Genomic DNA, 128,163 nt, shown 5'->3' with positions numbered 1-128,163 from the left:
CTGGACTCTCATTATTTCATTTCTGAAGGCTTCCCATTTTCCAGTCAACCCTTTACCTGCGAACATCTGCACCCAATCAGCTTTTGAAAGTTCTTGCCTGATACCATTAAAAGTAGCCTTCTTCCAATTTAGTACTTCAATTGTTAGATCTGGTGTATCCTTTTCTATCATGATTTTACAACTAATAGAATTATGGTCGTGGGCCCCAAAGTGCTCCCCCACTGACACCTGGGTCACCTGCTAACACATTCCAATGGGCAATTTAGCACAGCCAATTCACCTAATCTGCACATCTTTGGACTGGGGGAGGAAACTGGAGCACCCGTAGGAAGCCCATGCAGACTGGGGGAAAATGTGCAAACTCCTCAAACCTGGGTCCCTGGCACCGTGAGGCAGCAGTGCTACCCACTGAACCATCGTGCTGCCCCATGACTGCACTAAATAGCATGGCAAGTCAAAAGTACAGTGAGCCTGTACGCTCTGGCTGAGAGCTTTACAAACAGGCAAGTCAGGGCATGGTGATAATCTAAGTAAGTACAAAGTGGATGAGTGGTAAAGAGAGCAAGCAAGGAGTCCTGAGATGTAACCTTATCAAAGCCCTGAGCTGGCTGCCTATCCCTGTAGCCAAAGTGTTCTGGTAGCAGCATTCCAATGAAAGGTGCCAGCGTGCTCTAAACTACAGCATTGAAGTGCAGAATTATACTGTAAGTGTTTCGAAGATGTGCCATGAGGCTGGCGTGCTTCCAATGCCAAAGCCTACAGATGGGTTTTATGGGCAATCTCTACCCGTGGGTCATGCCCTGGGAGGTCGAGGACTGCTGTCCAAGATGGAGAGCCAGTGGAGCAAGAGGTCAGCTGGAGGTAACAGGAACCTGTGCTGACGTCCATGTTGGGAATTACCACTTAGTTTCTATCCGACAGCCAGGAGAATGGGAAACTGTGTAAGAATGAGACAAGATTAGGTAATAACATGCTAATGTGACGATGCTGCAACTTTAGCAAGGTTATGTTCTCCTTGTTTTTTTTCAGAGGGGTCGCAAAAGCAGAGGTTCTGATATGTCTAGAAATATCTACTTGAGAAAGCTTTTACATTTTTTTAAAACACTTGTACAATGAAAGGGGAGTGTCCATTTCTCCTGGCTCAGGGTTTGCTTTGGTTGGATTTTAGTAAGTTGCTGTTTTTGTTTGCAGCTGCTAGTCCAGTTTTAGCTGGGAACCCAGAGAAGCTGCTGTGGACCCAAAGAAGTAGCTCTAAGCTGATCCTCTCTCTTTCTCTCTCTCTCTCTCTCTGACATCTCTCCTGTAAGAACTTGTGTTTGATTTTACCTTTTTTCACCAAGATAGTGTTTATGGGGATGTTGCAAGTATTTGGAACAGCATTATTAAGTTGCAATAGAGTTGATGGGGTTTTCAAATAGGTTAAGTTATTCTGAATTTGGTTCTATTGTTTATGTTTCATTCAGTAGTTTATAAATAAATTCTGCTTAATTTAAAACTGAATAGTTGGGCCAGCTGCATTACTCCTGGAATATCCACATTTACACCTGCTTTAAAACAACTAGAAAAGTTAGGGTCTAGTCTGCCTTCTTAGAATGTTGTGATGGGTCCTGGCCTAGCCCATAAAAGATTGGGGCTGTTTGTGGGATTTATTCTGTAGTTCCAATTTGGGATTCCAAATTTGGAGTTAAAGCAAGGAGTGGTAGGTATTAGTGTCTTTTGATCGAGGTGTTGAATTCGGTTGGTTTAAACAGTGCTTGGGATAGCAATGGCTCCTTCAGTCACCAAGAGTTTTCTGGAGGTGGAAGAAGTGACTTTGGAGGCTTTACAAAAGGTGAACAAAGTCAAGCTGCTGGAATTACCAAACAGGCTGGAGTTGGAGCTGCCTCCCTCTGTGAGGAAAGGCGAGATAATTACAGCAATAGCCCAGCATTAAATTTGCTGGAAACACCATCAGAATCTGTGCAGCTGGCTAAAATTCAATTGTGAATGAAGCAGCTTGAGTTAGAGGCAAAAGAAAAGGAAAGAGAAAGAAAGAGAGAGAAGAAAGAGAAAAGGAGAGAGGGGAAAGGAAGAAAGAGGGGATTTGAACTTCAGAAATCGGCACTCAGACGGGAATGTCATTTTAAAAGGATGGAGATGAAGGCTGAAGGTAAGCTTAGTGAGGAAGAGAGTAAGGATGAGCAAACCCATGGTCTCCAAAGGCTATGTGGGGATCTGTTTAAATATATTCAAGCACTGCCTAAACGTGACAAGAAAGATGTAGAAGCTTATTCCACCTCATTTGAGAAGGTAGTTAAACAAATGCAGTGGTCAGTGACCATGTGGGTTTTGCTGATACAAACAAAACTTGTAGATTGAGCTAGTGAGGCATTTGCAACATTATCAGAGGAGGTATCTGGGGCGTATGAGGAGGTGAAGAAAGCCATCTTAAATGCATATGAACTTGTGCCAGAAGCCTGCAGACAATGTTTTAGGAATCAAAGGAGGGACCCTCGTCAAACCTACACTGAGTTTGAAAGGATCAAACAAAGTAATTTTGATAGTTGGATAAGTACATTAAAAATTGGGCAAATCTATGACGCTCTCAGAGGGATGATTACCAATGCTATAGAATCCCTACAGTGTAGAAATAGGCCCTTTGGCCCAGCAAGTCCACACCGACCCCTCTGAAGAGTATCCCACCCAGAACCATTCCTCTATTACTCTCCGTTTACCCCTGACTATTGCACCTAACCTACACATCCATGAACACTATGGGCAATTTATAATGGCCAATTCACCTAACCTGCACGTCTTTGGATTGTGGGAGGAAACCCACACAGACACGGGAAGAATGTGCAAACTCCACTCAGACAGTCACCCGAGGTTGGAATTGAACCCAGGTCTCTGGTACTGGGAGGCAGGAGTGCTAACCACTGAGCCACCGTGCCACCTCTGGTCATTATTTTGGAGGAGTTCGAAAATTCACTTCCTGAGGTAGTGAGAACTCATGTGAGCAGAGAGTTAAAATGGCAAGATTTGCATCTGAAATGGCTTATAATTATGAATTGGTTTGTAAATCAAAGTTTGACTTCCAACATCAATTTCAATCTGTGAGGGATAGAACTTGGGGAAAGAAATCCTCAAGTGTAAACGGAAAGGTAGACCTTGGTGAAGATCATAAGAACAACTTACCACAGGGTAAAAAGGAAATCCTTGAAGGGGAAAGAGAAGTTAAAAGGCTCTGGTGGTTTCACTGAAATAAAGTAGGCCACATGAAGTCACAGTGTTGGTGGGTTAGGAAAATCACTGGGAAGACAGGATAAGCCAATGAGTTTTGTTGGAGTAGTAACGGAAAGCACAACGGAGGCTAAAAGGCTGCACTAGAATATACAACCTGGTTGGAGGTTGGTTAAGGAGGAAATGCCACATCATCTTAAATTTGCGAAGTTAAAGTTTACTCACATAGGCCAGCAGAAGCAGGTTAAAAAGGTTACAATTTTAAGGGATACAGGATCCTCTCAATCTTTATGTTGAAAGATGTATAGATATGTACTTCTGAAAGACTGTTGCCAGAAAAAGTGCTAGTAATGGGAATTCACGGTGAGACACGAAGCACTCAATTATGTAGAGTGAGGTTAGAGTGTCCGGTGAAGAGTGGAGAAGTCGGACTGGACAAACTCTCAACTCCAGGAATACAATGTGTCCTTGCTGGTTCACAGGTAGGAGTGCTGCCTACCATGGTTGAAAGGCCAGTGGAAACTCAGAGGTATTGCAGGAAGCACATCCTGGGATTTTTCCTGACTGTGTGGTAAGGAGGTCACAAGGTCACCAGTTGAAACAAGAGAAATCAAAGAGTACAGATAAGAATGTTGAAGTGGAATTAGCAGAGACCCTGTTTGATCAGATGGTGGAGACAAACCAGGAGCAGATAGATGACAAAGTAGAAATCATTCATTTAGAGATATTAACTGAGTTGCAGAAGAAAGATGAGAAACTAAAGCAATTGTATCAAAAGGCAAATATGGAAAAAGAATCTGAATGCATCCTGAATGCTGCTATCTTAAAAAATGATGCCTTAATGAGGAAATGGAGACCATCACATATTCAGGCAATTGAGAAATGGGCAGAGGTTCATCAAGTCATATTGCCAGTAGGTCATAGAAAGGAGGTGTTGCAGATAGCACATGAACTACCAGTAGGAGGTAACTTAGGGGTAAGAAAAACTCAAGCTAAAATACAAAAATATTTTTACTGGCCTGGACTGCACAAGAATGTAATTGAATTTTGCCAGACACTTCATTCATGTCAGGTAATTGGAAAACCACAGGCAATATTTAAACCCGCACCTTTAATACCTCTTCCTGCATTTGAGGAACCTTTTACAAGAGTTTTAATTGATTGCGTAGGAGCCCTACCTAATTAAAAATTAGGAATCAGTATTAGTTAGCCATAATGGATGTGTCACTAGATTTCCAGAGGCCATTCCATTATGCACTATCACAATTAAAAGGATTATAGGGGAGTTACTCAAATATTTCACTCGATACGGACTACCCACAGAGATAGAATCAAGGGTCAAACTTTACATTGGAAGTATTCAAGGAATGTATGGATAGCTTAGGAATAAAACAATACAAATCTATTGGGTACCATCCAGAATTGCAGGGAGCTCTAGAAAAGGTGGCATCAGACATTAAAGACCATGTTGAGGGCTTATAGTCAAGACTATCCAGATGATTGAGATAAAGGAATTTTGTTATTACGTTTTGCCATCAAAGATGCCCTAAATGAATTGACAAAATTCAGTCCATTTAATTTGTTTTGGGCATGAAGAGAAGGAACCACTGAAATTGATTAAGGAGAGATTGGAGAGTCATAATTCAGAGACCACATACTTGGACAATGTGTCAAATTTTAGGGTACAATTAAATAGAGCGGTGGAAAGTACCACATTTAAAAGTACCACAGCATACAATGAAACAGGAAGCAGACAAGAAATCAAAAACTCACAATTTTGCTATCAGAGATAAAGTGTTAAGTGTCACTTCCAGTGTTAGGTGAACATTTAAAAGCAAAATTTAGTGGACCTTATCAAGTTGAAAGGGGATTGAGTGAGGTGAACTAATTGATAAGGACTCCAGACAGAAAGAAATCTAACAGAGTGTGTCATGTAAATAAGCTGAAAGGGTATTTTGATAGGGAAGGAAAGCCAAAGCAAACTGTGTTACTGGTTACAACATAGAGAGAAGAATCAAGTTCAGAGGATTCTGAATTAGACATGCCTCAAATTAAATTAGACAATGAGGAAGTTGTCAAAAATTGGGATATATAATTGAGTTACCTTTCAGACGAAAATCAAAATGACCTGAAAGGATTATTGCTAGCATGTGGAGAGATATGTGGAAATAAGCTGGGAAGTACTAAGCTAATTATGCATGATGTAGACATAAGAAATGCTGTTCCAAATAAGCAACATCCTTATAGGCAAAACCATCTAAAGTTGGCACAGGTTCAAAAGGAAATTGAACACATGCTCCAACACGACATAATTGAAGTGAGTTACAGTGACTGGAACTCACCCAGAGTAATGGTGCCAAAACCAAATGGTACCAACAACCAAATGGACTCTCACAAAGTCAATGCAGTTACAAAGACTGTTCACATCCAATTCCATGTTTGGAAGACAGTGTTGAAAAGGTGCAACAAGCAACTTATATTTCTAAGTTGGCCTTGCTCAGAGGATACTGGTAGGTACCTTTGTCCAAAAGAGTGAAGATAATTTCAGCTTTTGTAACACAGAAAAGACTGTATCAATTTAAAGTCATGCCATTTGGTATGAAAAATGCACCAGCCACATTTCAAAGACTAACCAATAAGATCATTGCCAGACTACCCAATTGTGTGGTTTGTATTGATGACCTGGTGATTTTTAGTGGTTAGCACTGCTGCCTCACAGCGCCAGAGACCCGGGTTCAATTCCCGACTCAGGCGACTGACTGTGTGGAGTCTGCACGTTCTCCCGGTGTCTGCGTGGGTTTCCTCCGGGTGCTCCGGTTTCCTCCCACAGTCACAAAGATGTGCAGGTCAGGTGAATTGGCCATGCTAAATTGCCCGTAGTGTTAGGTAAGAGATAAATGTAGGGGTATGGGTGGGTTGCGCTTCGGCGGGGCGGTGTGGACTTGTTGGGCCGAAGGGCCTGTTTCCACACTGTAAGTAATCTAATCTAATCTAATCTAATCTAAAAACATGGAAGGAACATTCGCAACATTTATTGGAATTGTTCAATTGACTTCAGGAGGCAGGCTGGCTAAAAGTAAATTTGCCAAAGCCCAAGTCATCTTCCTGGGCCATGTCATTGGACACGGACCATGGGGTGCAAAAAGAAAGGTAGTTGGGGAGTTTCTCATACCATCGACAAACAGAGCAATACTATGATTCCTGGGATTAAGCGGATTATATTGGAAATTTGTACCAAATTTAGCAGGGTGGCTGCTCCACTCACTGAACTACTAAAGAAAGGCAAGACATTTCAGTGGACTGTCAGAAGGCATTTGACAGCTTGAAAGCTGTGTTAACCACTGCCCCAGTGTTAGCCAGACCTAATTACGCAAAGCCATTCAAGGTGGCTATTCATGTGAGCGATGTGGGTGTTGGTGCTGTGCTCTTACAGGAAGACGACGAAAAGATAGAAAAACCAATTGGATATTTCTCCAAGAAAATTGACCATTCATCAGCAGAAATATTTGACAGTTGAGAAGGAGACTTTGAGCTTGGTTTTGGCATTACAACATTTAAACGTTTATGTTGCCAGTAATGTATCTGAGACAATCATACACACTGATCACAATGTATTGAAGTTCGTGGAGAAATTTAAGGACAATATTTCCAAACGGTTTAGGTGGAGCTTGTTACAGCCATTCAACTTGAAAGTTGTGCATGTGGCAGGACAAGAAAACATGACTGCCGACGCATTGTCGAGACTTTGGTGAGAAACAGAGGCATACAGTGGCAGGAGTAAACACACTGAAACAGAATGTAGTCGTGCATGTTTGCATGTTTATAGTCAGTGTTATGTATCTGTGTGTTGTAGTGTTCTAACAGTGTAAGATTAAAGTGTTTTAAAATGAAGCCATCTTTGAATATTGATGGTTTATTATTTTTAAGGGGGAGGTGTGATGATGCTGCTCCTTTAACAAGGTTATGTTGTTCTTGGTTTTTCTTCCAGAGGGGTCATAAAGGCAGAGGTTCTGATATGTCTGGAAATATCTAGTTGAAAAAAGCTTTTAAGTGTTTTTTTAAAACACTTGTACAGTGAAAGGAGAGTGGCCAATTCTCCTAGCTCAGGATTTGGTTTGTTTCAGCAAGCTGTTTTTGTTTGCAGCAGCTGGTCCAGTTTTAGCTGGGAACCCAGAGAAGCTGCTGGACCCAAAGAAGTAGCTCCATGCTGATCCTCTCTCTCTCTCTCTCTCTGACCTCTCTCATTGCAAGCATTTGGAACAGCATTATTTAGTTGCAATGGAGTCGATTGGGTTTTCAAATAGGTTAAGTTATTCTGAATTTCGTTCTCTTTTGTTCATGTTTCATTCAGTAGTCATAGAGTCATAGATAGGTACAGCACGGAAACAGACCCTTCGATCCAACTCATCCGTGCTGACCAGATATCCTAGCCTAATCTAGTCCCATTTGCCAGCACTTAGCCAATATCCCTCTTAACCTTTCCTGTTCATATACCAATCCAGATGCCTTTAAATGTTGTAATTGTACCAGCCACCACCCCTTCCTCTGGCAGTTCATTCATTGCACGCACCACCCTCTGCATGAAGAAGTTGCTCCTTTAGTCCCTTTTAAATTTTTCCCCTCTCACCCTAAACCCTGGGGTGTAGGAGTCCAGAACTATACTCTCTAGTTTGGGACTCCTCACCTCAGGGTGAATAAACTCTGTTTTGGTTAAAACTGAGTGTTTGGACCATCTGCATCACTCCTGGAATATCCACTTTCAACCTGTGTTATGAAGTTGCAGATGTGTACTGTATCTTTAAGAGAGAGTGAGTGCTATTCTGAACTGAGAGATTACAAGCATCTTTGTTTATGACTAGATGACAGTCCAGAGTGTATGAGAAAATTGCTAATAAGTAACATTTGGCTGTGAAATGGACACCTGAGTTGTGGTTGCTGTTTTGATAACAATTCAAATTTAACCAATCAGTTTAAATTATGCCCCAGGATACTAAAACCCAATCATGTTTGAATTTACTGTTTTGAAAACATTGAACCCGTTGTTGTGGTTCTGTTCGCCGAGCTGGGAATTTGTGTTGCACTTCACAGGAGGCTCCCAAGCACTGAGGATGTCACCTAGACAGGGGACGAAACGTCTGCAACACAAATTCCCAGCTCGGCAAACAGAACCACAACAACGAGTACCCGAGCTACAAATCTTCTCACAAACTTTGAACATTGAACCCAATGAGATGATCTAAATTTGGGTATATGAAAATGCAGACAATTTGAAAATTAGAGAGAGACCTAAGAAATTAGGAAACACTCTCTATCATACAAAACATACTCGCAGTAAAAAAAAGATACTCAGGGAATTCAGCAACTGGAAGAGTGAAGTCACAGAAGCCAACAGCGGCTGTGTGAGTTTGAAATTAAGTTGATGTAATTTTAATATGTGTCTTATTGGAACCGCATATTGTTATAGATTTGGAGGCAGGTAATAAGTAGTTAAGAGAAAGGAGGGCTTAGAATTGTGAATACTTGTTGTTTAATGTTCACTTTTAGAGTTAAAAATATTGATGCTATTTTCTTTAGTGGAATTTGGGAGTTCTCTGTCACCCATATTTTAACAGATTATGAGGTGAGGTGAGCTTTTCTGGGTGTTTGGTTTAATTAACAGAAGTATTCACCACCGTGTCATAACACCTGCTTAAAACGACTAGAAATGTTAGGGTCTGGGTTACCTTCTTGAAGTGTTTTGAGGGGGTCTGGCTTGGTCTATAACACTAATATCTCCACAAGAATACAAAGAGGTCTTCTGTGCTCTTCAGCACATTTTGTGATTCTTTTGAAAATCACTTTGGAGATTCTCATCTCACTGTCCTATAGTTGGTCACAAAACTGGACTATCTTGTCATGATTGTATTTTCCTGAATGACTTGCCAAATGGCCATGTTGTTCAGGGGCTGAGAGTGTATTAAAAAAACGCAAAGGGAGAAACCTGCTCTCACCAAAGATTATCTAATTGTTAAAGCATAGTTGTATTCTATTCAATGATTCAGCATTTGTTCCCCAGCAGTAATTCCATTAACTGTAGAATTCTTATTTGTTGTCCAAAGTTAAAAATCACACAACACCAGGTTATAGTCCAACAGGTTTAATTGGAAGCACACTAGCTTTCAGAGCGACGCTCCTTCATCAGGTGATAGTGGAGGGCTCGATCGTAACACAGAATTTATAGCAAAAATTTACAGTGTGATGTAACTGAAATTATACATTGAAACATTGATTGTCTGTTAAGCCTTTCATCAGTTAGAATACAGTGATAATTTCATTTCTTTCATGTGTAAATCACAAAACCTTTTTTTTAAAGTTGCATTCTCGGGTTAGCTGTTAACAATGGTGATAGCTAGACAATATGTTGAACACATTCTCCCTGTGTCTGTGTGGGTTTCCTCTGGGAGCTCCAGTTTCCTCCCACAGTCCTCGATATGCAAGTTAGGCGAATTGCCCATAGTGTTAGGTGCATTAGGATAGGGGAATAGTTCTGGGTGGATTACTCTTCAGAGGGTTGGTGTGGACTTGTTGGGCCAAAAGGCCTATAGGGAATCCAATTTAATCATAATGACAGGAAAAGAAATTCATTTCCACTGGTTGGAGATTCTATTCCTTGGAGGCATAATCTGAGATTAAGACCAGACTGTTAAGGAGAGATATTAGGAAGCACTTCACCACACAAAGAGTTGAACTCTTCCACAAACAGCAGTGGATGCTGGATCAGTTGTTTAAGTATGAGATAGATAACTTTTGTTAAGCAAAAGTACTAAGGAATATGGGCCAAAGGCAAGTATATGGAATTAGGCAACAGATTAGCCATGATCTCATTGAATGGTGGAACAGGTTAGAGTGGCTGAGTGACCTATTTCTCTTCCAATGTTCGTGACTGAAGGTTAACACCTTTACTGCTTAAATTGGCAATCTGCATAGGTTTCCAACTATTTACTCCCAAAGTGACAAGGTGGCTCGTAGAGTTACAGTACTTGTGCATTCTGTGACATAAGATGCTACTGATGTCAAACAATTGGAGATGGCTTGGTAGGTTCAGGTAGGTAAAACATAGAACATAGAAAAATACAGCGCAGAACAGGTTCTTTGGCCCTCGATGTTGCGCCAACCTGTAAACTATTCTAAGCCCATCACACTACACTGTCCCATCATCATCCATATGCTTATCCAAAGATTGTTTAAATCTCCCTAATGTGGCTGAATTAACTACATTGGCAGGTAGGGCAGTCCACGTCCTTACCACTCTCTGAGTAAAGAACCTGCCTCTGACATCTGTCTTAAATCTATCACCCCTCAATTAGTAGCTATGCCCCCTCGTACAAGTAGACGTCATCATCCTAGGAATAAGACTCTCACTGTGCATCCTATCTAATCCTCTGATCATCTTGTATGTCGCTATTAAATCCCCGCTTAGCCTTCTTCTCTCCAATGAGAACAGACCCAAGTCCCTCAGCCTTTCCTCATTAGACTTCCCCCCAGACCAGGCTACATTCTCATAAATCTCTTCTGCAACTTTTCCAAAGTTTCCACATCCTTCCTGTAATGGGGGGACCAGAACTGCACACAATACTCCAAGTGAGGCCGCACTAGCGTTTTGCACAGTTGCAGCATGACATCACCGCTCCAGAACTCAATCCCTCTACCAATAAAACCTAACACTCTGTATGCCTTCTTCACAGCACCATCATCCTGGATGGCAACTTTCAGGGATCTATGTACATGGACACCAAGATCCCTCTGCACATCCACACCAGCGAGAATCTTTCCATTTGACCCAGTATTCTGTCTTTCTGTTATTCTTCCCAAAGTCAATCATCTCACATTTATCTGCATTGAACTCCATTTGCCACCTTTCAGCCCAATTTTGCAGTTTATCCAAGTCCCCCTGCAACCTGAAACATTCTTCTGCACTGTCCACCACTCCACTGACTTTAGTGTCATCTGTAAACTTACTAAGCCATCCACCTATTCTGGCATCCAAGTCGTTTATAAAAATGACAAATGGTCCCAAAGCAGATCCTTGTGGCATACCACTAGTAACTGAACTCCAGGCTGAATATTTTCCATCAACCACCACTCGTTGCTTTCTTTCAGAAAGCCAGTTTCTAATCCAAACTGTTAAATCATCTTCAATCCCATGCCTCTGCATTTTCTCCAATAGCCTACCATGTGGAACCTTATCAAAGGCTTTACTGAAGTCCATGTACACCACGTCAACTGTCCTACCCTTATCCACATGCTTGGTCACCTTCTCAAAAAACTCAATGAGGTTTGTGAGACATGACCTGCCCTTGATGAATCCATGTTGACTCTTTCCAATCAAATTGTTGCTTGCTAGCTGCTTATAAATCCTATATCTTATAATCCTTTCCAAACCTTTTCCTACAACAATTGTAAGGCTCACTAGTCTGTAATTACCTAGGTCATCTCTACTGCCCTTTTTGAACAAGGGCATGACATTTGCAATCCTCCAGTCCTCTGGTACCAAACCTGTAGACAATGACGACTCAAAGATCAAGGCCAAAGACTCCGCCATTCCCTCCCTAGCTTCCCAGAGAATTCTTGGAAAAATCCCATCTGGCCCAGGGGATGTATCTACTTTCACACCTTCTATAATTGATAACACCTCCTCCTCACTAACCTCAATCCTTTCATGTCTAATAGCCCATATGTCAGTCTTCTCCTTTACAATATTATCCTTTTTCTGAGTGAAAACAGATGAGAAATATTCGCTTAGCACCTTTCCAATCTCCAGAGGATCCACACACAACTTCCCACTTCTGTCTTTGACATGTCCTATTCCTACCCTAGCCATCCTTTTATTCCTCACATACCGATAGAAAGTTTAGGGTTCTCCTTTATTTTACCTGCTAAAGACTGCTTATGTCCCCTCCTTGCTCTTCCTAACGCTCTCTTTAAATCCTTTCTAGCTACTCTGTAACTCTCCATTTCCTCATCTGAACCATATTGCCCCAATGTCACATAAGCCTCCCTCTTCCACTTAACAAGAGTTACAATTTCTTTAGTAAACCAAGTTTCCTTACCTTGTCACTTTCTCTCTGCCTGACAGGGACATACCTATCAAAGACACGCAATATCTGTTCCTTAAACTAACTCCACATTTCCATTGTCCCCATCCCCTGCATTTTGCTACCCTATTCTATGCCTCCTAAATCTTGCCTAAACAAAGCCTGATTCCCTTCTCCTCAAACAGTTCAAGTGTCATGTACAAGGTCAAAAACTTCTGTGACACATCTACTGCTTACAGCAGTCACAATATTATTTTCTCAAGGATATCCAGCTAAATCTTAACATGATCGACATCAACACTACTAATATTCTCAACTTCCTTCCTTCCACTGGATTATTGACCTAGTCACAAACTACCAGAAACCCCAGGCTATAAAAAATGTATTTCAATCTGGATACACAGAGCTCAATGTAGCCAAAGGGAATGTATAAACCCTGCAAAGCTGAGATCCAGATGAAGGAAGAAACATTAATCAGCTCATAGACCTCAACCAATTGCTCACAGACAACCTGCTAATCCCATGACTCCTGTGAAAACTAGACACCATATTTTATGTTGCCAAATTTCACACACACTTGTCGGGCAAGTTCCTTGATGTAAAACCGTGCCCTTTCCTGAGGAAACCTTGGCCCCTCTTCCACCACAACCACTTGAGTCTTGGATGGGGCCCGAACTATTTTACCGACTGGTGAGAAAGGTCATTGCATTGAATGGAGTCTCAGTGACTGACAGCAATGTGACCGGGTTTGTTGAGAACCATCTTGTTTGAAGTACACAGAACTGTCAGAATTCCAACATCTCTTTAGAGCATCCCTTGGGTGGGGTCAGCCAAAAAGCTCACCATGGAGATAAGACAGCTCTTCCATCTGGCTCTTTGGCCCAAAGTCTTCATTGCAGTGTGCATCAATAGACAGCTCCCTGATAGTTGCTTCTTAGCAGACTAATCTTTTCATTGAATGTCAAGGGGTGGTGGTTGGATTGTCTCTGATTGGAGATGGTCTCTGCCTGGCATTGGCATGAATGTTACTTGAAACCTTTCAGCCCAAGCCTGAATATTGTCTAGGTCTTGCTCCATTTGGACATGGAGTGCTTCAGTATCTAAGGACTCATGAATGGTGCTGGCCATTGTGCAATCATCAGCAAACATTCGCTGTTCTGACCTTATAATGGAGGGAAGGTCATTGATGAAGCAGCTGAAGATGGTTCAGCCTAGGACATGACTCTGAGGAACTCCTGCAGAGATATCCTGGAGCTGAGATGATTGACCTCCAACAACCATGACCATCTTCATATGTGCCAGGTATGACTCCAACCAGTGGAGTTTCCCCCCAATTTCCATTGACTCATTTGGCTAGGCCTCGTGTGTCAGTCAAATATGGCCTTGATGTCAAGGGCTGTTACTCTCAACTCACCTCTGGAATTCAGCTGTTTTATCCATGTTTGAACCAAGACTGTAATGATATCTGGAGCTGAATGGCCTTGGCAAAATCCCAATTTGAGCACCAGTGGGCAGATTTTTGCCCAGCAGTTGTTGCTGGATAACACTGTTCATACCTTCCATCACTTTACTGATTATCAAGAATAATGGGACGGTAATTGTCTGGGTTGGATTTGACCTGGTTTTAGTGTACAAGAGATACCTGGGCAATTTTTCACATTGTCAGAAGGATGCCAGTATTGTAAAGTACTGGAAAGGTTTGGCTAGGGGAGCAGCAAGTTCGCAAGCATAATTCTTCTGTACAATTGTCAGGGCCCATAGCCATTGCAGTAACCAGTGTCTCCAATGATTTCTTGATATTCTGTGGAGTGAATTGTATTAGCTGATGACTGACATCTGTGATACTGAGGACCTTTGGAGGAGGCCTTGATGAAACATCGACTCAGCCTTATCTTTTGCACTGACGTGGTGGGCTCTCCCATCATTGAGGATGGGGATACTTGTGGAGCTTCCTCCTCCATTGAGAGGGGATCTGATTGAGATGTATAAGATTATGAAAGGATTGGACACTCTGGCAGTAGGAAACATATTTTCACTGATGGGTGAGTGCCGAACCAGAGGACACAGCTTAAAAATACGGGGTAGACCATTTAGGACAGAGCTCAGGAGAAACTTCTTCACCCAGAGAGTGGTGGCTGTGTGGAATGCTCTGCCCCAGAGGGCAGTGGAGGCCCACTCTCTGGATTCATTTAAGAAGGAGTTGGATAGAGCTCTCAAAGATAGTGGAATCAAGGGTTATGGAGATAAGGCAGGAACAGGATACTGATTAGGAATGATCAGCCATGATTATATTGAATGGCGGTGCAGGCTCGAAGGGCTGAATGGCCTACTCCTGCACCTATTGTCTATTGTCTATTGTCCACTGAGTTGTTTAATTGACCACCACCATTCACAACTGGATGTGGCAGGACTGCAAAGCTTAGGTCTGATCGATTGGTTATGGAATTGCTTGGCTCTATCACTTGCTGCTTATACTGTTTGGCATGCAACTACCTCTGAGTTGTAGCTTCACCAGGTTGACACCTCATTTTTAGGCATGTTCAGTGCTGCCCCTGGCATATTCCTGATGAAGGGCTTTTGCCCGAAACGTCGATTTTGCCTGTCCTCGGATGCTGCCTGAATTGCTGTGCTCTTCCAGCACCACTGATCCAGAATACCCTCCTAAACTCTTCATTGAACTAGTGTTGATCCCCTGGTTGATGGTAATGGTTGACTGGGGATTATGCCAGGCCTTGTGATTGCAGATTGTGTGTTGGAGTATGATTCTGGTGCTGCTTGGTTCACAGTGCCTAATGGATGCCCTGTCTTCAAAGTCTGTCTCAATTAGCATGCTGATAGTGCCACACATCTTGATGTAAACAATTATCAATATGACAGCTGCACCTCATCTCACAAAGGACTGTGCAGTGATCACTCTTACCAAATACTGTCGTAGACAGATGTATCTGCAACAAGCAAATTGGTGAAGATGAGATAAAGTATGATTGTCCCTGTTGTCAGTTACCTTGACACTTGCTACAGGCTCAGTCTAGCAGCTACGTCCTTTAGGACTCATCCAGTTCAATCAGTAGTGCTGCTGCTGCTAAGCCACTCTTGGTTGTAGACTTGAAATTCCCCACCCAGAATGCAGTCTATGCCCTTGCCACCTTCAAGGTTTCCTCCAAACGTTTTTTGTCAGCAGAGGGAGGCCAGAACACAGCAATCAGAAGGCAGATTCCTTATCCATCTTTGTCCTAAAGCCATGAGACTTCATGGTGTCCGGAGTCAAAGTTGAGGACTTCCAGGGCAAGTCCCTCCTGACTGTATACCACTGTGCCACCACCACTGCTGGGTCTGTCCTGCGTACTTGGTCAGGACGTATCCAGGGATAGTGATGATCGTTTCAGATGTTTGAAAAATCTTTTGTACATTTGGTTGCACTTCAGCCCCATGCTGCCGATCTTTGGGCATCCGGTGCAAAGAGATGTGGGCATCAGAAGACTAAGTCGTTGGTCTGCTCTGAGGCCGGCCAGGTTGGCTACTAACAGGTTCAGGCAGTGGGCTGTGGAGTGAGTTCTCAGCTGCTATCTGCCCCTCCCCCATGGCTATGTTTGTGCCTGAGTGTCCTGAGGAAGGGAGCATGTGTATCAACCAATACTCTTGATATCTTTAGAGAGAAGTGAGCACAGCCGGGGGTAGTGTGTGCTTTATCTCTTTTCACAACTCCATTTTGATATTGCCCTCTCCCCCTAGATGATTTCTATTGCATTAATGAGCTTTTGAACATAAATTATTCAATGGGAAACACAGGTAATTTCTGGTTAATAGATGGAAGAAAGTTGTGGTGATTTGTTGCTGAAAAGAAGCATTCAGTTCTAGACAAAAGGGAGAGAAAAGAGAGGGGAGAAAAGGAGACCCAGGGATGGGTCTGCAGAATTGCCTATTGTAGACTGTGACTAGCCCATATACATCACGAGTAGTGGCTCTGCTGTGGTGTTCAACAATAAATTATGTTCTTTTCCATTGGACTTCCTGAGTTATTTCAAAGACAATTTGGAAAGATCTTACCTTAAACAGCAAAAAGAACAATTCACACCTTTTTCCTAGTATGACATGCAGCCCAGAGAAGTATCATGTATTTACTCTTTTAAGTATTTATCCAATCAACAATGCCTCAACTGTTTTGTTTTGAATTTTCTGCAGATTGTGATGTGTTTCTCTCTGTTACTGTCCTCCAACCCTTGCCACCATAAGATACACAAGACCACTGGCTAAGACACTGATATTCCTCTCCATTGTACATTGGCTCAGCGGTTTGCACTGCTGCCTCACAGCACCAGGGACTCCAGATTTGTGTGGAGTTTGCACATTCTCCCCGTGTCTATGTGGGTTTCTCCCCACAGTCTAAAGATGTGTAGGTTAGATGAATTGGCCATGGTAAATAGAACATTGTGTCCAGGAATCTGCAGGCTATATGGATTAGCCATGGGAAATGTAGGGTTAGAGGGCTAAGATAAGAAGTGAGTTTGGGTGAGATGCTCTTTGGAGGGTTGGTGTGGACCTGATGGGCCAAATGCCCTGCATCCACACTGTAGGGATTCCATAATTGGTCTGAAGACTCCTGCTAACTAAACTCTTCTAGCTTTTAGCATTTTACTAAACTCATTACCCTTCCAAAGAACTGGATTAACTGCCTGGGAATTAACTACTGAACGTTTACTAAATTAAGTTTTATGACCTGTAGAGAAATTGATGTTCAGGAGCCAAGAACTCAGAAGAATAAAACTCATACTTTGGTGTGTCCTGTCGCAGCAGAGGTGTAGGGAGGGAATTGCTCTGTAAGTTCTCAATATTGACTCAAATGTGAAGTCTAATGAAACTCGGTCAGATATGAGCAAGGAAACTGGTTGATCACCACATACAGTCCTCCTAAGGTGATGAATCAATACTCCATCATATGGCATGACATATAGTGAAATGCAAGGTTTGTGAAGGTTTGTAGCTCAGATTGAGGTTAAGGGTGTAGGTTTGCTCGCTGAGCTGTAGGTTTGATATCCAGACGTTTCATTACCTGGCTCGGTAACATCATCAGTGGCGACCTCTAAGTGAAGTGAAGCTGTTGTCTCCTGCTTTCTATTTATATGTTTGTCCTGGATGGGGTTCCTGGGGTTTGTGGTGATGTCATTTCCTGTTCGTTTTCTGAGGGGTTGATAGATGGTATCTAGATCTATGTGTTTGTTTATGGCATTGTGTTTGGAGTGCCAGGCCTCTAGGAATTCTCTGGCATGTCTTTGCTTAGCCTGTCCCAGGATAGATGTGTTGTCCCAGTCGAATTCGTGGTTTTTTTCATCCGTGTGTAGGCTACGAGGGAGAGAGGGTCATGTCTTTTTGTGGCTAGCTGGTGTATCCTGATGGCTAACTTTCTTCCTGTTTGTCCTACGTAGTGTTTGTGGCAGTCCTTGCATGGAATTTTGTGGATGACATTGGTTTTGTCCATGGGTTGTACTGGGTCTTTTAAGTTTGTTAGTTTTTGTTTGAGAGTGTTGGTGGGTTTGTGTCCTACTAGGATTCCGAGGAGTCTTAGTAGTCTGGCTGTCATTTCTGAAACATCTTTGATGTATGGTAAGGTGGTTAGGATTTCTGGCTGTGTTTGGTCTGCTTGTCATGTTTTGTTCTTGAGGAATCTGCGGACTGTATTTTTTGAGTATCCGTTCTTCTCGAATACGTTCTCTGTTTTCCAAAGTTCGTCAGTGAAATCTCTAAGGAAGGCAAGTGTGCAGAGTATCCAATGCAAACCAAAGAAAAGGAAAAACATATTTGATATTAACTTCAACTGAGCTTGCCAACTGGATACCAAATTAGTTGAACAGTAGGAGACATAGAGTGATAGTGGAGAGTTATTTTTCAGACCGGAGGCCTGTGACTATCGATGTTCCACACGATCAATTGGGCCAATGGGCTGAAGAGTGGCAGATGGAATTCAACTGGGATAAATGGGAGGTATTTTGGTAAAACAGACAAGGGAAGGACTTATGTTATGCTTATGTTGTACAGAATGTTGGTGAGGCCTCCTCTAGAGGACTATTGACCCATTCTGGTTGCCCTGTTATTTGAAGGATATTATGAAGATGGAGAGGGTTCAGATTTCCCAGAATGTTTCTGGGAAAGGAGGGTTTGAGTTGTAAGGAGAGGCTGGATAGGCTGGAACATAGGAGGTTGAAGGTTGACCTTATTGAGGTGCATAAAATCATGACATCTGTAGATGAAGTGAGTGGCAGTTGTCTTATTCCTACGGTGGGGCATTTCTAGACGAGGGGACATTTTTTAAGGTGAGAGGAAGATTTTAAAAAGACATGAGGAGCAACAGTTTTTTCCACAAAGGGTGGTTTGTGTGTGAAATGAACTTCCAGAGAAAGTGGTGGACGGGACAGTTACAATAAGTACATGAATAAGAAATGTTTGGAGGTATATGGATCAGGCGCAGGTAGGTGGGAATAGTTTAGTTTGGGATTATGGTCAGCATGCACTGGTTGGACTGAAGGATCAGTTTCTGTACTGTATGCCACAGATGCAATTGTCCATGATACTGCTGGCAAGAGTGAACATACACACAGTGCTTGCAGAGATAATGTCCAACCTTAACATCATGTTGCGTGGCACTATCACAGTGTTAAAAGGGTCAGACTTAAATGGATCTAGCAACTCAAGACTGGTCATCTCTGAATCATTGCGAGTCATCAGCAGCAGCAGAATTGTACTCAAAAACAAACTCCAACCTCATGGCATAGTATACATTACCATCTAGCTCGAGGATCAACACCAGTTCAAAAAGTCCAAGAGGACACAGTAGGAGCAGCAGTAAGCGTAAAAAAAAACTAAGTGTCAACCTGGTGAAGTTACAAGAAGAACTGCTTACATGACAAAAGGCACTTAAATAGAGGCAAAAAAAATGCAGACACTGGAATCCAAAGCATACAAGCAGGAGGCTGGAAGAACACAGCAAGCCACCTTGAACCTTCCCTCCATTATAAGGTTAGATGTGCAGATGTTTGCAGAGGAGGACAAGTCAACATTTTGGGTATAACCCATCTTCAGGAATGGAGATGAGGGTAAGGGAAGCGGCAGATAAAGTTAGGGTGTGGGGGGGGGAGAGAAGGGAGAGAGGCAGAATGGTGAGGTAATGGTAGGTGAACACAGGTGGTGGGTATGATCTGGTTAGTCGAGTTGGTAGCTGGAAGGAAGGGTTGGTTGGTGGAATGGGAGGAGGTGGGGGGACTGGAAAGGGAGGCAGGGGATGGGTGGCAAGGTTATCTGCTCTGATGAGATTTTCCACTCCCAAGCCACCAAATGTCCACCTATTTTAAACAGCATGCTTTTCCCCACTCTGTCATCCAGACAGCCCTACACCTCACCTTCTCCATTCCTCTAAACCTCCCCCCACCCCCCCCAACGTAATAAAGTTAGGGTCCTCACCTTTAATCCCACCAATCTCCGCATCGAACATATCATCCTTAAACTGTTCAGACTAGACCCCACCACAAAGATCATCTTCCCATCCCCTCTCTGCCAGCTGCAAGGACCACACCCTTTGTCACTCATTGGGTCGTGCCATTCTCCCCACAACCCCCAATGACAAAAGGCACTAGCAGCAAGTGACAGAGCTAAACTAAAAAAATCAGATCTAAGCTCTTACAGGTTCTGCCAAGTCCATGTAACTCCTGACTTCATTACTGCATTGGTTGAAGCATGAAAAGAGCAAAATTCCAGAGCTGGGATGAGAGTGATGCAGTTGATATCAAGGTCACATTTGACTGATGTGAATCCAAAGCTGAAAATGTGTTGCTGGAAAAGCGCAGCAGGTCAGGCAGCATCTAAGGAGCAAGAGAATCGACGTTTCGGGCATGAGCCCTTCTTCAGGAATGCCCGAAACGTCGATTCTCCTGCTCCTTGGATGCTGCCTGACCTGCTGCGCTTTTCCAGCAACACATTTTCAGCTCTGATCTCCAGCATCTGCAGTCCTCACTTTCTCCTAATGTGAGTCCAAGTAGAACTGAATTCGATGAGAATCGGTGGGGGGAAAACTGTACCTGGTTTGGAGTCATATCTGTTATATAAAGAGATGGTTATGGTCATTGGAGGCCAGTCATCTCAGCTTCAGGACATCTCTGCAAGAGTTCCTCAGGGTAGGGTTATAGACCTAACCATTTTCAGGTGCTTCATCAAAAAGATTAACGTAATGAACCTTCCCTCCATTATAAGGTTAGATGTGCAGATGTTTGCCAATGATTGTACAATGTTTAACACCATCTATGACTCTTCAGATTATGAAGCAGTCCATTGCCAAATGCAGCAAGACCTGGATAACATCTGGGTTTGGACTAAAATGTGGCAAATAACATTTGCATTATATAAATGGCAGGCAATAACCATCTCCAATAAGAAACAATCTAACCACCACCGCTTGACATTTAATGGTGTAAGCATCACTGAAACCCCCACAATCAACATCCTGGGGATTACCACTAACCAGAAAATTAACTGGACTAGCCATATAAATGCAATGGCCACAAGAACAGTTCAGGGTCTAGTAATACTGCAGCGAGTAACTCACCTCCTGTAAGATTCCCAAAGCCTGTACAAGACTACAAGAAAGAGTATTCAAGCCTGCTCCACCATTCGATAATATCCAATATTTTTCATGCCCACTCCTGCATTTTCCTGTAATCATTGATCCTCCTACTGATCAAGCATCTATCTAACTTGGTCTTAAATTTACACAAGGTCTCTGACCCCACTATTTTCTGTTCAGCTACAAGACATAACTCTAAATTTTGATGGATTACTCCCTAGTTGCCAGGATATGTGCAACTCCAATAACACTCAATCGTGACACTATCCAGAATAAAGCAGCCACTTGATAGGCGCCAAATGCACAAAAATTCACTCTATCGAACATCCGCACTCAGTAGCAGTAGTAAATACCATCGAGAAGACACACTGTAGAAATTCATCCAAAGCTACTTAAATAATTTCTTTTAAAAGCACGACCAGTTTCATCTAGAAGGACAAAGGCAACTGATACATGGGAATACCACCATGTGCAAGTTCTCCTCCAAGACACTCACCATCCTGACTTGGAACTATATCATTGTTATCTTTGTGTTGGTCAAATCCTGAAATTCCCTCCCTTTCAGCATTGTGTACTACAGCAGCTCAAGAAGGCACCATCCTCTTCTCAAGGGCAACAATGGACATACAATAAATGTTTGTCTAACCACTGACACCTACATCTTATGGGTGAATATAAAATAACTTCAATTAAAAATTTACCTTCCTGCTTTTCACTCCAAAGTGTATACTTTCACACTATTCATGTTAATCTCAGTTTGTTATCTGGTCACACTCACAACTTGTCCAGATTTTTAAAAATGGAAAAAACTGTAGATGCTGTAAATCAGAAACAAAAGAAAAGTTGCCAGAAAAGCTCAGCAGATGTGGCAGCATCTGTGAACAGAAATCTGAGTTAACGTTTTGGGTCCAGTGACCCTTCCACAGAGCACAAGGCAAGGTTTGCCTTTGGTCTGGCACCACTCAGAGTCATAGAGATGTACAGCATGGAAACAGACCCTTCAGTCCAACCCGTCCATGCCGACCAGATATCCCAACCCAATCTAGTCCCACCTGCCAGCACCCGGCCCATATCCCTCCAAACCCTTCCTATTCATATACCCATCCAAATGCCTCTTAAATGTTGCAATTGTATCAGCCTCCACCACTTCCTCTGGCAGCTCATTCCATACACGTACCACCCTCTGCGTGAAAAACGTTGCCCCTTAGGTCTCTTTTATATCTTTTCCCTCACACCCTAAACCTATGCCCTCTTGTTCTGGACTCCCCATCCCCAGGGAAAAGACTTTGTCTATTTATCCTATCCATGCCCCTCATAATTCTGTAAACCTCTATAAGGTCACCCCTCAGCCTCCGACGCTCCAGGGAAAACAGTCCCAGCCTGTTCAGCCTCTCCCTGCAGCTCAGATCCTCTAACCCTGGCAACATCCTTGTAGATCTTTTCTGAACCCTTTCAAGTTTCACATCTTTTCGATAGGAAGGAGACCAGAATTGCACACAATATTCCAACAGTGGCCTAACCAATGTCCTGTACAGCTGCAACATGACCTCCCAACTCCTGTACTCAATACTTTGACCAATAAAGGAAAGCATACCAAACGCCTTCTTCACTATCCTATCTACCTGTGACTCCACTTTCAAGGAGCTATGAACCTGCACTCCAAGGACTCTTTGTTCAGCAACACTCCCTATGTCCTTACCATTAAGTGTACAAAGTTCCAGCTAAGATTTGCTTTCCCAAAATGCAGCACCTCACATTTATCTGAATTAAATTCCACGTGCCACTTCTCAGCCCATTGACCCATCTGGTCACGATCCTGTTGTAATCTGAGGTAACCCTCTTCGCTTTCCACTACACCTCCAATTTTTTTGTCATCTGCAAACTTACTAACTGTACCTCTTATGCTCGCATCCAAATCATTTATGTAAATGACAAAAAGGGCCCAGCACCGATCCTTGTGGCACTCCACTGGTCACAGGCCTCCAGTCTGAAAAACAACCCTGCACCACCACCCTCTTCTACCTATGAGCTAGTTCTGTATCCAAATGGCTAGTTCTCCCTGTATTCCAGGAGATCTAACCTCGCTAATCAGTCTCCCATGGGGAACCTTGTCGAACGCCTTACTGAAGTCCATATAGATCACATCTACTGCCTTCATCAATCTTCTTTGTTACTTCTTCAAAAAACTCAATCAAGTTTGTGAGACATGATTTCCCATGCACAAAGCCATGTTGACTATCCCGAATCAGTCCTTGCCTTTCCAAGTACATGTACATCCTGTCCCTCAGGACTCCCTCCAACAACTTGCCCACCACCAAGGTCAGGCTCACCAGTCTATAGTTCCCTGGCTTGTCTTTACCACCCTTCTTCAACAGTGGCACCACGTTTGCCAACCTCCAGTCTTCCGGCACCTCACCTGTGACTGTTGATGATACAAATATCTCAGCAAGAGGTCCAGCAATCACTTCTCTAGCTTCCCACAGAGTTCTCGGGTACACCTGATCAGGTCCTGGGGATTTATCCACTTTTAACCGTTTCAAGACATCTAGCACTTCCTCCTCTGTAATCTGGACATTTTGCAAGATGTCACCATCTATTTCCCTACGGTCTATATCTTCCACATCCTTTTCCACAGTAAATACTGATGCAAATTATTCATTTAGTATCTCCCCCATTTTCTGTGGCTCCACACAAAGGCCGCCTTGCTGATCTTTGAGGGGCCCTATTCTCTCCCTAGTTACCCCTTTGTCCTTAATATATTTGTAAAAACCCTTTGGATTCTCCTTAACTCTATTTGCAAAAGCTATCTCATGTCCCCATTTTGCCCTCCTGATTTCCCTCTTAAGTATACTCTTGCTTTCTTTATACTCTTCTAAGGATTCACTCGATCTATCATGTCTATACCTGACATATGCTTCCTTATGTGCTGTATGTCATAGAGACGTGCAGCACAGAAACAGACTCTTCGGTCCAACTCGTCCATGCCGACTAATTATCCCTACCAAATCTAGTCCCACCTGCTAGCACCCGGCCCATATTCCTCCAAACCCTTCCTATTCATATACCCATCCAGGTAACTTTTAAATGTTGCAATTGTACTAGCCTCCATCACTTCCTCTGGCAGGCCATTCCAGACACGCACCACCCTCTGCATGAAAAATTGTCCCTTGGGTCTCTTTCATATCTTTCCCCTCTCACCCTAAACCTATGCCCTCTAGTTCTGGACTTCCCCACCCCAAAAAAGACCTTGTCTATTTACTCTATCCATGCCCCTTGTGATTGTATAAACCTCTATAAGGTCACCCCTTAGCCTCCGACGCTCCAGGGAAGACAGCCCTAGCCTATTCAACTTCTCCCAATAGCTCAAATTCTCCAATCTTGGCAACATCCTTGTAAATCTTTTCTGAGCCTTTCAAGAAGGAGGCCAGAACTGCACGCAATATTCCAAAAGTGGTCGAACCAATGTCCTATACAGCTGCAACATGACCTCCCATCTCCTGGACTCAATGCTCTGACCAATAAAGAAAAGCATACCAAATGCCTTCATCACTATTCTATCTACCTGCATCTCTACTTTCAAGGAGCTATGAAGCTGCACTCCAAGGTCTCTGTTCAGCAACATTCCCTAGGCCCTCACCATTAAGTGTGTAAGTCCTGCTAAGGTTTGCTTTCCCAAAATACACCACCTCTTATCTAAATTAAACTCCATCTGCCACTCCTCAGCCCATTCGTTCATCTGATCAAGATCTTATTGTAATCCGAGGTAACCTTCTTTGCTGTCCTTGATGCTAAAAATGTAGCGGTTCCCATATAATCTGTCTGGAATGGACACTATATGATCAAAGTTAAAAATCACACAACACCAGGTTATAGTCCAACAGGTTTATTTGGAAGCACTAGCTTTCAGAGTGTTGCTCCTTTATCAGATAACCTGGTGTTGTGTGATTTTTAACTTTGTACACTCCAGTCCAACACTGGCGTCTCCAAATCAGGACTATATGATCAGGCAGTGTGGTGGGTAGACCACTGCTTTGCTTTCTTGTTCGTAGAATTTAAAACAAAGTTACAGTTATATTTAAATTATATCTAGAGATGTGTGATAAATTCCAAATATAGTACTGCAGGGATGTGGTTGCAGGAATTAACTCACTAGCAGCGGGCTTGAAAACTGATGAGACCATGGTTAAGAGTTAATAATTGGGAACAGCGGGGAACTGGGGAAGTGACTTGAGAAGTTTTATAAAGGTTCAAACAAAAATATTTACAGAAACTAGAAATTTGAAGTAATAGAAAATATTGGAAGTAACAAGCGAGTCAGACAGATCCAAGAAGAATGAAAGCGTTGACGATTTTTCATCAGAACTGAAAAACTTTAGAGATAGCTTTTTACAAATTCAGACAGGAAACGCACCAAAGGGAAAGCATATTCAGATGGACAGTATGATGGTATGAAGCAAATTGAGATGTTAATGAGACAATTTATGGACAAAAATGTAGAGATCCAGTGGAAGAGATATTTAAGAGAGTGAGAATAAATATTGGAATGATTGAAAACCAGATCCATTACAAATATAGTTGTTTTGTATGTTAAGACTGAAAAATTGACCTCATAACCAACAGAGAATATGCATTTTATTAACAATTATAGTATGTATTGAATTTTACAATCACTGAATTTTACATTACAGAGAATTAATTCTGGGAATTTTCTGACTTAAGTATCTATCTGCAGACTCCAAAAACAGATAATTTTATCTTCCTAAGTAAATAAGTATGTTTTTAATCCTATACAAAATAACCTAAAACACAGTAAATGTCAAACACAAGTTATTTTAGATGGAGCTGTAAAATGTACAGACGCAAGGTCATTTTAACATTCAGTAAAATGGATGATACTGGATTCGGTTTATAATGCACCTAATTTTCATTTCTGCCTATACTTCTCCTAGTTTTTGGGAGAAACATATAACAGATGACCAATTCAATAACTCCTATTTTACACCAACAAAATTAACACTGCCACCAGTACTTCAGAAATTATTTCCAAAATTTATCACCCACTGTAAAATACAATTTTAGTATAGGAAATAATGTAAGGAAACAATTCATTTAAATAAATATTTCATTGATCAGAACTTTTGAATCTGCATAGATCAAGTCAATTCCTCCTATACTTGCTAGTATATTTCATTTGAAGGTTTCCATGAGGTAACTATGCAATTTCTTATTTTGAAACTGTGTAAGTGCTGAATAAGAAAAGCAAAAGGATTCCCATTGCAATATGCCAGTATATATTATCATTGATGTGTTCAGTCTACCCTGCCCTCTCGATTGATTAAAAGGCCAGGGTGGGGATGTGGGTGGATAGAGGAATGTTTTTAGAGATTCACACTAAATTGCCCCTTTCATTGAGAAAACCATTTTAACTGCAGAAGAGTTACAGTAAGTATTTGTCTTATCCGCTTAATTTAAAAGGACAACAGGAATTTTTAAAATCTTTTGTTGAAATTCAAAATAGACATCCTTCACAAAAACTAGTTAAGGAAACCTCTCCTCCCCACTTCATGCGAGAAACTCACAACTGATATTTCAGTTCTCATGTGACACTATTTCATGTAAGTTGCCAGCATGGTGTTTAATGCTGTTATATCATAATTGCACAAAATAATATTTTTATACGTTATGTATACCTTCAGGGTTGCTTGTTTTCAGTATGCAAAGGGATTAAATCATATCACTGTTCATACAAAAAATATGGCGGTCACAAATCTCCCCTCATTTATTTTTAGTGCTTTAAAACTGCAACTACTATGGATTAATTATGTTTTAACACTATGGATTCAGGAAATCTGAGATAGAAACAGAAAATGCTGAAAATACTCAGCATGAAAAGTCAATATTTTTCTTTCCTTCACTGAATTGCTTAATTTGCTGAATATTTCAAATATTTTCTATTTTTTGTTCTGTCAACTGAAATCCTATTGCAATAGTAAAAAGGAATTCAAGAGTAGTAACAAACATGGCACACCTCACTATTTAAATGGTTTGGTAACGCAGGCTGTGCCAGCTGGTACTACACATACCTGAAAAAAAAGGCAAAATCACCATAATTGTTTTTAAACAGACTGAAAGAAAACCTGACAAATCACTTAAACTGCTAATTGGAAAAAGAACACACAGAAGTTTTGATATTCATGTTTGTTTGATATTGAGTTCATCAGTAGTTATACTAATTGGAACTCGATATTTAGCTAACAATAAACAAAAATCTGCCATAAATTATAATCCATAAGGGATGCAAGGTTTCTTATAAATGTTCTCTGTAATACAGTGATGAACTGGAATAAATTTTCTTTTTTTGGCAATTCAACTTCACAAGGTGGCAGAAAACTACATGGAAAAAAATCAAACCTGCATTCCTTATAGTACAAGTAGGTTTACAAGAATATTTAACAAACTTTTTCCACCACAAAACAATGATATATTTGAAGTAAGTTTAGGAAGAGATTCTGACTTAGTGAGCTAAATACTAATTATTCAAAGTAAGAAAGTTCTTGACTGCTCTGGGCAACTCAAAACAATTGAGCAGATAAAGGTCACTAAATTTATAGAAACACTTCTGAATAGTTCTGCCTATCATTCAAATAGGCTCTCTTATTCAAGTAGTCCACTACACAGAAAGCTTTGCAAAAGGCAGGTATTCCAGCTTGGAAATTGACCAGAAAACTGCAATGAAATCATTACTTGTGAATCTGTTGGACAGAAAGCGACAATGAGGATATGCAACACAGAACTTTATATCCATTCAGCCTAAATCAGGGTTAAAAAAAATCCCTGAAATTTAGGCAGTTACTGCAGAACATATATCACAATAATAGAGGTAAATAGCAGCAGCTGGTTACAGGAGAAAATCGAGGCTGATCCAAAGTTTGGATTCCAGTTAGGGTATTCTGCGAAAAGGTGAAGAGAAGATCTGTAATTGTTTTGTTATAACAATGTTAACAACAAACAAAAATATTTAGAAATATAAGGCACCTACTTCTGATAGCATCCCGCTTTACATCTCCTAATAATACAAATGGAAAAATGTAAGTGTAAATTGCAGCTAAGGTTAAAATAATTTCCTGGAATTGCCTTGAACTTAGTCAGCTTTTTCAATTGTGAAAGCTTCAACGCAGCTAATGGCATAAGAAAACAATGTGATATTTAACTTACTGCATAATTTATCACGGCAATTGTCAGCGCATGTTTCACAAGAAGTGCCTGACGAATATGGTAAAGCCCCAATATAATTTCCACTGTAAAAAAAATGGAAATTGGAAAAACAAATTATTAATAATAATAGTAAGTTGAAAAAACATTAGTAAAAGTCTGCATTGAGCTCCCCGAGACAATATCACAGAAATAAATAGCAGTGGTTAGCACTGCTGCCTCACAGCGCCAGGGACCCGGATTCGATTCCAGCCTCGGGCGATTGTTTGTGGGGAGTTTGCAGATTCTCCCCGCGTCCGCTTGAGTTTCATCAGGTGTTCTGGCTTCCTCCCACAATCCAAAGATGTGCAGGTTAGGTGAATTGGTCTGCTAAATTGCCCATAGTGTTAGGTGCATTAGTCAGAAGTAAATATAGGGTAGGGGAATGGGTCTGGGTGAATTACTCTTCAGAGGATCGGATGCGGACTTGTTGGGCTGAAGGGCCTGTTTCCATACTGTAGGGAATCTAATCTAATCTATAAGAAAAAAAATAGAAGACAGAGCATTGAAAGGTCTGAGAATTCTTGGCTGACCAGGAAACCACAAAAACAGATTTATAACAAAGCTGTGGAATGTGAAAAAGATCAAAAATAAGAGACAGAAAATGAAATAAAATCTAAAATTGTGAAATCAGAAACATGTTCCTCTCGTAACACAGAGCAAACATTTATAGTTGGTAACCATAAGGTGAAAAAATGTATTTCAGGAAAATATATGGAAAGACTAATATATAAAACAGAAAAAATCTGTGGGGATTCCAGGATATTTCATGTGATTTATTGTCACGGGAAGAGTACGCATACTTTATAGTGAGCTGGCATCTTGAACAACTGCTATGCATCGGGTATAGGCATGCTCACAGTACTATCAGGAAAGGAGTTATGTCTGGTTTCGTTTCTTTTAGACTTCATTGAGATTTGGTACAACTGAGTGGCCTGAATGCCTACTTCAGATCGCATTTCAGAGTTGAACACACTGCTGAAAGACTGGTGTCACATGTAAAATTTCTCTTCCTAAAAGCCATTAGTAACCAAATAGATTTTTAAACAGTGAAACTTATTTCTTTCAAAAATTCACAATTTTATTAACTGAATTCAAATTCCACTGTGGATTATATCAAATCCCACCAGCTCTCATGGTGGGATTTTAGTCATTGCCTCCAGAGTAACCTGGGCCTCAGGATTACTACACTGCCAACCACTTCCCCACTAAATACCATTGCCAATATCCCATTGGTCTCACTGGAAGCTCAGTTTTGAGTTGCTAAATCTATCCTATTTAGCACAATGGTAATGCCTCTATAATATAATGGCGAATATTCTCAATGCAAATACTTTATCTGCATCAGGACTGCACAGTATTTTGTCCTACTAACACTGTCATGGACAGATATATCTGAGACTGGTAAATTGCTGAGGTGAAGGTAAAGCCATTTTTTTTTGTGTTGGTTCCCTTACCATCAGTCTCCAGTCAGGTCTGGAACCTATATCCTTCATGACCCAACTATTTCAAATGCCCCAACTAAGAGTACATAGTAAAGTGTACATATACTAAGATTGCCTTTGCTGCTCTCAGTGGTTCTTCTAAGTGGTGTACAAGCATAGAAAATAGGAGTAAGAAAAGAACATTCAGCCCACTGAACCTTCCCGGTCATTGAACAGGTTCATGATCGGTCATCCAACTCAGTTCTCTGCTCCTACGTTCTTCCCAAAGCCTTGACTCCCTTAGCCCTAAGAACCTAATCTAAGTCCTTCTTGAATATGTTCAATGTTTTGGTCTCAAAACAAGTTGGAGGAGTACTGATTTATCTGCTGAGGGTCCATGTTTAAGTTGATATGATGCAAATAGTGATAATGGAATCTTACATAATCCTAATATTTAATATAAAAAGTGTGAAGAAAGAAGGGTGAAAAATATTCTTCACGTGTGTTAAAAAGAACCTTGCAACTAGTAATATTCAGCTAATAACTGCATCCAACAATAATGTCAATGTGCTGTCTCCTGGTACTGAGTCAATAAACTGCCTTCAATTCAACTTTAGCTAATACAATATCTTACGAAGGAGTTTATCAAATGTCTTTTGGAAGTCCAAATAAATATCATCCACAGACATTTCATTTTCCAACACTTGAATAATCTGTTCAGTCATCCATTCTGTAATAATAGATTCAATCTTCAGACAGTAAATGCCAGATTAACTAGTCTCTAAGTTCTTGGTTTTTCTCCTCCCTTTCTTGAAAGTATGACTGCACAGTAGTGTTACAACTGTGACCCTATTTAGTGTCATTAGCACATTTGGAAATATTACAAGTGGTTCCCACATCCAAATAATTTATTTAGATTGTGAATTGTTGTGGATGTAGCAGAGACTCTTGTATACCTCACCTGCAATCCTGAGAATGATCTGCTTATTCCTACTCTATGCTTTCTCTCTGTAACCAATTTTTTAATCCATTCTATTAATATTTATCCCATTCCACACCCTCTAATTTTATTTATGAACCTCCTTGTGAGACATAAACAAAAGCTATCTGAAAATCCAAATACAGCACATCTACTGGTTCTCCTTTCTCTATGTTGCAAGTACCATCCTCAAAAAAATTCAAATAAATTAATCAAGCATGATTTCCCTATCATAAATGCACGGTTAGTCTGAGCAATTTTGCTATTCTTTTCTAAATGTTCAGTTATCACATCCTTTATAATAGATTCTAACATTTTCCTTACTATAGTTGTCAAACTAATAGGTCTAGAGTTTTCTCTCTCCCTTATTCTCCCTTCTAAAATAGTGGGGTTACATTTTCTAGTTCCAGTCAACAGAAACCTTTCTAGAATATGTAGAATTTTGAAAGATAACCACCAATCCATCCACTCTCTCTTTTGCTACCTCAGTCAATGACCTTGGATAAAGCTCATCTGAAAGGGAGATTTATCACCCCTCAATCAAGCTAATTTTTTTTCAAGTACTACATCTTTACTAATACTAATATCTTTTAGCTTTTCAGTTACACAATGACATCATTTGCCTCGTATTTCTGCTCATTCTATGCTGTAAAGTCATAAAGCTTTCATGGCTACTTGCTCCTAAATGCTGACAACTTGTTGATTTTGTGGCTAATAATCTCTTGAATATTACTGCATATAACTCACGTAGGTCACAGAGCTGATAAAGAACAGTCCTGTTGTTACATGGATCCCATATCATATTTTACTTAAGGAAATTAATAACTCATTTTGGAAAGGCAAATCAAAGCAGAATTTATGCACTTAATGGTAAGGTCCTAAGAAATGTTGCTGAACCAAGAGACCTTGGAGTGCAGGTACATGGTTACTTGAAAGTGGAGTCGCAGGTCGATAGGATAGTGAAAGCGGTGTTTGGTACGCGTTCCTTTATTGGCCAGAGTACAGGAGTTGCAAGGTCATGTTGCAGCTGTACAGGACATTGGTTAGGCCACATAGAAGCAAAGAGGTTCTTCTGCAGCTGTACAGGGCCCTGGTGGGACCACACCTGGAGTACTGTGTGCAGTTCTGGTCTCCAAATTTGAGGAAAGACATTCTGGCTATTGAGGGAGTGCAGCATAGGTTCACGAGGTCAATTCCTGGAATGGCAGGACTACTTTACGCTGATAGACTGGAGCAACTGGGCTTGTATACCCTTGAGTTTACAAGACTGAGAGGGGATCTGATTGAGACATATAAGATTATTAAAGGATTGGACACTCTGGAGGCACGGAACATGTTTCCGCTGATGGGTGGTCCTCTGGTCCGAACCAGAGGACACAGCTTAAAAATACGGGGTAGACCATTTAGGACAGAGCTCAGGAGAAACTTCTTCACCCAGAGAGTGGTGGCTGTGTGGAATGCTCTGCCCCAGAGGGCAGTGGAGGCCCACTCTCTGGATTCATTTAAGGAGTTGGATAGAGCTCTCAAAGATAGTGGAATCAAGGGTTATGGAGATAAGGCAGGAACAGGATACTGATTAGGAATGATCAGCCATGATTATATTGAATGGCGGTGCAGGCTCGAAGGGCTGAATGGCCTACTCCTGCACCTATTGTCTATTTGGAATATTGTGTGCGATTCTGGTCTCCCTCTTATTGGAAGGATGTTGTGAAATTCAAAAGGGTTCAGAAAAGACTTACAAGGATGTTGCCAGGGTTGAGCTATAGGAAAAGATTGAATAGGCTGGGGCTGTTTTCCCTGAAGAGTCGGAGGCTGAGGGGTGACCTCATAGAGGCTTATAAAATCATGAGGGGCATGGATCGTATAAGTAGACAACGTCGTTTCCCCAGGGTGGGGAACTCCAGAACTAGAGGGCATAGGTTTATGGTGAGAGGGGCAAGATTTAAAAGGTATCTAAGGGACAATGTTTTCACATAGAGGGTGGTGTGTGTATGGAATAAGATGCCACAGGAGGAAGTGGAGGTTGGTACAACTGCAACATTTAAAAGGCATCAGATGGGTATATGAATAGGAAGGGTTGAGATGTATATGGGCCAAGTGCTGGCAAATGGGACTAGATTAGGTTAGGAAATCTGGTCGGCATGGACAGGTTGGACCGCAGGGTCTGTTTCTGTGCTGTATACCTCTATGACTCCAGTGCAACATATTTATCACAACTAGTTGACATTTCCTCATAGATATATACGCACTGATCAGGACGACATAGCAGATCTTCTGGTGCAGCTCAAAAGAATCCAGCATCATAAAAATGTCTTTAGATCTACAGCACAGAAATAGGCTCTTTGGCCAAGTTAGTCTATGCTGGTGAAAAACAACCACTTTACTATTCTAATCCCATTTTCCGGCCCTTGGTTCATGGCCTTATATGCCATGGTATCATAAATGTTTCTTAAAATGTTATGAGGGTTTCTGCCTCTACTACTCTTACAGGCAGTGACTTCCAGATTTCCACCACCCACAGAGTGAATTTCATTTTCCTCATATCTCCTGCTGTTTACCTTAAATCTATGTCTCCCAGTCACTCATCCTTCCCACTAAAGGGAAAGTTTTTTTTCCCTTCTATCCTATCGTTGCCCTTCATAATTTTAAATATCTCAATCAAACTCCCCCTCAGTCTCTTCTGCTCCAAGGAAAACAATGCCACGCAATCAATCTTACTTCACAATTAAAATACTCCAGTCCAGGCAGCATCCTAATAAATCTTCTCTGTACCCTCTTCAGTGCCATCCCATTCCCCTAATAATGTGGATTCCGGAACACCTTCATGTCTTAAACTCTATGCTTCAGCTAATAAAAACAAGTATTCTATAAGTCTTCTTAATCACTTTGTCTACCTGTCCTGCCACCTTAAGGGATTGGTGGACATGTACATTAAGGTTCTTCTGAAACTTGATGATTTCCAAGGTCCTTTTTTTCATCATATATCCCCACAAATTGTTTATCTTGCCCTAGCGTATCATCTCATATGTATCCATATTGAATTCCATTTACCATTGATGAGCCCATGTCAATCCTCCTGAAATCTAAGGTTATTTTGACTATTTACCACACCACCAATTTTTGTATCATCCCCAAAGGTACTCATGAACCCTGCTATATTCAGTCTAAATTGACATATATATTACATACAGTGAAGAGTCCCAATACTGATCACTGCAAACTACACTGGACAAAGGCTTCCAGTCACAAAAACATCCCTTGACCATCAAACTTGGTTTCCTGCCATTCAGCCAATTCTGGATCTAGTTAGCCAAATTTTCCTGGATCCCATGGGCCCTTACCTTCACTATTTAGTCCCCCATACGGGACCTTGGCAAAAGATTTGCTGAAGTCCAAGCAGACTTACAAGAGTCTCCTTGGATGTTAAGTCGAAGAAGAGCAAGTCATCCAGAAACACAGGAGGAACTTGAAATGAAGGCTGCCAAAAACTTTATCCAACATATACATGAAGGTGACAGGGGCATTACAAAGTCCAAATAGCGTCCTTTGTGCCTGTGTGGAATGCAGTCTTTTCAATATCTTGTTCAAGAATGGATAGCTTGCTTATAACCATCGGTCTAATTAGGACTGCAGACATACTTTGCACCTTTGAGAACTTGCAATGCTTCCTCAATTCTGGGTAGAGAGTGAGCATCCTTGAGTCTTTGCATTGAGTGCCTGACAATTAGCAGGCTATCATCCTCACAAGAACAATGTGGGAGATGTACAGACTCATCATTCTTGAACCACACCTTGTTCTAAAGACTTCTACAGGTAATTCTAGACTTTCTCCCAGTGATGCAGTGTGATCCTAAGATAAGGAATCTTTAATGGTTATCTGTCCTCACAATCCTGTCTTATCAGATCACAATAACCAATCATAAGTTTTACTGAAAGTCATCCCATACTTCATGTGAGTAGAAGTAAACTGCCTCCTCTGAGTCATCTCCAATCCACCAACATCCATCCTTAAAATGTTGTTAAAGGTGTCTTCTCCACTTTAGCCACTGTCCATGACAATAGCAGTTTAAGGACACCTACAAGCATTCTTGGTTGGAAGTAAACAGCTTTGTTGCTGAAACTGGCAATCTCCATGGGTAACCTAACCTCTTCTCTGCAAGGTCCATCTCCTTCATCTCCTCATTTGAAGGAGCCCCCAAGTCTCCTGAGACAGAGATAGCCACCAGAAATGGTCATGCTGACTGTCACTACCTCCTCTTCCATCTCTGCCTCATCTTCCACTGGGTCAGCTAGCACTGCCAAGGGAGCCGTCTACAAGAAAGGCTTGAAAAAGACAGTGACAAACCCCATCAGGAAGTGGCAAGCAAGTAAAAGCAACACTGGAACCACCATCAGTGAATTTACAACCCTTACAAACCAGTGACTTGGCTGAATGAAGGGGCATTAATCAAGCTTACAGAATTTAACCAGATGCTCAAGGAACAAATGTTGATCCCATCATCCCTTTGTAAATGAAGACAGTGTTTCCATCTCACTAAATTTCACACACACTTGTACGGCAAGTTTCTATCACTCTACGTAAGACAAAGTCTTTTCCAGAAGGTACCCCCTCAACTGGTTCTTGGTGGGAGGCTCATCAAGTTTAAAAGCTGATCAGAAGCGAAGGTCCATGAGGTCTCTTTACCTGATGGCAATGGTCGTTAAGGACATCTCATCTGGAGTGCCCAGCCCGATCACAATTCCATCATTTCTTAACAGCATCCCTTGGATGGGATCTGCTATTAGACCTACTGTGGAAATCAGACAGCAAGAATTTATGTAGCATTCTGTTCTGCCTGCCTCTTCAGAATGAGGTTTACATTCCCATTTACACACACAGTCACATCCCTGATGGTAGCCAACTTCCTGGTCTGAGGAATCCAGTCTTTCTCCATGTTTTGGATAACATACTCTTGTGCTTCAAAGAAAGATAATTGAGGTCTGTCATTATTAAGCCTCCTCAACTCTGCATGGATGTTCTCAGCTCTCATTGTTTCTGTCCTTCAGTATCATGTTCTTGATCAGTAGGGATTGGAGGATATTATTCAACAACTTTACCACCTCAAGACTGACATAAACGAAATGTTCCGCTTCGGCTGCCTTGCACACATAAAACATTTACTGTAACCGTGTTAGATTACTGCTGTCCTTAAAAGCCCTTGTCAGAAGCTCAATGGTCCATTGCAGACTTCTTTGAGCATCTGTACCTCTATCCAGTATTGCTTGATAGGACTTCCCACACATGTTCCATCCATTGCAAACACCACTTGCTCACTCACGTTGAAGCCCCTTGATGCCAAGAACAGCTACATGTCCTCAATTCATACTTTAAATCGCTGGTTTATGTGGTATTTCTGGTCTCCCTTCAAATCTATTTTAGTCAACAGTAAGTAGAAAATCCAAACTAGAGAAGTGCTTTCTTCCTCCATAGCATCAAGGGAATAGCATCCTGTGCAAATACCTGACCCTCCAATAATCCAGGAGCTACGTCAGCCTCCCTCATGGAGGCTTCCAGTTTCAACTCTTCCACTGTCCACTCCAGCCTGGCCTGGCCAGGCATCTTTCAACTTCACCTGCAATGATGCCTGTGCAGTAGAATCCTGCTGACTATGCCTGAAATTTGAGAACATAGATGGCCCAATGATCATGTAACAGGGGTTCTTTATACTACTGGAATCAGGTCATTACAAACAGGAAATGAAATTAAGCATAAACAAAGAGCATATGTACATTGAATGACCCTCTTTGTCACTATCTTGTCATCACCCCTCTCTCCAAAAAGGCTCTTTTCCACCTTTTCTGCATGTATCCCCCTTAAACTTTTCACCTTTCACTTTGAACGCGTGACCTCTTGTTACTTAATCCTTCACTCTGGGAAAAAGCACATCTCTATCTACCCTGTCTATACTGGGTGGATGGATTGACAGATTTAATAAAACACACCAGATAGTAGAGATCCAGGTGAGACTTTTTTTCCAACAGTAACCTTGAAGAATGCTAAGCTAGGTAACAGCTTGCCTGTTGACCTTTAAGCATAAATGTTAGTAATTTTTGACAATCTGGTTGTCAAAAAAATGGACATTCTTCAATACTGCTACTTTACTCATATTTGCATGTTCTTCTGCATTTAGGTGATAACAGCAATGTAAGAGTTCCAATAACCCTAACCCTAACCCTTTTGTCAATTGCTCAAGAATAAAGGAATCAAAATCAAATATTTTCATTACAGTTTTTACTGGCTCAATTCTGAACCTTTGCATTATATAAAAACTCTCAAGGGTAATGATTTAAATAATTGTAATGATTACATACATTGCATGCTTTGATTTAATGGCAGTTTAAATTAATGACTGACTTATAGGAATAACTTTATTTTTATGAGGTATGGCTATCATAGGCTAGGGACAGAGCAGCAGCCACAGAATTATTACCTTATTACGTCTTCTTATCAACAATTCTTTTTCAATTAAAAGGCAATCACGATGCAGTATTATCAATTTTTAAAACAATGGTCTTTTATTCATTTCACTTATTCATCACATTTTCAGGTGGTGTTGCTTGTGTGTATTTGCTGCCCTTGTTCTGTGATAGTAGTTACAGATTTGGAAGGTATTTTTGAAATATTCTTGGCAAGATCTTTCAGTATATCTTGTAGATGGCGCATACAGAGATGCCACTTTTGGTGAAATCAATGCATGTGAGGATCTAAAATTTTGAATTTAGGCTGTTGTCAGAAGCAATAAGTATATGTAAATTTTTATTAACCACAAAATAGATTTTCAATTTAAAATAACATAACAAAATGGCTTTAGAATTTTCTTTGACACTGTGAACTTGGACTGATACTTTGCCGAGTTGGGTAAGATTAGAGAAAACAATGGTGTTTTCATAATATGAATCATGAGACAGTGACTTGGTATTTGAACTAACCTTACACTAGCAAGCATGGGATGATTTTGTGCGTCAATCTGTTTCTCAAGAAATATCATTGGATTAGCCTGCTGTAAATCATGTCACCTTATTACATTTGATCAATCTTTCCTTGTAATTAAGGTTGTACATATAAGTAATGTGTAATTTTCGAATGTAATTGCAAAATTTTGACATGGAGCACGAAGCTTTAACCTCTATGTTGCTGGACAGAATTGCGTCAAGATGCCTTACTTTATTAAACTGATAATCTTGCTTTGTACAGACCCGCATTCCATTGATTCTTTTGACTGATCTCGAACCAAAAGGCCCATTAAGAGGGGTCTAGATCTTCACATATTTCAGGTCCTTTCTCATTTAGATGGTGGACAAACTTAGAGAATCTACAGGCAAGGTTCTTGTCACAAAATTCCCAATATCTTATATTCCCTAGTATTTATATGGCTGGTCCATTTAAGTTTCTGATTAATGGTAACTCCCAAGGTATTATTTTGGGAGGATTCAGCAATGATAATGCTGCTAATGCCAAGGGGAGATGATTAGCTTTCCTGTTGTTGAAATTGGTCATTGCCTGAATTTTGTTCAGGTCTTACTCAATGTTAGCAAAGTAGCTAACTAATTGCAAGTTGACACTCTTAACTGTGCAATCATCAAATATTCCCATTTCTGACTTTATATATTATTGGAAGAACAATTGAAAATTGTTTAGCTCATAAAACTACCCTGAAGATATCCTGCAGCAACACCCTGGGGCTGAGATGACTGATATTAAAAACTTACAACCATCTTCCTTTATGCCAAGGCTCCCACCCAGATTTCACCTTGATTCCTTTTGCCACAGTCAGTGAAACATCGCCTTGATTTCAAAGACAATCACTTCTTACATCAACAAAATCGAAGTATGTTTTCAATTATAAAAAAACAACTACAAGACTTACGCTGGTGCATAGTTACAGACAAAAACTAAACCCGGTCCTTTAAATCCAGAAGATTTAATTCCTTTGGGACAATCAGAAACTGCACATCCAACTTTATAAGAATTTGCCCATACGACCTGCAAAGTAATAAGACTATTTAACATTAAGTGCAGTATTTTTTTATTTTATAAACAAAGTTATGATCTGCATGCTATATCTATAAATAAAACAAAATCTATTCAAGATCAGAAAACTAATGAGAACAGAACTTCATATCTCATTGCTAAACTGATAGCATTTGCTTCTGGTAAGGACAATAGACATTTTTAAAATGAAAACAGAATATTGGCAATTTACTTGAACAAATTATTCTTCTACACGTCTCTGCACAGACATTAAAATATAAGGAACCTTTTGGAGGTTCCATTGAAGAAACATCAGGATACAACAGAATTATGGAATTAACAGTTACTGTTTTCTAGATATTTATATATACTCGAGATATTTACATAATATATATATATATATAATGTAAATATCTCGAGTATATATAAATACTCATTCAGAGCCAAAGAGTCATAGGAATACAGCATTGAAACAGACCTTTTGGTCCAAATCATCCATGTCAACCAGATATCCCAACCCAATCTAGTCCCACCTGAGAGCACCTGACCCATATCCCTCCAAACCCTTCCTATTCATATACCCATCCAGATGCCTTTTAAATGTTGCAATTGTACCAGCCTCCACCACTTCCTCTGGCAGCCCATTCCACACACGCATCACCCTCTGCGTGAAAACATTGCCCCTTAGGTCCCTTTTATATCTTGCCCTTCTGACCCTAAACCTATGTCCTCTAGTTTTGGACTCCCCCACCCCAGGGAAAAGACTTTGTCTATTTACCCTATCCATGCCCCTCATAATTCTATTAACCTCTATGAGATCACACCTCAGCCTCGAACACTCCAGGGAAAACAGCCCCAGCCTATTCAACCCTGTCTCTATAGCTCAAATCTTTTCTTGGCAACATCCTTGTAAATCTTTTCTGAACCCTTTCAAGTTGCACAACGTCCTTCCAAAGGAAGGAGACCAGAAATGCACGCAATATTTCAACAGTGGCCTAACCAATGTCCTGTACAGCCACAACATGATCTCTCAACTCCTGTACACAATAATCTGACCAATAAAGGAAAGCATACCAAACGCCTTCTTCGCATTCCTATCTACCTGCGACTCTACTTTCAAGGAGCTATGAACCTGCACTCCAAGGTCTCTTTCTTCAGCAATACTCCATAGGACATTACCATTAAGTGTGAAGTCCTGCTAAGATTTGCTTTCCCAAAATGCAGCACCTTGCATTCATCTGAATTGAACTCCATCTGCCACTCCTCAGCCCATTGGCCCATCTGATCAAGATCCCATAGTAATCTGAGGTAACCTTCTTCGCTATCCACTACACCTCCAATTTTGGTGTCATCTACAAACTTACTAACTATACCTCTTATGTCACATCCAAATCATTTATATAAACGACAACAAGTAGTGGACCCAGCACCAATACTTGTGGCACTCCATTGGTCACAGGTCTCCAGTCTGAAAAACCCTTCACCATCACCCTTTGTCTTCTACCTTTGAGCCAGTTCTGTATCCAAATGGGCAGTTCTCCCTGTATTCCATGAGACCTAACCTTGCTCACCAGTCTCCCAAAGGGAACCTGACTGAATGCTTTACTGAAGTCCATATAGATCACATCTACCACTCTGCCCTCATTAATCCTCAATCAAGTTTGTGAGACATGATTTCCCACGCACAAAGCCAAGTTGACTATCCCTAATCAATCTTCGCATTTCCAAATACACGTACATTCCATCTCTTTGGATTTCCTCCAACAATGTGCCCTCCGATGTCAGGCTCACTGGTCTATAGTTCCCAGGCTTGTCTTTACCACCTTTCTGAAATAATAGCACCACATTAGCCAACCTCCAGTCTTCCAGCACCTCACCTGTGACTATCAATGATATAAATATCTCAGCAAGGGGCCCAGCAATCATTTCCCTAGCTTCCCACAGAGTTCTAGGATACACCAGGTCCTGGTGGTTTATCCACCTTTATGCATTTCAAGACATCCAACAATTCCTCCTCTGTAATGTGGACATTTTTCAAGAAGTTACCATCTATTTCCCTACATTCTATATCTTCCACGTCCTTTCCCACAGTAAACACTAATGCAAAATATTCATTTAGTATCTCCCCCATCTTCTGTGGCTCCACACAAAGGCTGCCTTGCTGATCTTTGAGGGGTCCTATTTTCTCCCTAGTTATCTTTTTGTCCTTAATATATTTGTAAAAACCCTTTGGATTCTCCTTAATTCTATTTGCCAAAGCTATCTCATGTCCCCTTTTAGCCCTCCTGATTTCCCTCTTAAGTATACTCCTTATGCCTTTATACTCTTCTCAGGATTCACTCGATCTATCCTGTCTATATCTGACATATGCCTCCTTCTTTTTCTGAACAAAACTCTCAATTTTTTTAGTCATCCAGCATTTCCTATACCCACCAGCCTTTCCTTCCACCCTAACAGGAACATACTGTCTCTAGGCTCTCGTTATCTCATTTCTGAAGGCTTGCCATTTTCCAGTCGTCTCTTGACCTGCAACATCTGCCCCCAATCAGCTTTTGAAAGTTCTTGCCTAATACCATCAAAATTAGCCTTCCTCCAATTTAGTACTTCAACTTTTAGATCTGGTCTATCTTTTCCATCACTACTTTACAAGTAATAGAATTATGGTTGCAGGCTCCAAAGTGCTCCCCCATTGATACCTTAGTCACCTGCCCTGCCTTATTTCCCAAGAGTTGCAGCTTCTCTAGTCAGTACATCCACATACTGAATCAGGAAGTTTTCTTGTACATGCTTAAAAAATCTCTCTCCATCTAAACCCTGAACACTATGGCAGTCCCAGTCCATGTCTTATAGATAACTGACACCTCCTTGCAAACTTGCTTCTCAATTTCCTGCCGACTATTAGAGGGTCTACAATACAATCCCAATAAAGTGATCATCCCTTTCTTATTTCTCAGTTCCATCCAAATAACTTCCCTGGATGTATTTCCAGGAAGATCCTCCCTCAGTACAGCTGTAATGCTATCTCTTATCAAAAATGCCCCTCCTCTCTTGCCTCCCTTTCTGTCCATCCTGTGGCATTTGTATCCTGGAACATTAAGCTGCCAGTCCAGTCCATCCCTGAGCCATTTTTCTGTAATTGCTATGATAGCCCAGTCCCATGTTCCTAGCCATGCCCTGAGTTCATCTGTCTTCCCTGTTCCGCCTCTTGCATCGAAATATGTGCAATTTATCAGTCCTACCTTTTTCTCGGCTTTGTCAAATAGTCAGCAAGCCCTGACTATTTGACTTGCTTCTCTTCTCAACAGTATTAGTCTCAGATTGATCTCTTTCCTCATTGTCTCCCTGGGTCCCACCCCATTACTACTTTGAATCCTCCCGAGCAGCTCAAGCAAATCTCCCTGTCAGTATATTAGTCCCCTTTCAACTCAGGTGCAATCCGTCCTTTTTGTACAGGTCTCTTCTACCCCAGAAGAGATTCCAATGATCCAAAAATGTGAATCCTTCTCCCATACACCAGCTCCTCAGCCATGCATTCATCTGCTCTATTCTCCTATTCCTACCCTTGTTAGCTCTTTGTACCAGGAATAATCCAGACATTACCACTCTCGAGGACCTCCTTTTAAAATTCCTGCCTAACTTTCTATATTCTCCCTTCAGAATCTCATCCTTTTCCCTTCCTATGTCATTGGTTCCAATCTGCACAATGACATCCTGCTGGGCCCTCTCCCCCTTGAAAACATTCTGCATCCTGTCTGAGAGATCCTCGATCCTGGCATCGGAGAGGCAACACACCATTCTGATTTTTCACTGCTAGCCAGAGAAACATCTGTCTATGCCTCAGACTAGACAGTCCCCTAACACAATCGATCTGTTGCAACCCAACATACTCCTCATTGCATTAGAGCCAGTTTCAACACCAGAAACTTGGCTGTTCATGCTATGTTCCCCTGAGAATCCATCACCCTCTACACTTTCCAAAACAGCATACTTGCTTGAAATGGGGATAGCCATAGAAGACTCCTGCACTACCTCTCTTACCTTTCCTGGAGTTATAACATCTATGGGACTGTATCTGCGACTTTTCTCTCTTCCTATAACTGCCATCCATCACATCGCCTTGCTCTTGTAAATTCTTTACTGCCTCTAACTGTTGCTCCAACTGATCCATTCGATCTGACAGGATTCACAACCAACAGCATTTATTGCAGATATAATCCTCAATAACACGTAAACTCTCCCTAAACTCCCACATCGGACAAGAATAACACATATTTCTTCTAAGGGCCATTTTAGTTTCTTCCAATTTGCAGACCCAGAAAATAGCACTGTCTTACTCTTCTACAAAACACTGCGCCAGGCTAACTTAATACTTATGGTCTATATTTTTAAGTTTAATCAAGAGACAGATCTCAATAAAACATATAATCAAGAAAGAACCCACTCTACTCACTACTGCAGACTTGCAGCAAGGCCACACTTAAAACTATTCCATTGTCTGTTTCTGTACTGTGACCTCTTCCAAACAGACTACTCCAAGGTCAGTTGTGAATTTCATTGTTTGTTAATTTTCCTCGACGCACTCTGATGTCCAGCAATAGATGAATTCAACAGCAAAGGCAGTAACTGCGCATTTTCACGGCTGTCTAAGTTGGCAGTGTGGGTTTTTCTCTCTCTCTCTCTCCTGCACAAACCTTGTGCTGCCTTTGACTGTTCCTCTCCCTTTTAAAAGTGCCAATGTTTTGACTCTTCTTTTTCTCCAACGTTCCAAAACAATGCAACAGCATATAAAACAGTAATTGCTGCTCCTGGAATTCGAGGAAATCACCTCAAAAAAGGAACCGCCTATTATAGCCAGAAATGTTTCCAACCCTCCATCTTGGATTACCCAGAATCCTGTGCCCTGCAGAGTATCTGCAAATTTGAAATCTGACAAAAGCAGGTGTACGAAGAAACCAATTTATTACAGAACATGAGAATGACCATTATTTATTACGCCATTGTCACAGAATGACCAACATTTCAAATCATTATGGGTAACAAGAGTAATAACTCCATGCACACATTACTGAAATAGGTTTATTATATCAAAGACAGCTTGGAAGAAAGCAGTCCAGGTCTAGAACATAAGTGGGAAGGCATCTACTTTTCGAAAGATAAGCACTCTGGCTCAAATAAATTAATCTCAGGCAGAAGACTTGAGCTCTTCTTACGCTATGAATTACATATATTTTCAATCAACCAAGTATCATAATTGTGCCAAACATCTCAGTGGCAGGTGAGACTCAAATCTTCTGACTCACTTGGGACACTTTCACTGCACCACAATATAGTCATAGAAATATACAGCATCGAAACAGACCCTTCAGTCCAACCCGTCCATGCCAATCAGATATCCCAACCCAATCTAGTCCCACCTGCCAGCACCCAGCCCATATCCCTCCAAACCCTTCCTATTCATATACCCATCCAAATGCATCTTAAATGTTACAATTGTACCAGCCTCCACCACTTCCTCTGGCAGCTCATTCCACACACGTAACCATCTTCTGCGTGAAAAGGTTGCCCCTTCGGTCCCTTTTATATCTTTCCCCTCTCACCCTAAACCTATGCCCTCTAGTTTTGGACTCCCCGACCCCAGGGAAAAGACTTTGCCTATTTATCCTATCCATGCCCCTCATAATTTTGTAAACCTTTATGGGCGGCACAGTGGTTAGCACTGCTGCCTCACAGCGCCTGAGACCCGGGTTCAATTCCCGCCTCAGGCGACTGACTGTGTGGAGTTTGCACCTTCTCCCCGTGTCTGCGTGGGTTTCCTCCGGGTACTCCGGTTTCCTCCCACAGTCCCAAGATGTGCAGGTCAGGTGAATTGGCCATGCTAAATTGCCCGTAGTGTTAGGTAAGGGGTAAATGTAGGGGCATGGGTGGGTTGCGCTTCGGCGGGTCGGTGTGGACTTGTTGGGCCGAAGGGCCTGTTTCCACGCTGTAATGTAATCTAATGTAAAAGTCACCCCTCAGCCTCCGACACTCCAGGGAAAACAGCCTCAGCCTGTTCAGCCTCTCCCCATAGCTCAAATCCTCCAACCCTGGCAACATCCTTGTAATATACTACAAATTATAACTTTAACGACAGAGACTCAACTACAAAATAATAGAAACCTGCTGTTACTGGGAGTACTATGTCGAGTTCATTACAGGGAACCCTTGGTTTTCTTTGATTTTCTTCAATAACCAGAAATACTGCCACAGAGGCTGGTATTCCTTGATTTTAGGACTGCCTCTTCAGGGTCAGCTATCAGGTTGTCAGTATCTCTGACACTCCCCTGTTTATCTGTCAGCCAGAGCTCTCTGATTGGACCAGATTAACAACTCAGTACAGAGAACTCATATTTTACGATGTAGGTTTGCTCACTGAGCTGTAGGTTTGATATCTAGACATTTCATTACCTGGCTAGGTAACATCATCAGTGGCGACCTCCAAATGAGGCTTCACTTGGAGGTTGCCACTGATGATGTTACCGAGCCAGGTAACGAAATGTCTGGATATCAAACCTACAGCTCAGCAAGCAAACCTATACCCTAAACCTCAACCTGAGCTACAAACCTTGCATTCATATTTTATGAGATCCAGCTGGCTAACCTCATTACAATCACTACATTCCACCCCCAAGTCTAGGAGCAATGGTTGGTCTTTTTTCATGGAGAGCCTCCTGGGGCATCTATGCACCAAGTCAGACTCCTCTGACTTGACATCTGATATAGTCTTGTAACGCACAGAAGCTCACTTCTTGCTCCAGGATAGCCTCAGTGCAATTTCATTCTCTTCACCTCAGCAATGATGTTGAAGCAGTTACATCTGTCATATCCATCTCTGATTCTGAGGACTCTACAACGCTTGATGGGCAGGATGAACCCATAGGTTATGACATGTTTTCAAAATGTTCTGAGGGGCAGGACATGTATTGCTCTTGCACCAATTGCAAATTTGTGGCGTTCACATGGTCTATGTGCTTGTCCAGTTTGCTCATCTCCCCTCCCCTTATCCCAGATCCAACCCTCCCAACTCGACACTGCCCTCTTGAACTGTCCTATCTGTCCATCTTCCTTCCCACCTATCTGCTCTGACCGAACACCAACACCCCTCCACCTTCATCTACCTATTGCATTCCCAGCTACCTCCACCACCCCCAGCCTCAACCCCTCCCATTTTTCTCTCAGCCCCCTTGACCCCCACCACATTCCTGCTGAAAAGCTTATGCTTGAAACGTTGACTCTCCTGCTCCTTAGATGCTGCCCAACTGGCTGTGCTTTTCCAGCACCACACTTTTTGATTCTGATCTTCAGCAGTCCTCTGATCTGCAGTCCTCACTTTCTCCTTATCAGGACTTTGACACCTACTCAGACATTTGTACGTCACTGATCCTGACCATGTGACCCATATGCCTCTTAACCACATAGGGCCATTTTCATGATTCTTCCACCAAAGTTTGTTCCCTATATCAAACTGTCTCTCTTGCTTGGCAGAGTCTTTTGTCATGCATTGTTATTTCTGATGCCGTTTATCCTGCCCATTATGTCCGGGAAGATCAGACTTAATCTGGTGTCGAGTCTTCTATCCATCAACAAGTCTGCCAGTGCTGTCCCTGTATGGAGCTATCAAATCCCATTCAACTTTAGGGAATACCCAAATTCCCTGCTGATAAAAGATGGCCCATTATCTGTGACCAACTCTTCCGGGACTCCATGTATTGAAAAAGATACACGGTTTTTTATTGATGTCCCCATGTTTGACAATGCACTCTATGCACCGTTTGAGCGTACATATACAATGATGAAGAACAGTGAACACATGAAAGCAACTGATTCAAAGCATAGGCAACGTGCAACTGATTCCAAGGTACACCTGGCCATTCCCATTGTGGGAGAGCTGCTGGCAGCAAGTTTAGTCCTTGTTGACACTCTGGGCACTGGGAGAAAGTGAGGACTGCACATGCTGGAGGTCAGAGTTGAGAGTGTGTGGCTGGAAAAGCACAGCAGGTCAGGCAGCATCTGAGGAGCAGGAGAATAGATGTTTAGGGCATAATCCTTCATCAGGAAGCCCTGATGAAGGGCTTATGCACAACACATTGATTCTCCTGCTCCTCGGATGCTGCCTGACCTGCTGTGCTTTTCCAGCAACACACTCTTGACTCTGGGCACTACCCCACCAATGTGGCTATGTCTGCATCCAGGCTTGGCTACCAGATGTAAACTCTCACCAACATCTTCATTTGGAGATCTGTGGATGGCACTGGTGGAGTTCAGACAGTATTTGGTGGCAATCTTTGCTCCGATACATCACTGTTGCTCCCCATAACAATATGCTATCTTCTACTGAGCTGGTCTCTTCAGATCCAAAAAAATTTCAATTCCAGTTGTGTCAGCCCTTTGGTTTCCCCTATCACCACCATTTGTTTCAGTTTTGAAAGGACTGGATCTTTCTGCGTCTGAAGAGTCTGATATTATCAGCTTTGACTGGGAGTGCATCCAGAAAAAATATATTATCAGACTCTTCCACTGGGGGTACCACCAGTAGTGCACGTGCTATTGGGAAGCAACTCAATGCTTCCACATTCATTACTTGGCCTCCCAGATGGTGTTCCAACTTGTAACTACAAGTGCTTAGTATTAGAGCACACTGCTGAATGTGACTTGTAGCTACAGGTGGTGTGACAAAAATATGGCTTTGAGAAGTGTATTTTGTCCTGGTATTTTTATGAAGAGAAGTCGAGATAGAAGTCCCGAGCGATGTGTTCCAAGCCAATAAAGTTGGGGAGGGTGGCCTAATGGTATTATTGCTGAACTGTTAATCCAGACACCCAGGTAATATTCTGGGGACCCAGGTTCAAATCCCGCTACGGCAGATGGTGGAGTTTGAATTCAATAAATATTCTAAAATTAAGAGTCTGATGATGACCACAAAACCATTATTGATTGTCAGAAAAACCCATCTGGTTCACTAAACTGCTGTCCTTACCTGGTCAGGACTAGGTGACCCCAGACCCACAACAATATGGTTGACACTTAACTACCCTCTCGGCATCTAGGAATGGGCAATAAATGCTGTCCTAGCCAGCAATACATAAAAAAGTAAACAGATTGTGAGGCCTTGTGTTAGGTTCTTTTCCTGAGGTTTCACACATGAGATGTAATTCGCACACATCAACTTCTGCAAACAGTTAAAGTTTATTAAAGCCTATATATGTTAGGTGGCCCTTTTGACCCTCTTTGCAGGCGTGCAAAATCAAGTCAAAGAAGCCCAAAACAAAGAAAACACATCCCCCTTACACAAGTCAGCTGGTAATGTTTACAGATATTCTGGCCACTCCCTCACAGTCACATGCCACTCAAGACAACCCTAGCCGCTCCCTCACAATCACATCCCACTCAAGATACAATGCAGTGACCACCTCACCTCCAGAAACAATGTTACGCAAATCATCCCTTAATGGTCAGATCTGGTGTGAGTTGTTTCTTTTTGTAACTATAGGGTGCAGTCAGAATTTCAGCTGAATGTTCCAACTGACTTCTGAATAGGTAATGATGATTCAAATGGCTCTGAATGGCAAGGAATGTGGGAATGTAAACCTCCCACAATCCACCTATAAGGCAAAGACACACCATCCTACCCCCAGGGCACTCAATTTCTTGTAGGCCAGCAGATCAAATTAACTCTTTAATATCACACTTGGATTTTATTTTAGAAGTTGGAACAATCGAAGCATCATGAATGGTTGGGGACAAGTTCCCACTGAAGCAGGATTTTAATTCAACTTTTAGTAGCTGTTGGGGCTCGGAAGGACTGTTTAAGAAGGGTGGTAAGGACAAGCCAGGGAACTATAGACCAGCGGGCCTGACATCGGTGGTGGGTAAGTTGTTGGAGGGAATCCTGGAGGACAGGATGTACATGTATTTGGAAAGGCAAGGTCTGATTAGGGATAGTCACCACGGCTTTGTGTGTGGGAAATCATGCCTCACAAACTTGAGTTTTTTGAAGAAGTAACAAAGAGGATTGATGAGGGCAGAGTGGTGGACGTGATCTATATGGACTTCAATAAGGCGTTCGCTAAGGTTCCCCATGGGACACTGGTTAGCAAGGTTAGGTCTCATGGACTATAGGGAGAAGTAGCTACTTGGGTACAGAATTGGCTCAAAGGTAGAAGACAGAGGGTGGTGGTGGAGGGTTGTTTTTCAGACTGGAGGCCTGTGACCAGTGGAGTGCCACCAGGATCAGTGCTGGGTCCACTACTTTTCGTCATTTAGACAAATGATTTGGATGTGAGCATAAGAGGTATAGTTAGTAAGATTGCAGATGACACCAAGGTTGGAGGTGCAGTGGACAGCTAAGAAGGTTACCTCAGATTACAACAGGATCTTGATCAAATGGGCCATGGGCTGAGAAGTGGCAGATGGAGTTTAATTTAGATAAATGCAAGGTGCTGCATTTTGGGAAAGCAAATCTTAACAGGATGTATACACTTAATGGTAAGGTCCTAGAGATTGTTGGTTCATAGATCCTTGAAAGTGGAGTCGCAGGTAGATAGGATAGTGAAGAAGGCATTTAGTATGCTTTCCTTTATTGGTCAGAGTATTGAGTACAGGAATTGGGAGGTCATGTTGCAGGCTGTACAGGACACTGGTTAGGCCACTTTTGAAATATTGCGTACAATTCTGGTCTCCTTCCTTTGGAAGGATGTTGTGAAACTTGAAAGGGTTCAGAAAAGATTTACAAGGATGTTGCCAGGGTTGGAGGGAGAGGCTGAATAGGCTGGAGCTGTTTTCCCTGGAGCTTTGGAGGCTGAGGGGTGACCTTATAGAGGTTTATAAAATCATGAGGGGCATGGATAGGATAAATAAATAGTCTCTTCCCTGAGATGGGAGAGTGCAAAACTAGAGGGCATAGGTTTAGGGTGAGAGGGGAAAGATTTAAAGAGACCTAAGGAGCAACTTGTTTGCGTAGATTGTGGTAGATTATTTTGGTATTTTTTATAATTTATTATAATTTGGTAGATTATGGAATGAGCTGCCAGAAGTAGTAGTGGAGGCTAGTACGATTGCAACATTTGAAAGGCATCTGGATGGGTATATGAATAGGAAGGGTTTGGAGGAGGCAGGTGCTGGCAGATGGGACTAGATTGGGTTGGGATATCTGGTCAACATGGACGAGTTGGACCGAAGAGTCTGTTTCCATGCTGTACATCTCTATGACTGTATGACTGGAGAAATATTGCATGTGAGACAATATATTTTACTGAATTTGCCCTTGTCAAGCATGTGTTTATGGGAATGTTACTATCTTGGAATAGTTAATCAATGGTAGAAATACATTTATTATTTTAAGTATTTTGATGGATTTACAGTTAAACTTTCTTTTATTCTTAATGTCTGTATTTTAATTAGAGTGTAAGAATAAAGTTTACTTTGTTTCAAGCCTGGTAGTTTGACCAAGCAAATTGCATCTCGAACACAACACCTTGCACTTGTCTTTTAAAATAAGAAAATAGTGGAGTCGAGGCTATCTTCTTAATATATTTTGAGGGAGTTTGTAACAGCAGCACTAAGTTGTCTTCTTTAAGCAGACAAGTAGGTCTTTCTAGACCTGTTTTGAGGCAGTCACCAGACATGAAACATCAACTCTTATTTCTCTTCACAGATGCTGCCAGACCTGCTGAGCTTTTCCAGCAACTTCTGTTTTTTGTTGTTGTAGGTATTTGGGATCCGTGATTCTCACAAATTTTTGTCCATTAAGGTATTGGTGGAACTTCCTAACTCCAAATGTGACTGCCAATGCTTCTTTCTCTATCTTTGCATTAGCCAAAGTCCTGGATGCATACACTATTGGGCATTCCTCTCCACTGGGTCACCTATGACCTAATACTACCTCAATGCCATACAGGGAGGCATTGCATGTCAATACCAGATGTTTCTTGAGATCAGAATGTGACAACACCTTACAGGATGACAGCCATTTCTTTACTTCACTGAAAGCTAGGACTTGTCTATGTGACCATTTTCAAGATTGACCACTGTTTCAGAGTTGATGCAAAGGTGGAGGACAGGTTACATAAGAACCTCCCAAAATAATTTTCCAGTCCAAGAAATGACCTAAGCTCCTGACTGATATGGGAGTCAGAGGCCTTTGACTGCCCTCACTTTATCTTCCAACGTGTTTAACCTGGTCTTATAGACTCTGTGGCCCAAGTAGGTCACTTAGGGGTGAGAAAGTTTATAGCTTTAAAACTTGTCCTTAAACATATCGACTAAAATGAAATTTTGAATTATAGAACACATTTGCTGCACACTAGAAAACAGACAGGCAGGGAGGGTAAGACAATTAAGAACATTTGCCTTAACATCAGTGAACCTGTATAAACAGGACACCAAGTGATAACATTCACAGCTGTTCCTTTGTGAAATTAATAACAATGCTTGATTCTGAACTCGAAACAAAACTCTGCATCAATTAACTTCTGTCCTGAATTATTGTCCTGCTCCTTGGATGCTGCCTGACCTGCTATGCTTTTCCAGCAACATACTCTCATCACTTCACTATTATCTGTCTAGTTCAGAACATGCAGTGCTTTTGTTAACTTTTTGTGTTTGTGACAGTACAGCCTTTGTAAACCTGTATATAAAGGTAGCCTATTTGAGATAGTATAATGGAGTAGCCTGCCAGGGCTCTTGAACAGCCGATGTTCTACTCTCCTGATTTATTAGAATGCAGCTAGCTTGGCTTATAGATATCAGTGTTATGTTGTAACAGTGATACTATTAGTAAATGAAGGGGATAATTACAATTAAACTAAACCGTAAGAGTTTTTTTATATTCCAGACTACCAAAGGTACAATCTCCGGGACAAACCAAGAGAGACTTACAGGTTGAGTTCTTAAGGAATTCTTTGGACCATTTCAAATCTGTACTTTATCTACTGCCAAGAACACAATTTTCCCTTTTTTGGTGTACAGGTACACCCGCTTTGGAAAAATGCCTTAGGACTATATCCAAGTTCTCTAAGTGTTCCTTGTTAATTTTCCCTGTCTTTAGAATGTCATCTAGGGAAATGACAGCCTGAGCAGGACCTTTTGAAATGTTCTCCAAACTCAGTCGGACCGATAAGGATATCTACTTCCATCAGAATATCCTACAACTCATGTGCTCCACTTGCCGCATTTACCAATGATAAAGCCAGTTAGGCTTCAGCCAGTAGGCATCTTGCTTAGTTATATGATTAATCCCACTCTCTTGCACTGAAATACCTCTACAGAGATCGGTATCTATTCACCAAGTTACTCTTTATTTCCACATGAACAGTCATTGATTTTAGTACAGCCTCTTCAGAATCAGCTATCAGAATGTCTGTATCTCTGACACTCCCCTTTTTATCTGACAGCCAGGGATCCCCCGATTGGACCAGATTAACAGCCCCAATCAAAGAACTCATATTCTATGCTGTCTAGCTGACCTTGTTACAATCAATATACAAGATAGGAACAGACCCCTTGGCCCACCAAGCCTGTGTCAATTCCTAAGGAGAAAGTGAGGTCTGCAGATGCTGGAGATCAAAGTTGAAACTTTATTGCTGGAACAGCACAGCAGGTCAGGCAGAGGAAGTGGTAGAACAGGAGATTCGACGTTTCGGGCACAGGCCCTTCTTCAGGAAGGGCCTGTGCCCGAAACGTCGAATCTCCTGTTCCCTGGATGCTGCCTGACCTGCTGTGCTGTTCCAGCAATAAAGTTTCAACTCAATTCCTAATCCTTATTTTATACTTCTATACCTATGCTATCTATTGCAGTATGTAAACCTCTGTAGACATCAAATTCATGCATGTATTTATCAAGATATGGCTTATTTATTGCTAACATGCTTGCTTCTACCACTTCCTCTGGCAGTGGGTTCCAGGCTTTTGTGTGAGAAGTTTTTCCTGCACTTCTCTTCTAAACTTTCTACCTCTCACCTTGAACCTGTGCCCTCTTGTTGACCTTTCCACCTGGGAAAAAGCCTCGACTATCCACCTATCTATGCCTCTCAATTTTGTCGACCTATTAGGTCACCTGTCAGGCTCTATCTTTCCGCTGCAAATAATCCAAGTTGATCTAACCTCTCCTCATAACTAGAACCCTCCAAACCAGGCAACATCACGGTAAACCTTCTGTGCACCCTCTGCAAAGCATCCCTTTTGGTAGTGTGGCGACCAGAACTGCATGCAATATTCCAAACGTAGCCTAACTAAAGTTTTGTACAGCTGTAACATAACTTGCCAACTTTTATATCTGATTTTCTTACTGAAGGCAAGCGTGCTATATACCTGTAGAACCAAAACAGAATTTGCAATATTCTGATGTTAAATCACGAACAGCATGCAATATTTACTTTAAAACTTGTTAAAAAGATATCAATATATGTTAGTTTCTTCCCCATAATCATAAATTGTATAGGTGCTTGTCTCGAATGAAGAGCAGAGGATGCTCATTGTGATTAAATTTCAGGTGTGCAAATCAATGTTGACTTTTAAAAAAAATTGAATCTCATTCCCTATTGTCAACATTTTATCATTATGGATCCATTTTCTCTGTACTCCATTCTAAGTGCAGCCTGCAGCTTTTGGTGGCTCCCTTTCCTATCACACCATGTCATACCATCTACCAACTTCCATCCAAAAGGAAATAAGACGACAGGGTGAGGTAGAAACACACAGAAGTATAATGAGTAAAAAGGAGCTTAAAGGAGAAAATGGAAGCAGCAAAGCACTTAGAGAAGTAGAAACAAGTAGTAGCAGGGTTGGATGGCGAAGGCGGGGCAGAGGCTCGCGCGCAGTGTGCTGCTGCCTAGTCTGAACGGCGAGCGGACTTATCAAGTGCTTGCTGTGTCAATCCCCTTCAACTGATTGGGGGGTGGGGGAGGCTTCAGTGATGCTGCAGGTCCCTTACACACAACTGTGTGTCTGCTCAGAAACAAACCCTGCGACAGAAAGAGGGAAGAAGGCAGGCAGAGCAAGGAAAAAGGAAACTTCAGAAAATTTTGAGCCCCAGAGAAGAGGCATTAAATCAATTAACCGAATAATCAATTATCTGAATGAAATGCTGCCCACCCATCTCATTCGGATAATTGAAGTTCCTCTGTAAATAGATAAAGAGACAGTGTATTTGTTTATTTAAAATCACAGTAAATACAGTAAAATACAATGAGAAGCTTCAACAATCACCACAATCCAGCACCAATTTGAACAGGTGAAGAATAAAAAGGATACAGTTAGTATTGCTGTAACAGTACAGATAGTTCCATTCTTGTGCAATCCCACATGTTATAAGAAAATTGTGTAATAGCAGCACAATTTAAACTAATTGGGCTGGAATTGCATAATAATGAATACATGCTTTGAAAGTTCACGCTTTAGAAACAGTTTCCCCAAGCATCAATCATGTTATAGTGAATTTCTGTTAACGAAACACATTATAGTAGAATGGCCTGTAAACGATATAACTGAAGGGGAATCTTGAGCCAGCTCTCCAACTATACCTACGCTGCCATTCCTCCTTCACTGTATCTCTGTTGCCTGCCCTTCGCAATTGAATCTACCTCACTGACACTGTTGCCAGATTCCATGATGAACCCAAGCTCACCCCACAACCAGGAGACCCTGGCTCTGCTGCCCCCTCAATGACACCAGGAGTCCCATCTCCAGGCATACCATGCTGCAGCTGCCATCTTGCCAATGACAGGAGTATCTGCTCTGGACCTACTGCAACCATGAATCCCTGGCTCCTCTACTAGAAAGGGGTGACACCGACACGTCAAGAGTTCCGCTCCAGCAACCCTCCTGAGATGTAGCCTTGACAATACCACCATCTTGAAAAGTCTGCTGTCACCTTTGATGGCTAGAGGAACTTCGCCTTCACTGCTGCCTCCTGCCCCAAACTGCCTGTTTCTGCTGCCACTGTCATTGCCTCCAATCGCAATGAGGAGCTGTGTCCATTGTTGCATCCAACCAGTGGGAGGAACCACCATTCCACACACGGCCTGCTTTAGCTGCTACATTGATTTCGCCGACTAACATGCCGCAAAAGGCTCCAACGAAAAGAAACAAAAGAAAAGAAGAAAAAAATGTTGAAGTAAAAAGGAACAAAAAATAAAGCAGGCATGCGGGAACAGATAAGCCCAGGTCAAGAGCCTGCTTGCAGTCCTGCTATTCTGCCACCATCTTGAGTACTTGACATTCAAATTTTTGTCATGTTTTAAGTTTTCATATTTGTAACAAAACTGATGTAAGCCGTCAGAGTGTAATTACACCGACCCATTCAAAGACATGGTAGCACTATCACTGACCAAACAAGAAATACAATTACTGTGTGCCAAGTATACCAGCAGATTGTTTGTATTACAGATGTAGAATTAATATTTATTAAGGGGCAGAATATGACTTCAAAACAGGTTACACCTGCAGGCCTCCTAACCCGGTTTCATCTGAAAACCATAACCCGGTGTCATGGTAATTCTGACTTTGTCCATACCAGTCCAACACCAGCATCTCAACATCACATTGCTCTGTCATTCAATAAGTTGATCTGATAATTACGGATGTCATTTTTCTGCCTTTTCTCAATAACCCGTGATTCCTTTACAGCCTTGAATATACTCAATGACCTAGGCTCAACAGGCTTCTGTGGTAAGGGATTCTACAGATTCACAACCCTTTATGATGAAATTCCTCCTCATCTGCCTTAAATGTGCAATCCCTTATTCTGACAGTATGCTCTCTGATCCTCAATTCTTCCACAAGGGGAAAAGCATTTCTGCATCTACCTTAAATCGTCTAAGAATCTTGTATGGCTCAATAAGGTCAGCTCTCATTCTTCTATATTTCAACATGTACAGGTCCAATCTACTGAAACTCTCCTCATAATAGTCCTTCCATACTTGGCAGCAGCCTAGCGAACCTTTGCTGCATTGCTTCCAGCGCCAGTATAACTTTTTTTAGATAAGGGCCCCAAAACTGTTCACCACATTCCAGCTGTGGTCTGTCCAGTAATTTGTATACTTTTAACAAAACCTCCCTACTTTTATATTCCTTTCTATTTGAAATAAAAGCCAGCATTCTATCTGCCTTCCCTATTACCCAGTGAACTTGGAATTTTGTGATTCATGGTCAAGGACTCCCAAATCTGTTGAGAGCAAACTTTCTGCAGCTTGCTCTCTTTTAATAGTATTCATCTCCCCTTTTATTCCTGCCAAAGTGCGTAACCTCACATTTTTCCACATTATTTTTCATCTGCCAAGTTTTTGCTTACTCACTTAATCTGTCTATATTCCTATGCAGACTCATTATCACTTGCCTTCTCACCTATTGTGCGTTATCTACAAACCTAGCCATAGTGCACTCACTTTCTATATCCAAATCATTAATAAATATTGTAAATAATAGTGGCCCCATCACTGTGGTACACCACGAGTTACAGGTTGCTATTGGAAAATGCCCCCCTTACTCCAACTCTGTCTTCTACTACTGAGCCGAGTTATTCTGGTTTGTCAGGCGAAATTTCGCCTTTATCCCTGCACAGAACGGAAAAAATTTAAATGCTAATAGTTCCACACATTTGTTACGTAATTTACGTGTGTGGTGGCACGGTGGCTCACTGGTTAACACTGTTGCCTCACAGCGTCAGGGACACTGGTTCAATTGCAGCCTCAGGCAACTGACTGTGTGAAGTTTGCACATTCTCCCTGTGTCTGTGTGGGTTTCCTCTGGGTGCTCTGGTTTCCTCCCACAATCCAAAGATGTGCAGGTTAGGTGATTGGTGATGCTAAATTGCCCATAGTGTTCAGGGATGCATTAGTCTAGAGTAAATGTAAGGTGGGGGTCTGGGTGGGTTGCCCTTCGGAGGGTCGGTGCGGACTTGCTGGGCCAAAGGGCCTATTTTCACACTGTAGGGTTTTTAAAATATTATCACAGGATCATAACACAAACTTTCCCATTGAATTAGATCACAAGAACATCTTATAAATTACACTTATTGTAAGTGTGACTTAAAATCAAAAGATTAAATTCTCCTTTGTTTAGATTGTAGATCTGTGTTCAACAAACTCAGATGTGATGATTGGGTCAGTTGGTTTGAATGACTAGTTTGCATGTAGTGCCCATAATAGGTTCAATACCCATAGTGGCTGAGATCACCACATTAATGCCCTGCCTTCTCAAACTCACCCCTCATGTGAGGCCTGATCCTCAGGTTAAACCCTCCACCACAGAGAACTAGAGATGTACAGCATGGAAACAGACCCTTCGGTCCAACCTGTCCACGCCGACCAGATATCCCAACCCAATCTAGTTCTACCTGCCAGTACCCAGCCCATATCCCTCCAAACCCTTCCTATTCATATACCCATTCAAATGCCTCTTAAATATTGCAATTGTACTAGCCTCCACCACTTCCTCTGGCAGCTCATCCTATACACGCATCACCCCCTGCGTGAAAAAGTTGCCCCTTAGGTCTCTTTTATATCTCTCCCCTCTCACCCTAAACCTATGCCCTCTTGTTCTGGACTCCCCGACCCCAGGGAAAAGACTTTGCCTATTTATCCTATCCATGTACCTCATAATTTTGTAAACCTCCATAAGGTTACCGTTCAGCCTCCGATGCTCCAGGTAAAACAGCCCCAGCCTGTTCAGCCTCTCTCTATAGCTCAAATCCTCCAACCCTGGCAACATCCTTGTAGATCTTTTCTGAACTCTTTCAAGTTTCACAACATCTTTACGATAAGAAGGAGACCAGAATTGCATGCAATATTCCAACAGTGGCCTAAGCAATGTCCTGTACAGCTGCAACATGACCTCCCAACTCCTGTATTCAATACTCTGACCAATAAAGGAAAGCATACCAAACACCTTCTTCACTATCCTATCTACCTGCAACTCCACTTTCAAGGTGCTATGAACCTGCACTCCAAGGACTCTTTCTTAAGCAACACTCCCTCGGACCTTACCATTAAGTGTATATATCCTGCTAAGATTTGCTTTCCCAAAATGCAGCACCTCACATTTATCTGAATTAAACTCCATCTGCCACTTCTCAGCCCATTGGCCCATCTGGTCAAGATCCTGTTGTAATCTGAGGTAACCCTCTGCGCTGTCCACTACACCTCCACTTTTGGTGTCATCTATAAACTTACTAACTGTACCTCTTATGTTTGCATCCAAATCATTTATGTAAATGACAAAAAGTAGAGGACCCAGCACCGATCCTTGTGGCACTCCACTGGTCACAGGCATCCAGTCTGAAAAACAACCCTCCACCACCACTCTCTGTCTTCTACCTTTGAGCCAGTTCTGTATCCAAATGGCTATTTCTCCCTGTATTCCATGAGATCTAACCTTGCTAATCAGTCTCCCATGGGGAACCTTGTCAAACGCCTTACTGAAGTCCATGTAGATCACATCTACTGCTCTGCCCTCATCAATCCTCTTTGTTACTTCCTGAAAATCTCAATCAAGTTTGTGAGACATGATTTCCATGCACAAAGCCATATTGATGATCCCTAATCAGTCCTTGCCTTTCCAAATACATGTACATCCTGTCCCTCAGGATTCCCTCCAACAACTTGCCCACCACCGAGGGCAGGCTCACCGGTCTGTAGTTCCCTGGCTTGTCTTTACCGCCCTTCTTAAACAGTGGCACGTCTGCCAACCTCCAGTCTTCCGGCACTTCACCTGTGACTATCGATGATACAAATATCTCAGCAAGAGGCCCAGCAATCACTTCTCTGCCTTCCCACAGAGTTCTCGGGTACACCTGATCAGATACTGGGGATTTATCTACCTTTACCCGTTTCAAGACTTCCTCCTCTGTAATCTGGACATTTTGCGAGATGACACCATCTGTTTCCCTGCAGTCTATATCTTCCATATCCTTTTCCACAGTAAATACTGATGCAAAATACTCATTTAGTATCTACCCCATTTTCTATGGCTCCACACAAAGGCCACCTTGCTGATCTTTGAGGGGTCCTATTCTCTCCCTAGTTACCCTTTTGTCCTTAATATATTTGTAAAAACCCTTTGGATTCTCCTTAATTCTATTTGCCAAAGCTAGCTCATGTCCCCTTTTTGCCCCCCTGATTTCCCTCTTAAGTATACTCCTACTTCCTTTATACTCTAAGGATTCACTCGATCTACCCTGTCTATACCTGTCATATGCTTCCTTCTTTTTCTTAACCAAACTCTCAATTTCTTTAGTCATCCAGCATTTCCTACACCAATCGTCTATTTGTCTAGATTGGACTGAGTAAAACCAAATGTCCATCTGCACACTTTGCATAAAGACACGCTAAGACATTTGAAAACATAACAATTTCAAAAATTCCATCGGATGATTAAAATGAACATAATATCTCCAAGCAACATTTACCTGTGTGTAATGTCCACATACTTTTTTTGGTTTACAGCTATTTGTACTGTAATCATAGTCAGCCACTTCAGCATACCATCGCTTAATAGCATTCTTGGCATTGAAATTGCCTGTGGAAATATAAATGTTTTCTCCTATAGGAAAGAATGTGGGATGCACTGTTCCCTTCTTTTGCAGGTTTGGATTATGCTTGAACAGGCACATTTTTGACCATGCTTTTGCAGATTTTGCAAGTGCTTCATCCCACGTCTAGATTGGGGAAAAAAGAAGAAAATTACAAAACGAAGATGCTCCTGCGGAGTGATCGTATTCCCATCTATTTGACTAATAGCACCTTCTGATTTAATTGCTCTCCTGGCTTTTCTAAACTCTTCCCATTGTGGGATATAGGTGAATTAATGTTATTTCTGCAATTATATAAGTTCTGATACAGAGTAAATGAATTCACATCAGTGTGTAATTGTTTCGGCCAAGAGCTGAGTTAACAAGAATGGGGACCATATAGAAGAAATATATAATCCGTTAAAAATGGTATGTCAGCATGAGACGTGATTACAAAACAATGGTAGATGTATGGGCGAATAGATAAGAAGTTGTAAGAGAATGCAATCACTTGTATAACAGTAGGAAAAACATCTGTTTTCCCACTTGTACGGAGACACAGGAACAAACCCTAATTAAAGAGGTCATAAAGGTCAGAGTGGCCTCCGGAGAGGAATAAATGCTGATAAAGAAAGGATATGTCTAGCGATGACCTGCAGTGGGATGACGTCAAACAACCTTATGGGGGCCAGAGATAGGCATTTGTCATGGACATGGACGGATAAACAGAAGTTGTGGGATCAGTCTTAAGGAAATGAGTGACGTAAGCTCAAATTGTATAAATTTTGAAAGTTTGTGGAATATGATGTGTATTTGTCTTTGCCTTGTCTGGCATTAGACATTGCACCCACTTGCAAATGTACAAATAAAGAACACTACTGATTCAGATTTTTGTCTCGGACTGAAATTATTGAAGTGAGTGAGCTTTGTTTCTCACACCATCATGAAATTTTGCCTCTCCATAACTAGAACCGAACTTTAATTGAAACGATCACTATTCCTACGATGGATGCCAAAGCTAACTATCGAAGGTGCGTTCATAACATGGCCAAACAGGTTCAGTCTTAATTTTTAGCGGCAACTGCTGAGAGCGGGAAAGAGATTCCTGGTGGGGCTACGGGGTGGACAGGAACGGGAGCATGTGCCATCACTTGTGCCACAGCTGAAGAGGCAAATGAAATGGAACTCAGCCGTCCGGGTCAGCTGAACGCCAACGACATTGGGTTCAAATCTGGATCCGGAACCTGGTTCTTTGCCCGACCCTAGTTTCATGGGGCACGGACATATCTTGAGGAGATCTCAATATCTTGAGATGAATCCCACTCTAGAGACTCGAACCCAATACCTCAAAAGGGAAAATTTGGATATTTTTCCTTCTGAAATGGGGACATTTTTGTTTGCTTTTTTTTAAAAAAAAATGCATTCTGAACATTCTTCCTGTGTTGTTTTATTACGACAGATTCAATTATTTAAGTACGAGGCACGGATGTACACGCGCGCGAATTTAAACCGCCCGGTTATTTAACGGTCGTGTGGCTACCAGAACCTTCCCGTCACTTGTTCCTCGTGGTCACCGTCGGAAAGAAACCGTCCGTCCTCTCACTCCTCACACCCAGTGACAGTAAGAAAATCGCCCCGGGACACAGCCCCGATGGAACCTATTCCCACTCCCGACCCATTTTACTTTTGTGTTTCTTTTTTTAAAAAAAAGAAAAGGCGTCGTTCGGCGTTTCTGAGGCGGACATTCAACCAACCATCGCGAACATTTCCTTGGCCGGCGGTACCACTTCCCCACGAAATTTGTTGTGCTGGTCGACGCAATCCTGGATGAAGGTCGGATCGGTGATGGAGACGAGAGTGCCGAAGGCAGGCTCGTACGGGAGAAGGTGCAACCAAAAAGCCGCAAGAATCCAGGGCACCTTGCCGAATGCCATGACGGAATGGCGGTTGAGAGTGCTCCGGGTTGAAGGGCGGGGCATCGAGCGAGCGTCCCCAACTCCAGTACTTGGACACACCCCGCCCCCCAGCTTCCCCCTCCCACGTCAACAAAGGTAGGTCTTCCCGACTCCAAATATGACCACCCAATCTTACCTACCTACCTGTGCGTATCTACCTCTGGCATTAGCTGAAGTCGTGGACGCATACACGATTGGGTGTACCACTCCACTGAGCCACCCACGAGTTAATACAACCCGCTGCCCTACAGGGAGGTTTCGCAAGTCAGTGTCAGATCTCGCTTGGGATCATTGTGTGCCAACACCTGAGAGGATGATAGCTGTTTCTTCACCTTCTTGAAAACTATGGCTTGTCGATGTGACCATTTCCGAGGCCGACTCTTATTTTAAGAGTTGACGTAATGGTGCCAGGATGGAGGCCAGGTTATGTATGAATTTTCTATAATAATTAGCATGGGAGCCAGTGCATCTTTCATCGGTCTTGCTTTATCTTCCAACGTTTGTAACACAATCTCTGCTTCTCAGATGCTGCCTGACCTGCTGTTCTTTTCCAGCACTGCTCTAATCTAGACTCTTGTCGACACTGTAGCCCAAGTAGGTCACTTATGGTGCCTGGAACACACATTTACCCTTTCTAAGGCATACTTCCGCCTGGGAGAAACATCTAAGGACAATGACCAAATTCTCTAGTGCTGTTTATTGGTTTTCCCTGTTATTAGCACATCATCCAGGTAAATAGTGGCCTGGGGTAGACCTTGTAAAATGTTCTCCATCATCCACTGAAAAATTGCTAAGGCTGACAATACCCCATATGGATATTAATTGTAGCATACTTCTCATCCAACCGTAAATGCAAGTACGCATGGCTCATTTCAGCTTTGTGAAGGACAGCCCCCTGCTAGCTTTGCATATTTACCCACTAGGTGAGGGATTGGAATTTTATCCAACTGTAAAAAGCAGTTTACTGTTTGTTTAATATCCCCACAAAGGCGAAGCGAGTATTGGATTTCATAATTAGTATGACTGGTGCTGCACATTCCACAATTTGGATTGGTTTGATTTCTTCGGTTTCCAGCCTTCTGATTTCTGCTTCTACTTTTGGCCATAAGGCAAATAGTACTGGGCAGGCCTTACAGAATCAAGGAATTGCTCTCTGGTCAACTTGCAAAGTGCCCTTGGCTCCTTTAATAGTCTAAAGACCTTCCTGAAAAACATCCGAGTAATTAATTCTGATTTCACTCAGGCAGCCATTTCTCATCGAAAAATGAGCCAATCTCGGTGAACCAATTTCACCCCCCTCAAACTTGGGCTTCAGCCTTTCACTCCAATCAGTGGTAACTGAACCAGCTGCTTCTCATAAGAGACTGGATCCAAAGTTGTACCCTTAATCCGTAGGGCTTCCCCAGTGCACATTCTCTGTCCACCTGAGGTCTTGTGCAAAGTTAAGGGTTGGACTCCAGAGTGAATTTTGTTGAAGACTGATTCTGCAATCATCGAAACGGCTGCACTGATATTGACTTCCATTAGAATGGGGTGACTGTTTAACCAGATATTTATTTTGATTGGTTCTGATTTGGTTGTTGCTAAGCAATTTGACTGTTGTAAACCAGATAGATGTGGACTTTCCAGGGTGTGCACTTCCTGGATACTGGCCTGTGAGTTCTCTTACTTGATTTGGAGTCATAGAGTTATGGAGATGTACAGCATGGAAACAGACCCTTTGGTCCAACCTGTCCATGCCCACCAGATATCCAAACCCAATCAGCCTCTGACGCTCCAGGGAAAACAGACCCAGCTTGTTCAGCCTCTCCCTATAGCTCAAATCCTCCAACCCTGGCAACATCCTTGTAGATCTTTTCTGAATACTTTCACGTTTCACAACATCTTTCTGATAGGAAGGAGACCAGAATGCACACAATATTCCAACAGTGGTCTAACCAATGTCCTGTACAGCCACAACATAATCTCCCACTCCTGTACTCAATACTCTGACCAATAAAGGAAATCATACCAAACGCCTTCTCCATTATCCTATCTACCTGCAACTCCACTTTCAAGGAACTATGAACCTGCACTCCAAGGTCTCTTTGTTCAGCAACACTCTCTGGGACCTTACCATTAAGTGTACAAGTCCTGCTAAGATTTGTTTTCCCAAAATGCAGCACCTCGCATTTATCTGAATTAAACTCCATCTGCCACTTTTCAGCCCATTGGCCCATCTGATCAAGGTCCTGTTGTAATCTGAGGTAACCCTCTTTGCTGTCCACTACACCTCCAATTTTGGTGTCATCTGTAAACTTACTAACTGTACCTCTTATGCTCGCACCCAAATCATTTATGTAAATGACAAAAAGTAGAGGACCCAGCACCGATCCTTGTGGCACTCCACTGGTCACTGGCCTCCAGTCTGAAAACAACCCTCCACCACCACCCTCTGTCTTCTACCTTTGAGCCAGTTCTGTATCCAAATGGCTAGTTCTCCCTGTATTCTGAGATCTAACCTTGCTAATCAGCCTCCCATGGGGAACCTTGTCAAACGCCTTACTGAAGTCCATATAGTTTGCATCTACCACTCTGCCCTCATCAATCCTCTTTGTTACTTCCTCAAAAAACTCAATCAAGTTTGTGAGACATGATTTCCCATGCACAAAGCCATGTTGACTATCCCTAATCAGTCCTTGCCTTTCCAAATACATGTACATTCTGTCCCTCAGGATTCCTTCCAACAACTTGCCCACCACCGATGTCAGGCTCACTGGTCTATAGTTCTCTGGCTTGTCTTTACCACACTTCTTAAACAATGCCACCACGTTTGCCAACCTCCAGTCTTCCGGCACCTCACCTGTGACTATCGATGATACAAATGTCTCAGCAAGAGGCCCAGCAATCACTTCCTGAGCTTCCTATAGTGTCCTAGGATATACCTGACCAGGTCCTGGGGATTTATCCACCTTTACCTGACATCCAGCACTTCCTCCTCTGTAATATGGATTTAAGTCTCGTGGATCACTTTTGCTGTCTAAAGTCTACAGGCAGCAACAATAGCTTGCTGGCCTGGATGCTGAAGAAACTTTCAACATTTTGGCCGATGGTTGACTTTGCTTTGAGATTTTGCTGTGGGCTGACCTAGAGTCCCTCTGTTCAGGATATGTCCTGAGTGAGGCTATGCAATTGTCTTCCCTCAAGTGGTGTCCCCCAAGCTCAGTTGGAATGGTGAAGGTCTCCACTTCTATTGGAAAACCTTTAGCTCATATTGCTCCATGCTGCATTTTCCAACGATAAAGCCAGTTATAATGTCTGTTTGAAGACCAGTTGGGTTTCATTGCGTGATTGCTTTTGCATGGTTACATCATTAATCTCATCCATCAAATGGTCTCTCAGCATATCATTAAATGTTAAACCAAAGTCACATGTCTCTGCCAGTTGTCTTAACCTAGTCAAAAATCTTGATACAGAGTCCCTTCATTCTCGAATTGCTGAGTAAAACCAATGACACCTCAGAATTAGAGGAGTCTTGGAGTTGAAATATTCTCTAACTAAATTAATCAACTCTGGGTTTAGTATTTGCCTCAGGGAAACTCGGGGTCCTAATAACTGAAAAAACTAGTCTACAAGCTGTCAGGAGAAATACTCTGCTTTGTATCTCTTCCAATGTCATTTGCCTGGAAAAAAATGAATTATTTCCTCTTATTCAGCTGAGCCTTTGATGGCAGGATTGAATGAGTCAAGCTTCCCAAATAACAGCATGATCTATTTACCTCACTGTTTAAGCGAATTTCTTCAGAAGCGTGTTTTTCTCTTGTCGCCACTGAAACAACTCCACAGAGGCTGCTATCCTGTCACCAAGTCAAAATTTACATGTGAAGAGACCTTGTCACTGATCTAGCTTCCTCAGAGCCTGCTCTCACAGTGAACAGGATAACTGACACTCCTGTTTATATCTGTCAGCCAGAGTTCCCTAATCGGATCTGTTAATCTAGTCCAATCAGGGAACTCATATTCTATGGAGTCCACCAGGCTGACATTGTTAGTATGACTACAAATACGAGAGAAAGTATTCCTAGATAGTAATGGGTTTTGTTTTTAATTGGATGAGTTTTACTTACAAACAAAGTAAACAGTTATCATTAGGCTTTAGTTAGTAGGATCTGGAATGGTGTGTCTTGGCTTCTGGGATTCATCTGTAGTTTGAACAAAGCTTTTTGTTTCAGTTTTACAGAAATCTTGTTTGAAGCTGCATATGTAAAACAGTTTCTTGTGAAGAAGGGAGATACTTAAGAAGTGTTAAGAAATAAGTTGCCTTGGTGTAAGGAATTAAGTTTGAAAGTTCCAGATCAGCGTGGCAGATGTGGAGTTTAATTTCAATAAATGTGAGATGTTGCATTTTGGTAAGGAAACCAGAACAGGACTTATACACTTAATGGTAGGGTACCAGGGAGTGTTGCGGAAGAAAGACCTAGGGGTGCAGGTGTATAGTTCCTTGAAAGTATTGTTGCAGGTGATAGTGGTGAAATTGCTTGGCACGCTTGCCTTCATTGGTCAGGACATTCATGAGAGGAGTTGGAAAGCTACGTTGTGGCTGTACAGGACATTGGTGAGGCCACTTTTACAATACTGCGTACGATTCTGGTCACCCTCTTACAGGAAGGATGTTGTGAAACTTGAAAGGGTGGAGAAAAGATTTACAATTACATTGCCAGGACTGGAGGATTTGAACTTCAGGGAGAACCTGAATAGGCTGGGACTTTTATCACTGGAATGTTGGAGACTGAGGGGTGACCTTATGGAGGTTTATAAGGTCATGAGGGGCATGGATAGGGTGAATGGCCAAAGTCTTTGTCCTAGGGTGGGGCTGGGGAGTGGGGTGGGGGGGGAGTCCAAAACTAGAGTGCATAAGTTTAAGGTGAGAGGGGAAAAATTTAAAAAGGACCTGAGGGGTATTTTTTTTAATGCAGAGAGTGGTACATGTATGGAACAAGTTGCCAGAGGAAGTGGTGGAGGTGGATGCAATTACAACATTGAAAACTCACATGGATAGCTATATGAAAAGGAAGGGTTTAAAGGGATGTGGGCTAAATGCTGGCAAATGGGACTAGGTCAGATTGGGATATCTGTTCGGCATGGATGAGTTGGACTAAGGGTCTGTTTCAGTGCTGTAAGACTACTATTAAATATGAATATGAGGTCCAAGAATCACAAGATGCAAAATCACAACATGTGTTTGCTATGCCTAGAAAAGGAAATGATTGACACAGTTTATTTTATACCAATGTTGCATGTAACCATTGTGATGCAAAAATGTATAAATATATTGTTTTGAGCTGTAAACAGTGGAGTGTCTCCAAGTTTGATTTGGAGGACCACTCCTACATGCATGTGGTACAAGCTTGAATAAATTCATCTTGTTACACTCCACTCTGGTCTGAAGGCTCAATATTTCAAAATATACCCTTCATCAATATGGTATCAGATGAAGATGGGGCAGCACGGTGGCTGAGTGGTTGGCACTGCTACCTCACAGCACCAGGGACCCGATTTAGATTCCAGCCTCGGGTGACTTTCTATGTGGAGTCTGCACATTCTCCCCGTCTCTGCATTGGTTTCCTCTGGGTGCTCTGGTTTCCTCCCACAATCCAAAGATGTGCATGTTAGGTGAAATGGCCACACTAAATTGCCCATAGTGTTCAGGGATGTGTAGGTTAAGTGTATTACTCAGGGGTAAATATAGAATAATAAAGTAGGGGAATGGGTCTGGGAGAGTTACTCTTCGGAGGGTCAATGTAGACTTGTTGGGTCGAAGGGCCTGTTTCTACACTGTGGGGATTCCATTGTAAGATGGCAAGTAGTCAGTGTGACATCAGTGAGGAGTTTAAAAACTGAGATTAATAGATTTTTTTGGGTGATTATATTGACAGATGTGAGTTAAGATGCAAAGCACCCATTATTAACTCCAGGATTCTCAACCAGAGATCCACAGATCCTAAGCTTTAAAGAATCAGAATCCAACCAGAAGATCCCAGTGTCTACTGATGACCTATAAATTACCAAGGTAAGATGACTGATTACAGATGTAGTTTGATAGCAGGAGCACTTGTCCCAAAGCCTGCTCCACCATGCTCAGAGCTCTTTCGATCAAAGTTCACCCAAATTTATGTCTGTAGGTTTCAGGAATCATCACTAATATACCTGTTACCTTCGGAATGTGCAGCTGACTTGTGCATGGATTTTCATTTGACTGCACAATTTAGTGAGAATGTTGATCACAATCCATCTTTCTAGTATCCAGCCAATTAGTTCTACCATTAGGGCAGCCCATTCAGCCTGGTTAGCATAAGTGGTATACCCAGGATAGTTGATCACAGGCTAGTGGATTTAATGCATCAGAAAATAGTCTTCTGCTTTATAAAAGCAGAAGACTATTATGTGTGCAGCAAAGGTATGTATAAAGGTATGTTTCTGCCCCACCCTACTAAAGCAAGCCCTTAAACTGTTGACCTCAAGGAAATCTGATGCTGTTGCCTGAGGTTATTACTCAAAAACTATTGGCATATCCAATTTGGAGGTCACTGATTCACTGTTTCCCTGAATCAATGGGAACCAGCGCAGTGATATAGTGCTAGAAAGGACCAGTACTGGAGAAAGTGTCTTGGAATTTTGAAGCAAATTCTATCTGATCACAACTGCATAAATTGAGAGACTTTGGGAAAGTAAATGTAATCCTTCCATAGGTTGTAGAGGGCAGCTATTTTTCAGAAAGGTCATATCACATTATTAGGCTTTTATTTTACCATTACCAACAACTCCCCCCCCCCCCCCCCCCAACTTCTTTGATAAAAATATGGATTTTTAAAAGTTTATTCATTGCCTCATTTTTTCCTATACTCATCTATCTGCATTAGGGTTTTTGATTTTTAGTTAATGATCCCCGACTGTTCACTTTTTTTGCAGTTTTTGGTTAATGATTTCCTGATTCTTAGTTAATTATTTCTTCACACAAGGTTTCTGAACATAATTTCTCCCTTTTGGTTAGTAATTTCCTCCTCCTTTAAGTTTTTCCCATTTTTGAGATACTTTCACATAATTACAGAATTGCTGGGCACCAGCAACAATTTTAACTGAAGTAAAAAGTATTTCTGATTAAATGTTTTAGAGGAGAACCATGGAACTTTTATAACACGAGTCAGAAACAGAAATGAGAAAAGAGCTTTGATCTTATTGAATGCCAACATTAGTTCAAGGAACGGGATGCTCATTCCTCTTCCTATCAACGTCAATAACTGCCATTGATAATGGACACATGTTTAGTGAATTTGATGCTAAATACCAACATGGACTGATTGTGCCAAAACATCTGTTTCTGCATACTGCCCCTTCCTGTGCTAAAAATAAAGTGGTTGCAATAGAGGGAATTCACTTGATACATCCAGGCATATCTGGAAAATGAATAACAGTTGCACTGAGTGGCTAGTGCAGTGCATGAGATCTTGTCGTATCTTCATGTGGTGGCCTCACATCTGATGTACCCTCCTAGAAAAGAATGCCCTGTTCAAAGGGGATTAAACTGGGCCATATCAAGGAACCATGTGAGAATAAAAATAAAGATTTTACTGGGGTAAGGATATCAAAAGTGCAGGTATGGCAGTGGTTAAGCAATTTTATATCTGTATGACTGTTATTGGAAATGGCAGGCAAGAAATTAGAGCGTTTGGAGTTTCATATTGCAACAGGAAATGACTTACAGGAAAATTTTAAACCTGGACAAGAGAGGTGCAGATTGGAAGAGTTAGGAGGTAATAGATTCTAATTAGTGAATAAGGATAAGAGTGAAATACTTTAAGGAGCAAAAGAACTGGTGAACAATAGTTAAAACAGGTTCTTGAGCTTTATTAGCTTTTAAAATATGTTACTGCATAAACCCTGCTACTGAAACACCAAATGTGTAGCTTTTTCACAAGAAAGACTTTTTAGAGTCAGATTTTCAACTAGACAGTTCACACTATACAACGTGGTTGTTTATTATAATTAATTATGTATTAAATAGATCCATGTTCATTCACTGAATGTTAAATAGATTACAAGAATAACTTTTTAGCCAATGTAGTTCATTAAACAGCTAGGAACATTTTCAATTGCTTGAAGTTAAAAATGGAGGACAATATACAAAATGCTATGTGAAACTCAGTCTAAGTGGATGAAGAACTTTGCAAACAAGATTAATTGCTTACTAAAATGTGATGCATTGAAATCCAAAACCATCACCAGGTTGAAGAACACAGAACATAGATAGAAACCGTTATAGAATATCATTCCTATTGTCCATTGTAAAAATGTGATTTTTCCATGAACATTACAGATTCACAATCCTTTATCTGAAATCCTTGGGGCCAGTTGTTTTTTTGAATTCTGAATTTTTTGGATTTCGGAATAAATTATATTTTCACAGTGAAATAAAAAAAATTATCCAACAGCAGCACACATGTGAATAGTACGAGAACTGAAACACAATTGATGCCTGCCAGTGCTGGGCCATGACGCCATGTCACATCTGAGTGACGTAGTTCGAGTGGGTGTGGAGTTAGGTCACCTGTTGGCATGCCAAAATGACACTCCACAAAAAAAAATTTGGAGCTTTTTGGATTTTGGAATTTCAAATAAAGGATTGTGTGCCTGTACAAGGCAAAGAATGTGCACACTTAAATTATTATATAAACACATTCAGGGAATCATCCAAAAGTCCTTTGTTTTGTCATCACGAAATGCACTTGGAATAACATTGAGTTAATCCTTTTGAGTAGTCTTCTCAAAAGCAGAGTTCCAAATCTGTTAGTGATTTGAGGGGTCTTCAATGCCTTGATCACATTTGCAGAATGAAAGATGGTTACTCACACAAGGATCTCTAATACAGTGAGGTAGCTGGAGCCAAATGACCAGTAAGATACCCAAAGCTCCATTTCAAGATGGTTGCATGCCTTATGCATTGATTATTGCACCTAGGTAATATTATCGGAGCACAGAAGAAACTAGCTATATCTCTTGCAGGCTGTCATATACCACCATGATGATCATTGGCTGCAGTTGCTTGGCAACATTGAAAACTGTGATGCACAATAATATTAGTTACCTTAATGTGCAATACTTGGGGCAGAATCTGCCTGTCAACAAATAGCAAACGAGTGTCATATGAAGATCCCTCACTTGAAATAACTTTTTTGCTGTGTTTCCATCATTTTTTATAGATGGATGGGGCAATGAATATTTTTATTTACAGGATTTCTTTAAATGTAGTTGGTTGCTCACCCTAACACAAGATGAATGGATTCCCTTGCACTGGACCAACCTAAAGCAATCCAGGGTTTGTTGGACTGTATCCACCTACCCTTCCTATACTATATCTCTGTACTTGCTAATATGCATAGTGGAAACAGGAAGTATGTTTTCAAATGCATTTATCCATTTCTTTTAGAAATAGTAATCTGTAAAAACAAAATAAATGAAGCCTGCAAATTGTTTGCAATGGGCTAGGAATGCAAGTATATAATTGCATTCAGGGAGCTATACCTCTAATACACTTAAAAGTCAAATGTTTACTGAACTGCTTAACTGTGGAAAACTATTTAAAAATTGGTCACAAATGTAAATACTGGCCAGTTGATATTCTATTTCAATATATAGTAAAATTCATGCAGTGTGCCAGCATAGTGCTAAGTTGATTTTAAACCAACACAGACAATTTTTTTAACCTTAAACAGATAAATTACACAAGAATATTTCTTGCAGCTGAACTACTCCAGAACTGTATCCAGAATGATCTTAAGAGACATCTATTATACTTCGATTTTGGCAATGGGGCTAGTTTAGGAAAACAGAAATATGGCTGAGAGAGAAAAATGTGAGACGACAGGTACAGCAGTCATTTCCATTTTAGTAGTAGCAATAACCAATTGATTTAGTTCTTCTCCTTAGCATAGAGTTGAATGAAAACAAGAAACATTCTATACTTACATGTGCATTGCCTGCTGCATATTGATGACTTGTAATACAACATTGTTTCCATTCATTTGACTTTTATACAAAAAGCCTATGTGCTATTTTAACAGAGCATTTGATATCAGCACAAATGTAATCAATATGCTGATTTTTAAAAATTACCTTTATAACCACCTTTTTACTCTGTTAAAAGCCACTACCTGTACTAAAAGACAGCATTTTATTTCCAACTGGCATATTATTCAAAATAATAGGCCTCGTTGCAACAGAAATAATACAAATGAGACTATTGCTTATGTTAGAAAGTTAAAATTTCAACAATCAAGATTTAAAATAAAACAAAAAACTACTCTCCGGCAATTTCTGTCTTTGTTTTAGAATTAAGATAACTTTTTTGTGGAAGCTGATAAACACATGGATGTCACAAATTTGAATCCTATAGATTTGGAACCGCATTTAAATATATTTGGCTTACTAAGTAAATATTAAGACTTTACAATAGTGGATTTCAATAACAATGGAAGATGATACAAGGTATCTGACCAGTCAGTAAAGGCATGACAATCATGAAGCAGCACTGATGGGAGAGAATTCAGTTTCTTGGTACCTCCCACCTGCCTGACTGAAACAGAAGAAAACAAAAAAGTGCCAGAAATACATAGGATATATCTGCGGAGTTATCAGCATAGAATATGTGTTAAAGTAATAGACATAAATGTCAGAAGGCAGTTTGACAATAAAATGGAGGCTGACCCAAAGTCTGGATTCCATTCAGGGTATTCTGTCAGAAAGCAAAGGAAAAATATGTAACTGATATGCAATAATGTTGCTAATATTACATAAGTAGAATATTAGTATTAATATTGAAAACATACGGGAAATTGCTTCACGATCCGGTTCACCTGATAAGAGAAAAAAGTATAAGTCAAAAATGAGCTGATAAATTGATAACAAAAGTTAAAACAATTTATTAATTGACTTACTGCATAAGTTTTCCCTACAAAAATCCGAACCACAAGCTGTACAAGGTGCTCCTTTAGCGTACGGTGGCTGTCCTTCACGATTTCCACTGCAAAAATAATTGTGTTTGTGGTTCTGAATTTTACTTTAAACAAGTAATATTAAAACAAGCTACACAAGACAGTATATTGGAGGTATCTTGCTTGTCACTCCCAAAAGAAGTTAACATGAACTTGAAACATCATAAATGCTTAAAAGAAGCTAAACTTCACTTGCCTAGTCATTGTATAGTGCATGAAAAATGTTTGTGATATACAAACATGAAAATTATGAGCAGAAGGTCAGTAGCACAAAAAAGCCTGCCCCAGACACTACCGAAGAAACTTCGCAACTTGAAGGCAGTTTAATTCAGATATATATGAGGTCCTGCATTTTGGGAAAGCAAATCTTAGCAGGACTTATACGCTTAATGGTAAGGTCCTAGGGAGTGTTGCTGAACAAACAGACCTTGGAGTGCAGGTTCATAGCTCCTTGAAAGTGGAGTCGCAGGTAGATAGGATAGTGAAGAAGGCGTTTGGTATGCTTTCCTTTATTGGTCAGAGTATTGAGTATAAGAGTTGGGAGTTCATGTTGCAGCTGTACAGGACATTAGTCAGGCCACTGTTGGAATATTGCGTGCAGTTTAGGTCTCCTTCCTATCGGAAAGATGTTGTGAAACTTGAAAGGGTTCAGAAAAGATTTACAAGGATGTTGCCAGGTATGGAGGATCTGAGCTACAGGGAGAGGCTGAACAGGCTGGGGCTCTTTTCCCTGGAGTGTCGGAGGCTGATGGTTGACCTTCTACAGGTTTACAAAATTATGAGGGGCATGGATAGGATAAATAGACAAAGTCTTTTCACTGGGGTCGGGGAGTCCAGAACTAGAGGGCATAGGTTTAGGGTGAGAGGGGAAAGATATAAAAGAGACCTAAGGGGCAACGTTTTCACGCAGAGGGTGGTACGTATATGGAATGAGCTGCCAGAGGATGTGGTGGAGGCTGGTACAATTGCAACATTTAAGAGGCATTTGGATGTGTATATGAAGAGGAAGGGTTTGGAGGGATATGGAGGAGAAAGTGAGGTCTGCAGATGCTGGAGATCAAAGTTGAAACTTTATTGCTGGAACAGCACAGCAGGTCAGGCAGCATCCAGGGAACAGGAGATTCGACGTTTCGGGCACAGGCCCTTCTTCAGGAATGCTGAAGAAGGGCCTGTGCCCGAAACGTCGAATCTCCTGTTCCCTGGATGCTGCCTGACCTGCTGTGCTGTTCCAGCAATAAAGTTTCAACTTTGGAGGGATATGGGCCAGGTGCTGGCAGGTGGGACTAGTTGGGTTGGGATATCTGGTCGGCATGGATGGGTTGGATCGAAGGGTCTGTTTCCATGCTGTACATCTCTATGACTCTATGACTGTATGATATAGGCATAGGGTGAAAAATCATAGTTGAGATAGATCAGCCATAATCTTATTGAGGTTTAATAAGATCATGTGATTATGGCCTCCAATTTCCTGTAATCACTTTATGCACACTGCTGCCTCTACTTCAATTAATTTGCACACTTCGATTACAGAAAATTAAAATTCCAATTGTTTGAACTTAGAGTAATCAATAGGACTTGGGGATACTTTTGAGTTTGAGTGGTAATGTTAAAAACAATACTGATAATGAAAACAGAGAACGGCGTTTAATTAGAGTGAAAACCATAATAAAAATATTACACTAATCTTTCAAAATCAATAGTATTTATAAGGAGTTTACAATTATGCTGAATACTTAATGCTCATTTACTTTGTGGTAAAGTAGGAAGGGAGAAATTAGAAACAGGTGTAAGCCTACAAAACTAAGCTCAGAAAATTTCCACACTCTGATACATTATTATAGCAAACAAATACTAACGATGGTGCTGCCATACATCTGCTACTCTTGTCCTTCTAGATGGTAGAAGTTGCAGATTTCAAGAGTGTTAACAACCTTTACCACCTTGAAGGGCAAAGTTCAAGTCTTTGCTTTTTTGTGCAAAGGCAAATTGGATGAATATATGGAAACTGCTTTAACTGGCAGGAGGATTGGTGATCAGGGAATACAGACCTGCGGTAATTTGTAAAGAGAAAGTTTCAGGGATAGAACAAGGGCATGGGAATGATTGGATTGTTCTCTGAAGAATCAGCATCAGCTGAATGGCATCCTTCTATGCTGGAAGAAAGTGAGGACTGCAGATGCTGGAGAACAGAGTCAAGAGTGTGGTGCTGGAAGTGCACAGGTCAGGCAGCATCCAAGGAGCTGGAGATCGACGTTGATTCTCCTGCTCCTTGGATGCTGCCTGACCTGCTGTGCACTTCCAGCACCACACTCTTGACATCTTTCTATGCTGTAATGACAATACTGAACTAAAGGATATATTTTTGGGTGGAATATCTGAGAGGTAGCATGTTGCTGAGAAATATAAAGAGTGCGATTTCAGAGTGTGGGCAATAGAAGGAGAAACCATTGTAAAATGATTCTTCTTCAGGCATATATATGAACAGAACCAAACTAGAACAGTTTCATATAGCTGGAAAAAAGAGGAGAGAAATTAGAAGAGGTTGGATAAACAAAGGCTACATATAGAGTGAGCAACTGAGGAGGGATAGTTTAAATCACATTCACAGATACAAAGGGACACAGATCTGACACTATCACAAAGTCCATTTCATTACTATGGCCTGCCTGGAACCCTGAATAGAAGAGCACAGACATGGACTTGCAAATTATTGCAGATACTTGAATATTACTATTCAGGACATGGTTCATGCCAGACCTTACCAGTAACGATTCCTAATACTTGAGCTTGTTGTCTGACAATATAAAACAATTTCTTGTGATGCTTACACAAACAGCTCTGTAAAATCGATGTACATTGTCTTAGCATGTAGCTTTGTATTTCTGGTGCAGGTCTTAAATGGCTTCCTTTCCACAATAGTAAAACTGATGGAAAGAGGGTTGTCCAAACAGATAGGTCATATAGAATGACTAAAGTGGATACAAAAATTTCACACAACGCCCCAGGAATTCCCTCACATGCCTCTCTCAACATTCTTGGATGGATTCAATCAGGTCCTGAGGACTTGACTACCCAAATGCTTTTCAAAACACACACCTTTTTTATATTGACATGCCCCAAAATTTCCTTCCTCTCACCATCCACCATGTCCTTCTCCTTCGGGAATGCCAATGCAAAGGGGTCTGTTTCTGTGCTGTATCACTTTATGACTCTATAAAGACATAACTTGTATGGTGAGAAGGGCCTTTCCACTATCAGATCCTTCAGCTATTGCACATTGTCCTCAGAGCAGCTGCAGGTGTGAAAAAGACAGTTGTGTCTGTCCATTTGGAAGCTGCCTTTGCAAAGATGGTCTGGAAAGAGATGTAGTGGTTTTTATTGAGGTTCATCTGAGTAGTAGTCTCTGTTCTACTGGCTGTTCATAAGGATTCAGACTCAGGCAAACTGCTGTTGGAGTCAATCAACTTGGTGGAACACACTTCTCGTCTCTGCAAAAAACTTCTCGGTCTTCCACTGCAAAGAGCTGTCTGTAATCAAGTGTTGAAAACTGGCACGTTCTTGACTGCATACTGAGCACACATTATTGTAAAACAAATAGGGAAGGTCATAGTCTATGGACATCCCCAATAAACACACTGAATGTGTTTATTGCGCAAAACTCTTGAGGCTGCAAGCATCAGAGAAGGATTGATATGGAATGTAAATGTGAGTGTAGTGAGATACAGTACTGAACAAAATTGAACTACTACACATTGCCATGTTAAATTTAGACTACTGTGTAATGCATTCCTAGAAATATTGTGATTAAAGTGTATTTTTTGAAAAAAAGGATTTTAACTACTGAGCACCTTCTGTAATTGAGAGAGTCATATATTAGACATGACACTTTCTAGGCTGCACTGATCTGGTGGCACTGCAATAACCAGAGTGCATTATGAATTCCTGCTCTCACATTTCCCTACCCCTAGATTACCTGTCATTGGCAAAATATTGTTCTCAGTCCTGTAGGAAAACCTTTGTGCAAGGTAGACACATCATAATATCTAACGTTTAACCTGTTTCCTAGGTCTATGGTACCCAGGACATCATGCACTTAAATTAACAAATAGGATTAAGCTGAGCATACAGAACAAACACCTAAATCGCAAATATTTCTGCCTTTCACAGATTAATTTCATTTTCTAGCAAATGCAGAAATATCATTTTTATGATCAATGTTCATGTACATTTTGGACATTTAATTGTTTTCAGCAGTATAGCAGTTCCAAGCAAATGCCTTGATATTGTTTATTCAAATTTTGAAACAATAGTAAATAATTCCGATTGTAGCATATCTAACTTGACTAAGGCAAATGATGCTATGGTGTGATATCACTATAAATTCTGCAATTTTCTACTCTTAACATGTTCAATTGCTACCTGAGTTTTACAACGTTTCATCAAAAAATCCCACAGTTTTTCTAACAAATCGATTGTTCTAATGGTGCATGAGACCAATTGTTAAACCAATAGCAGTTTTCTGCCATTTATTTACAAAAAAAGACTATGTCAGTTAATTATGTAAATGAAGGTAGTATGATAAACTTAAAAAAGACTTACCTGGGTGAGTAGTTACACACAAATACTGATCCATCTTTTTCAATTTTAGAACCTTTAATCCCTTTGGGACAGTAATTAGCTGCACAGCCAACTTTATAAGTTTCTCCCCAGACAAGCTGGAAAAAATGTAAAAATTACTCAATATTTTTGTAGCAAAGATTAAATCTGTTAAACACAAAGCGAATTAGTTCAGTGGATTAGAAAGAATATTTTTTCCTTTTTAGAAATTTTATATCTGGCAATTTAATTTTTTAAAAATAAAAACGGAACAACTGATGTCCCTATCTGTCTTCAGTCATTTTGATGATGGAATAAAGAAACATTTTTCTTCTGGGCTAAGGATGTTAAGAAAGGGAACTCACTGTCACACTTTAGAAAAAACTGCATTTGTGACTACTTCCTTTAATCTGTTAGTGCATAGCATGAGCTAGGGTGTACTGCTTGGTGTCATTACAGACTGAGTAACATCAAATGCATTCTGTAAACCTGTGAACAGTTTGGAAAACTTTTGGTTTTGTAATTATTCTTTACTAATTTAAATTTTGAAGGAACAATTAAATGTATTTAAGATCTGTAAGACAACAAATGCATGAGACCATCAGTATACTGCTTAGTGTGTCAAAGTCTTGGTTGCCCAGGAATAACAGTCATGAATTTTGAACAAAAATAGTCACTGAACAACTTGAACAAATAGTTGTTTCATTCACTTAATTATAGAAAATGTATTGGGTAGAATATCCCCCTCCTAAAAGGTGGCAACAAAAGTGATGAGACAAAAAGATAATAATCAGTCAGACTGGCGTTGGGGAAATTCTTGCTGCTGTATTTTGACCACAGGAATTAAGTTCTGTATAAGAAGGTCTTTGCTCCCCAATGAGATGCTGAAGTGGTAAATTAATAACCGTATAAAACTCTCTTCATTCCAGCGCTTCTATTAACTTAATTCATGATAGATACAGTGACCTTTCTGTTGTGTTAGAGAGATTGGAACCTTGTTCGGCCCTGATCTGGGGATGACTGGTGGCATGGATGGATGGACAGTTACTGAAAGCCATTCTACCCTCACTTCTAACATGTTGTCCTCCGTGGGGAAAGAGCAGAAGATTCAACCCATTATATATGTAATGAGCTGCCAGAGGAAGTGGTGGAGGCTGGTACAATTGCAACATTTAAGAGGCATTTGGATGGGGATATGAATAGAAAGGGTTTGGAGGGATATGGGGCGGGTGCTGGGAGGTGGGACTAGATTGGATTGGGATATCTGGTTGGCATGGACGGGTTGGACCGAAGAGTCTGTTTCCATGCTGTACATCTCTATGACTAATTTATACAGTGAAGATAATTTTCAGTTATGGTAACTATGCCTGTTCCCCTTTGAAAAAGAGACAACTCTGTGAACAAGTTGTCAAATTTATAAACAAAAGAGACAAGGATGATCAAGGAAAGTTTTTGAAAATGTGAAGGCTATGCTAATTAAAATGAGAGAATTTGCTGTAAATAGAGTGTGATTGGCCAGTATATTTTCTTAAAAAGGATGTTGGTGTGGTGGAACAAGTTACCAGGAAAGGTTGCAAATGTCTTTCCAGAAAGTAAAGGGATTGAGAAATACAAGGAAAAAGAAATGGGCAAGATTAATCTATTAAAAGGTTATTTTGAGGAAGTGATTAAAACAGAATTTGGCAACAGTGTGAACAAGGTGTTAAAATTGAGTAGCTCCATTTTTGCTTTTTCCGATCTTGACTACAAATGAGATGCCCACCATTCATATGGGAGCTTCACATATAAAGATAAGACTCTACAACATAATTAGAATTTCAATTGTATTTAGATCTGCTGAGCTCACCAAATGAATGCAGCAGAAACCTTAGCAAAGCCAGGAAGCATAATGATCTTTCAAACCTCAAGTGAAAAGTCCGGGGCCTTGCTGACCTGACCTACTACTTCTCATGAACCACAAGATCCATGTCAATCAACTACCCATCACTGCTCACAAATAGATCCTCCCTTGCACCCCTCCCTTGCACCCATGGACAGTTCAAACATTCCCCTTTCATTGGCTCATAATTTGTCATTTTCCTCCCATGTCATATTGGAAATTGATTGGTGGTGTGTGAGATGATGATATTGTTAGAAGTACTCTGAACATCTAATCTGTGCCTGCTTCTCACTCTGCTGCCCTTAACAATGCATTGGGTTAAAATCAATTGGTCTCTATCCATATTTTTAAAAACAGTGTAAAAATGGTGTCTATTTATTTTTGTGTATTTCTGATGGTGGATTGAAATGATAAACAAAGGTTTTTGAAAGCAAATAACCCAACACTCATCTTAAGCACTCCTTACACAGTTGCTGGTTCAAGCACTGGCAGAAGGTGCTGATGATCTGAAGTCACAGATGTGTGAAAATGGAGACTGAGTTAATTGGTCTGTGGACTAGTGACCAGTTATTTATGACAAAAAGCCTCTGCCTGTCAAAACCAGGTGATTGGTTCTTAGGTGGCTTAAAAGCTGGGGCTGTTAACAAGAGGGGGAGAAGACATCAGATCTCCAAAAGACTAGGAGCAGTCTCTGCTCTCTGTAGTAAGATAAAATACTTTAAGCCAGAAGAAAATCCATCTATTTTACATTCAACAATTATTAGAAACTGTAATTTTTAAATAAGTCAGAGACTTTTTATAAATGTAAACCAGTCACCCTGTAATTTCCTGCAAACAAGTGAAATCATCCAGAGAAGGAAGACAGAGAAGCAGCATTCTGATCAGCAAAATAATTACCTCAGCAACCTTACAAAAAGAAGCCACTGAACTCCCATTCAGTTTTTCTCTCCACCCATAACTTCCATGCTTTCTGTATATGTGTGTGAGTGAGTGTGAAGGTGGAGTTCATATGGAGGTTACAGTGGTTATATGCTGATGGTTTCTAATCATTTACCAATAGCTAGAATCTGTTCAAGAGTTAATATTTATTACTAATAAGTACAGTAACCCAACCTGAGCTGTCAACTTGTGTCTAAAAGACAGGCAAATTGGAGAGTTCTAGGTTCTCATGGAATACAGGGAGAATTAGCCATTTGGATACAGAACTGGCTCAAAGGTAGAAGACAGAGGGTGGTGGTGGAGGGTTGGTTTTCAGACTGGAGGCCTGTGACCAGTGGAATGCCACAAGGATCGGTGCTGGGCCCTCTACTTTTTGTCATTTACATAAATAGTTTAGATGCGAGCATAAGAGGTACAGTTAGTAAGTTTGCAGATGACCCCAAAATTGGAAGTGTAGTGGATAGCGAAGAGGGTTACCTCAGATTACAATAGGATCTGGACCAGATGGGCCAATGGGCTGAGAAGTGGCAGATGGAGTTTAATTCAGATAAATGCGAGGTGCTGCATTTTGGGAAAGCAAATCATAGCAGGACTTACACACTTAATGGTAAGGTCCTAGGGAGTGTTACTGAACAAAGAGACCTTGGAGTGCAGGTTCATAGTTCCTTGAAAGTGGAGTCGCAGGTAGATAGGATAGTGAAGAAGGCGTTTGGTATGCTTTCCTTTATTGGTCAGAATATTGAGTACAGGAGTTGGGAGGTCATGTTGCAGCTGTACAGGACATTGGTCAGGCCACTGTTGGAATATTGCATGCAATTCTGGTCTTCCTATCGGAAAGATGTTGTGAAACTTGAAAGGGTTCAGAAAATATTTACAAGGATGTTGCCAGGGTTGGAGGATCTGAGCTACAGGGAGAGGCTGAGCAGGCTGGGGCTGTTTTCCCTGGAGCGTGGGAGGCTGAGGGGTGACCTTATAGAGTTTTACAAAATTATGAGGGGCATGGATAGGATAAATAGGGGTCAGTGAGTCCAGAACTAGAGGGCATTGGTTTAGGGTGAGAGGGGAAAGATATAAAAGAGACCTAAAGGGCAACTTTTTCACGCAGAGGGTCGTATGTGTATGGAATGAGCTGCCAGAGGCTGTGGTGGAGGCTGGTACAATTGCAACATTTAAGAGACATTTGGATGTGTATATGAATAGGAAGGGTTTGGAGGGATATGGGCTGGGTGCTGGCAGGTGGGACTAGATTGGGTTGGAATATCTGGTCGGCATGGATGGGTTGGACCGAAGGGTCTGTTTCCATGCTGTACATCTCTATGACTCCACAACTCTACTCTTTAAAACCTTTAACTTTTGTGACGAATGTGGGACATTAACAACAATAATGATTCAATTTTGTGAAATGGAGATTATACCTTATCCAAAACCCCAAAATGGCAGTTGGATTCATTTCACATACAGCAACAAGGCTCTTTTTCTTTCATCAGGTATCAATTAATGTAAAGTGGTTTTGAATCAATGAAATTCAGATCCATCAGGTCTGATCAGAATTATAGATTAGAGTGGTGCTGGAAAAGCACAGCAGGTCAAGGAGCAGGAAAATCAACGCTTCGGGCAAAAGCCCTTCATCAGGAATGGAGGCGGGGAGCCTCCGGCGTAGAGAGATAAATGGGAGGGGGGTGGGTTTGAGAAGATAGCAAAGAGGATGGGGTTAGGGATAAAGGTGATAGGTCAGAGAAGAGAGTGGAGCGGATAGGTGGGAAGGAGGATTAGCAGGTAGGACAGGTCTTGAGGATGGTGCTGAGCTAGAAATGGGATAAGGTGAGGGGAGTGGAAATGAAACTGGTGAAGTCCACCTTGATGCCCTCGGGTTTAAGTAGGCGGAAGATGAGGCGATCTTCCTCCAGGAGTTGGGTGGTGAGGAAGTAGGGGTAGGGGAGGCCCAGGACCTGCATGTCCTTGGCAGAGTGGGAGGGGCAGTTGAAATGTTGGGCCACAGGGCGGTGGGGTTGATTGGTGTGGGTGTCCCGGAGATGATCATTAAAGCACTCTGCGAGAAGGCGTCCAGTCTCCCCAATGTAGAGGAGACCACATTGGGAGCAACGGATACAATAAATGACATTGGTGGATGTGCAAGTGAAACTTTGATGGATGTGGAAGGCTCCTTTGGGGCCTTGGATGGAGGTGAGGGGGGAGGTGTGGGCACAGGTTTTGCAATTCCTGTAGTGGCAGGGGAAGGTGCCAGGTGGGGAGGGTGGGTTGTTGGGGGTGTGAACCGTGACTTCACCAGTTTCCTCATTTCCCTTCTCCCCCCCCACCTCACCCCACTTCCAACCATCCAGCTCAGCTCATGACCTGTCCTATCTTCCAATCTTCCCTCCCACCTATCCCCTCCACCCTCCTCTCTGACCTATCACCTTCATCCCCACCCCCATCCACCTACTGTACTCTTTGCTACCTTCTCCCCAGCCCCACCCCCTCCTACTTACCTCTCTGCCCCAGAAGCTCCTTGCCTCTGTACCTGATGAAGGGCTTTTGCCCAAAACGTTGATTTTCCTGCTCCTTGAATGCTGCCTGACCTGCTGTGCTTTTCCAGCACCACTCTAATCTAGACTCTGAATTCCAGCATCTCCAGTCCTCACTTTTGCCCCGATCAGAATTGTGTTGAATGCCAATACCGAATATATGTTGACAATCTGGATCGTGGATTTAAATGTTCCAAATATTGACAGTACCATACAGATCAATTTCACAAACTGAATTTCAAATCAAATGCCTGTTCAAGAGTGTTATTCGTGTAAGTTCAGTGTGTGCTGGGCAGTCTGCATGTGCAAAAGGAAATTAAAAAGTCCATAAATTGATGCTTAATATCCATTAATACCTTTGCTTAACAAAAAATTATCTATCTTCGATTTAAAATTAACTGATCCAGCAACAACTTCCATTTGTGGAAGAGAGTTCCAAACATTGACCACCCTTTCTGTGTAGAAGTGCTTCATAACATTTCTCCTAAATGGTCTGCCCTAATTTTTAGGCTATGCCCCCTTGTTCTAGAATCACCAAACAATGGAAATATTTTTATCCGTCCTGTCTCTTCCTGTTATTATCTTGAAGACTTTTATTAGATCAACCCCTAACCTTTGAAGAAATAGACCTAAATTATATAACATCTCCTCATAACTTAATCTCTTAAATCCAGGTATCATTCTTGTAAAACTATATTGAACTCCCTCCAAGGCTAAATATATATTTCCTAAGGTGTGGTGCCCAGTTTGCTTCGTACTCCAAGTGAGGTCTAGTCAGAGTTTTATATAACTTCTGCATCTTTGTGCTCTAGTCCTCTAGATATGAAAGGAACAATCTACCTGATGACACAGAAACATGACAGGACAAGGACCAGCATGTAGCCATCACGGAACACATTTCCTGCGAACCCTTTTGGAATTTTCCACTGTACTGAATTTCACTCCATGCCAACATGCTATTAGTCTCCTTGATTATTTTCTGCTCCTGTTTGTGGCATTTTGAAGATCTATGCATTGGAATTCTCCATTCTGCTTGGATATCAACTGCATTTAATTTTATACTATCTAGAAAATACCCTGATTTATCCCTTTTCAGTCCAACTTGCTTGCTCTGGAATCTATCCTCCACAATTTTACTCATTCACCTAATCTATCAATATCTGTAATTTTATGCTCTCATCTACACAGTTTGCAATGCCACCTAACTTTGTGTCATCAGCAAATTTGTATATGTGATTTTCTATGCTATTATCCAAGTTATCAATAATGAATGTGAATAATTGAGGCCTTTACACAGGTCCTGTGGGACATTACTAGTCACATCCTGCCAGTTTGAGTAATACCTATTAACCCCAATATGTCACCTGTCACTCAACCAATTTCCCAGCTATGGGTCAGTAATTTGCCCTCAATTCTGTGTGCTTTTACCTCAGTTAACAGTTTCTACTGGACAAAAGAAAATAATTATGCATCCTTAGGAGGAAATTCTTATTGTCCTGTTCAACTCGTTGAATCACACCTCATCCAGGGAGCAGTACTGCACTGAAAGAAGGCTACAGTTTAAAGTGATTATTCTCTTGACAACAAAATAGAAAATATCTTGCACAAGGATGATATTAGAGGTAAAGTATCGCATACCTGGGTATAACGTTCACACATGTTTTTCTTGTTACATTTATTGTCATCAAAGTTATAATACTTTTCTTCATCATACCATGCTTTCATGGCATCTTTAATAGTAAAGTCGCCTGATGCGACATATATGTTTTCTCCTACAGTTTCAAAAGTCGGATGGGCTTCTCCTTTTCTCTTCAGGTGTGGATTACGTTTAGAACTACAAGTCTTGCTCCATGCTCTTGCAGTTTTAGCCAGACCTGCATCCCAGCTCTAGATTTGTGAAAAAAAAATATAATGCCATAAGGCTACTTCATCTCATACATTACATTTTACAATAACTTTGTCAGTCCAGTGCACATAACCAATGCTAATAAACCTCAGTGATAATTAAGCCATTGGGATTTACTGATACTTTGTATTTTGCATTGTGTATTGTATATATCATTTCAGCAATTTGTAAAACAAGAAGAAGTTTAATTATACCAAAAAAATGCTTAGCTACGTTTCTTAGTTCTTTTTAGAATTAATCATCTCACTCAATTGTAAGTTAAAGCATGTGGGACGAAATCTTTCAAGTAGCTACTTTTCATAATGTAAATAGGAGCTCCAAAATGTTTGGACTGGAACCACAGCCTTTCACTGTACATACACTTTAAAAGGAGGTTATTTTGCCCATCTTGCCTGTGCCAGTGCCGTGAAAAGGATATCCAAACAGTCCCGCTTCCTGCTTTTTCCCAATACCCCTGCAAAATATTCCCCTTCAGATATTTATCTACTTATTTTTTGAATGAAGGAATCAAAAATTTTGATAATAAATTCAAAGGAATACTTAGTGTATATGGAAATAGGAAGTTACAAAGAAAGATAAGAAATAGGAGCAGGACAGAGTAAATGGGTGAGTGAGCCAATGGCATTTAAAGTTAATGAGAGGATGTCAAAGTTAGCCATTTCAAATCTACAGCAAATTGAAACACTTTCTTAATGGTGAAAGATTAGGAACCGTGAAAAAAAAGTAATTTTGTTATTTTTACACTGAAAGACACAAAAAGTCAAAATAGAGTATGTAGATATACCTATAAATATATGGAAAATCTAGACATGTACACCACCACCATCACAGACTTCATTAGCACTGTGTACCAAAGAAGTCAATCAGAGTGTTCCCTAACCTGAAACCTTGGATGAACCAGGAAATCTACTCACAACTGAAATCTAAATGTGCAGTATTCAAGTAGGAGAACATAGACTCATACAGGAGATTCAGATAATGGCCTCCGCAAAGCAACCAGGGATGCCAAGAGGCAGTACTGGACCACATTAAAGGCCCAAGCCAACCAGACTCTTGCTACCTGTGGCAAGGCCTAAACAACTTGAAGCAGAGCAGGATGGCAAACAAAGACACATCCCTCCCTTCAATGCTTTCTATGCTTGGTTCGAGCAGAATTCCAGCAGCGCGGTGTTACCTGTCCCAACAGCCCCAGGCACACTTGTGCCCACGGTCACCACTGCAGACATCAGATTGGTCTTTCTTGGGAGCCAACCCAAGAAAAGCGACAGGCCCGGACGGAGTACCCAAATGAACACTTAGATCCTGTGTGGACCAACAGGCAGATGTAATCACCAACGTCTTCAACCTCTCCCTTCTACAAGCCAAAGTCCTCACCTGCTTCAAGAAGACCAATATCATCCCTGTACCTAAGAAAGCACATGAAACATGCCTTGATCACTACCACGCAGTGGATCTGACCTCTATCATCATGAAGTGCTTCAACAGGCATGACCTACATCAATTCTAGTCTTCTTCCTCAAATCCATCCAATTTGCCTACTGACGTAACACATCCACATTTCCCTAGCCTTGCACTCCTCCCAAGAACATCTAGACAACAAGGACACCCACGTCAGACTCCTGCCCATTGTCTACAGCTCTGCCTTTAACACCATTATCCCCTCCAGACTGATCTCAAAAAACTCCGAGACCTTGGTCTCAGTTACGTTCTCCACAACTGGATCCTCAGCTTTCTGACACAGACTGCAATAATTGAAGATTGATAACTGCACATCCTCCACAGTAACCCTCAACACTGGAGCATGGAATACAGAAAGGAGATAGAGGACTTGTTCACGTGGTGCAATAAGAACAACCTCTCTCCCAACATTGACAAAACTAAAGGCCTCATCATTGACTTCAGAAGGAAAGGAGCTGCCATCTACATCAAAGGAGTTGAGGTTGAGGGTAGGGAGAATCAGGTTCATAGGAGTGACGATAACTGACAACCTGTCCTGGACTTGTCATATAGATGTGACAGTCAAGAAGGCACAACGCCTCTTCTTCCTCAGGTGGCTCAGGAGATTTAGCATGTCTATAAGGACCCTCACCAACATCCACAGATGCACCACTGAAAGCATACTGTCTGAGTGCATAATGGCCTGGTATGGCAACTGCCCTGCCCATGACCATAAGGAACTACAGAAGGTTGTGTGCACAGCCCAGACTATCATGGAAGCCAACGTTCCATCCAGAGACTCCATTTACATAGCTTGTTGCTGCAGAAAGGCTGCCAACATCAAAGACCCATAGCACCCTGTCAATGCTCTTCTACAACCTCTTCCGTTAGGCAGAAGATCCAGAAGCTTGAACACACGCACCAGCAGATTCAGGAATACCTTCTTACCAGACTACTTAATGGACTATTTAACTTCAAATAATGCTGATCTTGCTAACATTGAACTTGCCAACATTGAATTTGCCTAGTGCACGTCGTCTAAGCTTTTTTTTCACCCAATGATCTATATGTCCTTACTTACTATGATCTGCCTGTACTGCTTATTAGCAAAGCTTTTCACTGTACTTAGGTTCACATTACAATAAATAAAATCAAACAAAGCTGGTGTCAACTGGTCATGCTCATCGCCACAGTTAGTGGTTTATTTTCAAAATCAACTGGTATTAGTTTATATGAAGGATCACATTTATCAACATGTATGATAAGGTAAAAAGAGGTTAAAAAATAAGGTTAAAGAAAAATGTTCATGTCTCAGGATGGACTTTTTAAAATTGTGCTGCACAAAAAGTATGTTTTGTGAAGATTATAATGTAACAGCATAAGAAACAGGAGTAATCCAAACAGCCCTTTATATCTGATCTATCAGTTTGTAAGATTATAGCTGATCAGATTCTAGCCTTAACTCCACTTTCCTGCACTATACACACAGATATTAACAAATATCTATCAACTTCTGTCTTGAATCTACTCAATCATCCACAGCCCTCAGAGATGGCAAATACCAAAATGCCCTTTGAATGAAGCAAAAAAAAATCAACATTCACATCACATCCAGTTCATTGAATTGGCCCAACGTTTCACTACTTTTGATTTTTTTGATGCAGAATGCAGTGCAGAATGTATCTCTCTAACGTTGGCACAAATTTATTTACACTACTCAGATAAAAAACAAATTCTGCAGCAGATTTCTTCATGATCATTCATGGAATCAGAAAGGTCAAACTTCATTCTAGTCAAACCATCTCAGAAAGGTGTTGAAAATATATTGCAACCCCAGCTCAATGCCTCAGGTCTCTGAGATGGCAATTGACTGTGCTGTCCATTCTGTGTATGAAGTTCATTTAAAAAATTTAAAAGCAATAAACTAATTATTTAAATGAGTAATCAATTGACATACAAATAAGAACTGCAGCTGCTGGAAATATGAAACAAAAACAGATTTACTGGAGAAACTCAACTGGTCTATCTGACAGCATCTGGGGCAGTGAAAGCAGAGTTAATGTTTCGAGTCCAGTGACCTTTCAAAGGACTCGACGTTAACTATATTTTTTGTCCACAGATGTTGCCAGATCTGCTGTGTTCCTCCAGCAATTTTTGTTTTTACTTGTATTTAATAGATACATGATGCCTTATGCACCACATCACTGACCTTTACAGTACCTCACCATCCTGTACATGCAAATCTGTGTTTGTTCAAAGGTTATGTTAACCTAAACAATTTTGGCTGATACATGGAGTCGTTAAGACTACGGCCTCACAGCACGAAGGACCTTGATTTGATTCCATCATTGGGTGACTGCATGGAGTTTGCACGTTTTCTGTGTGGGTTTGGTGCTCTGGCTTCCTTCCACAGAGAAATATGTGCAGGTTAAGTGTATTAATCATGCTGAATTGCCCCAGTACCCATGGATGTGCAGGACTAGGTGGATTAGCTGTGATAAATGTGGGTGATAGGATAGGGGTGGAGGGCAGGGTCTGGTTGGAATGCTCTTTGCAGAGTTGGTGCAGACACAATGAGTCAAATGGCCTCCTCCCTCCTTGCACTGGAGGGATTCTATAACATGAGCAACCATTAAAGTAAAAGGTAAAGTTGCCATAATCCCAAAGGACTGCTCTGTCATTAGAAACAAGTGTGAGTTTAGTCCAAGGGTCACTACACATAGAGTCAAACAGTTATACAGAAACAGACCCTTTGGACCAACTTGTCCACGCCGACCAAGTTTCCCAAATCCAGTCCCACCTGCTTGTGGTCGACCCTTATTCCTCTTAACCTTTCTTATTCATGTACTTATGCTTAGTTTTGAACTCATCGACTCTAGGGAAAAGACATCGGCCATTCACCTTTCTATACCCCTCATGATCTTATAAACCTCTATAAGGTCACCCCTCAACCTTCTACACTCCAGTGAAAAATGTCCCAGCCTCTCTTTATAATTCAAATCCTCCAGTCCTGGTAACATTCTGGTAAATTTTTCTAAACCTTCTCCAATTTAGTAATATTGTTTCTTTAACAGGGTAACCATAACTCTACACAGTACTCCAAAAGTGGTCTCACCAATGTCCTGTACAACCTCAACATGATGTCCCAACTGCTACATTCAGTGGTCTGAGCAATGAAGGCAAATGCATTAAACACCTTCTCATCCACCCTCTGTATCTGTTATGCAGCCATCAAAGAACTATGTACCCGAACCGCTAGATTTCCCTGTTCAACAACACTACCCAAGGCACTACCTTTAACTGTATTAATCATGCCCTTGTTTGTTTTACCAAAGTACAATACCTTGCATTTAACCAAATTAAACTCTTGTTGTGGTTCTGTTCGCCGAGCTGGGAATTTGTGTTGCAGACATTTTGTCACCTGTCTAGGTGACATCCTCAGTGCTTGGGAGCTTCCTGTGAAGCGCTTCTATGATCTTTCCTCCGGCATTTGTAGTGGTTTGAATCTGTCGCTTCCGGTTGTCAGTTCCAGCTATCTATTGCAGTGGCCAGTGTATTGGGTCCAGATCGATGTGCTTATTGATTGAATCTGTGGATGAGTGCCATGCCTCTAGGAATTTCCTGGCTGTTCTCTGTTTGGTTTGTCCTATAATAGTAGTGTTGTCCCAGTCAAATTCATGTTGCTTGTCATCTGCATGTGTGGCTACTAAGGATACCCAGTCGTGTCGTTTCGTGGCTAGTTGGTGTTCATGGATGCGGATCGTTAGCTGTCTTCCTGTTTGTCCTCTGTAGTGTTTTGTGCAGTCCTTGCATGGGATTTTGCATACTACATTGGTTTTGCTCATGCTGGATATCGGGTCCTTCATTCTGGTGAGTTGTTGTCTGAGAGTGGCTGTTGGTTTGTGTGCTGTTATGAGTCCTAGTGGTCGCAGTAGTTTGGCTGTCAGTTTGGAAATGCTCTTGATGTATGGTAGTGTGGCTAGTCCTTTGGGTTGTGGCATGTCCTCGTTCCGTTGTCTGTTGCAACCACCCCAACACACACAAAAGAAGTTGCATCAAGACACTATTCAAAAAGGCCACAATATACTGCAGTACACCAGAACTGCAAAAAGAGGAAGAAGAACACCTATACAATGTATTCGCCAAAAACAGATACTCGCGCAATTTCATCAACAGATGCCTAAGGGAAAGACAACGAAATGAGGACATGCCACAACCCAAAGGACTAGACAAATCTTCTCACAAACTTTGAACAAATTAAACTCTGTGTCACTCCTCAGCCCATTGGCCCAATTGATCAAAGTCCCTTTATAACCTTAGGCAATCCTTTTCACTGTCAACTATAGCAGCAATTTTGGAGTCATTCACAAATTTACTAACCACATGTCCTAAATTCCTATCCAAATCGTTTACACAAACTACAAACAAACGTGCACCCACCACCAATCACTGTGGAACACTACTGGTCACAGGCTTCTAGTCCAAAATAAAACCATCCAATACCAATCTCTGTCTCCTACCGTCAAGCCAACTTTGTGACCAATTGGTAAACTTACCCGGAATCCCATAACCTTGCTGCAGAGCCTTGTCAAAGGCTTTACTAAAGTCCATGTAAACAAAGTCTACTATTTTGCCCTCAATCTTTTTGGATACATCCTCTAAAGTTCAATCAAGTTTGACAGACATGATTTGCCAAGCACAAAGCTATGCTGACTATCCTTAATCAGTCCTTGCCTCTCCAAATATATGGAAATCCATCCTCAGAATGCCATTCAACAACTTACTCACTACTGATGTCAAACTCACACGTCTATAGTTCCCAGTTTTCTCCTTTAAATAAAGAAACATTAGCCACCCTCCAGTCCTCCATCACCTCATCCATGGCTGTAAATGATAGGAATATCTCTGCTAGGGCCCCATCGATTTCTTCACTAACTTCCCACAATTTCCTGGGATACATGGAACATAGAAGATTACAGCGCAGTACAGGCCCTTCGGCTCTCGATGTTGTGCCGCCTTGTCATACTAATCTGAAGCCCATCCCACCTACACTATTCCACGTACGTCCATTTGCCTGTCCAATGACGACTTAAATGCACTTAAACTTGGCGAATCTACTACCGATGCAAGCAAAGCATTCCATACCCTTACTATTCTCTGAGGATACACTTGGTCAGGTTCCAGAGATTTATCTACCTTTGTTTTTTAAGACCTCCAGCACTTCATATGATTTGATTTATTGTTGTCACATGTACTTAAGTAGTGAAAAGTTTTGATTTGCGTACAGTACAGGCAATTCATAACATACAAAGGACAAATAGATCAGAGAATGATTAGACAGACTGCACAGGAGGTGCACAAAAATAAAATCAACGTTAGATTTGAAACTAGAGAGGTCCATTCAGCAGTCTAAAAACAGCAGGTAAGATGTTGTTCTTGAACCTGTGTTTATGCCTGATGGAAGAAGTTGTAAGAATGTGTAACAGGGTGGGAGGGGTCTTTTTTGAAGTTGGCGGCCCTTCCACAGCAATGAAAAGTGTAAATACTCCCTGGCTGGGAGGTTGGTTTGTATGCTTGTCTGGGCTCTGTAATTTCTTACAGTCCTGGGCAGAACAGTTGCCATGCCAAGCTGTGATGCTGTTCCTCTTCTCAGATAATTGGAAAGGTTGAGGTGAGTCCTTCACAACAAACTTGGCCAGTGTGGAATTTGAACCCATTCTGTTGGCATCGTTCTGCGTCACAACCCAAAGGACTCTTGTGGTGCAGTATCCCTACTTTTAATCCAAGAGGCCTGAGTTCAAGTCTTACCTACTTCTGAGGTGTGTAATACCATCTCTGAACAGCTTGACTGGAAACGTTTTTTTTCCTTACAAACTGACTGAGCTATTCGAACACCTAATTAACATTGGTAACATGTGGGACAGCGGTGAATGAATCCACTGCCAACCTCAATATGGACTATGCAAAGACCATGCACTGAAATATTTAAAATAAGTGCCATGTCAATGAATCCACTTCAAAACGCAAGTAACTTCCTCATCACGATTCTGGGGTTTACTACGTGTTTTAAAAGATCTCAAACCACTTAAATTTCAAGACTTATTTTATTTTTTAAAATTATTCGCCCTTCAAAATTACAAAAGCGCGAAGAGGAAACCAGTGCAATAATACGAACTTCTCCAAACCGACAGCGACCTTGAAACCGCCCGATGGGCCCACGCGATTTCTTGGTCGAGGGTAGACTTGAAACCGCTTAACCTTCCATCCACGTCCCCGAGGGTGGCCTTGAAACCGCTAAAAGGTCCGCGCCTCATCTGGGGGAGGGTGACCTTGACACGACCTGACAGTTTCATCTTGGAGAGGGCACGGCGGTTTTTGCGCAGGCGCAATGTACTCCCTAATGCAGCTTTTCGAAGACCGTTCCCGCCTTTTCACCCGTGCCCACCTTTACTTTTGCCCCATCAAACGTCTCCATTTGACGATGTGGAGGTGCCAGTATTGGAGTGGGGTGGACAAAGTTAAAAATCGCACAACACCAGGTTATAATCCAACAGATTTACTTGGAAGCACTAGCTTTCTGAGCGTTGCTGCTTCATCTGGTGGTTGTAGACCATAAGACGCAATTTATAGCAAAAGACTACAGTGTCATACAACTGAAATGATATATTGAACAAACAATATTGTTGTGTGATTTTTAACCCTGGAAGAAGATTCCTGAAGAAGGGCTTATGCCCGAAACGTCGATTCTCCTGCTCCTCGGATGCTACCTGGCCTGCTGTGTTTTTCCAGCACCACATTTTTCAATTCTGATTTTTAACCCTCTCCATTTTAGAATTTCCCACAAACATTCTTATAAAATGTGTGATTTAAATGGAGTTTTTCCAATGTAATAAAGCTTACCATGAAGTACATATTACTGGCTCCGGGCTTCACCTTGGAACGGTACTCGTTGTGCTCTTCCGTGCATTTCTTCACAAATTGTGCGTCCATAGGGTACTTAAATGAGTCACCGGGTGACCAGAGGAAAAACAGTGATAGTAACAAAAAGAATACTGCCACCGCCATGGCCTGAAATCGCAGGAGTGATGGTGGGATGAGGGTGGGGTGGGGCTCGTTGAGAGGGCGGGGCTCCTGAAGGGTGCAGTCTCAGCGGAGGGTCTGGATGGAAGGAGCTCTTTGTGTGTTCATGGTCTGGGGGAGGGGTGTAATATGGGTAGAAGGGGCAGAATGTAGGGGATGGAGTTTCAGAGAAGGGATGTGGTCTGTATAGATGGGGCAAGGTGTGAGAGAGTAGGGTATCAGGCGGCCTTGGTCTCTGTAAAAGGAACATGGTGTGAAGTTAGGGTCTTCAGAGTTATAGTCTGTGCAGAAGGGGCAGGGTGTGAGGGTTGGATCTCAGCGGAGGGGAGGTGGCATAGCCCGGGTAAAAGGGTCAGGGTGTGAGGGCAAGGTTTCAGGAGGGCAGGGTCTGAAGAAAAGAAAGGATCAACAACCATCTGCTTGAAAATATACATCACGTCCCACACATCAGCATGCTTCTCGTGTCCAAGACCAACATTGATACAGAAGTATAACGTCATCTGAGCTGTGCCAGTGGATCCTGTGCCTGACTCAGAAGAAGGATGTTTGAAGACCACGACTGCAGGCCCTGACTAAACTTCTGGTCTACAAAGCTGTTGTCATTTTCACACTGCTATATGGAGTTGAAATGTGAATTACCTACAGTAGGCACCTTAAAGCACTGGAACAGGACCACCAGAGGTCCCAGTGAAAAATCCTGCAGATCACCTAGGAAGACAAGTGTACTAACACTAGCATCTTGGAGGAGGCCAACATTGCTAGCATAACCACCACCATAATTCAACAGCAACTCTGATGGACTGGCCATGTCATCTTAATGCCCAACTCACGCCCCACAAAACAGGTCTTGTGCTCCCAGCTGAAGGAAGGTCAGCATTTCCCTGGTGGGCCAAAAGAAATGCTTCAAAGATAACATCCAGATGAACCTCAAGAAATTCCACATCAATATCAACAACTGGGAGGACATGGCTACAAACAGGAATCACTGGAGAAACATCATCCATCTGTAAGCTATAAGCCATGAAAATGATCTCTGCTGTGCTGCTGAACAGAAGCGACTCTTGCACAAGGATAGGCAGAACATGCCCACACAGCAATAGAATCTGTGGATCCCTGATTGGCTTCTTCAACCACCTGAAGAGCCACAATTAGATGTTCTTATGGAGGACAATCATACTCAACCCGAGTGATTGTCAATAAATTGTGTGTGTGTAGGGGGTACTTTATATAAGAGGGTTAGCATTTTAACTGGTACAGTTATGGAGTAATTAGAGTCATAGAGATGTACACATGGAAACAGACCCTTCGGTCCAACTCGTCCATGCCAACCAGCTATCCTAACCTAATCTAGTCCCATTTGCCAGCACTTGGCCCATATCCTCTAAATCCTTCCTATTCATATACCCATCCAGATGCCTTTCAAATATTGTAATTGGACCAGCCTCCACCACTTCCTCTGGTATCTCATTCCGTACACGCACCATCCTCTGTGTGAAGAGGTTGCCCCTTAGATCCCTTTTAAATATTTTCCCTCTCACCCTAAACCTATGCACCTCTTGGTCTGGATTCCCCCACCCTAGGGAAAAGAGCTTGTCTATTTACCCTAACTGCGCCCCTCATGATTTTATAAACCTCTATAAGGTCACCCCTCAGTCTCTGATGCTCCAGGGAAAACATCCCCAGTCTACTTAGCCTCTCCCTAAAGCTCAAATCCTCCAACCCTGTCAACATCCTTGTAAATTTTTTCTGAACCCTTTAATATTTCTCAACATCTTTCTGATTGGAGGGAGACCAGAATTGCACATTGGAATATTCCAAAAGTGGCCTAACCAATGTCCTGTATTGCCGCAACATGACCTCCCAACTCCTATACTCAATGCCCTGACCAATAAAGGAATGGATACCAAACGCCTTCTCCACTATCCTATCGACCTGAACCTGCACTCCAAGGTCACTCTTTGTTTAGCAACACTCCCTAGGACTTTACCATTAAGTGAGTAAGTCCTGAAAAGATTTGCCTTTCAAAAATGCAGCACATCGCATTCATCGAAATTAAACTCCACCTGCCACGCCTAAGCCCATTGGCCCATCTGATCAAGATCGCGTTGTGCTCTGAGGTAACCTTCTTCGCTGTCCACCACACCTCCAATTTTGGTGTATCCACAAACTTACAAACTATACCTCCTTTGTTCACATTCAAATCATTGATATAAATCACAAAAAGCAGTGGACCTAGCACCGAATTTTGTGGCACACCACTGGTCACAGACATCCAGTCTGAAAGGCAACCCTCCAGCACCACCCTGTCTTCTACCTTCGAGCCAGTTCTATATCCAAATGGCTAGTTCTTCCAGTATTCCATGTATCTAACCTTGCTAACCAATCTACCATAAGGAACTCTGTCGAATGCCTTACTGAAGTACATAGGATCATGTCCATGCTCTGCCCTCATCAATCGTCTTTATTACCTCTTCAAAAAAACTCAATCAAGTTCGTGAGACCTGATTTCCCACACACAAAACCATGTTGACTATCCCTAATCAGTCCCCGCTGTTCCAAATACATGTAAATCCTGTTCCTCAGGAGTCCCCCAATAACGTGTCCACCACTGATGTCAGGCTCACTGGTCTATAGTTCCCTGACTTTTCCTTATCACCCTTGTTAAATAGTGGCACCACGTTAGCCAAACTCCAGCCTTCTGGCACCTCACCTGTGACTATCGGTGATACAAATATCTCAGCAAGGTGCCCAGCAATTACTTCCCGAGTTTCCCATAGAGTTCTCGAGTACACCTGGTCAGGTCCTGGGGATTTGTCCATCTCTATGCATTTTAAGACATCCAGCACCTCTGTAATATGGACATTTTTCAAGATGTCACCATCTATTTCCCTACATTCCATATCTTCCATGTCCTTCTCCACAGTACTGATGCAAAATACTCGTTTAGTATCTCCCCCATCTCTGTGGTTTCACACATTGGCTGCGTTACTGCTCTTTGAAAGGCCCCATTCTCTCCCTATTTACCCTTTGTCCTTGATGTATTGATAGAATCTATTTGGATTTTCCATATCCCTATTTGCAAAAGCTATCTCATGTCCCCTTTTTGCTCTCCTGATTTCCCTCTGAAGTATACTCCTACTGCCTTTATACTCGAAGGATTCACTCAATCTCTCCTGTTATATCTGACATATGCTTCCTTCTTTTTCTTAACCAAAACCTCAATTCCTCTAGTCATCCAGCATTCCCTACACCTACCAGCCTTTCCTTTCACCCTAACGGGAATATACTGTCTCTGTACTCTCATTATCCCATTTTTGAAGGCTTCCCATTTTCCAGTCGTCCCTTGACCTGCAACATCTGCACCCAATCAGCTTTTGAAAGTTCTTGCCTAATGCCATCAAAATTGGCCTCCCTCCAATTTAGAACTTCAAAATTTAGATCCAGATTATCCTTTTCCATCACTATTTTAAAACTTATAGATTTATGGTCGCTGCCCCCATTGTGCTTCCCCACTGACACCTCCATCACCTGCCCTGTCTTGTTTCTCAACTGTAGGTCAATTTTTGCAGTTTCTATCATAAGTACATCCACATACTGAATCAGAAAATTTTCTTGCACACACTTAACAAATTCTTCTCCGTCTAAACACTTAACACAATGGCAGTCCCAGTCTATGTTTGAAAGTTAAAATCCCCTACCATAACCACCATATTATTCCTACAGATAACTGAGATCTCCTTACAAATTTGTTTCTCAATTTCCCTGCTGACTATTGGGGGGGTCTATAATACAATCCCAATAAGGTGATCATCCCTTTCTTATTCCTCTGTTCCACTCAAGTAACTTCCCTGGATGTATTCCCAGGAATATCTTCCCTAAGTACAGCAACCCTTATCAAAAACATCACTCCCCCTCCTCTCTCATGCTCCCCTTTCTATCCTTCCTATAGCATTTGTAATCCTAGAACATAAAGCTGCCAGTCCTGTTCATCCCTGAGCCATATCTCTGTAATTTATATGATATCCCAGTCCATTTTCCTAACCACGTCCTGAGTTCATCTGCCTTCCCTGTTAGGCCTCTTGCATTGAAATAAATGCAGTTTAATTTATCTTGTTCTCTGCTTTGTTCCTGCCTGTCCTGACTGTTTGACTCACTCCTTTTCCCAACTATACCAGTCTCAGACTGACCTTTTCTCTTCACTATTTTCCTGGGTTCCACACACACTCATTTAAATCTCTGAAACAGCTCTTGCAAACCTCCCTGCCAGTATATTAGTCCCCTTCCAATTCGGTTGCAATCCGTTCTCCTTGTACATGTCACTTCTACCTCAGAAGAGATTCCAATGATCCAAAAAATGTGAACCCTTCTCCCCTGCACCAGCTCCTCAGCCACACATTTATATGCACTATCTTCCTATTCCTACCCTCATTACTTCATAGCACCGTCTGTAATCCAGATATTACTACCTTCAAGGATCACCTTTTTAAATTCCTGCCTAACTTTCTATATTCTCCCTTCAGAATCTCATCCTTTTCCTTTCCTATGTCGTTAGTTCCAATGTGTACAATGACCTCTGCTGGTCCCTCTCCCCTTTGAGAACATTCTGCGTTTTCTCCGAGACATTCTTGATCCTGGCACTAGGGAGACAACAAACGATTCTATTTTCTTTTGTTGCCGGCCACGGATACATCTGTCTGTGCCTCTGACAAGAGAGTCCCCTACCACAATTGATCACTTGGAACCTGATGTATCCCTCATTACATTAGAGCAGTTCTTGGTACCAGAAATTTGGCTGTTCTTGCTGCATTCCCCTGAGGGTCCACCACCCCCAACATTTTCCAAAACAGCATACAATTGTGGTTCAGAACTTTAGAACAATATGGTTTTCTTGCTTAACTGGAACCAGGTTCAGTTAGTGCAGAGTTGTGTATTTGTTTAACTGTTCTACTTTTCTGTCCCCATTTTTGATTCCTTTCACAGTAACACTGAGTATTATTCTGCAAGACGATGAACAATTATGGTAGAAGGAGACATTTTAATGGACAGTCCAAGGTCATATCTTCACTTAGCAACTCAGGGCACATGACGTGTTCATGCTAGAAAAGCATTTTGATTTAGTCTTAAGACCAGGGAATGCACATGTATTAACAAGGCTCCAAAAGTCAATATCATACTTTATCTAAACAATAAAATGGGGTCAGGAGTATTTGATTCCAAAAATAATGAACAGCTGTAAATTTGTCCAATCAGTCGAAGACTTCCCCTGTAAAAATTATTCATTGACTTCCTATCCTTCCCCAAAATGTGCTTGGATCAGTTGGGATGAAGGTAGAGGTGGGAGTTAGTAGTACCTCTCTGGTATGAAAAAAAAGGCCCTTCAGCTCATTATGTCTGTGCACTATTCTAATTCAATTTTCCAACATTTGACCCATACGCCTTGGCATCGCAAGTGCACATCTAAGTATTTTTAAAAGGTGATGTGGAGACTTTGGAGTTGGATTGGGGTGGACAAGGTCAAAAATCAAATGACACCAGGTGATACTTCAACAGGTTCACCCAAAACCTCAAGCCCCTGGATCCCAACTCTCCCTCAGGCATGAGGAAGCTGTTGAGGGCATAGGTCAGGGTGAGAGGGGAAAGATACAAAAGAGACCTAAGGGGCAACTTTTTCCACAGAGGTATGGAATGAGCTGCCAGAGGAAGTGGTGGAGACTGGTACAATTGCAACATTTAAGAGACATTGGGATGGGTATATGAATAGGAAGGGTTTGGAGGGATATGGGCCGGGTGCTGGCAGGTGGGACTAGTTTGGGTTGGGTTATCTGATTGGCATGGACGGGTTGGACTCTATAACTCAGAGATAGTGACGATTGCAGATGCTGGAGATTCAGAATCAATAAAGTGTATCGCTGGAAAAGGCACAGCAGGTCAGGAAACATCTGAGAAGCAAGAGACTCTCTTGGTCTTCAGATGCTGCCTAACCTGCTGTGCCTTTTCCAGCGCCATACTCTACAGACCTCATGCAACTCAAGATTAGAGTGGTGCTGGAAAAGCACAGCTGGTCATGCAGCATCCGAGGAGCAGGAAAATCGATTTTTGTCTGAAATGTTGATTCGCCTGTTCCTTGTGTGAGAAATAGAGAAGTATGTTGTTTTTACAGAAAGCTAATAATGCTGACAAACTAAGTATTGCAAGGGTAAAAGCTCAATTATTAAGCTTCTAGGTAGATAAGTATATGTGTGTACCAGAAAGAGGAACAATAAGCCCAGACATAACGCTGAGGACAGCTGCAGTGATAAGATGAGCAACCCTCTTGTGCAATTGGAAAAGAAGAACGATGCAAAACCACTAACTTAACACCACTAACTTAACATGTGATAGTGGTTTTGCAAGACGGTTACAGTGTATGTTCAAGAAAACAGAAGGGGAGTTTAATATAGAAAAAGAGCAGTCACGTAGGGGCAATCAGGTCACAAGTTAGGCAGAGAACAAGGGTGATTGGGTAATGTAGGAGTCAGGGGAGGTGACCTCACGCAGCTCAAAGGAATAACAGTATACTTGTTTCAATGCTCATTGCTCATTTGCTTAACGCATTTGCAGCCCTTTCTTATAAGATTGTAAATAAATTTTCTTGTTTCTAGCTTTTGGTGGTCTCAGCTAATTTTGTTGAGTTTGTTTCCAACACTTGGATGCTGCCTGACCTGCTGTGCTTTTCCAGCACCACTCTAACCTTGACTCTAATCTCCAGCATCTACAGTCCTCACTTTCGTTTGGATTTCATGCAACTCCCCAGCTGAAGTTTACCAAATGTCTTATACAAAATTTGAGCGAAAGTTAAAAAGAACATTTTGAAGAAGCTCAGAGGATCTGGTAACTTCCAGTAGGAGAAGACAGAGAGAGAAGTTCACATTGCTAGTGCAATTTGATTCTGCTCCTGAAGCCTGGATGTTGGGAAAGGCGATTGAGTTTCGAAACGGTTGGTGCGGCACCTTCCAGCGGCGATCCGTAGGAGGGCGGTGGTGGGAGGATTCCCGCACGGTCATGATAGGCCGGGCTGGGCCACAGCGGCCTGGACTGACCATGTCGCTCAGCCAGCAAGTGGCACTGGCCCTGTGTCTCTTTATCTGTGTCTTTCTGGTGATTCCGAGAATGCTGGGGACTCCTGGCAGCGGGAAAGAGGCCGCGGGCCGGGCTCCGTCAGCGGGTCATCGTCCCCAAGGTATTGGCAGGGCGTGGGAGGTGAGGAGTGGGCACTCATCATGGAGGTGGGGTGGAGAGAGGGACAATGGCACCGACCTCGTCGGGTGGGGGGGACGTAGGAAAGGGCACTGATCGTGGTGGGGAGCCATGATGTGGAGGTGCCGGTGTTGGACTGGGGTGGATAAAGTTAAAAATCTCACAACATCAGGTTATGGTGCGGGAGGTCAGGATGGGCATTGGCGTGTGTATGGAATTGGCACTGACTGTGGCATGGGGAACATAACACTAATAGAGTGTGATGCAGATACTCAGCAGCCCCTGAACACCAGCCCATATTACAGGGAGCACTGACTAAGGTGTAGATGCAATGACTAGAAGTTTGAATGCAGGCACTGAATGAGGTTATCGCCCCAAGAGGATTACGGACATTCGGTTTCAGTCTGTGGCTGACCCGTTGTCGATTTTCCTGCTCCTCGGATGCTGCCTGACCTGCTGTGCTTTTCCAGCACTATACTCTCGACTCTGAGCTCTAGCATCTGCAGTCCTCACTTTCTCCCCATAGGCATTGTGTATCCAAAATCGAAAAGTGTGGCGCTGGAAAAGCACAGCAGGTCAGGCAGCTTGCGAAGAGGAGGAGAGTTGACGTTTTGTGCATAAGCCCTTTATTAGGAATGTGGTCATGAGTAGCCAAGGCCAACATGGGAATACTTCAATGTTTTTCTTCAAATAGTGTCAGGGAATCCTCAATATGTGTAGATGAGGCTACAGGGTTTAATGTTTGATTGGAAATTTGGCAACTCTGCCATTAAAATATTCATCAGTGTTGCATTGACATTCCTGATGAAGAGCTTATGCCCGAAACATCGAGTCTCCTACTCCTCGGATGCTGCCTGACCTGCTGTACTTTTCCAGTGCCACACTGTGCTGGTAGTGTCAGTCTGGATTTTCTGTCCATTCTGTGGATTGGAACCTGAATCTAAAAACTTCCAACTAAAAATGGCATGAACTGAACTGTGTCTGATGCAATAAATATTTGTTTTAATAGTCTGACCTGTGTATAATTCAATGATTGGTGAGGTTTTCTCCAACTTGCTGTCTTTTGAGACTATCTATTATACAGATTGAGTTTTCAAATAAGCAACTAACAATGTAATCTTATAATGCAGTGTTGAATATTCACTAACTTATGGACACCTTCACTTAAATTATCAATACCAGTCCAATCAATGTTGTTGCTTTCTTATGACATTTCCTCATTTTGTGGCCTATTATGCTTTAATCTTGTTTCACTGACTCGCCTCTTTTCGGTACCAAAAATCCTCTTAGTTCTCTTGGCTTTGTTCCTCTAGCTAAAATTCAAACATCAGCACTTGATGTCTGAAAAATTAATTCAAATACATTTGCAAGGGATGTTGTAAAGTTAATTTTGAATGAGGCATTTTCATATTTGTTATGGTAATTTCCACAGCATTTGTCGTTCTGTGTTGATGTAGGTTACACTTGGAGATTTTAATTACTTTTGAATTATGTATAATTGTTGTGTGATTGGAATTTTGAATCACAGGCACTGACATTTCTGGGTTTGGAAAATACACACAACTTGCAAGCCATGACCAGGAATTTGACTTCCACCAAGCTCATTCCTGATGAAGGGCTTTTGCCCAAAATGTCGATTCACCTGCTTCTCTGAAGCTGCCTGACCTGCTGTGCTTTTCCAGCACCACATTCTCGACTCTAATCTCCAGCAATTGCAGTCCTCACTTTCACCTTGTAGACTGGCTCTTTAAGTTCAGAAAGAGGGGATCTCCTTGGACCTGTACTGGAATAGTAAATTCTGTAGTTTCCATTTATTGGTTTCTTTTGATGCAATACGTCATTTTCAAAATGTCTGTAGTTATGCCCAACTATTTGTACTTTAGCACAATTTTGTTCCGCTTAATTAAACCTAATGGAATCCCGGTGATGCGATGTTGGCCTGTATTGGTTACAGTAATTACACTTTATTCAACTCAGGTCACACTTACAGTATCTGGGTGATGGTTTTTCAAGAAATAACGTTGGTGTCTGAGTAAAAGTTGGATTATATAGAATTGCACTCTCTGACTGTAGCCCCTGGCCTGAGCTCTGGTGTTTCCTGAATTCTGCCTGAAATATTCTCACATCCTGTCAATTTGAATACCTTCTTATAATTCAAAACTACTGAATCTCATATATCAATCACTAGCTTACACTCATCATCTTTTTGTCCAAATTAAACAAATTCATTGTACACAATGTTCTGTAGCCTGGCTTTTGATCTTCTGCCTCCCTGACGTCATTTGCTTTTACTGTTGCAGCTGTTTACTTCTTGCATTATAGCCTTGTGGATTATGATACCTCTAAGGGGCATATCCAAGTACTTCTGATTTTAGTGAAGCATACACACCAGCATTCACTGATGATCTATGTAATCTAAAGTTATCAGTGCAGCTTTGGTAATACTAAGTAGTATGTCTTCGAACTGAAATAAATAAGAAAATTGATAACATTACTGTTGAAGGCTGCCTGCTTATCCCACGTTCCCTTGGAAATTTGGCTGCCTGTATGTTCTGGCCTTATTTTTCTTCAGTCATGGAATGAGAGTGTCACCAGTTAGCTTCTAACTTGCATTTCCATTCCATACAACAATGTAGCATAGGTGTCACTAGCAAGGTCAGCATTGCACTGATCCCGAGTTAATTTTGAACTGATTGATTAGCATTTCAGAGGGCAGTTCAGGGTCAAGCACATTGCTGTGGAGTCAAATACAGATTTCCTCTCCTTTAAAGCAAAGGTAGATTTGTTGAACAGTAAAGAAAATAAGGGTTTTGGTGAGTGAGTGGATAGGTGGAGCTGAGTCTATAAGAAGATTCAGTTGTGATCTTGTTGAATGACAAGATCACAACTCGAGGGACCACATTTCCTACTTGTACTTCATATGTGTGAATCAAATAGATTTTTTATGATAGCAGACAATATTTACATGCCAAGTTATATTGAATTCAAATTTCACCACCTGCTTTGATGAGATTTGAACCCATGTGTCCAGAACATTAGCCTGGGTTTTGGATTACTAGTCCAGTGATGTAACCACTATACACCACCTTATAGCCACAGTGTTTGTATAGCTGGTCCAGTTCAGTTTCTGGTCAATAGTAACTCCCAGAATTTTGATTTAAGATGTATATGTGTGTGTCTGTGCATGCATGTGTGCCACTGCCTGACATGTGTGAGAAGAAAATGTGATTGCCATGTATTGGCCCAGGTCAGGACTTCTAATCTATCTGATAGCTGATTTGTTACATGAATAAACTAGGCTCACTTTAGTTTTCTTGAAATTGCTTTGCATCACCTTCTACATAGCAGATCAAATATAATGTGGAAAGATATGAGGTTATGCACTTTGGCCAAAAGAATAGAGAAGCTGAATAATGTTTAAATGGAGAAAGACTGTTGTTGTGGTTCTGTTCGCCGAGCTGGGAACTTGTGTTGCAGACGTTTCGTCCCCTGTCTAGGTGACATCCTCAGTGCTTGGGAGCCTCCTGTGAAGCGCTTCTGTGATCTTTCCTCCGGCATTTATAGTGGTTTGAATCTGCCGCTTCCGGTTGTCAGTTCCAGCTGTCCGCTGCAGTGGTCGGTTATATTGGGTCCAGGTCGATGTGCTCATTGATTGAATTTGTGGATGAGTGCCATGCATCTAGGAATTCCCTGGCTGTTCTCTGTTTGGCTTGTCCTATAATGTCCAAAGATGTGCGGGTAAGGTGAATTGGTCATGCTAAATTGCCTGTAGTGTTAGGTAAAAGGGTAAATGTAGGGGAATGGGTGGGTTGCGCTTCGGCGGGTCGGTGTGGACTTGTTGGGCCGAAGGGCCTGTTTCCACACTGTAAGTAATCTAATAATAGTAGTGTTGTCCCAGTCGAACTCATGTTGCTTGTCATCTGCATGTGTGGCTACTAAGGATAGCTGGTCGTGTCGTTTCGTGGCTAGTTGGTGCTCATGGATGAGGATCGTTAGCTGTCTTCCTGTTTGTCCTATGTAAGACTTCAGAACCTACAGAACAGAGGGACTTGGGAGTCCTTCTTCATGAATCACCAAGGATTAGCATCCAAGTTTCGCAGGTGAAAGGGAAGGCAAATAGTCTTCCATTGGCCTTTTATTCCAAAGGAAATGCATAAAAGTAGGGAAGTTTTGCTGAAACTATATAAAGCACTAGACAGACTGAAAGGTATATCAACATTGGAGGCAATTCAGGGAAGGTTCACTTGGCAGATACCAGGTGTGGTGGGATTGTCTTATGAGGAGAGATTGAGTAGCTTGGGCGTGTACTCATTGGTTTATTGAAGAATAAGAGAGGGCCTTATTGAAATGTACAAGATTCATAAGGGACTTGATAGGATTGATGCAGAAAAATTGTGTCTGCTAGTTTTAAGAAACAATGTCAGACTAAGGGGGTCACACATTTAAGAGTTGAGAGAAAATTTCTTCTATCAGAGGTAGTGAATCTGTGGAATTTCTTTACCATAGAGAGCCACAGAAGTTGGGTCAGTAAGTATATTCAAGGCCAAGTTAATTTTTTAAATCATTAGGGGAGTTGAGGGTTATGGGGAAAGAGTAGAAAGGTGGAGTTGAAGGTTGTCATGCCATCCATGATCTCACTGAATGGCTAAATAGCCTGATTGGGCAACCTTTGCTCCTACATCTGGTATCCCTGTTAACCTTCATTACTTTATAACTATTATCTGCAAGAGCTAGTGGGTTCCTGTGATCACAAAAAGAACAAGGCAACAATAGTTTAAGACATTCTAGCATTTACACATTGTGATGAAACATTCTTTGTAAGCAATTAGCAGAGAGTATATGATTCTCAGGTAATCCTTCATTTTATATGATTGCATTTGACTGTTTCATTGTATGATATAGCTTGATACCTGAAGTACAGTATCATATTGAATGACTTATTTGAATCTCTTCATTTGATGCATATTACAGTTCCTGGAAGAGGCCAGCCACTGGTTGCACAATCCCAATCCAATAGTCCCAAAGGACAGCCTAATATCAGGATGAAAAGTACAAATCAAAAGGAAATGAATAGTGACAAGACTCAGGGCAGAAACAAAGGATTTATTTTCCAGTTAATGCCACTTTATGCAATAGGAATAAGTGTATATGCAGTTTACAAACTCGTGCAGGTAAGTGCATTACTGTGGTGTACTTTACAAATAGAATAGCAATACATGAATATTTTTGAATGCTGTTCACCTCTGACACTGGCAAAATATTGACAGTTTCCTCTTTCTAATATTTTCTAACACCAGTATGACAATAATACAGATTAAAAGAGGAGGCTTTGCAACTTATAATATATCGATCCGTTTGTGTAGGAATTTTCAGTTTGTGAATTTTTTTTTCTGATGTTAAAAAATGTATTAATAATTTGATAATGCAGTATTTAAACTTTGCAACCAAATGTATAATTTATTGCATACCATAGACATAGGAGCAAAGTAGACTATTCAGCCAGACCTGACATCTTCTCTTCCTTTTTTTTGTCATTTGTAAACTTGGTTATAGTCCATTGACTTCACTCCTCCAGGACATTAATATATATTATAAATAATTGTAACTTCGCACTGATCTCTTTGATTGTCCACTAGTTATAGATTGCCATCCTGAAAATTCACCCCTTATCCAAACTGTGTCTTCTATTGGCTATCCAATCCTTTGTCCATGAATATACTGCCTCCAACACTATGAGCTGTTATCTTGTTAAGTAGCCTGAGGTGCGGCACCCTATCCAATACCTTCTGGAAATCCAAATATATTAAATCTATTGACTCTGCTTTATTTTTCTTATTACCCATCAAAGAATTCTAATAAATTTGCCAAGCATTACTTTCCCTTCATGAAGCCATTCTGAGTCTGCTTGATCATATTTTGCTTTTGTGAATACTCTGCTATTAATCCTTAATAATAGACTAACATTTTCCAATAGCAGATATTAACCTAACTGGCATTTAGTTACCAGTCTTTTGTCTCTTTCCCTTTTTAAATAAAGGTGTTACATTAGTGTTCCAATCCTTCAATACTTTTCAATAATCTAATGATTGCTAACAATATATCTCTGTATACTTCTTCTGCTATTTTGGAACACTTTCCATCAAGTCCAGGTGACTTATTGGTCTTGAGCCCTATGTTTCTCAAGCACTCTTTCATTAGTGATCGCTATTGTATTTATTTTCTCTCCTCCTTTTGTCCTTTGATTATTTAGATATTTAAGAAAGCAATTCGTGTCTTCTACTGTGAAGACTGACAGAACCCATTTATTTCAACTTCTCTGCCATTTCCTGGTTCCCCATTATAATTTAGTCAGCCCCATTCTCTAAGCAGCCATTACACTTTGGCTTCTCTCTTCCTTTTTGTATATTTAAAGAAGCTCTTTCTGTATTGATATTTCTTGCATGTTTATCTTCACTTTATTTTCTCCCTCTTGTATTCTTGGTTGTCTAGTTTTTTGGTTTTTAAAACTTCTCCAGCCCTCTGGATTACCACCAATCTCTGCCACATTTTGTTTTTTCTTTCAACTTGATGCTGTCCTTAACTTCTCAGTTAACTATGCTTAGCATACCCCCTTCCTAGAGTACTTCTCCGTCACTATAATATATCTTTGTCTAAATCATTAACTATTTTCTTAAATATTTGCTCATGGATTCACAGCCATTTTTGCTGTTAGACCCCTTTTTCCAGTTCTGGCTGTCCAACCTATGTTCACCCTTCAAATTGAATGTTATGGTCAATATTTCCTGTTGTTTTCATGCAAGAAGTAAAACAGGAAATAATCATGATACCACCAATGTTAACAGTCACAGAGTTTCTCAATACATTTCTATATTACCATAGTGACTACATTTCAGAAACTGTCATTGGCTGCGAAATGTTCTGAGACATTTGTGTTTGTGAAAGCTGCTATATAAAGATATATTTTTTTAAAAATGTAGATTGGGTATAGTGAGCTTATTATCAAAATATGTGTGTGGCACAAAAGCAATTGTGACTATTCTTGAAGAGTAAGTGACTTCAGGAGAATGCAGATCAATAAGTTGAGCATAAGCATAGTGGGATGATAGAAACAGAATGGTAACAACATAGAATGTTTAATGGGGATGGTTGTGATGTAATACATTTTAAGAAGAAGATATCATTTATGGATGTCAAATTTTTAAAGAAAACCAGAGAGATTTAGGTTCAGATATTAGAAAACGTTAGAGTGGAAATTCAGATTGATAAAGTATGGGTTTGGTTTGATATGTTTGGGTTTCCAAACATATAAATAGAAAGCAGGAATCATCAGCAGTGCTTTGCCTGGAGGCCCACTGAAGATGTAACCTAGTAGGGTGATGAAACGTTTTGGAAATGAACCTTCCAGCTCAGTGGGCAAACCTACATTCTGATAAAGTATATATTATCTTAGCCTTTAATTGTGAGCCACACAGTGTACAAAAACAAAGAAGTAATGCTAATCCCGTGCACACATTAGTTAGTTACTGATAAAATACTGTGTCCAATATTGCACATTGTACATTTGTAAGGGTATCAGGTTCATGGAGATGGGAGAAGGTGACCTTAGAGCAGCGTTGGTGCATCCCAGTGTGACATCTAATTGTTCCATGTCCCCTGTCCTGTTCCTGATCAGGCACCAAAGTACAGCCAAATGCCACTCACCTGGGACTTTGTTTTTATCTCTGTTTATGACCGGGAATAGCCCATTCACCCATTTGAGCTTTCTGTGCCGTCATGACTGATCTGTACCTAAACTCCATATTCTCCCTTTACTCCATGTCTCAGGATGCTATTGTTCAGCAAAAGCGTATCAAACACAGTGCTAAACATCCCTGCCCTGGTCAGATGGTGGGACATTTCCTTGAGGTTGTAGTGGCTTGAGGGGCTTGCTAGGACAATTGGACAAATAAGTTGGTGTGAAACTGGAATCATGTGTAAACCATACTTGGTAAGGCTGGCAAGTTCCTTCCATTAAAGGTATCAGTAAGCTAGTTTGTTTTTAAAAAAGACAATCTGACAGCTTGATAGTCACTTTTTTTAAACTGGTGCCAACTTTTTAGTTTTGGATTTTCAAAACAACTGTACACGGGTTGGCAAAGTGATATGATCGATTTTGAACTCCTGTTTGCTGCATTGTTATTTCAGGCCTTTGATAACTAGGCTACTTAAACCAACATTATGCCACCATACTTCAGCAAGTAAAGATGATTATTGTATCTAACTGAAATCCTGCTATCCTTTATTTCAGTGGAATTATTGATAATAATAGGCTAATGAATTCTGCTGAAATGGTGTGGGCAAGGGTTGGCCAAATTATCTCAAATATTGGACATTAAAATATCTTCCACAGTACAAGAAGAAAATAAGGACCTGCATTTGTACAATATCTTTCACCTTTCAAAGTCCTTTACAGCCAGTTAATTTCTTTCTAAAGTTAGAAGCAACTATACAAAAATGAATTAAAAGTAGAGTGGGCCGTTCAGCTCCTTAAGTCTGCTCTACTATAAGTTATGGTCATGGCTGATATTGTGAGCTCAACTCCACTTTCCAATCCACCATCTATAACTTTTGACTGGCTTGTCAATTAAGAATCTATCAAACTCAATAACCCATCTTCCACTTCATCCTGGAAAACAGAATTTCATAGATTAATGATTCGCTGAGGGAACGAAAATTGCCCCATCTGTGTGTTAATTGGAAGACCCCTTAGATTTAAACTGAACCCCTAGTTCTGGATTCTGCATTTTCTTGGCACCACCCTATGAAATCCCCTCAGGATCTTGTATGTTTCAATAAAATTACCACTCATTCTCCTAAACTCCAACAGATACAGGCCCAAGCGTCCAGCCTTTTCTTGTAAGACATATAAACTTCATCCCAGATTCCAGCTGAGGGAAATTTCTCTGAATCACATCTATTGCAATTATAGCCTTCCTTAAATAAGGAGATCAAACTGTACACAAGATATGGCCTCACCAATTCCCAATATAACTGTCAACTTGTGTGAGGCAAGGTTCCACAAACTGCAATGAGATGAATAATAAAACAAAGAACTGTGGATGCTGGAGATAGGAAACACATATAAACAGAAATTCCTGGAGAAGCTCAGCAGCTCCTGCAGTATCATTGGAGAGAAAGCAGAATTAATGCTTTGAGTCCAGTGACCCTCATTCTGAACCCTCCTTCAGTAAGATGAGTGATCAGTTTCAATGTTGTTACTTGAGGGCTAATTGTTTCCTGGCTGCTCTTCAAATAATGCCATTGGAGCTCTTAACACTAAACTGAGTAAGGAATATTTTGGCCTGACCTAGATGAAAGAAAAGCTTGTACTTTTGTATAGGTTTTATAGAGCTTACTGCGATACCTGTAATTGTTTGAAATATCTTTCCTGGCGTTCTAGATAAAATATAATGAAAATGAAAAAATAAGCAAAGAGAAAAATAAGGAGATTGACAAAAAGAGGAAAAATACAGGTAATACATTTAATAACGCAGTAAATTGTTGGAAAATGAAACCTTTCTGCAATGACTGCTAATGCAGTTTGTCATTATAGTTTGATTCTGCTGAAATGCATACCAGTGGTTTTATAATGTCATTGTATGTTGTTGACTGTGTCCTTTCTTCCCTTAAACCCTAATTTGTCTGTTTCTCATTCTCCTAACTCTCCTGTACTTACTGAATTGCTTTGGTTCCTGGTCAAGGTATGTCTTGATTTTGAAATTCTCATCTTTGTTTTCATATCTCTCCATAATTTTGACCTTGCTAATTCTGTGGTCCCCTTCAACCATTTAAGATATCTGCACTCCTCTAGTTCTGGGCTGTTGAGCAACACTGATTCTGGGATCTGAGCAGCATTTCTAGTTGAGCCTTCAGTTCAGTTCTGCCTAATCTCTAAAGTCTGAAATACCTTACCTGGATTTGAGCTATAGCGAGAGGCTGAATAGGCCGAGGCTGTTTTCCCTGGACTGTCAAAGGCTGAGGCGTGACCTTATAGAGGTTAATAAAATCATGAGGGGCATTATAAGGTAAATAGACAAGGTCTTTTCCCTGGGTTGGGGGAATCTAGAACTAGAGAGCATAGGTTTAGTGTGAGAGGGGAAAAATTTAAAAGGGACTCTGGCAACTTGATCACACAGAGGGGTGTATGGAATAAGCTGCCAGAAAAAGTGGTGGAGGCTGGTATAATTAAGCATTTAAAAGGCATCTTGATGGGTGTATGAAAATAGGAAGGGTTTGGAGGGATATGGGCCAAGTGCTGGCAAATGAGTTTAAATTCGGTTAGGATATCTGTTGGCATGGACGAGTTACACCAAAGGGTCTGTTTCCAAGCTGTACAACACTAAGACTCAACACCTCTGTCTCTCAGTCTTGCTTGCTTCCTTTAAAAAACACTCCTTATAACGTACTTCTGCTCAAAAGTTTGATAATCCTACTTACTTTGTCTTTATGTATCTGGGTGTTATATTTTTTGTTCCTCTTGTGAAACCATGTGAGATGTTTTATTAGGTTAAAGTTGCTGTATTGTTCTTGGTGCTATTGCACATATAATATCATACAATTATAATGAAGTCAGATAATGTGTTTGGATTCTTCAGTGCTTGTCTTAATTTGTAATAATTATTTATTAGCTACCCTACAGCAGAAAGGATATGGAGTAAGTTAATGATTGTGCCATATAAAGGAACACCTGTGCCGCCTGAGTTACCCTCTGGGTCACATTCAGACATATATTGATGTTTCTTTGTAGTTTGGTGACAATGCTAGAGCTCTCGATTTAACTGCGTAGATTGCAGGGCTTCAGGGAAGTGACCTATAACCATCTTGTGGAGGGCATCTAGGGATGTGCTGTTACCAGTACCTGCATCCTGAGAATGGAAATCTCTCCATTCAGTACTGAAATGTCACCCTACATAGTTCATTCAAGTCTGAATTGGGGCTTTTTAAAATTTATTCATTTTGTGGAGAAGGTAGGATTGAGCTGCCTTCTTGAGCCACTGTGGTCCACCTGCTGTGGGTTGACCCACAATGCCATTAGGAAGGGAATTCCAGGAGGTTGACAGTAAAGGTATGGCAATATATTTCCAAGTTAGGATGGTGAGTGGATTGGAGGGTAACTTGAAGGTGGTGATGTTTCACATATCTGCTGCCCTTGTCCTTCTAGATGGAAGAGGTCATGGGTTTGGAAGGTGCTGTCTGAGGATCTTTGATTAATTTTTGCAGTGCATCTTGTAAATAGTACACACTGCTGCTACTGAACGTTGGTAGATGCTTGCAGATGTAATGCCAATCAAGTGGACTGCTTTGTCCTGGATGGTGTCAAACTACTTAAGTGTTGTTGGGGCTGTAGTTATCAAGGCAAGTGGAGAGTACTCCCTCACACTCCTAATTTGTGCCTTATAGCTGATGGACAAGAATTGGGGAGTCAGGAGGTGAGTTAATCCTAACCTCATACCTGCTCTTGTAGCCACTGTGTTTATGATGTGAGTCCAGTTGAGTTTCTGGTCAATGATAACCCTCAGGATGTTAATAGTGGAGGATTCAGTGATAGTAACTTACATTGAATATCAAGGGACGGTGGTTAGATTGTCTCTTATTGGTGATGGTCATAACCTGGCATTTGTGTGGCGTGAATGTTGTCAGCCCAAGCCTGGATATTGTCCAGAACTTGTTGCATTTGAACATGGACTGCTTCAGTATCTATGGAGTCGAGAATGGTACTGAACGTTATGCAATCATCAGTGAACATCCCCATTTCTGACTTTGTGCTTGGCCCTGTGGCTTGAATTGAGGCCAGAAAGCTACCAACTGAGCCAAGGTAATGTTAAGACTTAGACTGTAAACTGGTTTAGGCAATGTTTTAGTAACACAAGAAACTTTTGATCTAGAAAATCAGCTTTCTGAACTGGAGATACGTTTGGCACAGACAGAGAGAATGCTGGACTCATTAGTAAAAGAATTAGATCCACTCACCAACTGGTAAGTGATTTGTTGCCCTTCTGCTGGTTTTTTAAAATATATTTTGTTTTTTCACACTAGATGTTGGTTTGATTTTCTTAAACATCCTTATTTGACAACCAGTAAATTAACCCACCTCAGCCTCTTGGAGTCTTTCATTTGACTGTTCCATCTTCCATTGTTGTTTTTTGTGGCTTAGCCCCTTTGCATCTGCTTTCGTGAGTGCTCTGTTTCTATTCCTCCTAGTTACCTGTTGCATTTTCTTCTCACCAATCTCCATTGCCTTCCACATCTCTCAACATGTTTTCTTTGTCAGTATCCATTTGTATGTTTGCTGTACCCTACCAAAATTGCAGCTCTACACATTTGCTCGTCTGCTGTGCTGTTGTAAATTTGGACCATTGTTCCTTTCCCTATCTTCTCCCACCACTTAGAGCCACCAAAATGCGTTGTTGGCAAACAACTCCCATGGATGTCTCCTGGAGTTCCCTTATTTCATTTGTTTCTGCTTGGAAGAGTCTCTTTCTTGACCTTGCCTTTGATTTTCAATTTGTTTTTGTTTCTATTTTCTCCACCTACCACCTTCCAATAAACTGCTGCCATGTTAAGAAGGCTGTACAGTTGGTGTCATAGGACTCTTGTGGTGCAGTGGTAGTGTCACTACTGCTGTACCAGAAGGTCCGGGTTTGAGTGCCACCTGTTGCAGAGTTGTTTTCATGTGTCTCAACAAGTTTAATTTAAAAATATCTACGGTTGCTGTCATCACAACTAGAAACAACTGGCCAAAGTCAATGATTCATATGGAACCTGCTCAGTGTGGAGAATGAAGAAGGGGTTCTCTAGGATTTCCATCATGTGCGCAATCCAATTAAATAGCTACCCAATTAATTTACACTTAACTGATCCACATTATGTTCTTCAAATGCCACTTTCTGACTTTATTTTTGTAAATCAAAATAAATAAAAAGTTGCGTGTTGACTAAAGACTGCTCTGGCTATTGAATAAGTTACATTTTATGCTCTGTGCATTGTACCTCTAGTTATTGTGAACATAGCACAGTACAGAATCGGAAAAGACTCTGCAGTCCTCCTGGCAGGTCCCACAGATAGTTATTAGGTAGGAAATTCTTAGTACTAAAACTGTTGTAAACTATCCACTTCGGGTTAGTATTAATCTGTAATTCTATAATCTATAATTCCATGTATGGATATCCTTTTTGTAAGCTGCTCTTGCCATCTTCTATCAGCCAGTTTTTGTGAGCAGAGAGGATCACAATTTTATCCTGTTTTAAAATCTGCTTGTATAATAAGAATTCTGAAGATGTGGTATCATTTCTAACTTGGCCTCAATACCAGATCACTGAGATAGTTTATCTCCTGAATGGATTGATGTTTGTTAGCTTGAATCGAATATCTATCGGAACTTAATACAAGGAGCTCCAATAAAAGGAAGAGTTGGGGAGCTGGGAGCAGGTGTAAATTATGGGTCTTTAGTGTGAATGGAGATTATCATAAATAACTTAACAACTTTCATACCTCCAACTGAATCTGTTCAACTGAAATTGAATCTGTGTGTGAACCTATATGAACATATTCAATGTGTGCACCAGGCATATGAAAAGCACCTGGACTAGTACAGTGAACAAATATTACTATTTTCAATATTGTAACAAAGTAAAATCATACTGATCCAGTGTTTGCTTAATGCAAAAGTGATGCAGGTATAAATCCTGTGAACATTATAAAATTTATCCTCTCCTGTATGTTACAAAAGAGTCAGTTGTGGGTGAGTAACATAAATTTGGGGCAGGTGAGGAGAAAGCACATGTGTACGGTGAAGACAAGTTGGAATGAGTAGTGGGGATGAGGAGGGTGCAAGAGATCTAAGAGTTGAGATGAAACAGTGGTGGGAGACGAGCAATAAAGTTGGGCTGTCGAGTGGATTTGACAGGCAATATGTTGGCAGCTTAGTTGCAGTTAAGGCAGGTAAAGATATTGAAGACCAGGACTGTCTTTTCATTGTTGCTCCATGTCCTTTACATGAAAATATAAAGGAAAGTTCAAATTGACATTTCACTGTTGCCATTGTTGTGAATTAACTTAAACCAAAGTAACAAAACTTTACCCTTTCTGTTTGGGACTAAGCTTACTGCAGGTGGAGATAGGAGCCAGTTGCTATTTATTTGCAATGCCAATGCAGGATTATTATAACAAGCAGGTTATGCAGCATCTGAGCAGCAGGAGAATCGACGTTTCGGGCAGGAGCCCTTCATTAATAAATGTTGATTCTCCTGCTCCCTGGATGCTGCTTGACCTGCCGTGCTTTTCCAGCACCACATACTCTCGACTCTGATCTCCAGCAAGTGCAGTTCTCACTTTCTTCTATTATAATGAGCAGCTAATCTTAAATTATCATAAATTATTCAATTTTATGAATTATACTTAATATATTTATCTTGCAATAAATTTTTGTTTAGAATTAACTGCTACAACTTATTGCAGAAGATGCATATAGTTACAAATTTTGTTTGACCCACAATGAAGGATTGAAAACAATTCTTATAGTCTGGATTTAAATATTAATTTGTATTCGTGAACTGTTGCTTTCAAAAAGATTGCAATACAGTCAGTTCTGCTATAACACGGTAGTTCCATTCTTGTGCAATCCTGTGTTTTAAGAAAATTGTACAATAGCAGCATGATTTAAACTAATGGGGTCGGAATCACGTTATAACCAATACACGCTTTAAAACTTCGCGCTTTAGAAACAGTGTCCTCAATTCGTCGATCGTGTTATGGCAAATTCGTGTTAACAAAATGCGTGTTGTAGCAGAACGAACTGTACTTTAAACACTAATTCTTGGCAATCCTTATTTTTGCAATTGGGTGCAACTTGAGCAATTGCAACTTGTACAGTATAGTGCTTAATTTGCAAAATAGGCGAAACAATGCTGAAGTGCTGTGATGTATAATACCTTGGACCCTGCTTAACTTCAGACTTTATTGCTTTACATTCAATTTAGTGTTGATGCCGTAGCCTCTGAGCAGAAGAATGAAATTATGACACAGCTTCAGCAATTAAGGCAGCTGATGAAAGAGAGACAGGCACCCAATATCGTTGGTAAGATGTTTGGTGATTCCATGTAAAGCATTGAGGTTTTGTCCGTTGTGTGCAGGAGAGTTTTCTGACACAGTGTGTAGACAGGCCAACAAGGGGCGAGGCCACATTAGATTTGGTACTGGGTAGTGAACCTGACCAGGTGTTCGATTTGGAGGTAGGTGAGCACTTTGGTGATAGCGACCACAATTCACTTTACTTTAGCGATGGAAAGGGATAGGCATACACCGGAGGGCAAGAGATACAGCTGGGGGAAAGGCAATTGCGATGCGATTAGACAAGATTTAGGAAGCATAGGATGGGGAAGGAAACTGCAGGGGATGGGCACAATAGAAATTTGGAGCTTATTCAAGGATCAGCTATTGTGTGACCTTGGTAAGTATGCACCTGTCAGACAGGGAGGAAGTTGTCGAGCGCAGGAGTCGTGGTTTACTAAACAAGTTGAATCTCTTGTCAAGAGGAAGAAGGTGGCTTAGGTTAGGATGAGATGTGAAGGCTCAGTGATGGTGATGGAGAGTTATAAGGTAGCCAGGAAAGACCAAAAGAAAGAGCTAAGACAAGCGAGGAGGGGACATGAGAATTTGTGGCGGGTAGGATCGGGGAAAACCCTAAAACTTTCTATAGGTATATAAGGGATAAAAGAATAACTCGAGTAAGATTAGGGCCAATCAAGGTCAGTAGTTGGAAGTTGTGCTTGGAGTCAGAGGAGATGGGAGAAGCACTAAATATTTTTCATCAGTATTCACACTGGAAAAAGACAATGTTGTCGAGGAGAATACTGAGAAACAGGCTACTAGACTAGATGAGATTGAGGTTCACATGGAGGAGGTGTTAGAAATTCTGGAAAGTATGAAAATGGATAAATCTCCTGGGCTGTATGGGATTTATCCTAGGATTCTCTGAGAAGCAAGGGGGAAATTGCTGAGGCTTTGGCTTTGATCTTTATGTCGTAATTGTCTACAGGAATACTATCAGAAGACAGGAGTTTAGCAAATGTCCCCTTGTTCAAAAAGGGGAGTAGAGGCAACCCTGGTAATTACAGACCAGTGAGCCTTACTTGAGTTGTGAGTAAAGTGTTGGGAAAGGTTATAAGAGATAGGATTTATAATCATCTCGATAGAAACAAGTTGATTAGGGATAGTCAACATGGTTTTACGAAGGATAGGTTGTGCCTCAAACCTTACTGAGTTCTTTGAGAAGGTGACCAAACAGGTGGATGAGGGTAAAGCCATTGATATGGTGGAAATTGATTTCAGTAAGGCGTTTGATAAGGTTCCTCACTGTAGGCTACTGCACAAAATACGGAGGCGTGGGATTAAGGGCGATTTAGCGGTTTGGATCAGAAATTGGTTGACTGAAAGAAGGCAAAGGATGGTGGTTGATGAGAAATGCTCATCCTTGAGTTCAGTTACTAGTGGTGTACCGCAAGGATCTGTTTTGGGTCCACTGCGATCTGTCATTTTTATAAAAGACCTGGATGAGGGTGCAGAAGGATTGGTTAGCAAATTTGCAGACAACACTAAGGGCGGTATAGTTGTGGATAGTGCAGAAGGATGTTGTAAGTTACAGAAGGACATGGATAAGCTGCAGAGCTGTATTGAGAGGTGGCAAGTGGAGTTTAATGCAGAAAAGTGTGAAGTGAATCACTATGGAAAGAGTGACAGGAGTGCAGAGTATTGGGTGAATGGTAAAATGTTTGGTAGTGCAGATGAGCAGAGAGATCTTGGTGTCCATGTACATGGATCCTCAAAGTTGCCACTCAGGTTGATAGGGTTGCTAAGAAGGCATACGGTGTGTTAGCATTTATTGGTAGAGGGATCGAGTTTCAGAACCATGAGGTCATGCTGCAGCTTACAAAACTTTGGTGCGGCTGCACTTGGAGTATTGTGTACAGTTCTGGTCACCGCATTATAGGAAGGATGTGGAAGCTTTGGAAAAGGTTCAGAGGAGATTTACTAGGATGTTGCCTGGTATGTAGAGAAGGTCTTATGAGGAATGGTTGAGGGACTTGAGGCTCTGTTTGCTAGAGAGAAAAAGGTTGAGAGATGAATTGAGACACATAATCAGAGTTAGATCGAGTGGACAGTGAGAGCCTTTTTCCTAGGATGGTGATGGCTAGCACGAGGGGGCATTGCTTTGATTTGAGGGATGATCGATATAGGACAGATGTCCGAGATAGTTCTTTACTCAGAGAGTAGTAGGGCCGTGGAATGCACTGCCTGCAACTGTTGTAGACTCGCCAACTTTCCGGGCATTTAAATTGTCATTGGATAAGCATATGGATGAGAATGGAATAGTGTAGGTTAGATGGGCTTCAGATTGGTTTCACAGGGCGGCACAACATCGAGGGCCAAAGGACCTTTCCTGCGTTGTAATGTTCTAAAATAATTAAAATGAACTAAAGTACATCACTACCTTAGTTGTGGCAGTGAGCTTCACTTTAATGCCTTGATCATGTTTTAGTTTGTTGGTTTTGCTTTTATATTTCTTCTTGAAACCCACCTCTTTGATCAAGTTTATGATCACCTGTCCTATCTCATTGTTGCCTAGTTTAAAATTCCTGAAGAAGGGCTCATGCCCGAAACATCGATTCTCCTGCTCCTTGGATGCTGCCTGACCTGCTGCGCTTTTCCAGCAACACATTTTCAGCTCTGATCTTCAGCATCTGCAGTCCTCACTTTTTCCTAGTTTAAAATTTCATCTGATATTGCACTTGAAGCACCTTAGAATGTTGCACTATGTCAAAGGCATTACATAAATTCAAGTTGTCCCGCAGAACATGATATTAATCTTTATATTTCTAAATGTGCATATACAGAAGCTTAAAATATTATTTTGAGACAGTACTTGAGGAATTGAAGAGAACTTGGAAAAGAATTTTACATGAAAATGTTTTGACTTATGGAACATTAGTACTTTATTCCCAGTGATAGTTTAATATAATTTCAACAACTATTTCTGTTTAGAATCATAATCTGTTTTCTCCCCAATTTAGAAAACGTAACACCTATCATTGAGGATGAAGACCGTGTCGAGGACATTGAGATAAAGGCACAAATGTCTGAAGATCTGATCTCTGCAGAGAGTGAAGAAGACATGCGAGATGATGTTGACCCAGTAATTGGCAAAGTACCATTTTGTGACGAGGTTGAGTTGAGTAGCATTTCCACAGCAGATGCTGAGAGCGATTTTGAAGTTGATGCAGATTTGCCAGAAACTCATGAACCCGTAGAGTTAAGAAGGCGCAATAAAATGAATGAGTTTGGGAAATAAATCGCTAATCATCCCTGTATATTCATATTTTATCCATTACCTGATTCACTTTGTTTATTGTGTGGTTTTATAGAAATATTATTTCCATGATACTTGTTACTATTTAAAACAGATTAAAATTGACATTGACCTAATATATTCAAAAGCATTGACACATCAGGAAATTGGTTTTAGTTAGTTAGGATTTACTTGTTCCATATAGTTATAATGACCTTGATTGTTTTTATATTAAAATCATTGTGAAATTAACATGGAGCATTGCATTATTTGGAATCTTGATCTATCTAAACTCATGTTAGTAAACTGAATGTTTGTTTAATTTGTGTGCATATAATTTTACTTTCTATCAAATACTGAACTCAACTCTGAAATGTTGTCATGCTTTTGTAAGTAAGAGTGTTGTTGTATTTAAGGATATACACATTTGTGTTTTTACAGAATAAATTACACCCAAATTTAATAAGGGAGGAAGAGTGCAAGAAAAAGACTACAAAATGTGTTCTTAGTGCTGATCTTTTAACCTGGTGAACTCAGTCTCAGCCTGCTGCCTTCCAGACAGAGCTCTGACTTCACTTGCACTTGCTATCTAGCCTCACAGTCTACATCAAAAACTGCTGAAAGTATACCTGCAAAAAGAATGAATAGATTAATTATTTGAATTTGATTCTTCTTCAGAACAGGAGTCAAAATTTTAATTGTTAGGAGTTAACAGACCAGAATCTGCTCCTCAATTCAACAAGATCTCTTACTGAATCATTCACTTACTAATCATTCACATCAACCTCACCTTCCTGAAATATCACCATATTTATTCCCCAACAATGCAACACATCTGTTGACCTATGTCTTGAATATACATCCCATTATCTAAAGAAAGATGTACTCGCATTGAAAACAGTCCAGAGAGCTGACATGGTTGATCCCAGGTATGAAGATCTTTTGAGGACAGGTGGAGTAGGTTGGGCTTATACATATTGGAATTTAGGAGAATGAGGGGAGGCCTATTGAAATATAAGATTTTTAGGGGGCTTGACAGGGTAATTGTAGAAAGGTTGATTCCCCTTATAGGAGTAGAAAGTGAGGTCTGCAGATGCTGGAGATCAAAGTTGAAACTTTATTGCTGGAACAGCACAGCAGGTCAGGCAGCATCCAGGGAACAGGAGATTCGACGTTTCGGGCACAGGCCCTTCTTCAGGAATGAGCAGAGAGTGTTCAGCAGGAGAGAGGGAGGCAGAGAGCTTCTTCAAGGAAGGCATCCTTTTCTCCTCGAAGATTTCAACCTACTGCGAATCCTCTTACAAGAATGCCTTCCTTGAAGAAGCTCTCTGCCTCCCTCTCTCCTGCTGAACACTCTCTGCTCATTCCTGAAGAAGGGCCTGTGCCCGAAACGTCGAATCTCCTGTTCCCTGGATGCTGCCTGACCTGCTGTGCTGTTCCAGCAATAAAGTTTCCCCTTATAGGAGTGCCTAGGACAAGAGGGCATAATCTCAGAGTAAGCGGTCACCCATTTAAAGCAAAGATGAGGATTTGTTTTAAAATCTGGATTTCTTCACTGCAGTGGGCTGTAGAGGGTGGGTTGTTAATTATATACAAAGCTGAGGTAGACACTATTAGTCAATAAGGATATCAAGGTTTATAGGGAGAAGGCTGGAAAATGGAGTGGAAGGTTATCGGATCAGCCATGATTACATTAAATAGAGGAGTAGCCTCGATGGACCAAATGGACTATTTCTGATCCAACATCTTAGGGTTATCAAATACTTGGGAGAGAATTCCTGCGAAGAGATTTCTCCTCAGTCTTACATTGCTGTTCCTGCACCTGCCTCTTGGTTGGTTGCCTGAACAGCATAAGTTAAAAATTACTCCTTTATTGTATTCTTTGAACAAATTTCTCATATCAGTCTTTTGCAATTTGGAGCCAAGAACAACTTACATTTTTATAATGCCTTTAACATTAATACCTGTAAACTGATGACCACTTATATTTAAAAGGAAAAGGGCAGCAGATACATCAGAACACCAACACCACTTGCAAGTTCCTTTTCAAGCCCTCCACCATCCTGACTTGGAAATAAGAACTAGGAGCAGGAGGAGGCTGCCTGTCCCTTTGAGCCTGCTTCACTATCCAGTAAGATCATGGCTGATTTTTTTTCATGAACTCAGATCTACTTACTCACGTTCTCACCATATACCTTAATTTCTTTATTGTTCAAAAAATACCTATCTTAGCTTTAAAAATTTTACTGAAGTAGCGTTAACTACTTCACTGGGCAAACAATTCCATAGATTTACAACCCTCTGGGTGAAGAAGTTCCTTCTCAATTCAGTTCTAAATCTGTTCCCTATAATCTTGAGGCTATGCCCTCTTGTCCTAGTTTCACCTGCCAGTGGAAACATCTTCTCTCCTATCTTATCTATTCCCTTCTTAATTTTATAAGATTTGGAGATGCTGGTGTTGGACTTGGGTATACAACATTAAAAATCACACCAGGTTATTGTCCAACAGGTTCATTTGGAAGCACTAGCTTTTAGAACATAGAAAAGTACAGCACAGAAGAATAGGCCCTTTGGCCCATGATGTTGTGCTGAGATTTAATCCTAATGTAAAATATAGTAACAAGCTACGCACCCCTCAACTCATTGCTATCCATGTGCATGTCCAGCAGTCTCTTAAATGTCCCCAATTACTTTGCTTCCACCACCACAGCTGACAGCGCATTCCATACCCCTGACGTCTCCTTTGTACTTTCCTAATATCTTCAAGCTATGACTTCTCTTACCAGTCAATCCTGCCCTGGGGAAAAGTCTCTGGATATTGACTATTCCTCTCACTATTTTGTACACCTCGATCAGGTCTCCTCTCTTCCTCCTCTCCAGAGAGAAAAGTCTGAGCTTATTCAACATTTCTTCATAAGGCAAGCCCTCCAGTCCAGGCAGCATCCTGGTAAACCTTCTTTGCACCCTCTCCAAAGCCTCTTGTATCTTTCCTATAGTGGGGCGACCAGAACTGGACACAATATTCAAAGTGTGGTCTCACCAGGGACTTGTAGAGCTGCAACTGTTAAATTCGATCCCCCTGTTAATGAAAGCCAAAACACCATGTGCTTTCTTACCAACCCTATCAACTTGGGTGGCAACTTTGAGGGATCTATGTACTTGCACACCCAGATCCCTCTGTTCCTCCACACTGCCAAGAATCCTGTCTTTAATCCTATATTCAGCATTCAAGATCGACCTTCCAAAATGCACCACTTCGCATTTATCCAGGTTGAACTCCATCTGCCACTTCTCAGCCCAGCTCTGCATCCTGTCTATGTCACGCTGCAACCTGCAGTAGTCCTCTATACTATCAACGACACCTCCAACCTTTGTGTCATCTGCAAATTTATTAACCCACCCTCAACCTCCTCAGTCAAGTCATTTATAAAAACTACAAAGAGTAGAGGCCCACGAACAGTGCCCTGTGGGACCCCACTCAACACTGACCTCCAGGCAAAATACTTCCCATCTACAACCACTCTCTGCCTTCTGTCAGCCAGCCAGCCAATTCTGAATCCAGATAGCCAAATCTCTCTGTATCCCATACTTCCTGACTTTATGAATGAGCCTATATGGGGAACCCTATCAAATGCCTTGCTGAAGTCCATATGCACCACATCCACTGCTCGACTGTCGTTGACCTGTCTTGACACCTCAAAGAACTCAATAAGATTTGTGAAGCATGACCTGCCCCTCACAAAGCCATGCTGACTGCCTTTAATCACACTATGCTTTGCCAAATAGTCATAAATTCTATCCCTCAGAATTCTTTCCAAAACTCTGCTGACCACAGACGTAAGACTGACTGGTCTGTAATTGCCAGGGATTTCCCTATTACCTTTCTTGAAAAGAGGAACAACATTCGCCTCCTTCCAATCCTCTGGTACGACTCCTGTGGAGAGTGAGGAGGCAAATATCCTTGCCAGCGGCTTAGCAACCTCCTTTCTCGCTTCCCGGAGCAGCCTAGGATAAATCTGGTCTGGCCCTGGGGACTTATCAATCTTAATGTTTCCAAAATTTGTAGCACATCAATTTCATCAATCTTGATCTGGTCAAGACTGTAACCCAGCTTCTCTAAGTTTTCATTTACAACAATTTCCCTTTCCTTGGTGAAAATCGAAGCAAAAAACTCATTTAGGACTTCCCCTGTCTGCTCAGACTCCACACACAAGATCCCTACGCTATCCCTGATTGGCCCTACCTTCTCCCTGATCATTCTCTTATTCCTCACATATGAGTAAAATGTCTTTGAGTTCTCCTTAATCCTTCTTGACAAGCCTTTTTCGTGCCCCATCCTGGCTCTCCTCAGTCCAGTTTTGAGCTCCTTTCTAGCTAGCCTGTAATCCTCTAAAGCTGTGCTAGATCCTTGCTTCCTCCACCTTACATAAGCTGCCTTCTTCCTTTTGACGAGAAGTTCCTCTGTTCTCATCATCCAAGGTTCCTTAACTTACCCGTTCTTACCTGTCTCAGAGGAACAAATTTGTGCATCACTCGCAACAACTGCTTCTTAGTCTCCACATGTCTGCTGTGCCCTTTCTGTGGAACAATTGCTCCCAGTCTGTACTTCCCAAGTCCTGTCTGATAGCGTCATAATTTCCTTTTCCCCGATTAAATATCTTCTGTCAGTAACTGCTCCTTTCACTCTCCAAGTCTATGCTAAATGTGAGGCAGTTGTGATCACTTTCACCAAGGTGCTCTCCCACCGCGAGATCTGACATCTGTCCTGGCTCATTGCAGAGCACCAAATCCAAAATGGCCTCTCCCCTTGTTGGTCTGTCTACATACTGAGTAAGGAAACCCTCCTGAACAATCTGACAAAAACGGCTCCATCCAAACCATCTGCACTTAGGAAGTTCCAGTCGATATTGGGAAAGTTGAAATCACCCATAACAACAACCCTGCTACTTTTGCATTTTTCCGGAATCTGCTCGCCTATGAGATCTTCAATCTCTCTACTGCTATTAGGTGGTCTGTAGAAAACCCCCAAGGTGATGGCTGTTCCCTTGCTGTTCCTAACTTCCACCCATACTTCCTCAACAACCTTCGATTCTGTAGCTGTGATAAACTCTCTGATTAGCACCTGATGAAGGAGCAGCGCTCCGAAAGCTAGTGCTTCCAAATAAACCTGTTGGACTATAACCTGGTGTTGTGTGATTTTTAACTTAATTTTATATGCTTTGATAAGATTCCCTCTCATTCTTCTGAATTCCAATGAATATAATCCCAGTCTACTCAGTCTCTCTTCATTAGCTAACCCCTTCAACTCCGGAATCAACCTAGTGAGCCTCCTCTGCACTCCCTCCAGTGCCAGTACATCCTTTCTCAAGTATGTACATAGTACACCAGGTGTGGCCTCACCAGCATTCTGTACAGCTGCAACATAACCTTCCTGCTTTTAAACTCAATCCCTTTAGCAATGAAGGACAAAATTCCATTGCTTTGCTAATTACTTGTTGTACCTGCAGACCAACCTTTTGTGATTCATGCTGAAAATGTGTTGCTGGAAAAGCGGAGCAGGTCAGGCAGCATCCAAGGAGCAGGAGAATCGACTTTCCGCCACCTCCAAACGGACCCCACCACCAGGGATATATTTCCCTCCCCTCCCCTATCAGCGTTTCAAAAAGACCACTCCCTCCATGACTCCCTTGTCAGGTCCACACCCCCCACCAACCCAACCTCCACTCCCGGCACCTTTCCCTGCAACCACAAGAAATGCAAAACTTGCACCCACGCCTCCCCCCTTACTTCCCTCCAAGGACCCAAGGGATCCTTCCATATCCACCAGAAATTCACCTGCACCTCCACACACATCATTTACTGCATCCGCTGCACCCAATGTGGCCTCCTCTATATTGGGGAGACAGGCCGCCTACTTGCGGAACGTTTCAGAGAACACCTCTGGGACACCCGGACCAACCAACCCAACCACCCCGTGGCTCAACACTTCAACTCCCCCTCCCACTCCACCAAGGACATCCAGGTCCTTGGACTCCTCCATCGCCAGACCATAGCAACACGACGGCTGGAGGAAGAGTGCCTCATCTTCGGCCTAGGAACCCTCCAACCACAAGGGATGAACTCAGATTTCTCCAGTTTCCTCATTTCCCCTCTCCCCACCTTGTCTCAGTCCCAACTCTCGAACTCAGCACCACCTCCCTAACCTGCAATCTTTTTCCTGACCTCTCCGCCTCCGGCCTATCACCCTCACCTTAACCTCCTTCCACCTATCGCATTTCTAAAACGCCTCCCCCAAGTCCCTCCTCCCTACCTTTTATCTTAGCCTGCTTGGCACACCCTCCTATTCCTGAAGAAGGGCTCATGCCCGAAAAGTCGATTCTTCTGCTCCTTGGATGCTGCCTGACCTGCTGCGCTTTTCCAGCAACACATTTTCAGTTCTGATCTCCAGCAGCTGCAGTCTTCACTTTCTCTTAGAAGATTTCTGTGATTCATGCTCAAGGACATCCAAATCCCTCTGCAGAGCAACATGCTGCAACTTTTTACCATTCAAATAATAATCATTTTCACTGTTACTCCTACCAAAATGGATGCCTTCACATTTATTAACATTGTATTCCATCTGCCAGATCTTTGCCTATTCACTCAAAGTATCTATGTTCCTCTGGAAAGTTTCACAGTCCTCTGCACACTTTGCTCTGCCACTCATCTCAGTATCATCCGCAAACTTTGACACACTACACGTGGTCTCAACTCCAAATCACCTATATAAATTATGAATAATTGTGGTCTCAACACCGATCCCTGAGGCACATCACTCGTCACTGATTGCCAGCCCGAAAGCACTCATATATTCCCACCTTTTGCTTCCTGTTAGTCAACCAATGCTCTATCGATGCTAATACTTTACTCGTAATGCCATGCATGACCTGCCCTTCATGAACCCATGCTGCATCGGCCCAATGGGACAATTTTTATCGAGATGCCTTGTTATTTCTTCCTTGATAATAGATTCAAGCATCTTCCCCATAGAAGTTAAGCTATAATTATAATTAAGTTATAATTATAATTAAGCTATGATTAAGTTATAATTCCCCATCTTTTGTTTACCTCCATTTTTAAACAGTGGTGTCACATTTGTTTTCTAATCTGCTGGGACGCCCCAGAATGCAGCAAATTTTGGAAAATTACTACCAATGTACATACTATTTCTCCCGCCATATCTTTTAGTACCTTGGGATGCATTCCATCAGGGTCAGGAGACTTGTCTCTCCTTAGCTCCATTAGCTTGCCCAACACTACCTCTTTCATAATAATGATTGTTTCCAGATCCTCACCTACCTTCATGTCTTTGTCAATTATTGGCAGGTTATTAGTGTCCTCTACTGTGAAGTCTGACACAAAATACCTATTCAGTGCCTTGGCCATTTCAGCATATCCCATAACTAAATGCCCCTTCTCCTCCTCTAAAGAACCAATATTTACTTTAGCCACTCTTTTTCATTTTATATATTTATGGATTTATAAATATACCAACATTCCTTCAGTGTGACTGGGTCAAAGTCCTGGCACTCTCTCCCCAATGGCATTGTGAGTGTACCTACACCACATGGATTGGTGTTAGAAGTCAGCTCACCACCACAACCTCAAGGGCAAGTAGGAATGGACAATAAATGCTGGCCTAGTCAGTGATAAATGCCATGAATGAATTTTAAAAAACATTGCAGGAACACTATCAAATAAACTTAACACTGGAAACACAAGCATATATTTGGACATGTGGTCAAAAGTTAAATCATTTTTAAGGAACTTATTGAAGCTGTAGAGATTCAAAAAGACTTTGGGAAGGAAATTCTAACACTTAAAGGCCAGGCAGCTGAAAGTAGAGTTGCCAATCATTATGTGATTATGGATCATGCAAGAAGCCAGAACTGGACAATTGCAGATGTCTTTTGTAGAAGAGCTCTTATAGCGGTGGTGTCCTTACATCTAAGTCCCACATGCTCCACAGGTGTACAAAATTAATGTATTGATTGATTAAAAATATCTAAAAACTTTGTAGGGCTGGAGAAGGTTAACAGAGACAGAGGACGACCATGGAGGGATTTAATAATAAAGACGAATATTGCTGGACTGGGGATTACATGCTCCAACTCATGTTTCTCTCTCTTGTCTAACTAGTTTGCTCTTTATGTAATTTACAGGATTAATTTCTGCATCAACTATGCATTAAGCAAAGATTGGACACTGGAACAGCAAATCTAACACAACCGATTATGAATGTTGCTGACAAAAGATATATTTAGTTAAAACCTTGTCTTTCACTCATGTGGACAATTCACAAGAAATACCAATATAAAAGGAAAATAGTATTTGATACTGTATCACAGAATTGATATGGTACAGAAGGTAGCCATTATGTCTATCATATCGATAATGGCTTTCTGACCATTAGTGCCAATCACATATTTTTCCCCGTACCCTCCATGCTTTTTCTGTTTAAGTAACTACTCAATGACTTCTTGAATGCTTCAATTGAACCTGCCTCCACTTCATGACAGTGCATTCGAAACTCAAATAATTTATTGCAAGGTTTTCTCAACTCACCATTTCTTCTGATGAAAATATTTTAAAAGTATTTTGGAATATTGTGTGCAATTCTTGTCTCCCTCCTATCTGAAGGATATTGTGAAACTTGAAAGGGTTCAGAAAGGATTTACAAGGATATTTCCAGGATTGGAGGATTTGAGCTATGGGGAGAGGCTGAATAGGCTGGGGCTGTTTTCCCTGGAGCATCAGAGGTTGAGGAGTGACCTTATAGAGGCTTATAAAATTATGAGGTGCGTGGATAGGGTAAATAGACAAGAATGGGGGAGTCCAGAACTAGACAGCGCAGTTTTAGGTGAGAGGGGAAAGATTTAAAAGGAATCTAAGGGGCAATTTGCTCAAGCAGAGGGTAGCGCATGTATGGAATGAGCTGCCAGAGGAAGTGGTGGAGGCTGGTACAATTACAACATTTAAAAAGCATCTGGATGGGTTCACGAATAAGAAGGGTTTACAGGGATATGGGCCAAGTGGTGGCAAATGGAACTAGATTAATTTAGGATATCTTGTTGGCATGGACGAGTTGGACCGAAGGGTCTGTTTCCGTGCTGTACATATCTATGACTATAACTGTGCCCTTTGGTTTTCAAAACTTTTATGAGGAGAGTGCTGATCGGTTAGAAAGTGGACTCTGATAGTTACTACTTAAGATTACTTACCAAGCAATCAGTACAGTCATACAGTATCCCATCACTGTCAACTACCTTAGTTGTTTGTCATCCAGAAATTTTTGACTCAAGCATCATAGCTCAGTTGTTAGAGTACTAGCCTTGACAATGAGTGGTCATGTGTTGGTACCTTTCTGGATTTATATAACCTCTAATTAAAAACAAATGTATTGGAGGAAAGCAAACATTATAGCCCCTTGTGGTGATGTGGTAGTGTCCCTGTCACTGGATCAACAGTCTGGGTTCATGTCCAATCTGCTCCAGAGATGCCATTATGTTTAAGCAGGTTATATTATTTTCTCACTTTTCAATTAGTACTTCTTGTGAATTGTTCTATTGCCATTAAGATGAGAAGCTTTGACAAAATGTCTTTTTTTTCCCAAGAACGGTCAAGTTCTGTTCTACCAAATTATTATTTATACAACTGAATGTGATTTTTATTTTACTGCAGTCAGCCTTTTCTGACTCAACTTACCAGCCACTATCTCCATTAACATAGTTCCAGTATTCCAGACATCGCAGCAGTTTATTAATACCCTGTAACGAAACTTACGCACAGTGGATGAATTCCTGCTCTTGGAATGTACATTAAGCGGAGTCAATCACTGAAGAATGTCAAATGTTGCACAACTGAATGTAATTTTCATATGGTTTAATAATGTGTAGTCTGGGGGCCCTCTTGCTTCACAGTGATAGTACTCCTACCCCTGAACCACGAGACCCAGGTTTCAATCCCCAGGGGCGTGTAATAACATCTCGGAACAGGTTGTGTAGAAATATAGGTTTAAAAAAAAGTCCAGCCTTTCGCTACATTGCCTAATAGAGCA

General features: G+C 41.4%; 3 protein-coding genes across 3 annotated transcripts; 1 reads left to right on the top strand and 2 right to left on the bottom strand.

The window, feature by feature from the left end:
- Positions 1-25,516: 25,516 nt before the first annotated feature.
- LOC122559808 (GLIPR1-like protein 1) lies at positions 25,517-61,099 on the bottom strand. The gene is made up of 6 exons (XM_043709867.2): positions 60,860-61,099; positions 59,004-59,252; positions 38,463-38,578; positions 28,117-28,199; positions 27,941-27,967; positions 25,517-27,851 (listed from the first exon to the last, which is right to left on the bottom strand). Exons 1-6 carry the CDS (start codon positions 61,082-61,084, stop codon positions 27,751-27,753), a joined length of 801 nt encoding a protein of 266 aa, XP_043565802.1. The 5' UTR covers positions 61,085-61,099; the 3' UTR covers positions 25,517-27,750.
- An 8,985-nt stretch (positions 61,100-70,084) lies between these two features.
- On the bottom strand, positions 70,085-92,359 carry LOC122559444 (glioma pathogenesis-related protein 1-like). Its single transcript, XM_087997552.1, has 6 exons — positions 92,270-92,359; positions 83,665-83,913; positions 76,687-76,802; positions 72,031-72,116; positions 71,923-71,949; positions 70,085-70,155 (listed from the first exon to the last, which is right to left on the bottom strand). Exons 1-6 carry the CDS (start codon positions 92,357-92,359, stop codon positions 70,085-70,087), a joined length of 639 nt encoding a protein of 212 aa, XP_087853678.1.
- A 6,717-nt stretch (positions 92,360-99,076) lies between these two features.
- LOC122559807 (uncharacterized) lies at positions 99,077-118,319 on the top strand. The gene is made up of 6 exons (XM_043709865.2): positions 99,077-99,668; positions 104,657-104,856; positions 109,125-109,197; positions 111,610-111,700; positions 114,703-114,800; positions 117,793-118,319. The coding sequence occupies exons 1-6, from the start codon at positions 99,395-99,397 to the stop codon at positions 118,068-118,070; spliced, it is 1,014 nt and encodes a 337-aa protein (XP_043565800.2). The 5' UTR covers positions 99,077-99,394; the 3' UTR covers positions 118,071-118,319.
- The last annotated feature ends 9,844 nt before the right edge of the window (positions 118,320-128,163 follow it).

This window comes from Chiloscyllium plagiosum, unplaced genomic scaffold, assembly GCF_037043375.1.
Source record: "Chiloscyllium plagiosum isolate Xiang-an unplaced genomic scaffold, Cpla_swu_hap1 HiC_scaffold_19, whole genome shotgun sequence".
In the NCBI taxonomy this organism is placed as follows: Eukaryota; Metazoa; Chordata; class Chondrichthyes; order Orectolobiformes; family Hemiscylliidae; genus Chiloscyllium; species Chiloscyllium plagiosum.
The sequence above is the reverse complement of the archived record's forward strand: the minus strand, read 5'-3'. Positions and strand labels throughout refer to the sequence as shown.

Excerpts from the sequence above, each read along its gene's own strand:
- LOC122559808 (XM_043709867.2), bottom strand. The coding sequence starts at position 61,084 with ATGCCCCGCCCTTCAACCCGGAGCACTCTCAACCGCCATTCCGTCATG. Across the intron at positions 59,253-60,859 it reads CCAAGGAAATGTTCGCGATG|ACGTGGGATGAAGCACTTGC; the intron begins GTTGGTTGAATG and ends TCCCCAATCTAG. Across the intron at positions 38,579-59,003 it reads TATGTGGACATTACACACAG|GTCGTATGGGCAAATTCTTA; the intron begins GTAAATGTTGCT and ends ATTACTTTGCAG.
- LOC122559444 (XM_087997552.1), bottom strand. The coding sequence starts at position 92,359 with ATGGACGCACAATTTGTGAAGAAATGCACGGAAGAGCACAACGAGTAC. Across the intron at positions 76,803-83,664 it reads TGTGTGAACGTTATACCCAG|CTTGTCTGGGGAGAAACTTA; the intron begins GTATGCGATACT and ends CATTTTTTCCAG. Across the intron at positions 71,950-72,030 it reads TTGTAGGGAAAACTTATGCA|GTGAACCGGATCGTGAAGCA; the intron begins GTAAGTCAATTA and ends TTCTCTTATCAG.
- LOC122559807 (XM_043709865.2), top strand. The coding sequence starts at position 99,395 with ATGTTGGGAAAGGCGATTGAGTTTCGAAACGGTTGGTGCGGCACCTTC. Across the intron at positions 99,669-104,656 it reads AGCGGGTCATCGTCCCCAAG|TTCCTGGAAGAGGCCAGCCA; the intron begins GTATTGGCAGGG and ends TGCATATTACAG. Across the intron at positions 111,701-114,702 it reads TTAGATCCACTCACCAACTG|TGTTGATGCCGTAGCCTCTG; the intron begins GTAAGTGATTTG and ends CATTCAATTTAG.